Genomic DNA, 115605 nt, shown 5'->3' with positions numbered 1-115605 from the left:
GTGGACCTTGGTCTGACTCAACATTGCTTTTATTATGTTTAGCAAAACAAAAATCAAGAGGAAATGGAGAGCGATAAACAAAACAACAACTATATAATCTCCACTTTAAATGCTGGAAAAAAAAGGTCATTTCTGCTGTGACGTAATCGGTATCTCACTACGTTCTTTAAAAAAGACGCTGGATCGCCATTTTTTCACTCTGTAAGACCCTCAGCTTCAGCACACTGAAGGTAAAGTAAGCGTTTTGCACTGTCCAGTATGAATAAGGATTTGAAGATGTGTTTTATGTTTATTTTGATTTTCATATCATCATGATTTGATTTTTTTGTCCTTGTAGAGCCCTGATGAAATGATTGTAGGATCATGAAACGGCTTTCCTCGGCTATTTTTGTGAGGACAGATTTGAGTGCCTGCATCCTGCCAAGACGCTTTATGTACTGTCACAGATATTTAAGCTAAGTGATGCTTGCATTTTTTCTAATTAGATTTAGTCATATTAAGCTTTTTTCATTCTAACTGGGGTTTTTTTGCCGATGATTGGAAGGGAGCTAATGAGCTATTTAGGCTCCTCTTCATAGCCCTTGAGAACGCATTGCTCTATGGCTTGAGGCATTTCCCCAGTAAAGGTACATGCATTTTATGAAATTGAATGCTTCATATACCATGTTTAAATTTTCTTGTATCTGTTATAAATCAGTTTCTGGATTGTTACCAGGTTATCTTGCGCCTCATTTTTCCTTGAGACACGCTAACAAGATCACACGCAGAGTACACTTGTTTAGGTCTCCTTCCATAAAATCCTGTCGCTATAAGAAGTTCCTCGAGAGAACCCTCTCATTTCAAGCCGCTAAACTGAGGGCTCCTTTTACGAAGCCGCGGTAGCGGTTTAACACACGTAATAGCGCGTGCTAAACTGCCAGCCGCGCTAGCTGCTACTGCCTCCTCTTGAGCAGGCGGTAGTTTTCTGGCTAGCGCGGGGGTTAGCACGTGATTAAACGTCGCGCACACTGAAGCCGCTAATGCGGCTTCGTAAAAAAAGCCCTGAATTCATGGCTGGGAAAAATCATTCTAGAGGTCTCTTCCTATTTTGATTTTAGAAAATTGCTAAAGACACAACTTTTTGATAGGTTGGTATTTTAACACTGCTATTTTTTAACAAGTTTTTTTATTTCTATTTGATGTATTTTTATCTGTATTACATGCATCAACTTTGACGGTTAGGTTAGTTTAACTGTTAATTAGTTTAGATTCAGTTGATATTTTATTCGTATTATATGCATTTCTTTTGCCTGTTAGCTGGTATTTTATCAGCTTTCTCTTTATTTCTTAATGTATTTTATCCGCATTATATTGTTAACGCATTCCACTCATTATTGTTAAGTTTCTCTTATTCCAATCTGTTGTATTTTATCTGTATTTTATGTACTTGCCCAGTTTGTTGTGAACCGCCTAGAACTTTTTTTGGTATGGCGGTATATAAGAATAAATTATTATTATTATAAATAGAAGGGGTTCAGAAATGACCTTTTTTTCCAGCATTTAAAGTGGAGATTATATGTTTTTATTATGTTTATGCAATGAAACCTTGCCAAACGGTAGCATGGTTTCCACAGAAAGACTGCTAACCAGACTAGTGACAAGCCATCACATTTCTAACTTAACAATGAAAGCTGTTCTAGAGCTTAAAAACAGTGGCTTTGGTACTCTAAATGGGATGGCAAAAAGGTAATTCTGTAAATACTTTTAAGTGAATGCAAATTAACGCTTTTAGTATTTCTCTGAAGATACGTGATAGGCAGCATATGGCCCTGCACTCTGATTCCATATTTCCTCCAACTTCTATATGGACTTGGTTCTGAGAATGAGAAAAGATCGTGAACAGATGCACATTCCTGTTTACATCAACAGAAAATACCATACATACAGGCATTTTTGTTGTTGTTGCTTTCATTCCATTAAAGAATTTTTTTAAACGGGTAGAGGATCTTACTATTTCATGCACATTGCCAGTCAGAGCAGGCGGGCAGACAGGCAGGCGTAGTGGAGAGAGTCACAATGCCAAGTCAGAGACGCAAGGAAGACGTGGAAGAGAATGAGTCATTTACTTCTTAGGAAATCAAACCTGAAGCCTCTAGGCACTGACCCTTAGCAGCAAGGCTACAAACAACTCCGCTCTTTGAAATCCAGAGAACAAGGGCAACTCTAGATTTGTATTATCTTAAACAACAGCTCAAAAACAATTTTCTGTAGAAGAGGTAAAGAGAAACTTTACAAAATAAATTATTTACCTAACTATGTCCGAAGTAAACTGTCTACATGAAAACATTAAAATAAAGACACTTGTTAAAAAAAAAAAAAAATACTTTCTCTGCATTCAAATATATTAATTTTACACAAAAAAACACAAAGAGAACACACAGAAATGCTTCAATGACAATTGTATAAAGCCAGATTCTTCCGTCATGGTAACAGCATGCTTGGCACACTCCTTGCTTTCTCGTTCCCCTGAACGAGGAGCTGATGTGCATCTCTGCGCTCTAGCAAAAGAAAAGGAGCTAAGGTAGTGTTTTCCAATCCTGTCCCGAGGACCCACCAAGCTGCTTGGGTTTTCAAGCCACCCAGAATGAATATGCATGAGAAATTTAAAGCCATTGGAAGCACAGTATATGCTAATTCACCTCTTACAAGTGCACTATTGGGTCGCCAGGACAGGTTTGGGAAGCACTACGCTAAGATTTAGCACTTTGCCCCTGAGCAGTGGATCGAGCTTTGGCACAGAATTCAGAAAGGCCTTTATTCTGAGAAATGCAAAGAGAGGCAAAAATGTATATGAAAGAATCATTCTCTGCAGATCAGGCACGGACATTTCCCCAAATCAGCCTGAGTAACTTTTGGATCCTAAAATACGAGTAAATGTGTAGGTCTCGCTTAGCCATGTATAAGGTTCAGGAAATCTACTGAATTAAAAAGAGCACGCATCTCTAAGCTGCTTTCTGATTGCAACCTTGCAAACAAAACACCTCAGAGAGTTGCAACAGATGTAAAAAATAAAGACATTTCTGAGTTTTGTGCATTTCCAACTACGAGTGAAGTGCAGCCCGTTTGTTTGCATTCTCGCCCATCAGTGAACGAGTGAGGTCTGAGCTACCTCACTGCCAACTGCGCAGTAGTAGCAGCGGTCGATATTACAATGCCACCAAGTACAGAGCATTCTGGGACTGCTAAAGAAAAGCCAGAGCCGGCAATCAAACCAGAAGCCGTTTTGAGGAAGAAATCCCTTTTCAGCTGTCTCTCCTAAGGCTGTTCAAACCCAGGAAAAATACCATATCACCACCAGCTAGTCAACAAGAAATGACCGACGGCGCTAGACATTCCAGATCACAGTAATTCAGTGCAACCCCAAACGTGGCATTTCTACGTCCAGGAAAGCCTTCATTCAACAGCAGGTGGTCATGAGACTGCATTTGAGGATTTAAGGTGTGAATTCCCTGAAAATAAAACTCCTTAGCCCTGGGACTCTCCAGCCATTCCTTACTGACCTCAGCACCCAGATACGTTCTTTAAATCGTAACATGCTCAGTTCATCCACATCAGCAGGTAATCTAATATATACATTATACATATATATATATTTATATATTATTACATACTATGTATAAAATTATTTCAAAGTAATTTGTCTTGATTCGTATTCCTTGGAAAAGCAAAAAAATGTGACTTTAGAAAGGCCCGATTTTAAAGTTCATGCTTCTGTCTCCAGATTGCAAGCTGGGATTCTCCCCATGTTTGTTGAAACCATGATCCACTTTAGAGTATGGCTATTGGGTCTCCTCAGCTGTGCTCGTTATCCTTGCTGGCTTCTGCAAGTCTCTCAGGCCGTCCATGACTGCATGCTCTTTAGCATGTCATCAAAGGCCTCCCTTGAAGGGGCTTCAGCATTCTGGAAAGTGTCCCTGATCCTGCTGTACAGGCTGAAGGATTTCAGCTCCAGCCAGATGAATCCAAAACGATCCTCGTCAAACAGGATAAACACACCTGGTGTCCGCTCAGGACTGGTGAAGCCATGTCCTGCTATGAGCCCTGTTCCGTAAAAACTGGAGGAAGGGAAATACAGACGATTAGTAGTGAAATATAATTTATGATGCATCAATCAGCAAGGCTGCTTATCGTTTAACCTCATAAAAGTGAGGAAACTTATAAGAAAATAGCCTGAATCTTCTGCTAGGAAGATAAAATGATTTAAATGGAAAACCTGCAACACAGAGATGATGTGCAAATTTAAAATAATTTCCAGTGCAATAGACGAGAGACATTCTAGACAAGTGGGTTGTATTCCAATGGCCACATACCATATGCTGAAGCAATCCACTCCGGATTTTTTCTGTGACTCTCCTGTACTTCACTGGGAGCTATACTTATTGTAAAAAGTTTAGCTGTTTCATGATAAATAGTAAATCAAATATGAAATAAACTTGGTTATCTGGAGGTTACTAACTAGTTTTGTCTCTCTGACCATCTGTTTGTGCTGACTTTTTGTTGCTACATATCTGTGAACTGCTCCCTAGGATTTTGACCTAAATTTAACTGTAATGATAGTGAAGAATGATATTAAGGAGTCCTTAAGTTGTTTTGAATTACTGTACAATGTTATGTATGTGTTATTTTTATGTATGTAATCTTGGAAACCACAGGTGGTATATGAAATTTTTAAATAAATAAATAAATAAGCAGGACACTGCCGCTTCCAAAGCCACTATTTACATATGGATTCATAAGGCCATTTCATCAGCCTACATTCTTTCCGGGAAACAATCTCCTGTTTCTGTAAAGGTGCATTCGTGGGATAAAGCTAGAGTGATATCTCTGGAGGAGATTTGCAGGGCAGCAACATGGTCCACTTTGCACACATTCGCTAAATTTTTCTGAGTGGATGTGGCAGCGAGACAGGACTCTGCCTTCAGGTCCTCAGTCTTGAGGGCCGGCACAGTAAGCCCACCCAGGCTCTTTAGAACTGCTTTTATACGTCCCATTTGTCTAGAATGTCTCACCTATTGCACTGGAAAGAGAGATTACGTTCTTACCTTGTTCTTACTTTGTTAATATCTTTTCCAGTAGATGGGCGAGACATTCTAGACTCCCACCCTGTCCTTCCTGCACCTGCCTACTGTTTCATTCTGTTTTTGCTTCTCCAAGTTGCTCTTGGATGCCAGTTGGTCCTTCGAGATTTCAAAGAATTCTGTATATATGTTCATGTGTATGCAGGGGTCTTTCCTGAGCTCCTTTGATGCCTCTGTTGCCTGTTTCAATTTGAGATTACATGTTGAGCAGAACAGTAGTTTAGGGGAATTTTCCTTTTGCTGTTTCTACTTCATGTTGCCTGTGGGAGCTCTCAGTACTTGGATACTAACGGTAGGTGGTGCTATAGCTCCCAGTGAAGTACAGGAGAGTCACAGAAAAAAATCTGGAGTGGATCCCTTCTGCATATGGCACATGGCCCTTGGGATACAACCCACTTGTCTAGAATGTCTCAGCTATCTACTGGAAAAGATTATCAAGGTAAGAACACAATCTCTTTTTATGTGCTTCACTTTGGAGTTAGCCACTAATTTTTATTCCTTTTATTTTATTTTTTGATTTTCAAAAATGCATATCTTTTGGCCAGACAGCTTGTTATTCAAACCCATCCACTTATCTGCTTATGCTAGCTAATCGACTGAAGAAGGCTTTAAACTAGAAGTGATGAGGCAGGGTGATCAAAGCTCCCGGATGAGTATAAGCCCTCAGGTAAGTAAATCACTGAATACCTCTACAAGGATGGGGAAAGGGAGCAATGTCTGCTCGAAGTATGGGAAACAAGATTCTGGATCTAGAAGACGAGTTGGATATAGTGGCGATCATGAAGACATGGTTCACGGAGAACCATGACTGGAATGTAGTTATACCGGGCTATAATTTGTTCAGGAAAGACAGGGTAGGAAGAAAGGGAGGGGGAATAGCGTTATATGTTAAAGATCATATTAAAGCCACACAACTGCAGGATCTGCAGGGCAAGGAAGAGGCACTGTGGATCAATTTGGAAAAAGGGAATGGTGAATATGTTTACATTGGTGTGATACTTCTTCACAGACGGAAGAAGTAGATAGAGATTTAATATTAGACATTCAGAATATATCTATAAAAGGGAACGTCTTGCTAATAGGTGATTTTAACATGCTGGATGTTGATTGGAGTATCCCTATTGCAGGGTCTTCTAGAAGTAGGGAGATTCTGGATTCTCTACAAGGAGAACTGTTCACGCAACATGGGGTCATACTGGACTTAGTGCTTACAAACAGGGATAGTGTTTCTGATGTTACAGTGGGTGATCATCTGGCATCCAGTGATCACTGCATGGTACGGTTTAATATTAAGATGGGCATAGAGAGGGCTGATTCAAAAGCAAAGGTTCTAGACTTTAAAAAAAAATAACTTTGTTTGGAAGGGGGATTACGTAAAGGAATTGTTGTCTGGGTGGGAACGTCTGAAAGGAGTGAAAATGTGGTGGGCAAAACTGAAAGGACGACAAACCTTTTTGTTAGGCAAGTAAAAATAAGAGGAAAAGAAGGCCACTGATTCTCAAAAGTAGTAGCTGAGAAGGTAAGGAATAAGAGGTCAGCTTTCATAAACTACAAAAGATTGCAGAAAGAGGAAGACAGGCAAAAATATCTGTAAAAGTTGAGAGGCTGGTTGTGTAGTCAGGAAAGCAAAGATGCAAAGGGAAGAAAAAATAGCTGACACAGTAAAACAGGGAGACAAGACCTTTTTTTTAGATATATTAGTGACAGGAAGAAGTGCAAAAGTGGCATTGTTAGATTCAAAGGTGAAGGGGAGGAATATGTGGAAGCTGATAAAAGCCGAATTGCTGAACAAATATTTCTCTTCTGTGTTAACGGTTGAAGTGCCGGGAGCGGGACCGCAGAGGACAAATGTGAATAGGGATGGAGGAGTAAGGAGAAATTAGGTTCTTACCTGCTAATTTACTTTCTTTTAGCTTCTCCAGACCAGTAGAGGTTAACTTTACGAATGGGTATATATCTAATCATGACCAGCAGGTGGAGACTGAAAACAAAACTTTGGGACAGTATATCCTAGCCCCTCCTCTCTATTTCCCTCAGTCTGCCGAATAGCCAAGCAGAACCAAGAACTGGAAAACAACAGAGAGAAAAAACAATACTCCAAAAGGAGTAACAAATAACATACCCAAAATGCTGTTGGAAAATGCAGAGGAGAAATTCCCGAAGGAAGAATGTCCCCACAGCTCGCCAGCTAAGCCAGCCGAGCCACAGCCGCTGTTCTTCAATTCTCCCCGGCCCTAGAAAAATACTAGAACCCGCAGAAAAACCAAAAACTGCCCGCGCAACAGCCCCAACAACAACAACAACAGACAGGGTGGGGACCTCTACTGGTCTGGAGAAGCTAAAAGAAAGTAAATTAGCAGGTAAGAACCTAATTTCTCCTTCTTTAGCACTCTCCAGACCAGTAGAGGTTAACTTTACGAATGGGACGTACCAAAGCAGTCCCTCTCACGGGCGGGACCCCCGAAGGGCCGATACCAGTACACGCTCACCGAACACCGCGTCCCGACGCGCCTGCACATCAACCCGATAATGACGAACAAAGGAATGCAAGGAGGACCAAACCGCAGCCTTACAAATATCCACTGGAGGCACGAGCGACGACTCAGCCCAAGAAGCCGCCTGACCCCGAGTGGAATGAGCCTTGAGAAACTCCGGAACAGGCTGCTGTTTCAGAAGATAAGCGGAAGCAATCGTCTCCTTGATCCAGCGCGCAATAGTAGCCTTAGAAGCGCCCGCTCCCCGACGAGGACCCGCCAGGAGGACAAAGAGATGATCGGACTTCCGGAATTCCTGGGTTCGCTGCACATAAGAGCGAAGGACCCGACCGACATCCAACTTGCGCAGCTGCCGTTGCTCAGAAGAGCCCTCCCGACCACCCAAGACCGGGAGAACCACCGATTGATTGACATGAAAAGGAGAAACAACCTTCGGCAGAAAGGAAGGAACAGGCCGCAAGACGACCCGCTCCCTAGAAAACTCCAAGAAGGGCGCCCTACAAGAGAAAGCCTGCAGCTCAGAAACACGCCTAGCCGAAGTAATGGCCACCAAAAAGACCGCCTTCAAAGTAAGGTCCTTCAAAGAACAGTCGTCCAAGGGCTCGAAAGGCGGACGCACCAAAACAGAGAGAACCAGATTAAGATCCCAAGAGGGAACCGAGGGCCGTAGGGGAGGCCTAAGCAACTTGGCCGCCCGCAAAAACCGAATCACATCAGGAAGAGCCGATAAACGCTGACCTGACACCAACCCTCGAAAGGCCGACAGGGCCGCAATATGAACCCGGAGAGAAGACCAAGCCAGGCCTCTATCCAGGCCATCCTGCAAGAACTCCAGAATGTTAGGCAGAGAAGCGCGAAAAGAGGTCACTCCCCGCGCCCGACACCATTCCTCAAAGAGACGCCAAACCCGCACATAAGCCCGAGAGGTAGAAAGCCTCCGGGACCCCAACAGTGTAGAGATCACCTTGTCTGAATATCCCTTCTTGCTAAGGCGACCCCTTTCAAGAGCCACGCCGTAAGACAGAAGGGAGACGGGTCGAACATGGGAATGGGACCCTGCATCAGAAGGTCGTCCGAGAGAGGCAGAGGAAGAGGATCCGCTACCAGGTGCCTCACCAGATCCGCATACCACGGACGGCGAGGCCAATCCGGCGCCACCAGCACCACCAAACCCGGATGGTGAACAATGCGAAGAAGCACTCTGCCCACCAGCGGCCAAGGAGGGAACACATACAACAGCCCCTCCGTTGGCCACTGCTGGACCAGAGCATCCAGACCCTCGGCCAGACCGTCCCTGCGACGACTGAAGAAGCGGGGCACTTTGGCGTTGCCACCCGTGGCCATCAGGTCCATCAGGGGCTGCCCCCAAGCCTGCACTATCAACTGAAACGCCTCGGCGCCGAGACACCACTCTCCTGGATCTAGAAAGTGACGACTGAGGAAGTCTGCCTGAACATTTTCTACTCCGGCTATATGAGAGGCCGAGAGGTCCAGCAGATGGGATTCCGCCCAAACCATGAGCAGAGCCGCCTCCTGCGCCACCTGAGTGCTCTTGGTGCCCCCCTGACGATTGACCTAAGCCACCGCCGTGGCATTGTCCGACAGCACTCTGACCGACTTGCCCAGCAACAGGGAGTGGAAAACCAACAGCGCCAGACGGACCGCTCTGGTCTCCAACACGTTGATCAACCAGGCGGCCTCCTCCGCGGACCAGGTGCCCTGAGCTGAATGACCCAAACACTGAGCCCCCCAACCCAGGAGACTCGCATCCGTCAGGAGCACCGTCCACTGCGGGAGATCCAGACCCACCCCCTGAACTAGGTGAGGGGTCTGGAGCCACCAACGCAGACTGCAGCGCGCCAAGCCTCGCAGGGGGACCGGAACATCCATCCCGTGCCTCTGGGGAGACCACCTCCGGAGCAGAGCATACTGGAGAGGACGCATGTGGGCCCGCGCCCACCTCACCACGTCCAGGGACGCCGCCATCGACCCCAAGACCTGGAGGAAATCTCGCGCCCGAGGACACCGGGACGCCAAAAGCAGGCGAATCTGAGATTGCAATTTGCTCACCCGGCCCTCTGGGAGGAAGACCTTCCCCAAGGAGGTGTCGAACAGCACCCCTAGGTACTCCAGACGCTGAGCCGGGACCAACCGACTCTTGGAAAGGTTGACCACCCAGCCCAGCGACCGGAGAAACTCCACCACCCGAGCAGTAACCCGGGAGCTTTCCTGCAACGACTTTGCCCGAATTAACCAGTCGTCCAGGTAGGGGTGTACCAGGATGCCCTCCGACCGCAAGGCTGCCGCGACGACCACCATCACCTTGGTGAACGTCCGAGGAGCCGTGGCCAGCCCAAAGGGAAGCGCACAGAACTGAAAGTGCCGACCCAAGATCGCAAAGCGCAGGAAACGCTGATGAGAGGCCCGAATGGGAACATGCAAGTAGGCCTCCGTCAGATCGAGAGAAGTGAGAAACTCCCCCGGCTGAACCGCCAGAATGACCGACCGCAGAGTTTCCATACGGAAAGAGGGAATCTTGAGAGCCCTGTTGACCCCTTTCAAATCGAGGATGGGCCGAAAGGTCCCCTCCTTCTTGGGCACCACAAAGTAAATGGAGTACCTGCCCGTGCCCCACTCCGGAGGGGGCACCGGAACAACTGCCCTGAGATCTAGCAAGCGCTGAAGGGTCTGGCGAAAAGCCTGCGTCTTCCCCGGAGTCTGACATGGAGAAGCGAGGAAAAAATCCGGCAGAGAGCGGGCGAACTCCAGGGCATAACCGTCCCGCACCACCTCCAGGACCCACTGATCGGACGTGATCTCGGCCCATTTGGGGAAAAATTCGCGCAGCCGGGCCCCCACCGGAACCAAAGGGGGCGCCGGCAAGGCGTCATTGTGCAGGACGGGAAGCGGGGGAACCGGCGGAGGGATTCCCTGCCCCCCGACGGGCCCCCTGAAAGGGCTGCATGCGCTGGAAGAACCGACCCCGGGAAAATCCCGGAGACTGGAAAGAAGCAGCCCCACGCCCAGGGCGATACTTGCGAAAATCCCGCAAACGCCCCCGGGCCGCACCCCCCCGAGACGCCGGGCGGGCACGGTCCTCCGGCAGACGGGGAACTTTCGAGTCCGACAAAGTCTGAATCAACTTATCCAAGTCCTCTCCAAACAAAAACGACCCCCGAAAGGGAAATTTAGTAAGCTTAGCTTTGGACGCAGCATCCGCCGCCCAAGCGCGCAGCCACAACACACGCCTTGCGGCCACGCCAAAAGCCATAGACTTAGCCGAGATCCGCACCAAGTCATATAGAGCATCTGAGAGGAATGAGGCCGCCATCTCAATCTTCGCTACCTCCTGATCCACCAGAGACCAGTCGTCAGACTCTCGATCCAAGACCCGCTCCGCCCACCGAAACACGGCGCGAGCGACCAGTCCCCCACAAATAGCCGCCTGGACCCCAAAGGCAGAGACCTGAAAATTTTGCTTAAGGATGCTCTCCAATTTGCGCTCCTCAGAGTCCCGCAAGGCAGAACCGCCCTCAACAGGCACGGTATGCCGCTTGGAAATTGCCGAGACCACCGCATCCACGACTGGCGAAGCTAACATAGCCCGATCCCCTTCCGGAATGGGATACAGGCGAGCCATGCTGCGCGCCAGCCGAAACGGCGTCTCCGGCGTTTTCCACTGCTCCAGAATAATATCCCGAATATCCTGATGCATAGGAAAAGAGCGGGAAACGGAACGGATCCCCCGTAACAGGGGGTCCCCCACACGCGGAGTCTCCGGCGGCGCGTCCTCAAAACGCAAAACCGAAGAAACCTGCTGAATAAGGTCAGGCAGCTCATCTTTCTGAAAAAGGCGCACCACGGACGCCTCGTCACTGGAGAACGGGAAATCCGACAACCCGCCGCCAGCTTCCGTCCCCTCCAGAGAGTCCTGGAACTCCTCAGAAGGGTCCAGGTCCTCCTCCAGACCGACCCGTTCCTCCGACCACAAATTCTCGTCCCACGACACCCGCGGACGCTTGGACAAGGGAGGCGGCGGAGGGGACGTCACGCCAGACGAAAGAGGCAAAGCCGCAGGGAGCGCGGAGGAAAACCCACCCCCCGAAACCCCCTGGGCGCAACCGGGACCCCCAGCCGCCTGAAAATAGGCTCTGCATAAAGAAAAGAAAAATTCAGGAGAAAAACCCCCCGAGGGTCCCAAGGGACTCCCTGCCACAGCAGGGGACCCAGCAGAACCTTGCCCCTGCATAGTCAAAACAGGGGGAAGGTCACCTGAGGTGGAAGACAAAATGGAGGGGCCAGACAGAGAAGATGGCGGTTTTCCCGCCAAAAAAGCTCCCTCCATAGCCTGAAGCGGCTGAGAAACCTGAATAGTCTCAGCCGCTAAAGCAGGCAAGCCGGCATCAGCTGTCAAAAAATCAGCTGAGAGGGAATCCTTCGGGGAATCCCTCCGTGGGCGGTTGTGGAAGACCGGGCTTCCCCACTGCTCCAAGCCGACTCGCGAGGCACCATCGGCGGGGAGCTCTGGGCGCCTGCAGCCGCTGCCGACGGAGCTCCACCACCTCACCGACCCAAACCGCCGAGTTCAGGCCGGCCGCGAGTGCCTCGCGGCTGGACTAAATTGTGTCCTACTCCCCCGGAGAAGGGCACAATTGCTCCATACGTGACCTAGCTATAAAAAAGTGCTGGTTACATGAAAAAATACAGTAAAATACAGTTTTCTTAAAGGGAAACAACCCTTCAGACCAGCACTACCTCAGGATTTTTATTTTTATTTTTTTTTTTTACAGAACAGACTCCACAGGCTCTCGAAGCAATATGCCTTGCTTGACTTAGGGGGCAAGGCTTACTGCTGAGGCTCCTCTAAAAAAATGTGGGGAGGTGGAGGAAGTGGGGGGAGGGACCCCGCTCGTGACCCGCCGGGTTTGACACCCCCGAGGTCGGACGAACCCCCAAACAGAGTCCGCCCAAGCTCCGTCCGGCTAAAAACAGGGACAATAAACCCCCTAAACAAATTCCAACAGCCCTACCAAGGGAGATGGGTACAGATCACTCAACACCTGCTGGAGACTGAAAGAAGACTGAGGGAAATAGAGAGGAGGGGCTAGGATATACTGTCCCAAAGTTTTGTTTTCAGTCTCCACCTGCTGGTCATGATTAGATATATACCCATTCGTAAAGTTAACCTCTACTGGTCTGGAGAGTGCTAAAGAATAGACCCTGATCGATTTTCCGAGGGTTGTATTCGTGTGGAGCTAGCTAAAATAAATGTCGACAAAGCAATGGGGCCGGATGGTGCACATTCGAGGGTGCTGAAGTAACTTAGAGAAGTTCTGGTAGCTTCACTGACTGACCTTTTCAATGAATCTCTAGAGTCAGGAGTGGTACTGGAGGACTGGCGAAGGGTGGATGTGGTCCCTCTCCACAAAAGTGGAAGTAAGGAAGAAGTAGGGAATTACAGGCCGGTAAGTCTGACTTCTGTGGTAAGCAAATTAAAGGAAACGCTTTTAAAACAGGGAATGGTGAAATTTCTAGAATCCTGTAGACTACAGGACCGGAGGCAACATGGATTCACTAGAGGTAGGTCTTGTCAGACAAATCTGATCAATTTCTTTGACTGGGTGACCAGAGAATTGCATAGAGGATGTGCACTAGATGTGGTGTATTTAGATTTTAGCAAAGCCTTTGACAGTGTTTCACACTGACGTCTAATAAATAAACTGAGAGTCCATGGGATGGGTCACAAAGTGACGGGCTGGGTCAGGAACTGGTTGAGTGGAAGGCGACAGAGGGTAATGATCAATGGAGATCGCTCTGAGGAAATGGATGATACTGGTGGTGTACCTCAGGGTTCTGTTCTTGGGCCTGTTCTTTTTAGCATTTTTATAAATGATATTGCAGAAGGGTTGTCGGGTAAGATTTGCCTCTTTGCGAATGATACCAAAATCTGTAATAGAGTAATAATAATAATAATAGCAGCTTATATACCACAATACCATGAAGTTTTATGCGGTTTACAAAGATTAAGCAAAGGTACAAATTGATTGACTTTAAGAGGAGAGGAAGAAAGAGGGTTAATAGGACAGGACATGCCGGATGGTGTGAATAACATGAAGAAAGACCTGGCAAAGTTTGAAGAATGGTCTGAAATTTGGCAGCTAAAATTTAATGCTAAGAAATGCAAGGTCATGCATTTGGGCTGCAAAAACCCGAAGGAACGGTACAGTTTAGGGGGTGAAGAACTTATGTGCACAACAGAAGAGCAGGACTTGGGTGTGATTGTATGTGATGATCTTAAAGTGACCAAACAGGTTGAAAAGGTGACGGCGAAAGCTAGAAGGATGCTAGGTTGCGTAGGGAGAGGTATGGCCAGTAGGAAAAAGGAGGTATTGATGCCTCTGTATAAGACTCTGGCGAGACCTTATTTAGAATATTGTGTACAATTCTGGAGGCCGCACCTTCAAAAAGATATAAAAAGGTTGGAGTCGGTCCAGAGGAAGGCTACTAAAATGGTGCATAGTCTTCGTGATAAGTTGTAGAGGGACAGACTTAAAGATCTCAATCTGTATTCTTTGAAAGAAAGGCTTTGAAAGAAAGACACGTTTAAATAACTACATAATGTAAACGTGCATTAGTCGAGTCTCTTTCATTTGAAAGGAAACTCTGCAATGAGAGGGCATAGGATGAAGTTAAGAGGTGATAGGCTCCGGAGTAATCTAAGGAAATACTGTTTTACGGAAAGGGTGGTGGATGCGTGGAACGGTCTCCCGGAAACAGAGACTGTGTCTGAATTCAAGAGGGCCTGGAATAGGCATGTGGGATGTCTCAGAGAAAGAGATAATGGTTATTGTGGATGGGCCGACTAGATGGGCCATTTGGCCTTTATCTGCCATCATGTTTCTATTGATAAGATGCCTTTCACTAACTGTCCCTCCCTTTTAATACACTTCCCTTATCTGGTACCAGAGCGTTGCTGTGATGACATCCTGCAAAGATCCTTTGCACTTCTCTCTCTCTCTCTCATCCCTCATCCTATCATTTATTCTAGGTCACCTTTCCCCATTTCTCTGTCCAGTCTATTTGATTATATGGACACCGCCCAGATGTGTTGAGATAGGCATATACCAAGAATTAAATAAACTTGAAAGCTGACTACAGAAATAACTGTTCTATCTTAAATGGATAATTTATCCATTTAGGACAGTGGTCTCCAACTTTTTTGATATAAAGGGCTGCACTGTCAATATGGGAAAAGTATAAGGGCAACCAAGAGGTTTCAAGCTTACACACAATAATTTTGTTGACCACCCTGACCTATTTGTTCAGTCTGGGTATTAAAAAATGGGAGCCAAAAGCTTCATTGGCTGCCATTGGAATCCAGAGTCTTATTGAAGTTCTCATGTATCTGCTACCAGGCTATCTTACCCCTCATTTTACCCTGAGTTACATTAATAAGAGCTCTCGAAGAGTACACTTGATTGCATATTCCTCAATAAAATCCTGCGATTACAAAAGGTTCCTCGATAGAACCTTTTCTTTTCAGGCAGCCACGCTGAACACACGGCTTGCCAAAATTACGTTAGAAGCTTCCTCTTATCTTGATTTTAGAAAACAGATAAAAACTCAATTATTCAATAGACTAGCAACCTAAAGCACAGATACTTACCGTAACAGGGACCGTAACAGGTTATCCAGGGACAGCAGGCAGATATTCTTAACGCATGGGTGACGTCACCGACGGAGCTCCGGTACGGACACTTTTAACTAGAAAGTTCTAGATGGCCGCACCGCGCATGCGCGAGTGCCTTCCCGCCCAACGGAGGAGAGCGTGGTCCCCAGTTAAGATAAGCCAGCTAAGAAGCCAACCCGGGGAGGTGGGTGGGTCGTAAGAATATCTGCCTGCTGTCCCTGGATAACACCTGTTACGGTAAGTAACTGTGCTTTATCCCAGGACAAGCAGGCAGCATATTCTTAACGCATGGGTGACCTCCAAGCTAACAGAGAGGGAGGAGGGATGGTTGGCCATTAGGAAAATAAATTTTGTAACACAGATTGGCCGAAGTGTCCATCCCGTCTGGAGAAGGCATCCAGACAATAGTGAGTAGTGAACGTGTGAACCGAGGACCAAGTGGCAGCCTTGCAGATTTCCTCGATGGGCGTGGAACGGTGGAAAGCCACAGAAGCAGCCATAGCTCTGACCCTGTGGGCCGTGACAGCACCTTCCAGTGAGAGACCGGCCCGAGCATAACAGAACGCAATGCAGGCAGCAAGCCAGTTAGAAAGCGTCCGTTTAGAAACAGTGTGCCCCAGACGGTTGGGGTCAAAGGACAAAAAGAGTTGAGGTGAAGAGCGGTGAGCCCTGGTACGGTCCAGGTAGTATGCCAAGGCCCGCTTACAGTCTAGCGTGTGTAACGCCTGTTCCCCAGGATGAGCATGGGGTTTAGGGAAAAAGAGAGGCAATACAATGGACTGGTTGAGGTGGAAGTCCGAGACCACCTTGGGAAGGAATTTAGGGTGGGTACGCAGAACCACCTTGTCATGGTGAAAAATAGTAAAAGGTGTGTCGGCCACCAGTGCATGGAGCTCACTAACCCTCCTGGCAGAGGTGATGGCAATGAGGAAAAGCACCTTCCAACTCAGAAATTTGAGTGAAGTAGTGGCAAGAGGCTCAAATGGAGGTTTCATGAGGGCTGATAAAACCACATTCAGGTCCCAGACGACTGGAGGAGGCTTCAGAGGTGGTTTGACATTGAAGAGGCCTCTCATGAACCGGGAAACCTGGGGATGAGCCGTGAGAGGTTTTCCGAGGATAGGCTCATGAAACGCAGTGATGGCACTGAGGTGGACTCTGATTGAGGTAGACTTGAGGCCAGCGTCGGACAGAGAGAGCAAATAGTCCAGTACAGTTTCCACCACCAACGAGGTGGGGTCGTGGTGATGCAGGAGGCACCAAGAGGAGAACCTGGTCCACTTCTGATGGTAACATCGGAGGGTGGCCGGTTTCCTGGAGGCATCCAAAATGCGACTGACAGGCTGAGACAGATTCTCTGTAGAGGTCAACCCGAGAGGAACCAAGCTGTCAGGTGGAGCGATGACAGGTTGGGATGAAGTAGAGACTGATGCTGCTGCGTAAGTAGAGTAGGAAACACAGGAAGAGGAATGGGCTCCCTGGAGCTGAGCTGGAGCAGGAGGGAGAACCAGTGTTGGCGAGGCCACCGAGGAGCGATGAGAATCATGGTGGCTCTGTCCCTGCGGAGTTTGAATAGCGTCCGCAACATTAGAGGCAGTGGAGGAAAGGCATAGAGGAACTGATCCGTCCAGTCGAGCAGGAATGCATCCGGGGTCAGACGATGAGGAGAGTAGAGTCTGGAGCAGAACTGGGGCAGCTGATGATTGTGAGGAGCTGCAAAGAGGTCCACCTAAGGAGTGCCCCAGAGAGCAAAGATGGAGTGGAGTGTGGGAGGATCCAAGGTCCACTCATGAGGTTGAAGGATGCGGCTGAGGTTGTCGGCCAGGGAGTTCTGTTCGCCCTGGATATAGACGGCCTTGAGGAAGAGACTGCGGGCCGTGGCCCAGGTCCAGATGCGGATGGCCTCCTGACAGAGGAGGGGAGATCCGGTGCCACCTTGCTTGTTTATGTAGTACATGGCGATTTGGTTGTCTGTGCACAGGAGAAGAACCTGAGGATAGAGAAGGTGCTGGAAGGCCTTGAGAGCATAGAACATGGCCCTGAATTCCAGGAAGTTGATGTGATGTTGACGCTCCTGAGGGGTCCAGAGTCCCTGGGTGCGAAGATCTCCCATGTGAGCTCCCCATGCATAGGGGGAGGCATCTGTGGTTATGATCATGGAATGAGGGGGTAGATGAAAGAGTAGACCCCTGGAAAGATTTGAGGAGTTCAACCACCATTGAAGAGATTGCTGAAGAGACGATGTCACAGAGATGGGATGAGAAAGAGGATCCGTGGTCTGTGACCATTGGTTGGCTAGAGTCCATTGAGGTGTCCTGAGGTGGAGTCGTGCCAGAGGAAGCACATGGACTGTCGAGGCCATGTGGCCCAGGAGGACCATCATCTGTCGGGCAGGAATGGAGTGATGAAGGAGCACCTGACGACAGAGGTGAAGCAGGGTCCGTTGACGGTCGGAGGGGAAAAACGCCCTCATTAGTGTGGTGTCGAGAACTGCTCCAATGAACTGAAGTCGCTGTGTGGGAAGCAGATGTGACTTGGGGTAGTTGATCTCGAAGCCCAGGAGATGGAGGAAAGAGATGGTGTGTTGAGTGGCTTGTAGCACAAGCGGAGACGTAGGAGCTTTCACCAACCAATCGTCCAAGTATGGGAACACCTGGAGGTTGTGAGACCTGAGGAAGGCCGCCACCACAATAAGGCACTTGGTGAACACCCTGGGCGATGATGCGAGGCCAAAGGGTAGCACTTTGTACTGATAGTGGTGGTGCTGTACCTGAAATCGGAGGTAGCGACGTGAAGTCAGATGGATCGGAATGTGAGTGTAGGCCTCTTTGAGGTCTAGGGAACATAGCCAGTCGTGATGAGAGAGAAGAGGGTAAAGCGTGGCAAGGGAGAGCATCCTGAATTTTTCCTTGACCAGACACTTGTTGAGGTTCCGAAGATTGAGGATGGGACGGAGGTCTCCTGTCTTCTTGGGAACCAGGAAGTAGCGGGAGTAGAATCCCTGACCCCTTTGGTCTGGGGGTACCTCTTCAATGGCATTGAGAAGAAGAAGGGATTGGACCTCCCTCAGGAGGAGGGGGGGTTGAGAGGAGTGAGAAACAGACTCTATGGGAGGATTGTCTGGTGGAAGAGTCTGGAAGTTGAGAGAGTAGCCGTGGCGAATGATGTTGAGGACCCACAGGTCTGATGTAATGACCTCCCAACGGTTGAGGAAGAGTTGAAGGCGGCCTCCTATCGTCTGAGGAAGAGGCAATGATGGCGGGAGACTGGCTATGCCCTGGAGAAAAGAGTCAAAAGGGCTGAGATGGTTTTGACTGTGGGGGAGGCTTGGCAGGTTGGTGAGACTGTAAACGTGCCTGAGTTTGGTGCTGCTGACGAGGCCGGCGAGGCTGTTGCTGCTGAGGCGGGTTGAGAGGTCTGGCCGAGAACCTGCGTTGGTAGGAAGAATGCTGTTTGTAGGGGCGAGCAGGTGGAGTCTTCCTTTTAGGTTTGATTAGGGTATCCCACCTGGTCTCGTGTGCTGAAAGTTTCTGAAAGTAGTTGAGTCCAGGGACTCCCCGAATAGTTCATCACCAAGACAAGGTGCGTTAGCCAGGCGGTCTTGGTGATTAATGTCGAGGTCAGAAACTCTCAGCCAGGCCAAGCGCCTCATGGCAACAGCCATGGCAGATGCTCGAGAGGTCAGCTCAAAATAGTCATAAATGGATCGCACCATAAATTTCCGGAGTTGGAGCAAACTGGAGATTTGTTGTTGAAAAACCGGGATCTTACGCTCAGGGAGGTACTTTTGTAAGGAGGAGAGTTGTTGCACCAAATGCTTCATATAGAAGGAGAAGTGGAAGGTGTAATTATTAGCCCTGTTGGCAAGCATGGAATTCTGATAAAGGCGCTTGCCAAATTTATCCATTGTTCTGCCCTCTCTGCCAGGAGGGGTGGAGGCATAAACACTGGAGCCCTGGGTTTTCTTCAAGGTGGACTCCACTAGAAGGGATTCATGGGGTAGTTGAGGTTTGTCGAACCCCAGGATAGGAATGACCCTGTATAAACTATCCAGTTTTCGAGGGGCACCCGGTACCGTGAGAGGATTTTCCCAGTTTATGTAAAAAGTTTCCCTTAAGATGTCATGGACGGGTAACTTTAAAAATTCTTTGGAAGGTTGTTCGAAGTCCAGGGCGTCCAGGAAAGCCTGGGACTTCTTAGAGTCGGATTCCAAAGGGATCGACAGAGCCACCGACATTTCCCTGAGAAATTTTGTGAATGAGGACTGTTCAGGTTTGGAACTGGTATCGACCATCGATGGTTCCTCGTCCGTTGAGGAAGCCTCATCATCGGTACCGGGTGGGGATTCTTCCCATAAGTCCGGGTACCTGACATCGGTGTGCGCAGGACGGGACGGTGGTGCGGACGGCTCAGTGTGGCGAGTCTTAGAGAGAGATTTGCCAGAGCGCATCAAGACGGTACCGGGGAAGGAAGATTGATGCCAGTCCTGGTCTCGGGGGGACTGGTGTCGGTCTCGATGTCGGGGAGGGTCGGCATCAGAGCGTGTTTGTACTGGAGGATTAAGTGGTTCAGCCGCGAGTACCGGCATGGAGGTGTTCAACGGTGCCGATGGTGTTGACACCGGCGGTATGGTGCGATGCTCGGGCCGGTCTGGTACCGGAAGGAGTGGGGCCAAAATTGCAGGCAACAAGTGTTGGAGTTGTTGTTGCAGTTGCTCTTGCAATTGGCTGTGGAGTATGGCCGCAATGCGGTCGTCCAGAGGGGGCACCGGTACCTCTTTTTTCTTTGTCGGTACCATAGGTGCCGCTCCATGCCCCGGCGATGAGGATGCCGATGACGAGGCACTCACCGAAATCGGGGTGGAGCGTTTGCGGGGTCGGCGTGATGCCGGGAGGACCGGCGTCGCCAGTGTGGCAGGAGGGCACTCAAGGGAAGTGGAAGGCTTCTTACCCGGCTTACCTGGTGCCAGCGACCCCGAGGAAGGATCAGGCGTCGTCGAAGTAGTCGGTGCCGACTTTTGCGGCGCCGTTAACGGCGCGGCCGATTCCATGGCAGATCCGGTACCGAAAATGATATTCTGTTGGATCTGTCTATTTTTCAAAGTACGTTTTTTAAGAGTAGCACAGCAGGTGCAGGTGTCAGCCCGATGCTCTGGACCCAGGCACTGTAGGCACCAATTGTGCGTGTCAGTGAGAGATATCGGGCGTGCACACCGCTGGCACTTCTTAAAGCCCGGCTGAGGGGGCATGAAGGGGAACACGGCCTCCGCAAAATCAAAACCGGAGGCCTGTATGGTGGCAACAGGCCCCGCCGGGGCCGGCCCGAAAAATAAAGAAAAAACAAAGTTTTTTTTTTTTTTTGCAAGTTAGAATGAAAAACGAAATCCGAAGGAAAAGGAACAAAAAAAGGAATAAAATAGCGCGAGTGGGAAGGCAAAAACCGAGATTTCAACAGCCGTTGAAAGCACATGCGTCTTCTTCGCTCCGCGGAAACGAAGAAACTGGGGACCACGCTCTCCTCCGTCGGGCGGGAAGGCACTCGCGCATGCGCGGTGCGGCCATCTAGAACTTTCTAGTTAAAAGTGCCCGTACCGGGGCTCCGTCGGTGACGTCACCCATGCGTTAAGAATATGCTGCCTGCTTGTCCTGGGATAATGTATCTTATTACTTACTTATAATTTTTATCTCATTTTAAATTGTTTTTATCTTCCCACTGTAAGCTTTTAACTTTGCCGAAATTTTAGATGATTTCAATTTTAAATATCTATTTGTACTGTATATATAATGATTGATTGATGTGAACCGCTAGAACTCCCGGGTATGGCAGTATATAAAACTAAATTATTATTATTAAATATTAAAAATGATTACCAATATTGATTCTACTTCAAGAATATATTTTAAAAACACGCTTTATTTTGGAATTGTCAACAGTAGAAAATTCCATAAATGAAACACCCATGACTGAAATTAACAAGATTTGAAGATCATTTCAACTGTTTGAGGGCCTGCAATGGAGGACTTTGGGGGGCACATATTGGGGTCTATAGTTTAGGACCACATATCCAGCAATCCCAATTAAATGAATGTATGGCTGACAATCTACTTAAAGATATCAGGTTAGTCTGTTCAGATTAGAGAATGACACAGGACCAAATTTTTCTCAGAAGCTCATTTTTTCGTCCCATCCCAGCAAGTTCTTTTCCTGTCCCTGTCTCATTCCTGCAAGCTCTGGCCTCATCTGCACAAGCCTCAAACACTTTAAAAATCATAAGTGTTTGAGGCTTGTGTGGTTAAGACAGAGCTTACAGGAATGGGCAGGGGCAGGGACAAACTCACGGAGGACGGGATGGAGAAACTGAATTCCTGTGGGGACGGGGAGAAATTTGCCCCCGTGTCATTCTCTAGGTCAGATACCGAAACAACAGCTGCCTAAGGGTCCTTTTTACAAAGCAAATTTCTATGGGCTTCATCACATTTGCTGCACCAGGAATTGCTACTGCAGCTCTGTTAAAAGGGGTCCCAAATATGGCAATGAGGATTGTCTAAGGATGCAAAACTGGCCCATCTAGTCTGCCCATCCATAGTAACCATTATCTCTTCCTCTCTCCAAGAGATCCCACAGTCTCTGTCTCCACCACCTCTTCCGGGAGACTCTTTCACGCATCTACCACCCTTTCCGTACAAAAGTATTTCCTCAGATTACTCATGAGCCTATCACTTCTTAATTTCATCCTTTGCCTTCTCATTCCAGAGCTTCATTTCAAATGAAAGATGCGCCTTTACACCAAGTAGGTATTTAAACGTCTCTCAAGATTAAAAAGAGTAGTGACAGTAAAACCCAAACGATTCCAAAAAATGTTACTCACCAGCAGAAAAGAATGCCAGCTGTGAATCATCAATGATTGCTGAATAAACGTTTTTGGGGCTTTTTCTCCACCTGTTTTTGAATTTCAATGTTGGATCTTAGAGAGGTAGCCCACTGCTGGTGAATGACATTTTTTGGAATCGTTTGGATTTAAATGTCTCTATCATATCCCGCCTTTCCTCCAAAGTATACAGATGAAGACTGTTAAATCTGTCCCCATACGCCTTATCATGAAGACCACACACCATTTTAGTAGCCTTCCTCTGGACCGACTCCAAGGTCAGAAAATGTCACATGTGGGGATTCTCACCACATTTTGCAGGTTCGGGGATAATCTTCATTTCTTGCCATCACCCCCATGGGCAGCTCAAAAGGTTGTCCTGCTGCAGACCCTCCTGATTCACCCTCTGCCGATTCGCCCTCTTCTTCCTCACTCGCAGCTTCCAGTTTCTGAGGATTCCTCACACCCTGCTGCACTCCGTCCACCTCTCCTGGCTCATCCTGCTGCTGCTCCCGGTGCACCTGCTCCTGGATCTCTAGGATGATGCGGGACAGCTCCTCAAAATTACGCAGGTGTTCCAGATCTGGCAGCTGGACCCGGCGGGTGAGGTCCACATCCAGGGTCTGTTGCCCAGCTGGCACGTTGGGATCTCCCTTTCAAAAAAAAAAAAAAGATAATTCTGCAAAAATCAGTTCTCATCTCAAATTCCAGTTCAATTTATTCGGTATATTTAGCTCATGTATTTTAACACCTTTACTGAAGCTCATGCAAACCGCTCAGAATTGACTCCCCCAGTCTTAGCAGTAGAATAGAAGCTTCCAATGAACCATCTACTCTTTGCTGAATATAAAGGAGCCTTTGACATTGCAAATTGTTATAATGGGATATTATGGTTTGAAGCAATTTTTAAATAAAAGTTTTGCAAAATTACTTTGCATAATGCTAGCATTAGCAATTAAAACTATTTTTCAGCATTGGAAAGATAGTCATGCAGTGGAATATATTACATGGTGGAATATGTTGTGCATAACTGCTAAGTATGAAAGAGTTGCTGCTGAATATTAATATTAGACATTTAATTTCTTATATGTCCTATATGGTGTTTTTTTTTAATCTTTAGAGCACATCCATACTGCTTTTTCTCTTTAGATGCCATTTTTGTGGAATATTGTTCTTGATGTTGTTGTCATACATATGCATCTTTTTTTCTTTTAATCTTTATTAATTTTCAAACTTTAACAGTGCCAAACAATTAATATAAACACTACAAAAAATGCACTTTAAATACATAATTAATGCATAAAACAATCATTTCCCCCCTCTCCATAATTAATAGATGAAGACATACTATGGAATTACAATATTATAATTAAATAATTTTAGTAATCAAAATACATGTATCTTTTATTATAGTAATTGCTGAAAATTGCTTTGTGTATGATAATTATTGTAATAATGAATACAAATTTATTGAACATAAAAAGAACCCAATATACCATAAATGTAGCAAAAATCTAAGTAATGTCAAAGAAAGCTGTGTTAGAAGGGAGCATGAAATCTCATGGTATAACATTTAACAATAGATGACAAAAAACACACATAGAAAGGGAAAGGGGGAATGGAATGATACATGTTTAAAACATAGGAGAGATCGGGATGGCATACAAGAAGTGAAAAAATTCTTCTACTTGTTCGTCAGGTATCCCTACCTGAAGAACCACAGCTAAGAGGTGGGACGGACTTCACAGAGTCGGTCCTGGGTAGTAGTTGGGATGGCAAGGGAGGAGTACTATGCTTTTAGCCAAAATCTGCATTTTTCACAAGATGTTTCAAGCCTGAGATAGAAAGGGAGACTATTCCAAAGTATAGGGGTAACTACACTGAAGCATGAGGCTTTGATAGTGTCCAGGTATACCTGATAGAAGCTGTTGCTGTGATGACAGGACCACCCTGGCCAATGCCCATGCCAAGCCCTCAACAGCGGTCCTAGTTCAATTCTAAGCACTCCTGGTAACACTATAAATACATAAAAGGTGCTTACGGTTAGTTTTGTCCCTTTGGCACTAGATCCATGGAAGCTGAGCATGATGATCTCCAAGCCATGGCTTCCATACGTGCCTTTGAAAAGACCTGCCTGCAGCAGGTCCTCTGAGCAGCAGGGAGGGTGGTAAATGCGCCGATACGTCAGGCAGTTGCTGCAAAAACAGACATTTCTTTGGTAGAGAAGATTTGAGGCTAGGACGACAGAAGCTCCGTGTTATTACACCCATGTTCTTTGGTACAATTAGCATTTGAAATATGCACGTAAGAGCAATGTGTTACAAAAAGCTGATATTTGGAAGCAGGGAGTGTTATAAGGGACAAGAGGCAATGAATTTCTCACCTCAGCAATACACCTGACTAAAACACCTCCTCTCCTCTGACAGTGCTCCCGTTAGGCACATCTGAGTACTAATCTTCCCTTCATAAGATCCAACCAAGAGGGAAGGAAGAGATTTGGGATTTCAACAGTAGCTCAAAGGTACAGCAGATGGTCTCCTGTCCTCAACTGGTTCACAGTCTTAAGTTTGTACCTGAGGTTATGGAAGTTTAAGTGACTTTCCCAAGATCACAAGAAGGTGTGGTTGGATTTGAACCCTGGGATTCCCTAGTTCTCAGCCTGCCCCTCCACTTAAAATGCAGATGAATCAGGAGTTAAGAACATAAGAATAGCTTTCCTGGGTCAGACCAATGGTCCATTAAGCCCAGTAACCCATTTTCACGGTGGCCAATCCAGGCCACTAGTACCTGGCCAAAATCCAAGGAATAACAATACTCCATTCTACCGATCCAGGGCAAGCAGTAGCTTCCTCCATGTCTTAATAACAGTCTATGGACTTTTTCTCCAGGAATTTGTCCAAACCTCTCTTAAAACCAGCTACGCTATCCGCTTTTACCACAACCTCTGGCAACCTCTCCCTTAGTTCAGGTAGCGTCCCGTTGGACTGGAAGAAGGCTAACGTCATTCCACTCCACAAGAAAGGCTCCAAGACAAAAGCGGCAAACTACAGAGCAGTGAGTGTCACATCAATAGTGAGCAAACTAATGGAAACTCTTATCAAACACCAATTAGATACGATCCTGAATAAAGAGAACCTACGGGATCCCCGTCAACATGGATTTACTAAGGGGAGATCCTGCCAATCCAACCTGTTCAGCTTCTTTGACTGGGTGACGGGGAAGCTAGATGTTGGAGAGTCCCTGGACATCGTATACCTGGACTTTAGCAAAGCATTCGATAGCGTACCTCATCGCAGGTTGCTAAGCAAGATGAGTTCCATAGGATTGGGCGACACATTGACTAAGTGGGTTGGGAACTGGCTTAGAGGTAGGGTTCAAAGGGTAATGGTGAACGGCACCCCCTCTGAAATGACGGAGGTGATCAGCGGAGTGCCCCAGGGCTGTCTTGGGCCCGATACTATTCAATATCTAGACTCGGGAGAGTCTCTGGACATAGTGTACTTGGATTTCAGTAAAGCTTTTGACAGTGTCCCGCACCGTAGACTATTAAACAAGATGAAATCAATGGGGTTGGGTGAGAAACTAACTGCATGGGTCAATGATTGGCTGAGTGGAAGACTTCAGAGGGTGGTGGTCAACGGCACCCTCTCTGAGACATCGAAGGTGACTAGCGGAGTGCCGCAGGGATCAGTACTGGGACCGTCCCTTTTCAACATATTCATAAGGGACTTGACCCGGGGGCTTCAGGGAAAAGTAGCACTGTTCGCCGACGACACCAAACTGTGTAACATAGTAAGTGAAAGCAATCTCAAGGATAATATGACGCAGGATCTGATCACGCTGGAAAACTGGTCCTCGACATGGCAGCTGGGATTCAACGCTAAGAAGTGTAAGGTCATGCATCTCGGCAGCAGAAATCCATGCAGAACATACACCTTGAATGGAGAAGCACTAGCTAGGACTTCAGAGGAACGGGACTTGGGAGTAATCATCAGTGCAGACATGAAAGCTGCCAAACAAGTAGAGAAGGCCTCGTCCAAGGCAAAGCAAATGATGGGATGTATCAAGAGAAGCTTCGTCAGCCGCAAACCTGAAGTCATAATGCCACTGTATAGAGCCATGGTGAGACCTCATCTGGAATACTGTGTGCAATTCTGGAGGCCACATTACCGTAAAGATGTGCTTCGAGCCGAGTCGGTCCAGCGGATGGCCACTAGAATGGTCTCCGGACTCAAGGGTCTCTCATACGAAGAAAGACTGGGCAAATTACAGCTCTATACTCTAGAGGAACGCAGGGAAAGGGGTGACATGATTGAGACATTTAAATACGTCACAGGTCGTGTAGAGCTGGAAGAAGACATATTCGTTCCCAAGGGACCCTCGGTCACAAGGGGGCACCCGCTTAAACTTAGAGGAGGGAAATTTAGTAGTGACACCAGGAAGTACTTCTTCACAGAAAGGGTGGTGGATCAATGGAACAGACTTCCGGTGCAGGTGATCAAGGCCACCAGCGTGCTCGACTTTAAGAATAAATGGGACATCCACGTGGGATCCCTACGAAGGTCAAGCTAAGGAACTAAGTCATATGCACTCAGACTTAATGGGGTGGGTCAGTAGAGTGGGCAGACTTGATGGGCTGTAGCCCTTTTCTGCCGTCATCTTTCTATGTTTCTATCTTTATAAGGGACTTGGCAGAAGGGCTCCGAGGTAAGATAACATTATTTGCCGATGACGCCAAACTAAGCAATGTAGTGGGCAAAAGCACAATGGATAAAAATTCAATGCCCGACAATATGATGCATGATCTACTCTTACTAGAGAACTGGTCTAAGACATGGCAGCTCAGCTTCAATGCCAAAAAATGCAAAGTTATGCACCTGGGTACCCAAAATCCATGCAGGACTTATACCCTTAATGGCGAGATCCTAACAAGAACGGTAGCAGAACGAGACTTAGGGGTGATCGTCAGTGAGGACATGAAGGCTGCCAATCAAGTGGAGCAAGCTTCTTCCAAGGCAAGACAAGTCATAGGTTGCATACGCAGGGGTTTCGTCAGCCGTAAGCCTGAAGTCATTATGCCTTTGTATAGATCCATGGTGAGAACCCACCTGGAATACTGTGTGCAATTCCGGAGGCCGCATTACCGTAAGGATGTGCTGAGGTTGGAATCGGTCCAGAGAATGGCCACCCGGATGGTCTCGGGACTGAAGGATCTCCCGTACGAAGAACGGTTAGATAAATTACAGCTATACTCGCTCGAGGAGCGCAGGGAGAGGGGAGACATGATCGAGACGTTCAAGTATCTCACGAGCCGCATCGATGCAGAGGAGGATATCTTCTTTTTCAAGGGTCCCACGGCAACAAGAGGACATCCGTGGAAAATCAGAGGCGGGAAACTGCGCGGTGACACCAGGAAATTCTTTTTCACCGAAAGGGTGGTTGATCGCTGGAATGGTCTTCCACTTCAGGTGATTGAGGCCAGCAGCGTGCTTGATTTTAAAGCCAAATGGGATCGACACGTGGGATCTATTCGCAGGGTAAAGACAGGGGAGGGTCATTAGGGTGGGCAGACTGGATGGGCCGTGGCACTTATCTGCCGTCAATTTCTATGTTTCTATGTTAATGCATTCTAGAGCTTAACTATTCTCTGAGTGAAAAAATATTTCCTCCTATTGGTTTTAAAAGTATTTCCCTGTAACTTCATCGAGTCTTTCTAATTTTTGATGGAGTGAAAAATCGATCCACTTGTACCCGTTCTATTCCACTCAGGATTTTGTAGACTTCAATCATATCTCCCCTCAGCCATCTCTTTTCCAAGCTGAAGAGCCCTAACTGTTTTAGTCTTTCCTTATATGAGAGAAGTTCCATCCCCTTTATCATCTTGGTTGCTCTTCTTTGATCCTTTTCTAGGGCCGCTATATCTTTTTTAAGATAAGGAGACCAGAACTGAATGCAATAGTCCAGATAAGGTTGCACCATGGAGCAATACAGGGGCATTATAACATTCTTAGTCTTGTTAACCATCCCTTTTTTAAATAATTCTTAGCATCCTGTTTGCTTTATTGGCCACCACTGCACAATGGGCAGAAGGTTTCATTGTATTGTCTACGATGACACCCAGGACCCTTTTCTTGGGCGCTAACCACCAAAATGGATCCTAGCTTCCGGTAACTGTGATTCAGGTTATTCTTCCCAATGTGCTTCACTTTGAATTTGTCCACATTAAATTTCATCTGCCACTTGGACGCCCAGTCTTCCAATTTCCTAAGTTCTGCCTGCAATGTTTCACAATCCACATGCATTTTAACAATTTTGAACAGTTTTGTGTCACCTGCAAATTTAATCACCTCACTCGTTGTTCCAATTTCCAGATCATTTATAAATAAGTTAAATAGTACTGGTCCTAGTACAGATCCCTGCAACACTCCACTGTTTACTCTCCTCTATTGAGAAAAACGACCATTTAATCTTACCCTCTGTTTTCTATTCGATAACCAATTCCTAATCCACAATTGAACTTTGCCACCTATCCCATGACTCTTTAATTTTCTCAGGAACCTTTCGTGAAGAACTTTATCAAAAGCTTTCTGAAAATCTAGATACACTACATCAACTGGCTCACCTTTATCCATATGTTTATTCACACCTTCAAAGAAGTCAAGCAAATGTTAAATCATGTTTGTCTACGTGTTCCACAATTTTATTTTTTATAACCGTTTCTACTATTTTGCCGGGCACCGAAGTGAGGCTTACTGGTATGTAATTTCCCAGATCTCCCCTGGAGCCCTTTTTAAAAATCGGCGTAACATTGGCCACCCTCCAATCTTCAATTAATACAGACGATTTTAGCGACACCGTTTCCATTTTCTAGTGTTTACTTTTTGCTTTCTTGAATTTGATTGGGGTTTTTTTTTGTTTGTTTGTTTCTAAGCTATTTGTCTAGTTTTATACATTTCTTGAGAAGAAACACAATTAGAAGTAGGACCACTGTCCGACTGAAGTCAGGGTTCAAACCTGCTTCTCCCACTCGTGATCCTGGGCAAATCACTTCACCCTCCTTTGCCTGACATTTTAAGCTTACAGCAGACTAATCTCTCTGGGGCAGAGAAAGAACTACAGAACCTAAGCTTGGATTTGACAAGGCAAGTAAGTGTAAATCTAAAATCCAACCTGATATAGGACATGTTTCTTTCAAATGTGCCATTTATAACTGCTGCCAAGGCAGGAAACTGTGGTGCTCCCTCCAAATGTTGTTACAGTACATAATGGGGGGGGGGGGTTGGTGGGAGGGGGGTTTGAACATTCAATTTCAAAGTCTTGCTTGTTTTTCTTTAGACTTGGAAGTACATAAAATCTGAACATTTCACAGCTGGGCACAGAACGAGTAGGAGAGGACGATCACTTACTCATACTGGCTGGTGTATATGAACTTCATTAAGATGAGCTCCTGCATGTGTTCATGGAAAATATCCTCCAAGGTCCGGCCCCACTCCTCTCTCAGCCACGTCCGAAATTCCTACAAAGAGACAGACAAAACAGAGGTGAAGGAAGTGCTTTTATTACAAGGGCCCAGAAGGAAAAGTTTGCTTTTTTGCGGATGATACCAAGATTTGTAATAGAGTTAGCACCGAGGAGGGAGTGGAAAACATGAAAAAGGATCTGCAAAAATCAGAGGAATGGTCTAATATCTGGCAACTAAAATTCAATGCAAAAAAGTGCAGAGTAATGCATTTGGAGATTAATAATTGGAAGGAGCCATATGTGCTGGGAGGTGAGAGGCTGATATGAACGGATGGGGAGAAAGACCTTGGAGTTATAGTGTCTGAGGCGAAGAAACAGTGTGACAAGGTGATGGTTGTTGCCAGAAGGATGCTAGGTTGTATAGAGAGAGGCGTGACCAGTAGAAGAAAGAAGGTATTGATGCCCCTGTACAGGTCGATGGTGAGGCCCCACTTGGAGGATTGTGTTCAATTTTGGAGACTGTATCTGGCGAAGGACATAAAAAGACTTGAAGCGGTCCAGAGGAAGGCGACGAAAATGGTAGGAGGTTTGCGCCAGAAGACGTTTGAGGAGACACTGGAAGCCCTGAATATGTATACCGAGAGACAGGGGAGATATCGTGGGATGAACACAGAGGATCTCTAATCAAAAAATAATGGGTATACATTGAAGGAACTAAGGCCATTACTGGGCAGGCTTGCACGGCCTGTGTCCCGTATATGGACATTCAGTTGATGACGGGCTGAGGAGGGCTTCAATGGTTGGGATGGTTAAGATGGACTAGAGTGAACTCTGATGGAGACTCCAGTAGATGGAACCTAAGCACACTACTGGGCAGGGCCCAGAAATATCTAAGAAAAATGACCATTTAAACTAAATAATTAATTTATGGAGCATGTATGGTTGGGCAGACTGGATGAACCACTCAGGTCTTTACCGGCGATCATTTACTATGTTACTATTTTCCCAGTGGCAGAGAAGACTGGATGACATTTACGTTTGCATCCTAATTTGCATATGGTTGAACTACAGAGAAGAGTTTACTTGAAAGGAGAAAAGATTTTAAAAGATTTGAACTGGACTCCTGTCGGGAAGTGGAGGTTCATCATCGACCTTTTTGGCCATTAGAAGACAGCTTGAGGGGTCAAGTGGGACCTCACCCGAGCTAAAAGGGGGGGAGCACTTGTTAATGGACTTCCAGAGGAGAGGCCCTGCCAGGGCTGGCCGCGAGCAGCCTGGTATGAGCACTGCCTCCTGCTGACCAGATGCCACTTTGGGGAAGGGAGGTTTACAGCTCAGGATCACCGCCTGCTTCTGGGTTGGAGTGAGGGGAGGTTTGAGGATCAGAACCACTGCTGTTGGTGCTTCAGGGGATTTTTTTTTTTTGCCGGTTGGGTGAGAGTGCCAGTTGATTGAATACTGGTTAACTGAGATTCTACTGCATCAAGTTCTTTTAAAAAAAGTTTTGAGCGAGCTTTCTCACCTATTCAGCATGGCAGAAAAATAAAAAAGTGAGGAGATTGAGAAGATCATACATGTAGGAAAGATCATACATGCTCATCAACGCTGTCAGGTGTGTTTGTATCTTTGTTTTCCTAAAGGAAAAACAAATAATTTACATGCTTTGTTCTCAATAGTTTGTCAAAATAGGGGTCACTGTTGGTGAAGAGATTTTGCTTTGGGGTGTAGCCAAAACTGAAGGACTAACAACTTTATTGAGAAACTAATATACTTAACATTTCTTCCGTATTGTAATGGAGCTGGCTACAGATGTTTTAAAAGATTTTGATGTAGTTTTGTATGGCGCAATCGGTTGCGTTTCCCTCAGTACTTTGAATATGAAGAGATGAGGACCGGTCCTCCACACAACATGGCACCAAGTGCCAGCCTCCCTCGAGATACAACTTTCATTTAAACTAATCAAGAACATTACTGCTATAGTCATTGATCTGATGGCCTCACAGATATCGCTGTGGATAGCCAGCAGAAGAGCGAGTGGCACAGCGATAATATATGATTCAATATTTTCAGTTTGGAGGATATTGGTTTATTTCTTTAGTTAAAAGGAGGTTAGCTGCTCTGTAAGCCTTTTACATTCAGTCCCAAAACCAGATAGCACAGTTACTTACCGTAACAGGTGTTATCCAGGGACAGCAGGCAGATATTCTTAACGTATGGGTGACATCACCGACGGAGCCCCGGTACGGACATTTTTCACTAGAAAGTTCTAGTTGGCCGCACCGCGCATGCGCGAGTGCCTTCCCGCCCGACGGAGGAGTGCGTGGTCCCCAGTTAAGATAAGCCAGCTAAGAAGCCAACCCGGGGAGGAGGGTGGGTCGTAAGAATATCTGCCTGCTGTCCCTGGATAACACCCGTTACGGTAAATAACTGTGCTTTATCCCAGGACAAGCAGGCAACATATTCTTAACGCATGGGTGACCTCCAAGCTAACAGAGAGGGAGGAGGGATGGTTGGCCATTAGGAAAATAAATTGTGTAACACAGATTGGCCGAAGTGCCCATCCCGTCTGGAGAAGGTATCCAGACAGTAGTGAGTAGTGAATGTGTCAACTGAGGACCAAGTGGCCGCCTTGCAGATTTCCTCGATGGGCGTGGAATAGAGGAAAGCCACAGAAGCAGCCATAGCTCTGACCCTGTGGGCCGTGACAGCACCTTCCAGTGAGAGACCGGCCCGAGCATAACAGAACGCAATGCAGGCAGCAAGCCAGTTGGAAAGCGTCCGTTTGGAGACAGGACGACCTAGACGGTTAGGGTCGAAGGACAAAAGGAGCTGAGGAGATGAGCGGTGAGCCCTGGTACGGTCAAGGTAGTAAGCAAGGGCACGCTTACAGTCCAGCATGTGCAATGCCTGTTCCCCAGGATGAGAATGGGGCTTAGGGAAAAAGACAGACAACACAATGGACTGGTTGAGATGAAAATCCGAGACCACCTTGGGAAGGAATTTAGGATGGGTACGCAGAACCACCTTGTCATGGTGAAAAACAGTGAAAGGTGGGTCGGCAACCAGTGCATGCAGCTCACTAACCCTCCTGGCAGAGGTGATGGCAATGAGGAAAAGCACCTTCCATGTAAGAAATTTGAGTGAAGTTGTGGCAAGAGGCTCAAACGGAGGTTTAATGAGTGCTGATAAAACCACATTCAGGTCCCAGACGACTGGAGGAGGCTTCAGAGGTGGTTTGACATTGAAGAGGCCTCTCATGAACCGGGAAACCAGGGGATGAGCCGTAAGAGGTTTTCCGAGGATAGGCTCATGGAACGCAGTGATGGCACTGAGGTGGACTCTGATTGAGGTCGACTTGAGGCCAGCGTCGGAGAGAGAGAGCAAATAGTCCAGTACGGTTTCCACCGCCAATGAGGTGGGATCGTGATGATGAAGCAGACACCAAGAGGAGAACCGGGTCCACTTCTGATGGTAACATTGGAGGGTGGCCGGTTTCCTGGAGGCATCCAGAATACGACGGACAGACTGAGATAGATTTTCTGGAGAGGTCAGCCCGAGAGAAACCAAGCTGTCAGGTGGAGCGAGGACAGATTGGGATGCAGTAGAGACTGATGCTGCTGTGTAAGTAGAGTAGGAAACACAGGAAGAGGAATGGGCTCCCTGGAGCTGAGCTGGAGTAGGAGGGAGAACCAGTGTTGGCGAGGCCACCGAGGGGCGATGAGAATCATGGTGGCTTTGTCCCTGCGGAGTTTGAATAACGTCCGCAACATCAGAGGCAGTGGAGGAAAGGCATAGAGGAACCGATCCGTCCAGTCGAGTAGGAATGCATCCGGGGCCAGACGATGAGGAGAGAAGAGTCTGGAACAGAACTGGGGCAGCTGATGGTTGTGAGGAGCTGCAAAGAGGTCCACCTGAGGGGTGCCCCACCGGGCAAAGATGGAGCGGAGTGTGGGGGGATCCAGAGTCCACTCGTGAGGTTGAAGGATGCGGCTGAGATTGTCGGCCAGGGAGTTCTGTTCGCCCTGGATATAGACAGCCTTGAGGAAGAGACTGCGGGCCGTGGCCCATGTCCAGATGCGGATGGCCTCCTGACAGAGGAGGGGAGATCCGGTGCCGCCTTGCTTGTTTATGTAGTACATGGCGACTTGGTTGTCTGTGCACAGGAGAAGAACCTGAGGGTAGAGAAGGTGCTGGAAGGCCTTGAGGGCATAGAACATGGCCCTGAGTTCCAGGAAATTGATGTGATGTTGATGCTCCTGAGGGGTCCAGAGTCCCTGAGTGCGAAGTTCTCCCAGGTGAGCTCCCCATGCATAGGGGGAGGCATCTGTGGTTATGATCATGGATTGAGGGGGTAGATGAAAGAGTAGACCCCTGGAAAGATTGGCTGAGTTCAACCACCATTGAAGAGATTGCTGAAGAGACGATGTCACAGAGATGGGATGAGAAAGAGGATCGGTGGTCAGTGACCATTGGTTGGCTAGAGTCCACTGAGGTGTCCTGAGGTGGAGTCGCGCCAGAGGAAGCACATGGACCGTTGAGGCCATGTGGCCCAGGAGGACCATCATCTGCCGAGCTGGAATGGAGTGATGAAGGAGCACCTGGCAGCAGAGGTGGAGCAGGGTCCGTTGGCGGTCGGAGGGGAGAAACGCCCTCATGAGAGTGGTGTCGAGAACGGCTCCAATGAACTGAAGTCGCTGTGTGGGAAGCAGATGCGACTTGGGGTAGTTGATCTCGAACCCAAGGAGATGGTGTACTGAGTGGCTTGTAGCACAAGTGGAGACGTAGGAGCTTTTACCAACCAATCGTCCAAGTAGGGGAACACCTGGAGGTTGTGAGACCTGAGAAAGGCCGCCACCACAATAAGGCACTTGGTGAACACCCTGGGCGATGATGCGAGGCCAAAGGGTAGCACCTTGTACTGATAGTGGCGGTGCTGTATCTGAAATCGGAGGTAGCGACGTGAATTCAGATGGATTGGAATGCGAGTGTAGGCCTCTTTGAGGTCCAGGGAACATAGCTAGTCGTGTTGAGAGAGAAGAGGATAAAGTGTGGCCAGGGAGAGCATTCTGAACTTTTCCTTGACCAGACACTTGTTGAGCTCCCGGAGATTGAGGATGGGACGGAGGTCTCCTGTCTTCTTGGGAACCAGGAAGTAGCGGGAGTAGAATCCCTGACCCCTTTGGTCTGTGGGAACCTCTTCGATGGCATTGAGGAGAAGAAGGGATTGGACCTCCCTTAGGAGGAGAAGGGACTGGGAGGAGTGGGACGCAGATTCTATAGGAGGGTTGTCTGGTGGAAGAGTCTGGAAGTTGAGAGAGTAGCCGTGGCGGATGATGTTGAGGACCCACAGGTCTGATGTGATGACCTCCCAACGGTTGAGGAAGAGTTGGAAACGTCCTCCGATTGGCTGAGGAAGAGGTAATGATGGTGGAAGACTGGCTATGCCCTGGAGAAAGGAGTCAAAAGGGCTGAGATGGTTTTGACGGAGGAAGAGGCTTGGCAGGTTGGTGAGATTGAGAGCGAGCCTGAGTGTGTTGTTGTTGACGAGGTCTGCGAGGCTGCTGTTGGGGCGGGTTGAGAGGCCTGGCCGAGAACCTGCGTTGGTAAGAGGACTGTGGTCTATAAGGACGAGCAGGTGGAGCCTTCTTTTTAGGTTTTACCAGAGTGTCCCATCTGGTCTCATGTGCCGAGAGCTTCTGGGTGGTTGAATCCAGGGACTCTCCAAAAAGTTCGTCCCCAAGACAGGGTGCGTTAGCTATGCGGTCTTGGTGGTTGATGTCAAGATCAGATACCCTCAACCAGGCCAGACGTTGCATGGCAACAGCTATGGCAGACACTCGGGAGGTCAGCTCAAATGAATCATAAATAGAGCGCACCATGAATTTCCGCAGTTGAAGGAGGCTGGAAATTTGTTGTTGAAAGAGTGGAACTTTGCGTTCAGGGATGTATTTTTGTAGGGCGGATAGTTGTTGTACGAGATACTTCATATAAAATGAGAAGTGAAATGTGTAATTATTCGCCCTGTTGGCTAGCATGGCATTTTGATAAAGGCGTTTGCCAAACTTATCCATAGAAACATAGAAAGATGACGGCAGAAAAGGGCTATAGCCCATCAAGTCTGCCCACTCCACTGACCCACCCCAATAGTCTAGATGCTAGTGACTCTACTTACGTAGGGATCCCACGTAAGTGTCCCATTTTCTCTTAAAGTCGAGCACGCCGGTGGCCTCGACCACCTGCACCAGAAGCTCATTCCAGTGGTCCACCACCCTTTCCGTGAAAAAATACTTCCTGGTGTCGCTACTAAATTTCCCTCCTCTAAGTTTAAGCGGATGCCCTCTTGTGGTCGAGGGTCCCTTGGGGAAGAGAATGTCATCTTCCACCTCGATACGTCCCGTGATGAACTTAAATGTCTCAATCATGTCCCCCCTCTCCCTGCGCTCCTCTAGAGTGTAGAGCTGCAGTCTGCTCAGTCTCTCTTCGTACGAGAGACCCTTGAACCCCAAGAGCATCCTAGTGGCCATCTGCTGAACCGATTCGACTCTAAGCATGTCTTTACGGTAATGTGGCCTCCAGAATTGCACACAGTATTCCAGATGAGGTCTCACCATGGTTCTGTACAGCGGCATTATGACTTCTGGTTTCCGACTGACAAAACTTCTTTTGATACATCCCATCATTTGCCTTGCCTTGGATGTGGCCTTCTCCACCTGATTGGCAGCCTTCATGTCTGCACTGATGATTACTCCCAAATCTCGTTCTACTGAGGTCCTAGCTAATGTTACTCCGTTTAAGGTGTAAGTTCTGCACGGATTTCTGCTACCGAGGTGCATGACCTTACATTTCATAGCATTGAAGCCTAGCTGCCATGTCGAGGACCAGTTTTCCAACATACGAAGGTCCTTTGTCATACTATTCTGTAAAAAGCTTCCACTTACTATGTTGCACAGTTTTGCGTCATCGGCGAATAATGTTGCTTTACCCTGTAGTCCTCGTGTCAAGTCCCTTATAAATATGTTAAAAAGGAGAGGACCAAGGACCGAGCCCTGCGGCACTCCGCTGGTCACCTCCGATGCTTCAGATAGGGTACCGTTAACCACCACCCTCTGAAGTCTACCACTCAGCCAATCATTGACCCATGCAGTTATCGTCTCACCCAACCCCATTGATTTCATCTTGTTTAGTAGCCTGCGGTGCGGGACGCTGTCAAAAGCCTTGCTGAAATCCAAATATACTATGTTCAGAGACTCTCCTGAGTCCAACTTTCCTGTCACCCAATCAAAGAAGCTGATGAGGTTGGATTGACACGACCTACCCTTAGTGAATCCATCCATCGTTTTGCCTTCTCTGCCAGGAGGGGTGGAGGCATAAACACTGGAGCCCTGAGTTTTCTTTAATGTAGACTCAACTAGGAGAGACTCATGGGCCAATTGAGGTTTGTCAAAACCCGGAATTGGGATGACCCTGTATAGGCTTGTCAAGCTTACGAGGAGCTCCGGGGACAGTGAGTGGATTTTCCCAATTTTTATAAAAAGTTTCCCGCAGTATGTCATGGACGGGTAACTTGAGGAACTCTTTGGGAGGTTGTTCAAAGTCTAAGGCATCCAGAAAGGCCTGGGACTTTTTGGAGTCGGACTCTAAAGGAATAGAAAGAGCCGCCGACATCTCCCTGAGGAATTTGGTGAAAGAGGATTGCTCAGGCTTGGAAGTGGTATCGGGCGCTGAGGGTTCCTCGTCTGTGGATGATGCGTCCTCCTCGGTACCGGGTGGGGATTCTTCCCATAAGTCCGGGTCCCTGATATCAGTGTGCGCACGCCGAGATATCGGGGTGGAAGGCTCGGTGTGGCGGGTCTTAGAAAGAGACTTGCCAGAGCGCATGGAGACGGTACCGGGAGAGGAAGACCGGTGCTGACCCCGGTCCTGGGAAGAGCGGTGCCATTCTGGGTCCCGGGGAGACCGGTGCCCTTCCTGGTCCCGAGGAGGATCGACCTCAGAGCGGGTCTGTACCACAGGATGAGAACGGGGTGGTTCAGCCGAGAGGACTGGCATGGAAGTGTTGAGTGGCACCGAAGGGGTGGATACCGGTGGGATGGTGCGAGGCTCGGGCCGGTCTGGTACCGAAAGAAGTGGTGCCAAGAAGGTCGGTAACAGTTGCTGGAGTTGTTGCTGCAGCTGTTCCTGCAATTTGTCATGGAGTATGGCCGCGATGCGGTCATCCAGGGGTGGCACCGGGACCGCTTTTTTCTTTTTCGGTTCCATAGGTGCTGCTCCAAGCCCCGGCAATGAGGAGGCCGATGACAAGGCACTCACCGAGATCGGGGCGGAGCGTTTGCGGGGTCGACATGAGGCCGGGAGGACCGGCGTCGCCACTGTGGCAGGCGGGCGCTCAAGGGAGGTGGAAGGCTTCTTAGCCGGCTTACCTGGTGCCAGCAACCCCGAGGAAGAATCGGGCGTCGTCGAAGTGGTCAGTGCCGTCTTTTGCGGTACCGTCGACGTCGCTGCAGGTTCCATAGCAGATCCGGTACCGAAAAGGATGTTCTGCTGGATCTGCCGATTTTTTAAGGTGCGTTTCTTAAGAGTAGCACAGCGGGTGCAGGTGTCAGCCCGATGCTCTGGACCCAAACACTGTAGGCACCAATTGTGTGGGTCAGTGAGGGAGATCGGGCGTGCACACCGCTGGCACTTCTTAAAGCTCGGTTGAGGGGGCATGAAGGGAAACACGGCCTCCGCAAAATCAAAACCAGAGGCCTGTATGGTGACAACAGGCCCCGCTGGGGCCGGTTTAAAAAAATAGAGAAAATCGAGAGATTTTTTTTTTTTTTTGAATCGAATAAAAAAGAGAACCCGAAGAGGGGAAAAGAGAAAAAACGAGAAAAAAGCGCGAGCGGGAAGGCAAAAAGGATGTTTTCAACGGCCGTTGAAACCACATGCGTCTTCTTCGCTCCGCGGAAACGAAAAAAACTGGGGACCACGCACTCCTCCGTCGGGCGGGAAGGCACTCGCGCATGCGCGGTGCGGCCAACTAGAACTTTCTAGTGAAAAATGTCCGTACCGGGGCTCCGTCGGTGACGTCACCCATGCGTTAAGAATATGCTGCCTGCTTGTCCTGGGATAATCCTGCTTACCTCTTGCCTTCCGCCTGACATCCGATGATAGTCTGTCTGGTTGCACTTGGTAGAAAACTCATCTTTCTTCACAATCTACAGGTATTAGAGAAAGCACAGAAGGAATTTTATTGTGTCAAGCCAGAAAAATGAAAGAGAAAACTTTGCGTTTTTTTAAATCTATCTACCTGTAACAATTGTTCTCTGAAGATAACAGTTCATCAGTTACACACATGGTCATGTGCTGGACAGACTGTTACAGAGCTTTCTCTGTTCAAACAAGCTATGCACTGTAGTAACCCCACAGTTTCCCTTTACCTAATATGCTGTTTGAGATGGTGGGTGGAGGGGGAGAGGCGACAACTCCAAAAGGGGAAGAAAGGAGGGACAACTGGTAAAAAGCTGTTTCTTCCAAATTGGTTTCAGTCAGTGTGCATAGAGTCAAGAAAGAGTCAAGGCTCAAGACCTGTGAGAGCACCAACAAGCTTTACGTCAACTGGGAGAGTCTAAGAGGAAGGTTAATTGAGCCAAAAAGGAGTGAAAAGTACTTAGCACCAGTACACTGATATGCCCGGCATATTGAAAGAATGCTTTGGTAAGTCTCCTATCCATCACCTCCTCGAATGTTCTAATGACAATTTCAGGGTTGGCCTTGAAGGAGAATAAATGATCTTTATGGCCTTTGGGCTTTTACTGGCCTGACAGGACTCCTTATAGCATGTGGTGTGAGAAAGTTTGACCAGATCACACCATGGTTAAAAAAACTTCATTGGCTGACTGTAAGGTTTCGAATTATTTTTAAAACAATAGTGCTGGCATTTAGGGTTATTCATCAGGGCATTCCTTGGTACTTGACACATGTGATGACACTCTACTGACCGTTTGAGGATTGACTGACTGTCATTGATGGATTTTTCGAAAGCATAAGAGCATCTGCTTTCTCTCTAGCCGGAGTGAACCTATGGAACAATTTAACTGGACCATTAAGAGTCCTCTTGGATTTTCAAAAATTTAAGGTGGTATTAAAAACCACCTTATTCATGGAAGCTTTTAAATGATTGCTTATTTTTGGTCTATGCAGAATATTTCTGCTGATATGTGGGTGGCAATGTCAAATAATTGTTTCTAGTGTCTCTAGTGTGTGTTTGTACAAAATTATTGTATGTGACTGCATTTTATGACTGTATTTTGTAAACCGCCTAGGAATAGGCAGGGAAGAAATTTTTTAAATACGGTAAAATAAATAAATAAATGTCGTTGCCGCAGCTTTGTGTCTGCAATGCAGGCTTGTTAAGGGATTGGGACTTGTATACCAGAGGCGCCATCTGTGTGCTGATCCAGAGATGAACATTAACTGCCTTCCCCAAGTTTTTAACAAGCTCAAGGTACCAGCAACGATAGTAGCAGTGGCAGGTCAGGAGAGCAGGCATACAGACGTTTTTATTTTGTATTCTAGCAAATGTCAGTGAGAAGATCAGCACCTTGGGATTGAATAGGTTGAGCGGTTAGTGGAGCACTGAGACTCGGGGTTGTGGGGTGGAAGAGGCAGATGTTGCACAGAGGGGATGGTATGAAGCAGGGGAGAGGAAGCAGGTTGGGGGAAGGAGTCAGAAGAGCCAAATTTTAAGAGCCTAAGTCATAACAAATGTTTCATGTACATAAGAGGCTCTTATAAAATCCCGGAAGATTGGAAGATAGCCAACGTTACGCCCATCTTTAAAAAGGGATCAAGAGGTGACCCGGGAAACTACAGGCCGGTGAGCCTGACTTCGGTTCCGGGGAAAATGGCAGAAGCACTGATAAAAGAAAACATCGATCAACATTTTGAAAAAAATGAACTTCTGATAACCAGCCAGCATGGTTTCTGCAAGGGAAGATCGTGCCTAACGAACTTATTGCACTTCTTCGAAGGGATCAACAAACGGATGGACAAAGGAGACCCCATAGACATCATATATCTAGATTTCCAAAAAGCCTTTGACAAAGTGCCCCATGAACGTCTACTCCGGAAACTGAAGAACCATGGGGTGGAAGGAGACGTACATAGATGGATCAGAAACTGGTTGGAGGGTAGAAAACAAAGGGTAGGAGTGAAGGGTCACTACTCCGACTGGAGGAGGGTCACGAGTGGTGTCCCGCAGGGCTCGGTGCTCGGGCCGCTGCTATTTAATATCTTCATAAATGATCTAGAAACAGGAACGAAGTGCGAGATAATAAAATTTGCAGACGACACCAAACTATTTAATGGAGCTCGGACTACAGAGGACTGCGAAAAGTTGCAAAGGGACTTGAACAAATTAGAAGAATGGGCGGCGAAATGGCAGATGAAGTTCAACATTGAAAAATGTAAAGTATTACATGTGGGGAACAGAAACTCAAGGTACAACTATACAATGGGAGGGATGTTATTGAATAAGAGTACCCAGGAAAGGGACTTGGGGGTAATGGTGGACATGACAATGAAGCCGTCGGCACAGTGTGCAGCGGCCGCTAAGAGAGCGAATAGAATGCTTGGTATAATCAAAAAGGGTATTACAGCCAGAACGAAAGAAGTTATCCTGCCGTTGTATCGGGCGTTGGTGCGCCCGCATTTGGAGTACTGCGTCCAATATTGGTCGCCGTATCTTAAGAAGGATATGGCATTAGTCGAGAGGGTTCAAAGGAGAGCAACACGTCTGATAATAGGTATGGAAAACCTGTCATATTCTGAGAGATTGGAGAGGCTGGGTCTCTTTTCCCTGGAGAAGAGGAGACTTAGAGGGGATATGATAGAGACTTACAAGATCATGAAGGGCATAGAGAGAGTAGAGAGGGACAGATTCTTTGAACTTTCGAAAAATAAGAGAACAAGAGGGCATTCAGAAAAGTTGAAAGGGGACAGATTCAAAACAAATGCTAGGAAGTTCTTCTTTACCCAACGTGTGGTGGACACCTGGAATGCGCTTCCAGAGGACGTTATAAGGCAGAGTACGGTACTGGGGTTCAAGAAAGGATTGGACAAATTCCTACTGGAAATGGGGATAGAGGGGTATAGATAGAAGATTACTGCACAGGTCCTGGACCTGTTGGGCCGCCGCATGAGCGGACTGCTGGGCACGATGGACCTCGGGTCTGACCCAGCAGAGGCATTTCTTATGTTCTTATAAAATGATCCTAGAGGATTGCAAGTGTTAAAAAAATGTACAGTGCTAAGATGGTATGTATTTTATGTAACCCAGGGGAATGTGTGTTCAGAGACAGGATTGAGCAAATCTCAAAATTGCAATTAATGTATTTTATAAAATAAACAAATGAGGGTACACTTTTTGTGCAAACACTTAGGCCTGCTTTTGAGTAACTTAAATGTCTGCAGTTACAACCTAGGAGCAATTTCTGCTGCTTTGACCCTAGTACTGCATTTTATAAACACATATAAGCACCTATGTTTCTTTACAAAATATGCATCTAATGGGCAACCTTCCACCCACCCAGATAAACAAGCAGTACCAGCTAAAGGCAATGTTAATGTCAAGAAACGTCTGAAAACACATCTATTCCTGAAATACTTAGGAGTCCAACCCATTCAATCTTAGTCCTTAACAACCGAGCGCAAGAATCACCTGTCGCTAAATCTGTACTTTGTTCATTCAATCTGTAACTCTGTTTATTCACTCAATCTGTAACATTTCTAAGCATTGTAAACCGCATAGAACTTCACGGTCCTACGGTATATAAACTGTTATTATTATTATTAATGTTACAGCCACAGGCATCATGACTGTTTCTCAATATCTGTGGCAAGCAAATGTAGTCTCAGACATACTGCAGCCACTCCTGCTTACAGACCCCTCCCTTTTCCTCTCATCTAAGCTTTGGTTTTTTGTCTCACTGCTGTACTTCCTGGTCACCTGTACAATCTTTGCTCTAATGGGTCTGAAAAGGTATGACCTCTCTTTGCGACCTGTTGCCAAGCTCTGTCCCTATTGGGCTTTTATCTTCCTTCCTCTGCCTTCTGGGTACTCTCTAAGAATCCTTTGTCTCAGAATCTGTAACATTTCTGCTTCCATCTCATCCACATGTCGCTGATCAAACACCAGCCTTTTTTTTAACCTGATCACACGCATGAACAATTCAGCATTTCATCTCTGGAACTTGGAATACTTTACTATCTATTTTCTCACCTCTGCCACAAAGCTCCTGTTCTTCAAATCTTCTCCTCCAGCTGCAACATTCAAAAATCTACCAACTGTGAGTACATCTACTACATTAATTTATTCAATAAAGTATATTTCAGAAAATTATAAGGACTGCCTGTGTGTGAGTTGGTGTGCTAAAGTTTAGCTTTCTGTCTGCTGAGAGAGTTTCCAACTGAAGCAGCACGTATGTGGTTACAGAATAAAACACACCAGACCTATAGAAACCAATGGAATAGAGTTGCAAAGGGACAGAAATTTTAGTTATCCCTGATCATTCCCAATGATATCTAACTCATACTCACTAAGATCCATTTCATCCTCACAATTAATCTCCTCCAACCCCATCATACTCGCAGGAGTCAATGTTATTTACTTGTCCAGAATCCTCTTTTTCCTCCCAACATCAACAGCCTCTCGTGGTTTTTGGATGGTGTTCATTATTCAACCAACAAATGTTTCAAGCCTGTCTGGTGTTCCAGCAGCATCTTTCCATACGTTTCAATTGCCTGTTTCAATGCATTGCAAGCCTCACTCATTCTGGAGTCACCAGATATTTAGACTACACACTTGCAAGAACCCCACAGGTTATGCAGAATTCCTGCAATCTCCATTTCCGTGCAGCTCTCTAAAACAGAAACAGACTCAAAACTAAAGACAGTCTGCGGCTTATTTAAATTCATGTTCTTGCTGGCTGTTTTAATGATAAGGACTGAGCAATGCACTTCTACCCCATAACGTGAGAGGACAATGTAATTGTCCGGGAAGTGGGTCATCTCTATGAATTTTCTTTCAGGCTCTACACCTGCCTCTGCTTCTAGACTGACAAGCCTTTTTTATAAAAAAAGAAATCAATGAAAATAAAATACCCCAAAACACTATTATATGTGCTGAACAGTTTCCGGTATCTGCGGTAATGTTCATTTGTTCAGTTACAAACACTTTAAAAACAGGGAGACCAATTTTTACAGTCCTCCACTGTGCTCAAATGGCACTTCGTACCTGTGGAGCTCCCCTTTAAAACTTCCTGTTCATTTTACAGATATAAAAGGTACCCATGGTAGAACAGGTGTGGAAATTTCAAAATGAAACTCCCAAACATGCTTAACTGACAAAGCTAGCTGTGAGAAACTATTAGAGTTCTATTACTATATTAAAATATTATACTCAATACTATCGGTTGGAATATAATTTTAAATTAAGGGCTCCTTTTACGAAGGTACGCTAGCGTTTTTAGCATGCGCTAGCCGAAAAGCTACCGCCTGCTCAAGAGGAGGCGGTAATGGCTAGCGCGTGCAAGGCATTTTAGCGCGCACTATTCTGCACGTTAAGGCCCTAACACACCTTCGTAAAAGGAGCCCTAAATTAAGATACAAAAGAGATATTTGCTACTGGTGACCAAATTTTGGGGGATTTAAAGCTTTCATTAGTAAGGGAATTGGCTTTAAATTCATATTTGTGAATCAACACTACCGTTGCCCACCAGAATGAGGTGTTTAATAACTGAGCTGATTTCCAGTGCGAGAGAATCATTTGTAAAGTGATAGCAATTAATGTGTCAAATAACTTGGAATGCCATTTATTCAAGTCATTAGACAGAGCAAGAGATCTAAAGAGAACAATATTAAAAGATAGTTGAGAGGAAATAAGTAATATAGTACATATAATCTTCCAGACAGAACACCAAAACGGTTGAATAATTGGAGAATCATAAATCATAGTCACCTAAGTTAACCCTACAATGCCAACATAAAGCACAGTTACTTACCGTAACAGGTGTTATCCAGGGACAGCAGGCAGATATTCTTTACGCATGGGTGACGTCACCAACGGAGCCCACGGTACGGACCTTTTTACTAGAAAGTTCTAGTTGGCCGCACCGCGCGTGCGCGAGTGCCTTCCCGCCCGACGGAGGAGTGCGTGGTCCCCAGTTAGTATAAGCCAGCTAAGAAGCCAACCCGGGGAGGAGGGTGGGACGTAAGAATATCTGCCTGCTGTCCCTGGATAACACCTGTTACGGTAAGTAACTGTGCTTTATCCCAGGACAAGCAGGCAGCATATTCTTTACGCATGGGTGACCTCCAAGCTAACAAGGAGGGAGGAGGGATGGTTGGCCATTAGGAAAATAAATTCTGAAGTACAGATTGGCTGAAGTGCCCATCCCGTCTGGAGAAAGCGTCCAGACAGTAGTGAATGTGTGAACTGAGGACCAGGTGGCCGCCTTGCAGATTTCCTCAATGGGTGTGGAACGGAGGAAAGCAACAGAAGCGGCCATAGCTCTTACCCTGTGGGCCGTGACAGCACCGTCTAGTGACAGACCGGCCCGAGCGTAACAGAACGCGATGCAAGCTGCAAGCCAGTTGGATAGCGTCCGTTTAGAGACCGGTCGACCCAAACGATTCGGGTCGAAGGTCAGGAAGAGCTGAGGGGACAAGCGGTGAGCCCTTGTACGATCGAGATAGTAAGCCAGGGCACGCTTGCAGTCAAGACTGTGCAATGCCTGTTCTCCGGGATGTGAATGAGGCTTCGGGAAGAACACAGGCAAAACAATGGACTGGTTGAGGTGAAAGGCTGAGACCACCTTTGGAAGGAACTTTGGATGGGTGCGCAGAACCACCTTGTCATGGTGAAAAATAGTGAACGGTGGATCGGCAACCAGTGCATGAAGCTCACTAACCCTCCTGGCAGAGGTGATGGCAATGAGGAAAAGAACCTTCCATGTCAGAAATTTGAGCGAAGTTGTGGCAAGTGGCTCAAAGGGAGGTTTCATGAGGGCAGACAAAACCACATTTAGGTCCCAGACGACCGGAGGAGGCTTCAGAGGTGGTTTGATGTTGAAGAGGCCCCTCATGAATCGGGAAACCAGAGGGTGAGCCGTGAGAGGTTTTCCTAGGACAGGCTCATGAAATGCCGTGATGGCACTGAGATGGACTCTGATTGAGGTAGACTTGAGGCCTGCGTTGGACAGGGAGAGTAAGTAGTCCAGAACAGTTTCCACCGCTAAAGAGGTGGGATTGTGATGATGACGGAGGCACCAAGAGGAGAACCTGGTCCACTTCTGATGGTAACATTGGAGGGTGGCCGGTTTCCTGGAGGCGTCCAAAATGAGACGGACAGGCTGAGACAGATTTCCTGAAGAGGTCAGCCCGAGAGAAACCAAGCTGTCAGGTGGAGGGAAGACAGATTGGGATGTAGTAGAGACTGATGTTGCTGTGTAAGTAGAGTAGGAAACACAGGTAGAGGAATGGGCTCCCTGGAGCTGAGTTGAAGTAGAAGGGAGAACCAGTGTTGACGAGGCCACCGGGGAGCTATGAGGATCATGGTGGCTCCGTCCCTGCGGAGTTTGGATAAAGTCCGCAACATCAGAGGTAGAGGAGGAAAGGCATAGAGGAACCGATCCGTCCAGTCGAGAAGGAATGCATCCGGGGCCAGACGATGAGGAGAGAAGAGTCTGGAGCAGAACTGGGGCAGCTGATGGTTGTGAGGAGCTGCGAATAGGTCCATCTGCGGAGTGCCCCAGCGAGCAAAGATGGAGTGGAGCGTGGGAGGATCCAAAGTCCACTCGTGAGGTTGAAGGATGCGGCTGAGATTGTCGGCCAGGGAGTTCTGTTCGCCCTGGATGTAGACAGCCTTGAGGAAGAGACTGCGGGCCGTGGCCCAGGTCCAAATGCGAAGAGCCTCCTGACAAAGGAGGCGAGATCCGGTGCCGCCCTGTTTGTTGATGTAGTACATGGCAACTTGGTTGTCCGTGCACAGAAGCAGAACCTGAGGGCAAAGAAGGTGCTGGAAGGCCTTGAGAGCATAGAACATGGCTCGTAGTTCCAGGAAATTGATGTGATGGAGACGCTCCTGCGGGGTCCAAAGACCTTGGGTGCGTAGGTCTCCCAGGTGAGCTCCCCATGCATAAGGGGAGGCATCCGTGGTGATGATCATGGAATGCGGGGGCAGATGAAAAAGAAGGCCCCTGGAAAGATTTGAGGAGTCCAACCACCATTGTAGAGATCGCTGAAGAGACGATGTCACAGAGATGGGATGAGAAAGAAGATTCGAGGTCTGTGACCACTGGTTGGCCAGAGTCCATTGAGGTGTTCTGAGGTGGAGTCGTGCCAGGGGAAGCACATGTACCGTCGAGGCCATGTGGCCCAGGAGGACCATCATTTGTCTGGCAGAAATGGAGTGATGAAGGAGCACCTGACGACACAGGCGTAGCAGAGTTCGCTGACGATCGGAGGGGAGAAACGCCCTCATTAGTGTGGTGTCGAGAACCGCTCCGATGAACTGAAGTCGCTGTGTGGGAAGCAGATGCGACTTGGGGTAGTTGATCTCGAACCCCAGAAGATGGAGGAGAGAGACGGTATGATGAGTGGCTTGTAGCACAAGTGGAGACGTAGGTGCTTTCACTAACCAATCGTCCAAGTAGGGAAACACCTGGAGGTTGTGAGACCTGAGGAAGGCCGCCGCCACAATGAGGCATTTGGTGAACACTCTGGGAGATGATGCCAGGCCAAAAGGTAGCACCTTGTACTGATAATGGCGATGGTGCACCTGGAATCGTAGGTAGCGACGTGAGGATGGATTGATTGGGATGTGAGTGTAGGCCTCCTTGAGGTCCAGGGAACATAGCCAGTCGTTCCGAGAGAGATGAGGGTACAGCGTGGCAAGGGAGAGCATTCTGAACTTCTCCTTGACGAGACACTTGTTGAGGTCCCGGAGGTCGAGAATGGGACGTAGGTCTCCTGTCTTTTTTGGAACTAGAAAGTAACGGGAGTAGAATCCCCGGCCCCTTTGTTCCAGAGGTACTTCTTCGATGGCATTGAGTAGAAGGAGGGATTGGACCTCCCTCAGGAGGAGGGGGGTTTGAGTTGAAAGAGAAGCAGACTCTACGGGAGGATTGTCTGGTGGAAGAGTCTGGAAGTTGAGAGAGTAGCCGTGGCGGATGATGTTTAGGACCCACTGGTCCGATGTGATGACCTCCCAACGGCTGATGAAGATGTGAAGCCTGCCTCCGATCGGCTGAGGAAGAGGCAATGAGGGTGGAAGACTGGCTAAGCCCTGGAGAGAGGAGTCAAAAGGGCTGAGATGGTTTGGCAGGAGGAAGAGCCTTGGCCGGTTGATTAGACTGGGCACGAGCCTGGGTGTGCTGGTGTTGGCGGGCCCGCCTAGGTTGCTGTGGAGGTGGATTGAGCGGCCTAGCGGAGAACCTGCGTTGATAGGAGGTTTGTGGCCTGTAAGGACGAGCAGGTGGAGCCTTTTTCTTAGGTTTTATGAGAGTGTCCCATCTGGTCTCATGGGCAGAGAGTTTTTGCGTGGTAGTATCCAGGGACTCTCCGAATAATTCATCACCAAGACATGGGGCGTTGGCTAATCGGTCTTGATGGTTGACGTCCAGATCAGAGACCCTGAGCCAGGCCAGGCGGCGCATGGCCACGGCGATGGCAGATGCACGGGAGGTGAGCTCAAAAGAGTCATAGATAGAGCGCACCATAAATTTTCTTAGTTGAAGCAGGCTAGAGACGTGCTGTTGGAAAAGTGGAACCTTATGCTCTGGCATGTACTTTTGCATGGCGGAGAGTTGCATTACCAGATGTTTGAGGTAGAATGAAAAATGGAACGAGTAGTTGTTTGCCCTGTTGGCAAGCATGGCATTCTGATAGAGCCGCTTGCCAAACTTGTCCATAGTTTTGCCCTCTCTGCCAGGAGGGGTGGAGGCATAGACACTGGAGCCCTGAGTCTTTTTTAAAGTGGACTCCACCAGGAGAGACTCATGAGGGAGTTGGGGTTTATCAAATCCTGGGATTGGTATAACCCTATAGAGGCTGTCCAATTTACGGGGGGCCCCAGGAACAGTCAGCGGGTTCTCCCAATTTTTATAAAAAGTTTCCCGTAAGATATCATGCACGGGCAACTTTAGGAACTCTTTGGGAGGTTGATCGAAATCTAATGCCTCCAGGAAAGCTTGTGACTTCTTAGAGTCAGATTCCAGAGGCAAAGACAAAGCACCCGACAACTCCCTGAGGAATTTAGAGAAGGAAGATTGTTCAGGTTTAGATGCGGTATCGGGTGCCGAAGGCTCTTCATCCGACGACGATGCATCCTCCTCGGTACCGGTAGGGGATTGTTCCCATAAGTCCGGGTCTCTGACATCGGTATGTGCGTGTCGAGAGACTGGAGTGGAAGGCTCGGCATGGTGAGTTTTAGACAAAGACTTGCCTGAGCGTACCGAGACGTTACCGGGTGATGTAGACCTGTGTCTGTCTCGGTCCCGAGAAGTACGGTGCCGGTCAGAGTCGTGGGGAGACCGGTGCCCTGCCCGGTCCCGAGGAGGATCGGTCGTCGTCAAGGCCATAGCCTCGGCATGGGAATGGAGATGCGGTGCCGAGAGAATGGGCATGGAGGAGTCCATAGGTACCGAGGGAGTGGATACCGGTTGGACGGTATGGGGCTCGGGCCGGTCTGGTACCGAGAGCAGCGGTGCCAAGATAGAGGGTAAGAGCTGCTTAAGTTGCTTGTGGAGTTGTTCCTGCAACTTGTCCTGGAGGATGGCCGCAATGCGGTCATCCAGGGGAGGCACCGGAACCACTTTTTTCTTCTTTGGTTCCATGGGTGCCGCTCTACACTCCGACGATGAGGGGGCCGATGACGAGGCACTCACCGAAATCAGAGTGGAGCGTTTTTTGGCTCGGCGTGGAGCCGAAAGGACTGGTGTCGTCCCCGAAGTGGGAGGGCGCTCAAGGGTGGAAGGCTTCTTAGCCGGCTTACCTGGCGCCGGGGGCGCCGATGTCGACTCAGGCGGTGTCGAAGTGGTCGGTGTCGATTTCGACGGTGCCGCAGATGAAGAGGTCGAATCCATAGTCGGGCCGGTGCCGAAAAGTAGATTTTGTTGGATTTGACGATTCTTCAAAGTGCGTTTTTTAAGAGTGGCACAGCGGGTGCAGGAATCCGCCCGATGATCCGGTCCCAAGCACTGTAAGCACCAATTGTGTGGGTCAGTGAGGGAGATCGGGCGTGCACACCGCTGGCACTTCTTAAAACCGGGCTGCGGGGGCATGAATGGGAACACGGCCTCCGCAAAATCAAACCCCGAGGCCTGGATCGTGCTAACAGGCCCCGCCGGGGCAGGAACGAAAAATAAAGCAAAAAGAAAGGAATTTTTTTTTTTTTTTGGTAATAGAAAGAAAAAAGCACCCGAAGGTGAAAAAATCGAAAAAAGAACGCGAGCGGGAAGGCAAAAGGAGTATTTCAACAACGTTGAAAAACACACGTCTTCTTCGCTCCGCGGAAACGAAGAAACTGGGGACCACGCACTCCTCCGTCGGGCGGGAAGGCACTCGCGCACGCACGGTGCGGCCAACTAAAACTTTCTAGTAAAAAGGTCCGTACCGTGGGCTCCGTCGGTGACGTCACCCATGCGTAAAGAATATGCTGCCTGCTTGTCCTGGGATAACATATGTATTGTAAAATTTTCTTGGTTTTTTCCTGTTTATGCTAAAATTTCAATAAAATATTTAAAACCATAAACAAACATGCTTTGCTGTCCCTCCCCCACAGAAAGTAAGTGCACTGCAAACAATGTGCATTCTTTTCACCAAGGGGAAAGCAAATTATCATAGTAAATGTTCCATTACCCGGATAGATCCCCACGTCAGATACTTTCTTCATTTACACAAGCGGCCCAAACTCGACAGCATAAGCTTAGTGCTTCATGAATAATGCAAAGCCCTTGACTCACCTGGATGTGACCGTTGTGAGGGCCCTTGTGCCCATACATACACTCCACTGTTGCCGACTTCCTTTCCATTAAGTGAATCCTGAAAAGGGGTTTAAGCCTCATTGGGTCGTCCACATGGGGGTCATGAGGGGGCAGGTACATCCAGCCAATGATAAACAAGCCATCCACCTGCAGAATATAAGGTAGAGTCATTCCATTCACATGCGCAGCCGAGAGTCTCAGCAGTTAAGCATTAAGAGGTATTGACACTAGAAAGTAGGCTCTCTTCGGCAGCTCAACATAAGAGTTACCATACTGGGACAGACCAAAGGCCCATCAAGCCCAGTATCCTGTTTCCAACAGGTCACCAGTATCTGGCAAGATCCCAAGGAGTAAAACTGAATTTATGTTGCTTAGCCTAGGAATAAGCACTAGATTTCCCCAAGCCATCTCCTTAATGGCTCATAAATTATCCATATCTTTTTAAATCCCTGCTAAGCTAGCTGCTTTACCTTGTAGAACTTTGCTGAAAATCTTCTAGAAGGTTGGCTAGAAGTCAAACATGTTAATGGTGGAAACACAAAAAACTAGGCCAAATATGCTGACAGTTTGAGAAGCATATCTTAACTTACCACAACATTCAGAAGGCCTCCATATGGTCCAATATCCGGCTGCCATAACCCCAAAATGTGTCTGTAGCGATGCAACACTGAAAAATACCACAAGACCAAAAATTTCCATTTAACTCAGCAGCCACGTGTGGGAAGAGAAGAGGAAGTTTGTGTGGAATTGGAGAAAAAAAATATTTCCATTGATTCAAAAGCCAACACTACAGAAAAAGAAAAGGCATAAAGATTTCAGAATCTAGTTCTTACTTCTGCCCACCATGAATGACCTTCATCTGTGCCATACAGTACTGGCAGAATATTTTTTTGTGAAAACAAAACAAAGCACATGGTTAATCCATGTAACTTGAGCCATGCACACACATACCTCACCACCCAAAAAAAAAAATATTACCTGTAAAGATGGCAGTGCAGACACAAAGAGGTTATTTACCTTGGCCAAATACAACACTGCAAAATAACATTTTGCAAGCTTCCTCTGTGTGCTAATGGTAGACATAATTCTGCCCACTTTGCTGGATTAAATCCAATTATCTATGACAAAATGGGAATATGAAGGAGTCGTCTGATATGAAGTGGAGACCCCGGATTTCTCTTGGCTACAAGCTCAGACTCGAGACAGGGAAAAGGGGGTGTAAAATCACTTTATCTTTATGTACCAACTCTGTCTTATCCATCATCAAGCTACAACAGGCAGAGGTGACTACTAAACGATAAAGAATGCTAATGTTCCCTCCTTATAATATGAACAGATAAAACACTCATATGAAATTTCTGTTATAAAGCAATTTGGTAAGAATTCTGTCTTGTGTACTACACTAACACTTGATATTTTTTGCAAGAAGCAAATAAACTGGCAAAAATGAAATTATATTTAAAATAGAAGAATTATTTTAATTTTTTTTTTCCATTTTGCCTGCACACTACAGGCTGCTCTCATATCCCCTTACCTTCCCCCTCATACAGCTCACTGTCATAGAAGCATAGAAACACGATGGCAAATAAAGGTTAAATGGCCCATCCAGAGCATCCACTATCTCCTCCTCTCCCTATTGGCTAAGGCTCTTAACATTTGCATCTCCTCTTCCTATTGGCTAAGGCTCTTTACACCTGCATTGTGAGGTCATAGAGTTTTATGATTATAGAAACATTGTAACATGAAAGCAGATAAAGGCCAAATGGCTCATCCAGAGGATCCACTATCTCCTCCTCTCCCTATTGGATAAGGCTCTTAACATTTGGATTTCCTCTCCCTATAGGCTAAGGCTCTTTACACTGCATTGTGAGGTCATAGAGTTTTATGATTATAGAAACATAGAAGCATGACGGCAAATAAAGGTCAAATGGCCAATCCAGAGCATCCACTATCTCCTCCTCTCCCTATTGGCTAAGGCTCTTAACATTTGCATCTCCTCTTCCTATTGGCTAAGGCTCTTTACACCTGCATTGTGAGGTCATAGAGCTTTATGATTATAGAAACATTGTAACATGATAGCAGATAAAGGCCAAATGGCTCATCCAGAGCATCCACTATCTCCTCTTCTCCTAAGAGATCCCACGTGCCTATCCCAGGCTTTCTTGAATTCAGACACAGTCTCTGTCTCCACCACCTAAACCTATCACCTTTTAACTTCATCCTATGTCCTCACTGCAGAGCTTTCTTTCAAATGAAAAAGACAACTCGCGCGCATTTACATCACGTAGGTATTTAGATGTCTCTATCATTTTCCCGCCCCCACTGTCAAGCCTAGACTTCATACAACGGGAGCATCCCCAACTCTCCAACACTTAGTTGAACTGCAGAGCTGGCAGAAAGGAAACAAGAAGCCATCCAAATTCAAAATCCTCAGCAAGACTTACAAAGAGAGCCAGTGAATATCAAATTGCTTTCTTCAGTTAAATATACTAACTTTCCAAGTAATTAAATTGTGATAAACTAATATTTCCTTGAATAAATTTGAAGAACTGCAGTAAAAAAAACAAAAAACCAACAACAGAAGAATACATATCAAAAAGCAATAGTTGCACTCCCAACTGGTCTAAACTCTTCCTTCTACCCAGTGCACTAGTCCTGTGATCACCTGTCAGTGCTGCAACGAACACTTCTTTGGCTCCATTGTTGTTGTTAGGTGCCATCAACTCGTGTTCGAATCCTAGCGGCTTGATGAATTGCAGATCTAAAAAGAAATCGGTTTTGTGCTAGTCTGGAAAGGTCCTCCAGCGTCATCCCTATGGTTGTTTTCAACGTGTCCAGCCATCTGATTTCAGGTCACCCTCTTCGCCTAATTCCTTCGATCTTCCCATATATGATGTCCTTCTCCAGTGATCTCTCTCTTCTGATGGTGTGAGTAAAATAAGACAGTCGTAACTTTATCATTTGGGCTTAGAGTGACAGAGCGGGGTTTGATCTCTTCCAGAATTGATTTATTAGTTCTTCTAGCGGTCCACGGCACGCCGAAAATCCTTCTCCAGAACTAAAGCAACATTAGGATGGCAAATCAGATTTTTCCCAGTGTGAAAAAGTGGTTGAACATTCTGCAGAGGCCCAAACAGTATCACTTCACTGAAATGCAGCTCAAAACATTGTAGCCTTAGATGGGAACAGAGCTAAGGAGGAGCTGTCACACCTAGCAGTCTCAAAATTCTTGCTATCAGAGAGCTACCTAGGAGGACTGGACTAGACCTCCATGACCGAGCTGAAGCACTCTTGGGGAGGGAGCTAACAACTCTCTGGCATACTCCCAGTCCAAATCTCTATTATAAACTATCTGAAGACTACTATATTTTCACCCATTTAACGCAAGCTCCCAGGGAACAGACCCCGAATTCCCGATGGACCACAAAGTAGGCTGGCTCCACAGGTACTCCAAGAGATTGATTGGTCTGTGAGCAGCAGCCCACCCTCATGGGTCTGCATCCTTTTCCCAGTGGAGTAAGCCCAAGAAGGAGACCTCCTTGCACCAATGCCACACAGGGACAAATAACCAATGGCCCAAAATACCCAAAAATAATAAGAAAGTAGAACAGATCAGACCCCAATTTCTCAGTTCACTTGAAGAAAAACTGAAGAGGAAGCTATTCTCCACTGCTGAAGGGAAGGAGTTGAAAGATCTGAGCGATATCCTTCTGCAAAGTTTGCGACTAAAGGAGGCCAACAGCTTCAATACAGAATCCTATGTCTTTGCAACAGAAGTGTTTTTATAAACCATGCACACCCTCTGCACACTATATCAAGGGTGCAAAATACTTGTACTGGTTACTCACAAGTGCTAATTACAAAATCAGCACATTTGTTTAAGGCTTTTGCTTTTTAGGTTTTTGCAATAGTAGTGCCTGAAAGAAGCTGAAAAGAAAAGCCCTTAAAAATAAAGTGTGTTAGTTTGGCAATTACTATGTCTTAGAAAAATAATCTAGTATAGTGCATGCTATATGCATAAAAATATAGTACTTGTTCTGCATCCATTCTAGAAACATGTGCATGTCCTCTCCGTCACTAGAAGGCAGCCAAGAAAGCACAGTTACTTACCGTAACAGGTGTTATCCAGGGACAGCAGGCATATATTCTCACATGTGGGTGACGTCATCTACGGAGCCCCGATGCGGAAGCATTTTCAAGCAAACTTGATTGAAGATTTAAGTTTGCTCTGCTGCTCCACGCATGCGTGCCTTCCTGCTCCACTAGGGGGTGCATCCCCTCGTGGTCTCCAGTTCACTTAACTAGCCAAGAAGCCAACCTCGGGGAGGTGGGTGGGTTGTGAGAATATATGCCTGCTGTCCCTGGATAACACCTGTTACGGTAAGTAACTGTGCTTTATCCCAGGACAAGCAGGCATGATATTCTCACATGTGGGTGACCTCCAAGCTTACTGAAGAGGGATGGAGGGAAGTTGGCAATTTAAGCAAATAGATTTCGCAACACCGATTGGCCGAACCGGCCATCGCTTCTGGACAGGGAGTCCAGACAGTAGTGGGAGGTGAAGGTATGAACCGAAGACCACGTGGCAGCCTTGCAGATTTCCTCAATAGGTGTGGACCTGAGGAAGGCTACGGAGGCTGCCATCGCTCGGACTTTGTGTCCCGTTACTCGACCATGCAGCGCGAGACCAGCCTGAGCGTAGCAAAAGGAGATGCAATCGGCCAACCAGTTGGACAAGGTGCGTTTGGAAACTGGGTGACCTAACCGGTTTGGGTCGAAGGACAAAAACAGTTGTGGGACCTTCCGGTGTGGCTGAGTGCGTTGGAGGTAAAAGGCTAACGCTCTTTTGCAGTCAAGAGTGTGGAGCGCCACTTCTCCGGGGTGAAAGTGGGGCTTGGGAAAAAACACAGGTAAGACAATGGACTGATTGAGATGGAAATCAGACACTACTTTAGGTAGGAACTTTGGATGGGTGCGGAGTACCACCTTGTCGTGATGGAATACCGTGAAGGGTGGGTCCGCTACCAGAGCTTGTAGCTCACTAACCCGCCGTGCGGACGTGAGCGCGAGTAGGAAAATTACCTTCCAAGTGAGGAATTTTGGATGGCATTTGTCTAGGGGCTCAAATGGAGGTTTCATTAGTTGAGCCAGAACCACGTTAAGGTCCCAAACCACCGGGGGAGGTTTGAGAGGGGGGTGGACGTTCAGCAGGCCCTTCATGAAGCGAGTGACTAAGGGATGGAGCGAGAGGGCTTTCCCTTCCAGGGGCTGATGAAAGGCCGCAATCGCACTGAGGTGTACTCGAATGGAGTTGGTCTTTAGGCCGGAATGAGATAGTTGAAATAGATAGTCAAGGACCAGGGGGACGGGGACCGACACCGGGTCCTGGCTGTGGGAGGAGCACCAGGTTGAGAATCTGGTCCACTTTTGGGAGTAGCAGGTTCTCGTCGAGGTTTTTCTAGAGGCCTCCAATATCTCCTTGACTGATTGAGACACGGGGAGAGCAGTCAGGGGGAGAGAAACCAAGCATTCAGATGAAGAGATTGAAGATTGGGATGTAACAGTGAACCCTGACCCTGTGACAGTAGAGAGGGAAACAGAGGCAGAGGCAGTGGATCTCTGACACTGAGTTGAAGTAGAAGGGAAAACCACGGCTGGCGTGGCCAGCGAGGGGCAATCAGGATCAGGGTGGCTTGTACTGTTTTCAGGTGGACAAGCGTCCGCAGTATCAGAGGAAACGGCGGGAACGCGTACAGGAACCTTCTCTCCCAATCGAGGAGGAAGGCGTCGGCCTCGAGCCGGTCCGGGGAGTATATCCGGGAGCAGAAGAGAGGCAGCTTGTGATTGTGAGGGGACGCGAACAGGTCTATTTGAGGCGTCCCCCACCGTTCGAACACTCCTCGTAGGGCCTGAGAGTGTAGTGACCACTCGTGTGGCAGGAGGAGGCGGCTGAGTCTGTCCGCCAGGCAGTTTTGTTCTCCTTGTATGTACACCGCCCGAAGGGAGGTGTTGTTGGAGATTGCCCATTTCCAGAGGCGCAGGGCTTCCCGACAAAGGGGCCAAGACCCTGTGCCCCCTTGTTTGTTTACGTAGTACATCGCTACTTGATTGTCGGTTCGGATAAGAACCACTCGGTCGCGGAGCAGATGTTGGAAGGCTACAGCTGCGAGGTAGATGGCCCGAAGTTCTAGCACGTTGATGTGGCAGCGGCGGTCTTGTGCTGACCACATTCCTTGGGTGCGTAGGCCGTCCAGATGGGCTCCCCAAGCGTACTCCGACGAGTCCGTGGTGAGTACCTTGCTGTGGGGTGGGGTGAGGAAGAGCAAACCTTTGGAAAGATTTGAAGAGTCGGCCCACCAGCGGAGCGATCGTTGCAATGAAGGAGTCACTGTCACGGAGTGGTCGATCGGGTCCCGGTCTTGACGCCATTGAGACGCCAGGGTCCATTGAGGGATTCTCAGATGGAGGCGGGCGAAGGGTGTGACATGGACGGTGGAGGCCATGTGGCCCAGGAGGGTCATCATCTGTCGGGCTGATACTGAGGTCAGCCGAGAGATCCTTCGGCTCAGACTTACTAACGCCTCCAGGCGCGGAGGGGGGAGGAAGGAACGGAGGCGAACCGTGTCCAGCGTGGCCCCGATGAACTGTAGGGACTGCGAGGGGCGTAGTTGAGATTTTGGGAAGTTTATTTCGAACCCCAGACTTTGTAGGTAGGTAATAGTCTGTTGGGTCGCTGAGATAACCCCTTCTTTGGACGGGGCTTTGATTAGCCAGTCGTCCAGGTAGGGGAATACCTGGAGGCCCTGGGAGCGTAAGGTTGCTGCTACCACCACGAGGCACTTGGTGAAGACCCGAGGTGATGATGCTAGTCCGAAGGGGAGGACTCGGTATTGTAGGTGCCAGTCCCCTACTTGGAAACGCAAAAACTTGTGGTGAGCGGGGTGCACTGGGACATGTGTGTACGCCTCCTTGAGATCGAGGGAGCAGAGCCAGTCGCCCTCGTCGATCAGGGGGTAGAGTGTTGGTAGTGAGAGCATCCGAAACTTTTCCCGTACCAGGAATTTGTTGAGGCGTCTCAAGTCTAGTATTGGGCGTAGGTCTCCCGTTTTTTTCGGTACCAGGAAGTAACGGGAGTAGAAGCCCTTCCCCCGTTGGTCGGGGGGGACCTTCTCCACTGCTCTCAGGCGAAGCAGGTCTCGAGCTTCGGAGAGGAGTAGAGGTAGCTGAGTCCGGTTGGGAGGGCAATTCCTTGGGGGATTGTCCGGGGGAATGGCCCGAAAGTTGAGAGAGTACCCTGATGAGATCACGCCAAGGACCCATGCGTCCGACGTGAGTTGTTCCCAGCGAGGGTAAAAGGCTTTGAGTCGACCTCCGATGGGAAGGCGGCCTGGGACTATGGCGGAGGGGGCCCGCCCCCTTCCGCGTGTCCCGTCAAAAGGACGGGGATGGTTTGGTGGTCGCGGGCGGTTGAGACTTGGGCATTGCCCTGTGATGGGCTTGCGGACGTCTGGGTGGGGGCCGCGAGAAAGCAGGGGTGGACTTTTGTGGGTAGCGGCGCGGAGGGGCCCTGTATGGCCTGGGCGCTGGCGGTTTGGGCTTTTGCCGGACAAGGGAGGCAAACGAGCGTTCATGTTCGGAGAGGCGTTTTGTCGCCGCCTCGATAGTGTCATCGAACAATTCCTTTCCCACGCAGGGGAGGTTAGCCAACCGGTCCTGTAAGTTGGGGTCCATGTCGACCAGGCGCAGCCAAGCTAGTCGGCGCATGGCGATAGCGAAGGCTTCTTCTCTGGAGGAGAGTTCGAAGCCATCGTAGGCCGCGTGGAATAGATGAAGGCGCAGGTTGGAGAGGGACTCTAAAAGCAGGCCGAACGTTCCCTGCCGGGAGGCCGGTAGGTCAGTCTCAAAGGCTCTCAATAGTCCAATGAGGTGTTTGAGGTATGATGTGAAGGTGAAAGTGTAGCTTTGCACCCTAGAGGCCATCATTGCGTTTTGGTATAGTCTCCTGCCGAACTTGTCCAGGGTTCGGCCTTCTCGGCCTGGGGGGACCGCTGCTGAGACCCGGGACGGGTGGGCCTTTTTCAAGGAGGATTCCACTAGCAGCGATTGGTGGGAGAGCTGTGGTTGCTCGAATCCCGGGTAAGGTACTGTGCGGTACTTGGCCTCCATTTTGGAGGATACGGCCGTGACCATGTAGGGGGTCTCCAGGTTCCTGAAGAAGGCCTGTTGGAGTACCGGGTTAGGTGGTAAGCGAAGGGACTCTCTGGGCAGTGATGGCATATCCAGCTCCGCCAGGTACTCCTTAGAGTATCTGGAGTCGGACTGGAGGTCTAAGTCCAATGCGTGGCCCATGTCTTGGACAAAGCGAGTGAAGGATGGGCGAGATGTCCCCGGGGCCCCGTGCGGGGTCGGGGAACGAGACCTTCGTCGGGTGGAGAAGGATAAGGAGGCTTCCCTCGAGTATCGAGGTTCATGCTCTGATCCATGCTCCGAGGCTGGGGAAGCACTGTGAGAGTGTTCCGGGGTTGTCGATCTTCGGCGTCTCGAGGAGCCCCTCGGAGACGATGCCGGGGTTAGGGGTACCGATCGATGTCGGATTGGTGACCTCGATCCGGACTCCCTCGGAGAATGCGTCCGAGGGGGAGTTCGGAGGATGCGCGGGTTGGAGAGTGATAACTCAGCCACCCTTAGTGGTCCTGTACGAGGTGTGGGAGAACGGCCTCGTAGGGTTGGTGAACCTCGGGCCTTCTTGGAGGTACGGCGGTTCGAGGTTTCTGTCGTTCTAGCCCGACGTTTTGCCCCTCGGCGGTCCGCAGAGGGGGAACGTCTCGGGCGCCTCGGCGAGGAGTCCGAGGAGGATGGGATGCGGCGAGGATTGCGCACCTTTCCTCGAGGTTGTTCGGTGTGAGGCTCAGGCTGGTCTGGCACATTCGAGGTCGAGGCCGATTGAAACTGGGCCATTGCAGCGGACAGCTCCGACGTGATCATCGCTCGGAGTAGGTCCTGGAAGACGGGCACGGACAGCATCGAAGGCATGTCCACTGCCTCGGTGCGCTCCACCGGGGGTGACCTCGTATCAGAGTATTCCCGTGTGGTGGAGGCATGGCCCGAAGGCTTGGAGGGCTTAGACGGGGCTGTAAGCATGGGGCTTCCGCCATGCGTCGCCGTTGTCCCCGAGGCTGGCTTCTTCGCTGTTACAGAACCTGAAGAGGGGACTTACCCGGAGCCGAGGCTTTCTGTTGTCCCGAGGACTTCGGGGTCGAATCTCGAGGTGATGCCGAGGTTTCCGGGGCCGAGGTCAAGGCCGGGGCCGAGGCCAGGGCCGACCTCGAGGCCGAGGTGGAGGGTTGGTCCGGGGTGAAGAGATCCGCCATGCGGGCTTTTCTTCGGCGGAGGGCCCGGTTTTGGAAAATAGCGCACTGGGGGCAGGAGTCGGTTGGATGAGTCGCCCCCAGACAAAGGATGCACCGGCGATGCGGATCTGTGAGAGAAAGAAGCCGCTCGCACCGGGTGCACTTTTTAAAGCCGGTCAAAGGCCGGGACATTAAATCGAAAGTAGCCGCGGCTCGATTAGCCACGCGGCCACGGGGACCCGGAAGCCTCCGGGTCGTCGAAAACGAAGCAGGAATCAAGTAAAAAGGTAAAGAATTCGCGCACAGCGACTTAATCGTGAAAAAACAAGAAAAAATCGCGGTGCTAGAAGGCAGTTGGGGCAGAGCCTGAAAAACACGTCTTCTAGGCTCGCGGAAAATTTTGAACTGGAGACCACGAGGGGATGCACCCCCTAGTGGAGCAGGAAGGCACGCATGCGTGGAGCAGCAGAGCAAACTTAAATCTTCAATCAAGTTTGCTTGAAAATGCTTCCGCATCGGGGCTCCGTAGATGACGTCACCCACATGTGAGAATATCATGCCTGCTTGTCCTGGGATAAACCTAGTTATGCTAAGAGATTTTTCACCTCATCCCAAAGATTACTACTTGGCACTAATCTATCCAAACCAAAACAAATCAAATGTGGAGTACCACAGGGGGCCCAATTCTTTTCAATCTCTAAATCAAACCAGTACTTGACATAGCCCAAAAATACCAAATCAAAATCTACTCCTTCACCGACATTCAACTACACCTACCACTAGGAGCAAATCGTGACACCCAGACCACAACCTTCACAACTCCTTATCCAAAATTAAACACTGGAGGACCTCGAACAAACTTCAACTGAACGCTTTCAAGACTGAACTACTATGGATTAGAAAAGAAAAATGCTCCTACACCCGCCCTTCCCTAACCTGGGAATCAACTACCTTGATGGCAATAGACGAAATACTGAGCTTGGAATTATTCTCGACTCAAACCTATCACTCTCCAAACACATACTACCTCCGCCGGTTCCAAAAGATAAGAAACTACTTCACGGAACAAGACTTCACCCAACTACTCTATGCCTTTGTCCTTACATGCCTGGATTACTGCAATGCTTTATTCAACGGTCTTACAGCAAAAAACACCAAATGACCACAGCGAGTTCAAAATGCAGCAATAAGACTACTGAAAACCCTACAAGCCTATGACCCAATCTCTCCAGCAATGGTGTCGCCCCACTGGCTGCCCATAACCAAATACTGCATTTTCAAAGGCCTAATGTTAGCATATAAATCCCTCTACATGATGACACCTAAATACTTCTCAGACAAACTTCCTCTCTACACCCCAAAGAGAACGATACACTTCCAAGATGAAATACACCATCAGGACATTCCCTCCAACTCCAGGCAGCCCAGAAACGATCCTATTCCCATTTCTTACAGCCTACCTCCTCACATCAGAGCCCTTAAAGGACTTCTTAATCTTAGAAAAGCTGTAAAAACCTACCTTTTTGCCTAGTCACTCCCTCAACCCTTCACCAGCATCAGTAAGTAATCCTATATGAAGATATATTGCCACACTGTATGTAAACCCTATTTTGTAACACTGAATGTAAACTGAAACCCAGTCTAAGCTCTTTAGGGAGGACGGGATATAAATCTAAATAAATAAAAAAGTGAACAGCAGCTGAGAAGAGTCAAGTATCTTTGCCTCTGCTACAGGGGTATTCTGTGTGTGTGTCTGCTTATGAAATGTGCACAGACCTCAACACCAGAAGAGAAGAGTTAGGCCTTCCGCTGCCATGTTCTTGCTCACATTGGACTGTAACAACGCCTCTCCTCAACTGGCTAGATGGTGGTGGTGCCTTTGATTTTTTTTCAAGAAAGCTGTCCGTGTCTTAGTAGTGTCTTAGTAGAGTCAGGTCTTCAATACAATACTGCACGAATCAAAGTGGCTTTCAGGGAGACAGAGGTAGGGTAGTCTTTGCATGCTGATATGGCTCTGATATTAAGGCTAGTCACCTGGAACAGCAGGAGCAACCAACATAGAAGATCCCTGAGAGAGAGGAATAGGATAATCCTTACGGTCTTGATGGACCATTGGACTGACCCAGTAAGGCTCTTCTTATGTTCTTATTTTATCCAAAACAAAAGTACGAAAGATCAATCAGGCAATACAAGAGTAATATGCCAGAAATCCAAGAAAACAGTAAATCTCCCAAGAACCCCAAACACAATCCAAGAAAACATTTTGGGCACTCCCTTAAGACTGCATGTATAGGCAGAAGGAAAGCAAAAGTACATAATGCCCAAAAACAATCTAAAAGGAAAAATGTCCAAATCTGGCATCAAGTTGACAGTGATGGCGAGGCCTCTCTCCACGGCAAATAAATGTCCCAGACATCCATGTTTTAAAACTGTAAGTTTCAACATCAAACAAATAAAGTCAAGTTTCCTCAACAACTGAAGAAAAGTGGGTACATAATGTTTCTTCCAATGAGCTGAGATTAACATCCTACGAGCAGTAAATAAATGGCATGCCAATATATGTCTATCTTTGGTAATATGTGGAGATTTCACATTTTATTTAGGTTCTTGAGAATACATTTCTCTAGTTATTAAAGTAAAGTTGAGAAGTAGAGGAATCCAGAAGCATTGTATCACTGGACATATCTACCAAACATGGTAGAAATCGCCCACTTCATTACATTCCCTCCAACATAATGAGCTTGTCATTCTTTAAATCCTATTCAAATGCTGGGGCGTATAATACCATCTATATAATAATTTTTGACCATTTTCATTCATACTACTAGCTATAGAAGTTTTCAACAGGTCTTTAAAACTACGTTTCCAGAATTCAGGAGACAAGGTCTCACCCATATCCTGGTCCCCTTTGAGTTATGTAGTATGTTAAAGGATTAGCCCGCACTAGAAGCGCTCGATAGAATAAAGATATTGATTCTCATTGCAGAGGTTTTTGTAGAGCTTGCTCTAAATAAGTATCTCTGGCCTTTTTATAGAGCAAATCTCTAAGTTAGGTGTAATAAAAGGATTCAGAATTAAGCAGTCCATATTCCTCCTGCAAAATATCCCACAATATTTCTCCTTGATCATTCCAATATCGGCCTAATGTACATAACGAGGCTTTCACCCAGCACAGAAATACAGGCCAGGAGCTGTCAGTTTGCAATCCCGGAGTATATAGGATAGCTGTGAAGCCATTCCCTTTCCTTTACCTTACACACCCCTGTTATACGAGGGTCATTTCATAAATAATGCACAGGTTAGCAACATTGGGGAGTGGATGATGCAATTGCAGTAAACCTTTTTTCACTTTCACTTCAGAGCTTGAAGCAGCAGGACGTGTGCTTAGGAGCTCTGTAGTGTATATAGTGTGGCTGTGACAAGTGTGGGAAATGGAGGCTGCAGGTGTTTCGGGTGCTGTGTCTCTTGACAATCAGAGATATCTGGACAATGCAACCGTGCTGAAACAAAGATTTGATGTTGAAGGCCAGGTATTCTTGAATCGCACTGTTGCTATTGATGAAACGTGGGTCAGAGACTTTGAGCTGGAACTGAAATCACAGTCTAACGAGTGGAGAGCTCCATCTTCCCCATGACCAAAAAAATTTCGACAAGCTCAATCAAAAGTCAAACAAATGATGATTTTTGCTTATGATCATGAAGGCATCATCATCACAGACAAAGTTCCATGTGAAAGAAGTGTCACAGCAGTATATTATCATGATTTTTTGCAAAAAATGCGCAGAAAAATGCACATAACTCGACCTCAGTTGCTCTTGGCTGGTGTTACCTTATGCTCCCTACATTCCAGACATGATTCCACCAGACTTTGACCTTTTTCCAAAGCTGAAACAACCTATGCGTGGACATCGTTTTGCATCTCTGGAAGAGCTTTCTTCCGCCAGTACTCGAGCCTAACACGGTTCGTGTTTTGAAAAACACTTCTTCCTCAGGGGTCCAAGATGCTCAGTACGTAGAATGTTAAGAAACCAAATAGATGAAATTGTACAAAATATCACGTAAAACAGTGTCCCTTAGTGCAGCATTTTAGACAGGAGAGTTTTTCGCCTGTTTTACGTGAGATTTTGTACAATTTCATCTATTCTACATACTGAACATCTTGGACCCCTGAGGAAGAAGTGTTTTTCAAAACACGAACCGTGTTGGGTCTGTTATGCCTGATAACAAGAACCAGTCTTTAGATACAATTATTTTATTCATGTTGTTACACATGTTTTTATGACTTTTATTGAATAAATTCCTGCACCTTGTACATTTTCTGCAGTTTTGTTTTATTATTTTGCTCCGCATCTTTTTCTGCAGTTCCTGTTGGTTTCTTTTTGCTTTACCAGTGAATGTTAAAACACATTGGACCCCCACAGCCTATTTCTGCAAACTCACAAAATGCTTTACAGCATTACCAGTAGCAGTTAGAAACTGAGCCAGCAAAGAAGCCGTCACCTCTTAGGCAGGATCCTATGTAGCTGTGAGAAAGCTTATTATACAAGAAAACTCGTGTTAGTACAACAGATATCAAACGCAGTAAGAGCGGATAGCGTAGCTGGTTTTAAGAAGGAGTTGGATGGGTTCCTGGAGGAAAAGACCATAGTCTGTTATTGAGAAAGACATGGGGGAAGCCACTGCTTGCCCTGGATCGATAGCATGGAATGTTGCTACTCTTTGGGATTCCACAATCTTGTTGTTTTCTGGGATTCCGGAATCTTGCTATTCTTTGAGATTCTATATAGAATGCTGCTACTCTTTGGGATTCTAGAATCTTGTTGCTCTCTGGGATTCCGGAATCTTGCTATTCTTTGAGATTCTATATGGAATGCTGCTACTCTTTGGGATTCTAGAATCTTGTTGCTCTCTGGGATTCCGGAATCTTGCTATTCTTTGAGATTCTGTATGGAATGTTGCTACTCTTTGGGTTTTGGCCAGGTACTGGTGACCTGGATTGGCCACCGTGAGAATGGACTACTGGGCTTGATGGACCATTGGTCTGACCCACTAAGGCTATTCTTATGTTCTTATTTTAAAGAATGATTAAGGGCCCCTTTTACAAAGCCACGGTAGCGATTCCCAACATGGCAATTCCTGCGAAGCCCATAGAAACTGAATGGTACCGCACAGGAATCACTACTAAAGCTTTGTAAAAGAAGCCCTAAGGTAAGTAATATAATCTTAGAGTAAAGAGAACACACAGCGTACCACTCCTGATTGTGAGGCCCTAGTCAATATGCATTGGCTAATGTCTTATTAATAAGATGCAAAACTATTCAGACAAAGCCCGTTCCCAAGACTGGAGAAGAATCCAAAGACACTGCACAACCAGGAAAAAGCAGGCTGTGTCCAAATCTCTCCCCAGGCTCAGACATTAAGGTACAACTCTGCGGTGGCAGCCACTCAGCCACACTCTGCATGCTCAGCACAGAAAGGGTTAAATCATAACAAGTACATACGGCAGGTGTACACATCTCTGTACTCCATGTGTTCATAATCGGGAAGGATTTTCATAAAGCGGCCTGACTTCACACGTGGGTTTATACCTGCACAGACACAGCAGGGTAAGTGCCAGAAAAGTCAGAATGGATCACTGTTCATGGGAATGATTACCCACTTATAGAACTGAACATCCTACAGGTCCTGCCTATCTTAAATGATGATGTCAGAAGTTTAAAGAGGTGGGTTTCTGTGATAACCATATTATACCAGGAGAAACAAACCCCACCTGAAAAGTCATTTAGCCAGGTGACTTCCCTCTAGGTGTATCCTTTTACTATGTCCACCTGCAAGAACATGACTGAATGTTTTCACAATGGGGGTGGGCAATTACGAACACGCTGGACCTGGAGTGTCCCACATTTGTCTTTTGCTCTTTGTAATATGTAGCCTGGGCTTGGAAGGGGAGGGTTATGGATGTAGGAGCAATGGCGTAGAAGGGGAGGTGGCCATCCACCCCAGGTGCCATCTTGCTGGGGGCACCGCTCCCCCCCCTTTCCCTTGTCTCTCTTTAATTTTCCCAGTGCAAGCAATATCACAAACTTGCTGCCTGTGCCAATATCGGCTCTCTGATGTCACTTCCGGGTCCCACACCTAGGAAGTGACATCAAGAGGGAGAGCCGACATGACGCAGGCAACAAGTTCGTGATACTGCTTACGCTGGAAAAACTGAGGAGGTATGGAGGAAGAGGGGAGGGTTTATCTGTGTTACAGCCCTCCACTGTGTAGGAGGGATATAATAAGGGAGTTTTTCATATGGTTAGATTGTTAATCTTTGCAAAGATGCTTAATATACTAATTGTCAGAACAGGAAATGTTTATATGTGTTTTGTTCACAAGCAATGCAAAGACAATAAAGGTATTTAAACATAATGGGAGTTATATGGGACTAATTAATTTAGAGGTGGAAAACACATCCCCAGTCAATGAGACTGGCACTATTAACCAATAGGCAGCTTTCATCCATATACATATAATGAAGGGGGGCAGTGCACCGAAATTCAACAGCGGCAGCCTTTTTGCTGTCCTAAGTTAACCGGAGAGTTTCTATACCGCAGGACTGTGAAGTTCTATGTGGTTTACAATGATTAAAAGATGTTACAGACTGAACAGAACTAACAAAGTTAAGAGCTAGTGATAAACAGCTCTAGAGATCAGATATTGTGGACTAAGATTGTACAGGTCAGTTACTTAAATACTTCAGGAACAAATATGTTTAGGTTTTTCCTAAATTCCCCATAAGTAGAAGGCATAAGCAGTTGTTCCAGGTCTTTACCCCATAATGCTGCCTGATGTGCGAGAAATCGAAGCTCAGTTTTTTTAGTGCCGGCCTCAGCAGTAAGAGCTCCAACGCGAATAGGAATTCTATGAGTGTCGGAGCTGCTACCACCATGGCCACTGCTAAAAACCGTGCTACGGGTTTTTTTAAGGAGGGGGGTTAATTTACTCTCTTTTCCAAGTGGTGTTCACCAGAATCAGAGAAAGTTTTCTCCAGGGCTATTACAGCCCCTCGAATTTTGTGTCACACCTTTACTAAGTTTGGGACTATCTGAACAGTTTTTAAGCAATAGATATATTAGTTAATATAACTGCCTTTTCAAAAGAGATTCACCCAAAGCAGTTTACAATTCATTGTAATAGTAATCAGGTACTCTTTAAGTATTTTCCCTATCTGTCTCAGGCTAAGTTTGTGGGACTTGGGGACAATGGAGGGTTAAGTGACTTGCCCAGAATCACAAGGCGAAGGCTGGGATCAAACTCACAACCTCAGGGTGCTGAGGCAACAGCTCTAACCACTAGATCACCTCCTCCACTCCATATATATTCGCCTGAGGAGCTGGTAGCACCAAAACAGGACATATACTCTAGTCATCTCAGTTCAGGGCAGAACCCTCCTAAACTTTCTAATCCATAGCCACTCTGCAGTACTCGAACGCATAAAAATGAATTTGACCCGTGAAATGGGCAAATATGATTCAGAATTTACACAGTCATATTCAGGTAACACATACATCTAACTCCTTTAGTAATTTTTGGTAAAATTACAATTTATTGTGAAATATTGTCAATGATTCTCAATTCTGCAAAAGGAAAAAAGAAATTGTGAGAAACACATGTTCTATGATGCTCATTATTTAAAAAAAGCAAAAAAATAAAATACATATAAGCTCAGGCTCTGAGAAAACAGTGTCTGTATTAAGGTGCTCAAATACGCACCCACATAACTTCACAGAGCACCCAGGCTCAACAAAGGCCTCATACAATAGAAGAAACAACAGGAGCAAAGCTGGAAGTCACTGGATGACAGCTAATAAACTAAACTGGCTAAGAAGTGGCTTCCTGGGGATTACATCACCATCAGTCGGGTGCTTGTGAACACCATGAGAAGAAAGTCTAGTCAGGCCCTCCGTGAATTGTACTCCTTCATAAGATACAGGCACTTGTGATCTGCTCGTCCCGATGCTCTCTCCAGGCTCCAATATACCTTTACTGATTTTGTGTGGGTTTTTTTCTTTAACAAGAACGTTAGTCCTCCAGACAAACTGAAAGAATAGAGTTGTACCAAGCCTATGTCCTTTTTTATTAATATTTTTGTCTCCACCTAATGGAGAGAGTGGCAGCTCTGGACCGAGTGTCTCTTTCTTACTGGTAGGAATCCCACTGTGACTTGTGCCTAGAAGCACCATGAACTGCAGCTTGGGACAAGAGACTGCAAACATTCCCTGCTCAACTGGGATAAAGACCTTGGCCCAAACTAGAGAATGACATGGAGACAAATTTTTCCCCATGAGTTATTTTCCTGTCCCCTGCCCCATTCCTGCAAACTCTGTCCTCAACTGCACAAGCCTCAAAAACTTTAAAATCATAAGTATTCGAGGCTTGTGTGGTTAAGGCAGAGTTTACAGGAATGGGACAGAGACAGCGACAAAACTTGGACAAGCCCTAGGGTCCTAACCTTACTGAACACCAGCCCAACTTCACTGTCTGTTCAAGTTAATGAAATACTGAAGGATTCCAGCATGCAACAGCCTTTATATTGGTGATGTTACTGGAACAGTTCAGAATCTCTACCACCATCTGCTGGCCGAGAAGAGACACAATTCACTGGTACAGACAGGTCTAGCTGGATGAGAAGGAAAGGTGCATTTTTGCCATGAGTAAGCCGCACTGCAGCTTTAGGGCTGTACTCGTTTATCGGAGATATCACTGCCAACCTAGAGGGTTAACCCTGAAGGTCATGTTTCATAAGTTTGTTCATTTTGGACTCAGTAAATGTTACTTTTAAGATTAGATTCAAGCAGGAAAGGCTTGAAATGACAGATCATAAACCCCCATCAATAAGAACAGGTCTGAGTTCATTTTAAAGTACATGATTTACAGCTAAAATGGAATTACAACATCCTCTCCAAACCTTTCATTAGGTATAAGCATGCCAAAAGAGACCCAGGAGAGCTGGAAGAGACACTGCACTCAGCTAAAATTGCAAATCTCTGCTCAGGACAGACAATTATCAATTGGTAAATATCCCAGAAGTAAACCCATTCCCCTTAATGACCAAATCCTGCACCACCGAGAGGATGCCTTGTTCTCAGTAACAGGCATCACTGCCTTACTGATGGACAAAGCTACAATCCTCTCAAGCTCATTATACATCTCTCCCAGGAGACAGAACACAAGGATATACACTGTAATGCACAAATAGTTTCCATTCGACAAACTCCAGAACTGCCTGCAGCTTTTTTTAATGTTAAATCAGATTCACCCCAGTAACTCACGTTTCACATAGACGTCACGACAGGACACTCCAGTGATTTCCAGTTTCCGTAAGTTCTCACTGACGCCGTATTCTGTAATGACAGCCATGCAAATTCAAATTAAAGAAAGAACTGAAGTCTGGCATGCAGGAGCTGTTTTCAGGCATCTAACGCTTCTCAACCCCCTTCCAGGAAGCACACCCAGGCCATTCGGATTTTCAGGTTTACCACATATGAGATGGACTTGCCTATATATTGGAGAACCACTCTCTCTCATGCACATTTACTGTGATAACCCTTATAATATAACCTGATTTGTATTAGTTTATAGTATTTAGCGTATTTTGTATGTTATCCTGTTCCCTGCCTAGATTTGTGGTTAGGCAGGTTATAAAAATTTTTTAAATAAATAAATCTAAAACTTAGGCCTCCTTTTACTAAACTGCGATAGCGGTTTTTAGCGCAGGGAGCCGCATTGAATGACCAGCACTGCTCCCGACGCTCGTAGAGTTCCTATGAGCGTTGGGAGCAGCACGGGTCATTCAGCGCGGCTCCCTGACTTAAAAAATGCTATCGCGGTTTAGTAAAAGGAGGCCTTAGGTTTATATACTGCATCAACCCCAAATTGGAGCTCGATTCGGTTAACAAAGATGAAAACAAATTCATAGTTTTTTGATAGAACTAGATAGAACAGTGGTAGACAATTCCGGTCTTCGAGAGCCGGAGCCAGGTCAGGTTTTCAGGATATCCACAATAAATATGCATGAGATAGATTTGCATCTCAAGGAGGCAGTGCATGCAAATCCATCTCATACATATTCATTGCAGATATCCTGAAAACCTGACCTGGCTCCAACTCTCAAAGACCGGAATTGCCTACCCCTGAGATAGAACATAAGCTTAAGCCAAAGTTTAATACTACCTAAACTGGCAAGGATCACTATCGGAGATATACAAAGGTTATTTTCCTATCATACAGCAATTGTCTAGATCAGTGTTTTTCAACCTTTTTTGGGCAAAGGCACACTTGTTTCATGAAAAAAATCACGAGGCACACCACCATTAGAAAATGTTAAAAAATTTAACTCTGTGCCTATATTGACTATATATAAAGTAATTCTCTTGAATAGGAATCAAATAAACACAAAGAAAGTATTTTATAATTACTTTATTATGAAATATTAAGTAAACAGAATAGTGAAAAATTATAAAATACTTTATTCAGTGCGAAACCTGGGCCTGTTTGGCTGAACACAAAGCTGATATTCTGGCTGGAATCGAAGAAAGACACACACGTAGCTCTTCGTCAACAGCTCTCAGTCTCTCTCTGTATTTGGTTTTTATAGCATACAAAAATAGACAAATATACCCTCCATCCTTTTTATTAAACCACAATAGCAGTTTTTAGCGCAGGGAGCTGCGCTGAATGCCCAGCGCTGCTCTTGACGCTCATAGGCTCCCTGCGCTAAAAACCACTATTGCGGTTTAGTAAAAGGTGACCATATTGTAAAATATAGACAGCAGATATAAATTCAGAACTGTGCATAGTAAGTGAAGGGAAGTTTTCATCTCTGGGAATTTACCCAGTTAACTATTAAGTTATTTGGGCAAATTCTTTTGAAAACTGTGGTAATACTGCCTCCACTTTGCTAAATTTAAAATAAAATCATTTTTCCTACCTTGTCTGGTGATTTCTGGTTGCACTTTCTTCTTCTGACTGTGCATCCAATCTTTCTTCCCTTCTATCAACCTGTATGCTTTCTCTCCTCCACACCTCATTCCCTCCCCCAACTTTTTCTTCCTCTCTCCCTGACCTTTCTTTCTTTTTTTCTGTTTCTCTTCTTTCCTTCTGTTTCCCTGCCTGCCCCCTTTCTTTCTTTCTCCCTGCCGTTCCCCAAGCCACTGCCACTGCCGCTGCCATCGGGGAACAGGACCCACCAATGGATAACAGGCCCCAAAGCCGACGCCGACGCATGCTCTCCCTGACGTCAATTCTGCAATCGGAGAGGAAGTTCCGCCCAGCCAGGCAGCGATTGGCTGGCCCGAACTTCCTCTCCGACTGCAGAATTGACGTCGGGGAGAAGAAGACTTATCGGCTCGATAGATTAGATCGCCAAGACAAAGTGAGTCCTGGGTGATCGACTCACTTTGCCTTGGCGAGCTACTGGCGCCCCTGCCTCGGGCCCCCTGTCAGCTCCGGGCCCGGCGGCCCTGCGGCACACCAGGCAACATCTCGCGGCACACTAGTGTGCCGCGGAACAGCGGTTGAAAAACACTGAGTTAGACAAGCGGAGACAAGCTGGAGGAAATCTAGAGACACAGATGATTACGAGAGTTATGAGATACAGTGGAAAGAGTATTTGCAATTACAGTATGTGAAAATGAAAAGCGCATATATATTCAGGAGAGGATTAGATCGGCTACAGATCGTCCTAAAATGAATACATGACTCGGAAAACTGGTTTACATCTTTATTTTGATCAATTTTATTGAAATGTTTGTACCTTTTATTCTGATCAATTTTATGCACTGCCTTTTATTGTATTTTATAGAAAATGTATGTATATATGCCGCTTAGAACCTCCCCGGTATGGCGGCATATAAATAAATAATAATATTGTTAGAGGATTAACTGAGAAGATTTGGAGAGCAGGAGGTGGTATTGATCCTCCAGTGAAGAATTTTGCAGATTACTTGGAAGAAAAAATTAAATGGGGTATGGGGGAAAGAATGTAGATAGTAGAAAGATTAAGACTCCGGTATCAGAGTGCAGCGATATGGGATAAATTTCAAGATATTTCTACCTCAGCGATTGCAAGAGTAATCCATGCCCTTACTGTAACTAGGGCTTGTAATGAGCCATGTTCCTCAAGCATCTTGAGTCAAATCTCTGATGAAATTGCTCCTTTCTTGACTCTACTGGTAAATAAATCCTTTACTGCTGGAATCTTTCCTGAGGGCTGTAAAGTCGGTACTGTTAAACCAGTGCTTAAGAAAGAGAGGTTAGACAAAGACCAAACGTGTAATTTTAGATCCATATCAGTTTTACCATTTCTGGCCTGGGTTTTAGACAAGGCAGTTTTTTACCACAATGAGAGGAGTTTATAGATCAAAATGTTTGTGTGAATAAAAAACAATTTGGCTTTAGGAAATTGCACAGTGTGGAGACCTTACTATTAGACACAACTGATGAGCTACGCTTAGGCATGGATCAAGGGATGTGATTTTGTATTGTCTCATGTGACATTTCTGCTGCATTTGACCCTGAAATTTTATTACCCAGACTTAGACATCTTGGGATTACTGGAACAGTGTGGAAAAGGCTTAGATCATTCTTAGTAATAATAATAACTTTATTTTTCTATACCACCATAGTCAAATGACTTCTAGGCGGTTCACATTGAAAGAAGGCTGGACAATCAGCGAATTACAGAATGCAAGAAGAGAAATGTTACATAAGAAATAGGGGTTACATGAGAAATTACATAAGGTTTGCAAAGGGGAAATATCATAGTGAGTGAAGGTCATCTGTTTAGACAGAAAAAATGTGTTTGCAGCAATGGAGAGATTTCACATGGATTTTTAGTTAAGAGGTGTTCTGCAAGGATCTGCACTATCTGTGACTTTTTTAACATCTTTTTGTCCCCTTTAAGACATCTGTTGGATGAGTTGGGGGTATCATATAGAATATATGCTGATGATGTTCAATTCTTTTTCAAGATTAACGAGTGGGGCAAGAAATTATCTATGAAATTAAATGATTATGGGATGCAGCTAAATGTTGAAAAAACTGAAATAACGATTATAGGTGAGCAGCAGGAACATCTTTGGCCTAGTCACATTATCATAAATGATTATCTGATTATCGTTAGTGAAGAGATCAAAATGCTGGGGGTAATCCTCAATGCAAAATTATCTTTTAAGTCTCAAATAATTAAAGGAGTGCAGGTTGCATACTTCGCAATCAGAAAGTTGCTCCAGCTGAAAAAGATCTTATCAGGTTAGGATTTCAGACAGGTCTTACAAACACTAGTGCTCTCAAAGCTTGATTACTGTAATGGTATTTACCAGGGTCTTCCATCCACCACCTTAAAAGCATTACCGATCATACAAAATTCCACAGCACGAGTCTTAACAGGAGCAGCACAGTATGAATATATTACATCAATTTTAAAGAAATTACACTGGTTGCCTATCATCGGGTACAGTTTAAGATTTTGAAAATAATCCATCTAAGGATATACGACACCCTTCCAGACTATCTGACCAAATGCTTGAAAATATATAAACCTAATAGTTTTGAGATCAGAAAATAGGATGCTATCACGAATAAGAGACAAAATTAAGCATGCTTCCACTAGTCTTGGTTTTCAATTGTGGGTCCGGTGCTTTAGAATGGACTGTCCGGAGAAACAAGTGGTAGAAAGCTGCTGTTATAGGGGGAAACACCCTCCAAGGATTCAAGACAAAGTTAGACAAGTTTCTGCTGAACAAGAACGTGCGCTGGTAGGGCTAGTCTCAGTTAGGGTGCTGGTCTTAGACCAGAGGGCCGCCGCGTGAGCGGACTGCTGGGCATGATGGACCAGTGGTCTGACTCAGCAGTGGCAATTCTTATGTTCTTAACTTTTTTGTAACAAAGAACTGCTAATTTGAAAATTACTTAAGGCTCATTTTTTTCGTCTTAGCTTTAACTCCCAGAGACCCAAATATAGAAAAAAACGTAAAAAAATGTTTTCGAACGTTCACATGTTGTTATAGGAGGCTTGTGATCCCTAAATCAGTGTTTTTTTTTTTATTTTGACATTTTAGTAACTTTTGGGGAGGATGTTGTAAAATTGCAACGCTGGGCCTGTAAGGTAGCAGAATTTCAATAGTGTCACTCTCTCTCTGAACACATGTAAGGAATAATTAAAAGTTTATTTGTACTTTACAGCTTATAAAGACCCACCTAAGTTTATGTATATACACAACAACAATAGTATAATAAAGAAAAAAGTAATTTTTATTATCAATTTAATACAAAAAATGAGTATCATATAAAAACGCAAATTTTTCCCTGTGAAGCGCCCATTGACTTCTATCAGCGGTAATCAAGAAATTTCGTATTTTTGCACAAAAAATTTCATGTTAGCGCAAATACGGGTAAAAACGGCCAGGCTATGAAATAGCACTTGTGCTATCTTCATAGCACGGTTTTGTGAATCGAGCCCTATATGTGCATGTTTTATTTGTTCATTTATTCAGTTATGGTAGTTCCAAAAACAGTTATTTTGCTCTGAAAAGCACAGGCGAACATTGCACTTCCTGCAAAGTGTGTTGGTATAGCCTTTTGCACAGTGTCGGCACCGTCCTCTATCGGCTTTGATGGGAAAATGTCCAATCATGTCCTTGCAAACTTCCTTTGGAGGGTGTGCATTTGACTTTTTGGCTGTCATGGCAGCTGAAGAACCTCCATCATCTGTAAACTGCCTCTTTTGGGAAGTCAAGGTGCCCCCTCTTGATGAAACTGGGCTTGCAGATGGTCGCCCTCGCTTTGACACTGACCCAGCCGTTCCGATCAGGATAAGAGAAGATGCCAACTGGGCCTGAAACATTCTCCTGTTTAGCATCTGTTTCTTTGGGATATCCAAAGCTTTGCAGTCCCTTTTGTACAGGAGCCAAGCATTGATCACAGCTAGGTTAATGGTGTGCCAGAAGATGTAAAGGTACCAGCGGTAGGACTTCAGTGGAAACTTGTATTTTGCTGCAAATGAGTCTAACAAATCCACTCCGCCCATGAATTTGTTATAGGCAGCCACGATATAAGGCCTCTCAACTTCAACAAATCTTTTGGCAGTTTTGTCCCAGCGTTGAATCTTCTCCACTGGTTGTGGACCAGCAAAGGAAGACACAAGTGTAACCTGTCTGTTGTCAAACCATTTCACAGCACAAATGTTGTGATTTGACTCCACTCTGACATCAAAGCTTCCTCTTCCCTTTTTCTTCAAGCTTTTCTCATCCTCAAGATTACAGTTTGGAAGGCGCACTTGTCTGGCTGTTCCTGTGTAATGAATTCCACAATCCAGCAGCCTAACTATCAATGGGATGCTGGTGAAAAAGTTGTCTGCATAGATCTTGTAGTTGTGACTATGTGGAAGTGTGGAAGCAAGTTTCATCACAACATCCCCTGATAGTCCAAGTTCAGATCTTGCCCGTATTCCATTCACACTGCCTTGGTACACATCAAAATCACAAAGTATACCAGAGATTCCAGTCCTTGCCCACAGCTTGAACCCCCATGGGTTTGGCTTGCCACGCATGTACTGTTTGATGCTGCTGAATTTCCCCCTGAAAGGGATCATCATTTCATCAACAGAGTTATGTTCTTCAGGGACCACTTTTAGGCATTTCTCTCTGAAAGCATCAAGCCATGGTCTGAGTTTCCAGAGTTTGTCACTTTTTTGTTCCATCTCAGACACGGTTAGATTGTTCACAAAATGTAATGATGTCAACAGAGACTGGAATCTGTTTCGTGACATTACATCAGCGACAGGACTGTATCTTGTGTCTGCTTCCCAGTACATACGGACTCCAGGCATTTGGACAAGACCCATCTTCAGATACATGCCAATCATCTGCTCTATTTCCTTTGTGTTTGTGTTTATAGATGATCCTTTCTTCTGAAAACTGTACTGATTTGTGTTATCTGCCAGAGCGTTGATCATATCTTCTGTCACAAACTTCTGAAAGTACTCCAGTGGTGTGCAGAGGGAATGGACATCATTACTCCAAAGCAGGCAACAGGGTTGTATGACTTCATGGCCAGATAAACAGACCTATTTACACATTCAACCATCCAATGGTGTTGCAGAACTGAACAATAGGTTCTATTAGTAATGTACATGAAGTTTTAAAAAGAAAAAAAAATGGGGGAGGGTTTATTTTGTAGCCTTAAATGTGATGTTGTAATATTACAACACTGGGTCTCAGGGGAGTGCAGACAAAACCTTGCTATCACTTTGACCCACTGTTGTAAAATTACAACATAGAAATAACCAGCTCTAAATCTCTTAAAATCAGTATATTCAATGATGTCATAAAATCTGCATGATCTACACATATTAATGATCACATAAAAAAATATTTCAAGCTTTTTACTTACTTTAGTCCTGATGTATCCCGTCCAAAACAACAAGATGATATACTCCAAAGCAGGCAACAGGGTTGTATGACTTCATGGCCAGATAAACAGACCTATTTACACATTCAACCATCCAATGGTGTTGCAGAACTGAACAATAGGTTCTATTAGTAATGTACATGAAGTTTTAAAAAGAAAAAAAATGGGGGAGGGTTTATTTTGTAGCCTTAAATGTGATGTTGTAATATTACAACACTGGGTCTCTGGGTGTTAAGCTGTCTCTCTGACATCCAATAAAATGTTTGAGAAGGACTTCAATTTTTTGTTGAACAATGTAAACAAAGCTGATCAATGTTTGTAATGTATTGGAAAATGTATGGTAAAATTTGACCTCTACTGTGTATGTTTACTTGTAAGCCACTTAGGAGATAAGTGGATAATAAGTTATTTAAATAAATAAAAGGATGAATCCAGAACTATGCATGCAACAGTGAAAGCAGAAGTTACTGATACAGTTGATTCGATGTGCACCATAAACATCAGACCTTTCTCTATGGTCAGAGTTGCAGAGAAGTTGGTTTCCATTGGCACAAAATATGGCCAGCTTTCTGCAGATCAGACACTTTCTTCTGCCAGAAGCATCTCGACATATTTCTGCTATTGCTGGGGAAAAAAAAAAAGCAGTACTGTCTGATGTGTTGCATCAACAAATTAAATTTAGTTTTACAACTGATCTGTGTACTGAAGATGGAACTGAAATGCCATTCATAACAGTAACTGAACACTACGTAGATGACAATTTTCATCTTCACTCAAGAATCCTTGCCATCAGAACCGCTTCCTAAGCACATTGCAGCTAACGTTAAGATCTACTGTGAAGGCAATCTTGGAAGAGTTTGGGGCTTACCGTTAGGACAATATCTACATTACTTGACAATGAAGTTAACATAAAGGCTGCATTCAAGGATCAACAGTGGAAATCATGCGCAAGTCACAACTTGAATCTGGTGTTGGTTCATTGACTGAAGCACAATGATGGCTCTGATGATTCTCTAGCTGCTGATGTAAGTGGGCTGATAAAGATCGCAAGAGACACAGTTACACTTGTCAAGCATTCAAGAATGCATCACAAGCTTGAGACTAACCTTAAGCAGTCTGTTCAGAGATGGAGCAGCATCTATACAATGCTGGAATCATATCAAAACATAACATATTAAACAACTGGCTACTGAGTAAGGTGATAAAAAACTTCAGAGGCTGCTTTTGGATTTGAATGACCTAATTTGTGTCTCATCCACCTTTGATGCGGCAAGAGTTTGATAAGACACCTACTCTCTGCAATGTACTCCCAAAGTGTGCTCAGTTGTTCAAACATCTGCTTCTGCAACAGATTCTGTACTTATTGCCGGCGTAAAGGAGCATTTGAACAGGTTCATCCATTACATAGCCTTGCTTCCCTTTTGCACCCATGTCTGAAAGGTCATTCAGGTGTCTTCCCGGAAGACATAAAAACACAGGCAACCGACTCTTTCAGGAGGTTGTACCAATAGCTCAAAATAGAAGGCTCAAGTTCAACATATCAGGATCCTCCAAAAGAATGAAAATGGATGCAACCGTTAGTTTTCTTTTTTTTTTTTTTTTTTTTTAAGTTCAATAATTTTTATTAAGTATTTTAAAGGATACAAGAATCATTTAAAGTACATAGAAACAAAATAAAGCTTTCTGTATATAAAATATATAAATCTATGTTTAACTGTATAGGAGCAAAGGCTCCAATTATTAAAAATGTATGTAAGGGATATATAAGATAAAGATGAGAGAGAGCAGTAAAGAAAAAGGAAAGAAAAATGAAAGAGAGAAGAGAGGAGAAGAAAAGGATAACAGGAGTGTCTAAGAAGATGAGCGTACATAGGAATCTAAGAATGACCATGGAGATTTGTTGTATTTCAAGTTCATGCAGGTTCGGAATGTAACTCTCTTCTCATATGCGTAGGATTCAAATCTATGATACATACTCAGAGAGTTCCACCAAAAGGTATAATCTAATAGCGAGGGTGATTTCCAATTTTTTAGAATGTGCATGAGGGCAGTCACCAACATGGTATCAATGAGTTTAGGTGGACAATTTGATTGTGTGAAACATGGGTGTTGAGAGCGAAGGATTACAATGTCTATAGAGATTTCTTCTGAGCAGTTAGTAATAGATTGTATGGTGTTCCAGACGTAGGTCCAAAAAGCACAGTTACTTACCGTAACAGGTGTTATCCAGGGACAGCAGGCAGATATTCTTAACGCATGGGTGACGTCACCGACGGAGCCCTCGGTACGGACCTTTTTAACTAGAAAGTTCTAGTTGGCCGCACCGCGCGTGCGCGAGTGCCTTCCCGCCCGACGGAGGAGTGCGTGGTCCCCAGTTAGGATAAGCCAGCTAAGAAGCCAACCCAGGGAGGAGGGTGGGACGTAAGAATATCTGCCTGCTGTCCCTGGATAACACCTGTTACGGTAAGTAACTGTGCTTTATCCCAGGACAAGCAGGCAGCATATTCTTAACGCATGGGTGACCTCCAAGCTAACAAAGAGGGAGGAGGGATGGTTGGCCATTAGGAAAATAAATTTTGTAACACAGATTGGCCGAAGTGTCCATCCCGTCTGGAGAAGGCATCCAGACAGTAGTGAGTAGTGAACGTGTGAACTGAGGACCAAGTGGCCGCCTTGCAGATTTCCTCGATGGGCGTGGAGCGGAGGAAAGCCACAGAAGCAGCCATAGCTCGGACTCTGTGTGCCGTGACAGCACCTTCCAGTGACAGACCGGCCCGAGCATAGCAGAACGCAATACAGGCAGCAAGCCAATTGGAAAGGGTTCGTTTGGAGACAGGATGACCCATACGGTTAGGGTCGAATGACAAAAAAAGCTGAGGAGAGGAGCGGTGAGCCCTGGTACGGTCAAGATAGTAGGCTAGGGCACGCTTACAATCCAGCGTGTGCAGCGCCTGTTCCCCAGGATGGGAATGGGGCTTAGGGAAAAAGACAGGCAACACAATGGACTGGTTGAGGTGAAAAGCTGAGACCACCTTAGGAAGAAATTTAGGATGGGTGCGCAGGACCACCTTGTCATGGTGAAAAACAGTGAAAGGTGGATCAGCGACCAGTGCATGCAGCTCACTAACCCTCCTGGCAGAGGTGATGGCAATCAGGAAAAGCACCTTCCAGGTAAGGAATTTGAGCGAAGTTGAGGCAAGAGGCTCAAAAGGAGGTTTCATGAGAGCTGATAAAACTACATTCAGGTCCCAGACGACAGGAGGAGGCTTCAGAGGTGGTTTGACATTGAAGAGACCTCTCATGAACCGGGAAACCAGAGGATGAGCCGTGAGAGGTTTTCCGAGGATAGGCTCGTGAAATGCAGTGATGGCACTGAGGTGGACTCTGATGGAGGTAGATTTGAGACCAGCATTGGACAGGGAGAGCAAATAGTCCAGTACAGATTCCACCGCCAAAGAGGTGGGATCCTGACGATGCCGTAGACACCAGGAGGAGAACCTGGTCCACTTCTGATGGTAACATTGGAGGGTGGCCGGTTTCCTGGAGGCGTCCAAAATGAGACGGACAGGCTGAGATAGATTCTCTGGAGAGGTCAGCCCGAGAGAAACCAAGCTGTCAGGTGGAGCGAAGACAGATTGGGATGCAGTAGAGATTGATGCTGCTGTGTAAGTAGAGTAGGAAACACAGGAAGAGGAATGGGCTCCCTGGAGCTGAGTTGGAGCAGGAGGGAGAACCAGTGTTGTCGTGGCCACCGAGGGGCGATGAGAATCATGGTGGCCCTGTCCCTGCGGAGCTTGAACAAGGTCCGCAACATCAGAGGAAGTGGAGGGAAGGCATACAGGAACCGATCCTTCCAATCGAGCAGGAATGCATCTGGTGCCAGACGATGAGGAGAGAAGAGTCTTGAACAGAATTGGGGCAGCTGATGATTGTGAGGTGCTGCAAAGAGGTCCACCTGCGGAGTGCCCCATCGAGCAAAGATGGAGTGGAGTGTTGGAGGATCCAGTGTCCACTCGTGAGGTTGAAGTATGCGGCTGAGATTGTCGGCCAGGGAGTTCTGTTCGCCCTGGATATAGACCGCCTTGAGGAAAAGATTGCGGGCCGTGGCCCAGGTCCAGATGCGTAGGGCCTCGAGGCAAAGGAGGCGAGATCCGGTGCCGCCTTGTTTGTTTATGTAGTACATGGCGACTTGATTGTCTGTGCACAGGAGAAGAACCTGAGGGCAGAGAAGATGCTGGAACGCTTTGAGAGCGTAGAACATGGCTCTGAGTTCCAGGAAATTGATGTGATGCTGACGCTCTTGTGGGGTCCAAAGACCCTGGGTGCGTAGATCCCCTAGATGGGCTCCCCACGCATAGGGGGAGGCATCTGTGGTGATGGTCATGGAGTGAGGGGGCAGATGAAAGAGTAGACCCCTGGAAAGATTTGAGGAGTTCAACCACCATTGGAGAGATTGCTGAAGAGATGATGTCACAGAGATGGGATGAGAAAGAAGATCCGTCGTTTGTGACCATTGGTTGGCGAGAGTCCATTGAGGTGTCCGGAGATGGAGACGTGCCAGAGGAAGGACATGAACTGTCGATGCCATGTGGCCCAGGAGGACCATCATTTGTCGGGCAGGAATGGTGGGATGCATGAGGACCTGACGACAGAGATGGAGCAGGGTCCACTGACGATCGGAGGGAAGAAAAGCCCTCATTAGAGTGGTGTCCAGAACAGCTCCGATGAATTGAAGTCGCTGGGTGGGAAGCAGATGCGACTTGGGGTAGTTGATCTCGAACCCCAAGAGATGGAGGAGAGAGATGGTGTGATGAGTAGCCTGTAGCACAAGTTGAGGCGAAGGTGCTTTCACCAACCAATCGTCCAAGTAGGGGAACACTTGGAGGTTGTGAGACCTGAGGAAGGCCGCTACCACTATCAGGTACTTGGTGAATACCCTGGGAGATGAGGCGAGGCCAAAGGGAAGCACCTTGTACTGATAGTGATGGTGGTGTACCTGGAAACGCAGGTAGCGGCGAGAAGTCTGATTGATGGAGATGTGAGTGTAGGCCTCCTTGAGGTCCAGGGAACATAGCCAGTCGTGTTGAGAGAGAAGAGGGTAGAGCGTGGCAAGGGAAAGCATTCTGAACTTCTCCTTGACGAGGTGTTTGTTGAGGTCCCTGAGATCGAGAATGGGACGGAGGTCCCCCGTCTTTTTGGGTACCAGGAAGTAGCGGGAGTAGAATCCCTGACCCCTTTGTTCTGGAGGTACCTCTTCGATGGCATTGAGAAGAAGGAGGGATTGAACCTCCCTCAGGAGGAGGGGGATTTGAGATGAATGAGAAGCAGACTCTACGGGAGGGTTGTCCGGTGGAAGAGTCTGGAAGTTGAGAGAGTAGCCGTGGTGGATGATGTTGAGGACCCACTGGTCCGATGTGATGACCTCCCAACGGCTGGAGAAAATGGTGAGACGACCTCCGATTGGTTGTGGAAGAGGTAGCGAAGGTGGAAGACTGGCTATGCCCTGGAGAGAAGAGTCAAAAGGGCTGAGACGGCTTAGCAGAAGGCAGAGGCTTGTTAGGTTGAGTGGATTGAGAACGTGCCTGCGCCTGGTGATGTTGCTGCCGTGGCCGCCGAGACTGTTGGGAAGGTGGATTGAGTGGTCTGGCTGAGAATCTGCGCTGGTATGAGGTTTGAGGCCTGTAAGGACGTGTAGGCGGAGCCTTCTTTTTTGGTTTAATCAGGGTGTCCCACCTAGTTTCATGCGCAGAGAGTTTCTGGGTGGTGGAATCCAGGGACTCTCCAAACAGTTCATCCCCAAGACAAGGGGCGTTGGCTAGACGATCTTGGTGATTAATGTCCAAGTCTGAGACTCTCAGCCAGGCCAGGCGGCGCATGGCTACAGCCATGGCAGAGGCACGGGAGGTAAGCTCGAAGGAATCATATATCGAGCGGACCAGAAACTTTCTCAATTGGAGGAGACCAGAGATTTGTTGCTGAAAGAGTGGGATCTTCCTCTCTGGGAGATACTTCTGGAGGGCTGACAACTGCTGGACCAAGTGTTTCATGTAGAATGAAAAATGGAAGGAATAGTTGTTCGCCCTGTTGGCCAACATGGCATTCTGATAGAGCCTCTTGCCAAACTTGTCCATGGTTTTACCCTCTCTGCCAGGAGGGGTGGAGGCATAGACACTGGAGCCCTGAGTCTTCTTTAAGGTGGATTCAACCAGGAGGGACTCATGGGGAAGTTGTGACTTATCGAATCCTGGAATAGGGATAACCCTATAAAGGTTATCTAACTTGCGTGGGGCCCCAGGTACTGTAAGGGGGTTTTCCCAATTTTTATAGAAAGTCTCCCGTAGGATGTCATGTACGGGTAGTTTAAGAAACTCCTTGGGAGGTTGCTCAAAATCCAGAGCCTCTAGAAAGGCTTGGGATTTCTTGGAGTCTGATTCCAGAGGGAGAGATAGGGCGGCAGACATCTCCCTGAGAAACTTTGAGAAGGAGGATTGCTCAGGCCTGGAGGTGGCATCAGGAGCTGAGGGATCCTCATCAGAGGAGGAGAGATCTTCCTCGGTACCGGGGGGAGACTCTTCCCACAAGTCTGGGTCCCGGACCTCTGGGTGTGCATGACGCGACACCGGGGTGGAAGGGTCGGTATGGTGAGTCTTGGACAAAGATTTCCCAGAACGTACCGAAACGGTACCGGGGGAAGAGGACCGGCGTCGGTCCCGGTCCCGGGAAGAATGGTGCTCCGCTCGGTCCCGAGGAGGATCCGCAGTGGCATGTTGGGCCGAGAGAATCGGCATGGAGGTATTAATAGGTACCGATGGGGTGGACACCGGTGGCTCGGTACGGGGCTCGGGCCGGTCTGGTACCGGAAGGAGCGGTGCCAGGATAGTAGGCAACAGTTGCTCGAGCTGACGTTTCAGCTGGTCTTGCAGTTGACCCTGGAGGATGGCCGCAATTCGGTCATCCAGGGGAGGCACCGGAACCGCTTTCTTTTTCTTCGGTTCCTTAGGTGCCGCTCTACGTCCCGGCGATGAGGAGGCCGATGATGAGGCACTCACCGAAATCGGGACGGAGCGCTTTCGGGCTCGGCTCGAGGCCGGCAGGGTCGGTGTCGCCACTGTGGCTGGTGGGCGCTCGAGGGAAGGGGTAGGCTTCTTAGCCGGCTTACCTTGCGCCAGCGGCGCCGATGTGGGGGTCGGGCGTCGTCGAAGCAGACGGTGCCGATTCTGTGGTACCGCTGTCGAAGTCGAGGATTCCATGGTCGACCCGGTGCCGAACAACAGATCTTGTTGGATTTTTCGGTTTTTAAGCGTCCGCTTTTTAAGAGTGGCACAGCGGGTGCAGGAGTCCGCCCGATGCTCTGGCCCCAAGCACTGTAAACACCAATTGTGTGGGTCAGTGAGGGAGATCGGGCGTGCACACCGCTGGCACTTCTTGAAACCGACCTGCGGGGGCATGAAGGGGAAAACAGCCTCCGCAAAATCGAATCCCGGGGCCTGGATAATGGCAACAGGCCCCGCCGGGGCAAAACGAAAAAAGATAGAAAAAATCAAAGGTTTTTTTTTTTTTTTTTGCAAACTAAAAGAAAAGAAACCCGAAGGTGAATACAAAGAAAATAAGAAAAAATTCGCGAGCGGGAAGGCAAAAAAGTGAGTTCAACGGCCGTTGAAAAAACACACGCGTCTTCTTCGCTCCGCGGAAACGAAGAAACTGGGGACCACGCACTCCTCCGTCGGGCGGGAAGGCACTCGCGCACGCGCGGTGCGGCCAACTAGAACTTTCTAGTTAAAAAGGTCCGTACCGAGGGCTCCGTCGGTGACGTCACCCATGCGTTAAGAATATGCTGCCTGCTTGTCCTGGGATAAAGAGCGGACTAGAGTACAATGAAATAACATATGATCAAGAGTTCCTTCCTCTTTCAAACAGTTCCAGCAAACAGAGTCTTGCTTTAAGTTAGCTTTCCACATGCGAAGTGGGGTCCATATTGCCTGCCACATAAGGAAGTACATTGATTGTGATACTCTAGAAGATAAAAGCGGGCGATTTGTTGATGACCAGAAAAGCTCCCAATCAATGTCAGAAAGCGGAGTGGTAAGTATAGCGTCCCAGTGCTTCTTGTATATGGTTTGTCCATCAATTGTCTACCCTCAACTCGTTAATTCCATTCGATATACTGTGCTCTACATACCCGCTGCCTCTTGTACGTTGGCCCAAACGGTGTGCCCGTTCGCATAAAAAACCAGTCGGCTCAAACCGTTAGTTTTCTAAGTGACTTTTATGGAACAGAAGGCTGTTGGTTAATGAGGTGGCTAGTTATTTATGTTCAATTGATGCCGATGATGATGTTTTGATATTTTGAAAAAATAAGCAACAGAGCTAGCCAAAACTAGAAAAAGTTGTATGGGGGATCCTGTGCATTCCAGCTACCAGCACATCTTCAGAGTGGGCATTCTCCATTGCAGGAAGGGTTGTAGAAGAAAGCAGAGCTAGGCTGAATCCAGAGATTGTGGATGCTTTATTGCTCACCCATGGATTAAGAGTGACTAAGATGGTTAAGGGGCTGGAGGAGTTGCCGTACAGTGAAAGATTAGAGAAACTGGGCCTCTTCTCTCTCGAACAGAGGAGATTGAGAGGGGGCATGATCAAAACATTCACGGTACTGAAGGGAATAGATAAGGACAGGTTGTTCACCCTCTCCAAGGTAGAGAGAACGAAAGGGCACTCACTAAAATTGAAAGGGGATAGATTCCGTATGAACATAAGGAAGTTCTTCTTCACCCAGAGAGTGGTAGAAAACTGTAATGCTCTTCCGGAGTTTGTCATAGGGGAAAATACCCTCCAGGGATTCAAGACAAAGTTAGACAAATTCCTGCTGAACCAGAACGTATGCAGGTAGGGCTAGTCTCAGTTAGGGTGCTGGTCTTTGACCAGAGGGCTGCCACATGAGCGGACTGCTGGGTCCGATGGACCACTGGTCTGACCCAGCAGCGGCAGTTCTTATGTTCTAACAGTTAAAGAACAGGTTGTACCTCATAGTTGTAAAAAAAATGTTGCTCCTTTTTACACGTTGGGGATGGGGCAGGGACCATTCTCTATGCCATAGTTCACAGGGGACCAATGCCGATGCTTCTTGGCCTTTGCCTATCATCAGGATCTCTTGGCATTCGTGAGAAAGCAGATGAATCCTTCATCAACCTTGGGGTGGGATCTGAGGATGCTTGATCCCAGTGGGCACTACTGATGCTCGATACTGAAGCAGGCAGAGACCTCAATGCTGATGCACTGACCCCTCCCCCCAAAAGTCCGATGCAGTTCTTGGGGCAACCGAGACCAATATCTCTGATGCTGAAGACAATGGACCAGAGTTGTTGGCATAAAAAATTATTCTTGCTGCTTCTAATGCCTTTTAATTCCTCCTTTTTGACATCTGTGAATAGAATTTGCAAAAAGAGGTATTATGATCAGGTCCCAAGCATCAATTATGAATGTTCATGATGGATACAGGCCTGTTTTACCTGTTGTATTTGTTAATACCATAGAGTTTAAGGGAGAGTAAACAGTTTTGAAAAATAATAGGTTTCACAGCCAGAAATTCAAGGCCTTTAGGGGGCCTAGGGAGAAGCAGAAAATAAAGAAAACTCCAAAGTGCTGAAAACCTGACAAAAACCAAACACAAGGGAGGGGAAGGAATCTGGCCCTGAGCAACACTTACACAAAGGAACAAAATAATTAAAGAAAAGCCACAAAACAAGAGAAGAGAAGCAAGCTGAGAGAGAGCTGAAGAAAAGCATCCTCACTGCTCTGTGGAAAGAAATCTGGCCTGGTCCCATGTGTCGACAGCAGACAAGAAGATGTTTGCATGTCAGGTGCCTCTCAAAATGTGCTGGCCAGTGGTTACCATGCCAGGATCCATCGGATGACATCGATTGTCAGTCAGAATAATGACATCCTGCTTGTCCTTGGAGGCTTCCAGCAGACGGGCAGGCATCCTGGCCGCTCTTGCAAGTTCTCTGAAAGGGTTTAAATGTGCAGTATACCCTAACATGGGACATCATGTACCTCTTCAAAAATTATCTGGTTTAAGCCAAATGGTGGCCAAGCACATTACTTTGTAGCTTCTTGGTTACAGCCCTTGTGCAGCTGGGAGAAGCTATTATTGATCTCTTATCAAGGATAATTATGCCTTAACAGTGAAATCTGACATCCCTATTGTTTTCCCCTGACACTTCCCACATGCAAAGCTCTAGTGCTCTGTAATTATCCTTAGAGAATTGGATGCACCCCAAATACAAGCATATTCTGTACCGACATCATTACAAGTCTTATATTTTCAAACACAATTATTTTTCTAAAAGAAAAAAAAAGGGATGCAGTTATGAAAGTCAGACCTAAATGGTACTGCTTAATTACAATTCTTACAAGTGCACAATATAGAATATGAAATACCAGCTGTAACATTTCCATTATACTGTAATTGCTCATTTGTGTACATGCTAAATGTTTCTCAGAGTTAATCCTGAATTCTATCAACCAGTTATCCAAATTTTGGTATGCTGTAGCATTAATGCACATTATTGTAAACTTAAGAACCACATAATCGCTCTGCCAGTCCCAGCAGTTAAGCTCTAAAATCACCCCAGGAAAAAAAGCAAACATGCCACACCCCAAAACATCTATTTGAAAACAAAGGGGGGAAATATTTTATAACCACTGCTCATTCAAGACAGGTTGAATCAGGTTTCAGAAATTCAGCGTTTGAAGGATTCATCAGTTTGGCTAGGGAAAACACGCACTACTACCATTAATCATTTCTATAGCGCCGCTATTAGACATATGCAACTCTGTACATCAAAACATAGAAGAGACAAGTCCCTGCTCAAAAGAGCTTACATCTAATCCATATACAGCTGCATTATGATATCATCAAGAATTTTGGGTATGACTCAGATGCATTGTGATGTCACTCAGATGCATTGTGATGAGCGTCCAGACAGCTTCTACTACTAATTATTTTTTAGCGCTACTACACATATGCAGTGCTGTACATCAAAACACAGAAGAGACAAGTCTCTGGTCAAAAGAACTTACAATCTAGTCAAGACCACTCTGGTTTACCACTAGGCCACCGGGGATTTTAAAGGTACATGGGAGAGGCGGGAGGAAGGTAAAAGTTGTAACAGTCAGCCGGGACAGAAAGTGGGAGGGATCCCTCCTGTCCCGGTGCTCTGCTGGACCACCAGGGAATTGAAAGGTACATGGGAGAGAAGTGAAAGCTTTAAGAGTTAGCCAGGACAGTAGACGAGAGGAATCCCTCCTGTTCCGGCTCACTGCTGAACCACCTGCAACAGGTATGGGGGGGCACCGACCCGAATATAAGCCAAGATGTCCAATTTTTGGCCCCAAAATTTTGGCTTATATTCGAGTATATACGGTAACCAAAGAGGACAGGCTGCAGAGAGAAGAAAGCAGATGAAGTGAGGCTTTTACATTCTTGAGTCTAGCAATTGGATGGGTATAGTCTCCTTTTTTTTAGGGGGGGGAGGAAGAGGGCAGAGGAGCACAGGGGCTATCTGCCGTCAGGGGAGGGAGAGGAGTTTGACTAGCTGACTTTTTAAATGAAGGCAAATTGAACTGTTACATGGAGAGAGCAGGAAGACAATTTGATTGAGGAAGGGAAGGCAGGGCTGGCTGTCTGATTGGTTTGAAGACTGCAGACTAGTTGGGAGCCGACTGCATGACTGGTGAAGATTGTGAAGAAAAGGTTGCCTTGTGTCTTTACCAGTTTATTCTCAGTCACTTCTTATAAGTGACGTATGAAGAGGAAACGAGCGTGTTGACGGGGAGGGTGATGGGAGAGCATAGGGCGAAAAACTGAGTGGTATACCGTAATTTAATGAAAGTACTGGATTGTACTGAAATTCTGGATAATTAGCAAAAAATATGTTGAAATTTTGAAAAATAAACGTGCAGAATTTGTTAGTTTTATGTGCGGATTTTTTTTTTTTTTTTGTGTAGAATTTTGAATTTATTTGCGCAGAATTCCACCAGGAGTAAGAACTACAGCTAAACCATGCTCACCAGACAAGGCTCCTTGAATGCCCCTAATTTGAAAACTGCTGTTGGGTAGAAGCTATCAGAGAGCTCTGTAGCGTGTTGTGCCTTTGTAAACCTAATTCCAGAAGGTGATATTTTTCTAGGCAGTAACTGAGGTTTGATGAACTGGGAACACAAGATCAGATCTAATTACTGCAGCTGCTTTCGTTTCCCAAGTAGCACAACGTGATCCTAAAAGTCCCCAGCAACATTAAACACGCACCGACTCGACTCCAGTCACATGCAAAAGTGAGAAACTGTTTACAGAGGTGTCCAGACCCAAAAATAAAACTAAAATGACTCAACAGAAAAGCAGTTCACACAGAGAGCACATCTAAGCCGCAAACCTTAGCTACGGAGAATGAACTGACAGTATCTAACAAAACCTCATATGGTCATTGCTGCTCAGTGGAAACAAAGAGCCGGACCAGACTCGAGAAATGTGGCATCGAAACCGGTGGTACTTGATGTTCAGGAAAGATACCAGCAGTGACTAAACAAAGACTATGATCACGGGTGGACCAACTTCTTGCACCGGTGCAACACTTCGCCTGCCTAAGGACTTTCTTTAGGACATGATCATTTGGTCCACATAGAGGGATGGGGGTGGGGTTTCGGGAGTTGGGGGATGTGTTTTGTTTATTTGGGGGGGGGAGGAGTTCAGTATGATCGAGTGGACGCATAGAAAAGATAATGTTTATCTACTGTGACTACTGTTGAGTTTTGCTAATAATAATAATAATTTATTTTTTTGTATACCGCCCAACCAGTAGTTCTAGGCAGTTAACATCAAGAGGACTGTAACAATTCAGTGATAAAAATACAAAATTAGTAAAATATAATAATAAAATCAGCATACAAATCTTTCAAACAAATCGGTTTTCATCAACTTTCTAAATAGATAATAAGACTGTTGAATAATCAAAGGATATTTATATACCACTTATAGCCTAAGTTTTTTACATTCAGGTACTCAAGCATTTTGTCCCTATCTGTTCTGGTGGGCTCACGCTCTGCCTAATGTCCTGTTTATGTGATATCAATCTTAATTAACTTAAAACAAACAGACTGTCCAGGCACAGAGAAATATGACCCTTCAGAAGAATTACTTTTCTACATGTGCTTTTGTGGAACTATTTGACAGATAAAACTGATGACCACACACATGCCACCATCCAACATTTCTGAATTAAAAGGAATATTGCAGTCAGGTGACATTCACAGATGATCTATTATAAACATTTAAATATAAAAAGCACTGTGAGGGGCTTCCATCAGGTTTGACCAAGACTGAACTCCTTATCTTTCCTCCTAAACCTGCCTCTCCTCCCCCTATGTTTTTTGTTTTGGTGGATAGCGCTCTCATTTTCCCTGTCTCGTTGGCTCGCAACCTCGGGGTCATCTTTGTCCTTCTCTTTGCCAAAACTTGCCGCTTTTTTCTATACAACATTGCTAAAATGCAGTTTCCTTTCTGAGCATGCTGCCAAGAACATTATCTACGCCCTCGCCATTTCTCGCCTGGATTACTGCAACGTGCTTCTCGTGGGTCTCCCACTAACCCATCTCCTCCCCCCTCTCCTTCAATATGATCAGAATTCTGCTATGTGCCTCATATTCCACCAATGTTGTTATACTCATGTTACCCCCTCCTTATGTCACTTCATTGGCTCCCTGTCCACTTCCACATACAGTTCAAACTCCTCTTCCAGACCTACAAGTGTACTCGCTCTGCGGCTCCTCAATATCTCTCCGGGACTCAGTTCTTCAGGTCTCTCTTGTCTGTACCCATTTCCTCTACTGCCAACCAGGGCTGTGGAGTCGGTAGATAAATGTTCCGACTCCTCAGTTTTTTGTACTTCTGACTCCGACTCCCCGACTCCGGTAAACAAACGACTCCGCGCGTGAAACAAGATCTTCATCCGCGTAAAAAGATGTTGTGCTTATGGTGGGAGAGCTTAGTTGGATGAATTTTTCGAGTCTACATCAGGTGATTTCTACTAACGAGGTATTGAAAACCTTGTTGAACATTGGAAATAAGTTGTAAACAGCAACAAGGGAGAATACATTTATAAGTATTGGTGCTCCGAATTGTGCGTTGCGTGCCATATAGTGAAGCACGTGTTCGTTTTGCAGTTACGTGAGGCACTGCATGCATTGGTCTTTATTCTTACAGTAGAGAAGTCATTAATTATAACTTTTTGTGAATTGGGACGTTTAAACTTGCTTTTTTTTAATTCCAATCTAAATTTAGTCGGAGTCGGTGCATTGTTTGGCAACTCCGACTCCAGGTACCCGAAATTTCCTCCGACTCCTCGACTCTGATTCCGACTCCATAGCACTGCTGCCAACTCCCGACTCCGTCCCTTCTGCCTTGCTGCACTGCATGCCTGGAACAACCTGCCTGAATCAGTACGCCAGGCTCCATCTCTAGTGCTATTCAAATTCAGGCTCAAAGCCCACTTTTTCAAAGCCTTCCCAACTTGTTAATACACTCATATATCTGTTTCTCATTCCCTCTGTAGCCCCTACTCTCGCTACCTCTTCTTCCCTTCATGAGCAGCACACGAGTTGATTCACCCTATGTCCTGCTCCTTAGTGCGCTCCTTCGTGCATATCCTGAGGGCCACCTCTTTTTCCCTAAATCTAACTCTTCTTTTTCTACTAAATCAGATTCTATAATCATTAAATCTTGGATAATAATATTAACATTATTCTGTTTAAATCTTTCTGCATTCAATTTTTTAAATTTAAACTTAAACTTTCCACCACAAAATAATATGATAACTAATTCAAATTTTCCTCTTCAAAACAATATGACAACTGACTTTCCTACTAATACAATACCAACCTTCTGGGGCCATCGCCCTTTAAAAAATAAAAAAACAATCCCTGACTATAGCTCTCTATTAGAAATTCCACTTTCTCTATCTTCAAACATATCCAATAATGCCCCAAATGAATTAAGATGTGGACTCATCAATGCGCGATCTATTAAAACTAAATATCATCTTGTAAAGGATAAAATTCTCCAACATAAATTGCACATCCTCTTTATAACTGAAACATGGCTCACTGAAGGTGAGGAAGCATACTTGTCCTACTGTTGTCCCACAAATTATGATTATCTTTTCAACCACCGCCTTAACCGTAAAGGTGGCGGGTTAGCAGTTATCTTTCAAAATAACCTGCTAAATCTTTATGACCATTCCACGAAGGACGCCTCTATTGAATACTTACACCTCAAATGTAACTCCAACAATAAACTTGACTTTTTATTACTTTACGTCCCCCCTCCCTTAGGTCAAAATAAATTTGCTCTTCTACAGGACATTTTGATCGACTTCTGTTCATCAACTACTATTCCTATTATATTAGGTGATTTCAATATTCACTTTGATAACATTTCGGATTCATACACTAAAGACTTACTTAACACTTTAATTCCTCTCAACATACACCCAAAAATAGAAGAACCAACCCACAACGCAAATCATACAATAGACATGATCTTTACCCCTCAGTCTCAATTTCTCATTTTCTCTGATCTAACTATTTCTCCTGTCCCTTGGTCAGACCATTATTTCATTTCTTTCTCAATTAAACTGAATAATTTAAAATTATCACAATTACCACCCAAATCAAAAATTATTTCCAGTCGGGATTACTCAAAACTAGATACCATTGACATTACTTCTTCTCTTGACTCATCTACTCTTAATGCCTCTTCAATCTCCATAGAAAACCTTCTAAATACTTGGAATCATTCTTTATTATCTCTTTTAGATAACATTGCCCCTTTAACTACAAAGACCATTTCAATCCGTAAACTTTCAAATCCTTGGTTTACAAACGAACTTCGCATGATAAAGCGTCAACTTCGCTCATTAGAACGTAAATGGAGACAAAACAAAACTTTTTCTAATCTCAAAAATTATAAGGATAACATTATATTTTATAAGGATAAAATTAATCATGCAAAAAAGATATATTATTCCAACAAAATTGATAAAATTAAAAATTCTTCTTCACTATTCAATATTCTAAAAACAATAGATTCCAAAAATAAAATAAAAAATACTGTTCAAAACTCTACATTAACAGCACAAGATCTTTCTAACGCTTTTAGTCAAAAAATCAACAATATCCGAAACTCCTTCACAACTATCATAACTAGTAATACGAGTAATATAGATCAAATCAAAACCGTCCCCACAGCAAAATGTTCAAAAATCAAACTTCCATCCATTAAAGACATAGAATCTTTGTTTCAACAAATTAATCTAAAAAATTCGGGTTCCGAGATTATCCCTCCGTACTATTTAAAAAAACATATTTCTCATTTTGGACCATTCATTCATCAACTAATACTGAAGAGTTTAATATCTGCAACTGTTCCTCCACTGTGGAAAACCGCCACCATCATTCCTATCATCAAAGATCATAATATCAGCATAAATGATCCCTCTAATTATCGGCCAATAGCTAATCTACCATTTTTGGGAAAACTTACGGAGAAACTAGTATTCAATCAACTCTCTGATTTCATAGAGAGTACCAATGCATTGCACCCAAACCAAACAGGGTTCAGAAAATTTCATAACACTGAATATTCGTTAATAGGTCTAACTACCAATATTCAATACCATTTAGATCACCACACATCTGTCATTTTGTTCTCTTTAGATATTTCAGCAGCGTTTGACACCATAGATCATGAGTTACTGTTACAAAGACTAGAATCAATAGGCATAACAGATAATGTCCTTACTTGGTTAACCTCATATCTTGCAGATCGCACCTCCTCAGTTAAATTCAAAAATGAAACATCAAAAGCTTATACTTCTACATTTGGTATCCCTCAAGGTTCTATCTTATCCCCCCTTTTGTTTAACATTTTTCTTTCTCCTTTGTTAAGCATTTGTCAATCCATAGGCTTTACCCCGTTTGCATACGCAGACGATGTTCAACTCATACACCCGTTAGATCCCAAATGCGACAACGAAATCAAATCCATCAATCAAAAATTAGAAATAATTCATTCTTGGTTAAATAAAAACAAATTATCCCTTAAAATAAAGAAAACTAAAGCTGTATTATTTACTTGGAAAAATGACATAACATTGTCAAATCAATTTATTCTTAATAATTCCACACTCAATCTAGTTCCCTCAGTTAAAATTCTTGGCGTTCTAATTGACGATAAATTCACTTATCATGAACATATTTCTCTAACAGTTAGAAACTGCTTTTTTAAATTACGTCGTATTAGATCAATATCCAAATTTCTGACTCCAAAATCTGTTACAATACTGATCCATTCTTTAGTAATATCTAAACTTGATTATTGCAACGCTCTATTCCTTAATATTTCATCAAAAGAAAAAAGAAGATTACAACTGATTCAAAACACCGCAATAAAGTTAATATATAATGCAAAAAAGTACGATCATGTTTCTCCATTGTTGATAGATTCTCACTGGCTACCTATTAGCCATAGAATCACATTTAAAATAATGTTACTCATCTTCAAAACTTTAGCTTGTGAAGAACCCCAATTTATATCCAGGCTCTTGATACCCTATAATACTCAACGTTCACTTCGTTCCTCTAACCAAAACCTTCTCTCAGTTCCTTCCTTGAAGATTATTGGTACTAGAAGGGCAGATATTTTTTCAGTGACAGGTCCCCTATGGTGGAATGCCCTTCCCCAATATATTCGTGATGAAAAAGATATCTTAATATTTAAAAAATCTTTAAAATCTTATCTATTTAGAGATGCCTTCAATGTTTAAAGCAGATTATGTTTTTAATATTTTAATAGCTGAGATTTTTATGTACCCTTACCTATCGTTTTTCCCCAATTTTCTATTTTTAACGAAATATGTAACTTTTAATCTTTCCATCCCAATTACCTGTTTGTTTTAGTCAAATGTTTATTGTTAATTTGTGAAACTCTTTTACCTTGCTATATATTGTAATGTACATCGCTTAGTGATTTCAATAAGCGATAAATCAAATTCTGTTAATAAACTTGATAAACTTGATGTCAGAGTTTATTGTAGTACTGTACTTCATAAAAATTCCAAATGGTTAAGGTAGTAATAATGAAGAACTGGGGATGGAACTGTACACATCATTCAGGGATACACAAGTAGACAAATATTTGTTACAAGGTAAGTTATTTATTTAAAGTCAATATATAACAGTATTGGACTCAAATATTGATTGCAGATCCGACACGGTCCATGTTTTGGCTTTTGGAAGCCTGCCTCAGGGGTACAGAAACATCTGCTCAGTAGATGGCAGATGTGTAATGTTTATGGTTAAATATACAGTACTCCTCCGAAATTCACAGGAATTCCATTCCAGAAACACCCGCAAATTTCAAAAAACCGCAAATGCGGTTTTGAGTCTGTAAAAAGGCAGGAGAGGGCAGCTGGGGTGCAGTAAATTATACCCGATATGCTCCCAGGGGGGAGAGGAGGAGGAATCGGCTGTGCAGAAGGCTGATTGGCTGATGGGGAGGGGAGAGGAATCGGCTGTCCAGAAGGCTGATTGGCTGACCAGGGGGAGGGAGAGGAGGAATCGGCTGTGCAGAAGGCTGATTTGCGGACTCATTCCCTGTATTTTCAGACCAGAAGAGGCAGTCAGAAAATACCACAAATAACTGAGTCCAAACATTGGATCAGTTCTGTTTATATTTAACCATAAACAGTACACATCTGCCATCTACAAGGCAGATGTTTCTGTACCCCTGAGGCAGGCTTCCAAAAGCCAAAACATGGACCGTGTCGGATCTGTAATCAATATTTGAGTCAAATACTGTTATATATTGACTTTAAATAAATACTTACCTTGTAACAAATGTTTGTCTACTTGTGTATCCCTGGATGATGTGTACAGTTATCTGCAATTTCTTCGTGGGGCATCTCTCCTTTTTGCTGTGCCTTCTGAAGGTAGTAATAACACACAACAATTAATAATGGTAATATGTTCTACTCTGGCACTTTATCTGGAATGATGAATGGATGTGTAGCCTGCTTTTAATGACCACAAACAAACACTGTCATTCACTCTTCCTACCAGCAACTCAGCATGTGAGTTATGTGGAGAAACGGTATATAAAGAGAGGTTAAAGCCATTCATAATATATTTGATAGAAACAGAGGAAAAATAAAGGCAGATAAAGACCATGGCCACTTCTAGTCTGCCTAACCATACCATCTCCTATCCCCTCCTCTCTCTTAGAGATCCAATGTACTTGGTTCCAAGCTTTTTTTAATTCAGATAAATAAGTGCAGTGAACACCTCACCTGTGAGGGCAGGCGCATTCAAAACTGTGACAGAGCGCAAGAATGCTTGGAAAAGATAAGAGACTGCACTATTGCAAACAACTCAACCTTTACATCCTCAAGAACTGAAGTGATAAAGTTAAGACAAGACCTGGATTAAAAAACAAACAAACACACAATACTGCAGTTCACCAAATGGGTGAGTAATCAGTTGGCTAGAAATTCAGACACACCTGATGCTGGCAAGGTACTATCCAGAAGGGCCAAGGTGACCTAGGTAATTAAATGTTAGAATAGCTGCCTTGCTAGTTATCTGCCTAACTACAAGTCTTGGTGGCATGATACGGGGGAAGGAGGATGATCCAACTTGAGTGCTGTTTTAACCTTGAAAACTCACAATTGTCTTCCCTTTTGATTCTCTGAAATCTTGGGTAGACAACAAAAATGTGCCTTGAATAGGAAATGACAACCCACAACAAGCCGCATTTCTACACCTAGCAGCTGGGTTATATCCTTAGCAGCACAGACACGGCTGAATGGGCCAACTGGTCTCTTTACTATGTTCCTATTATAAACTTTCGACAGAGGACAATTCCTCCGACATTCCTAAAATGTCCACTGTAATATTTCACATTAGTTGCAAGGAACTGCAATCTTATCGTAATTTACAGCTATTTCAAATTATATCAAGAGCACAGTATTATGGCTGCCATCTTAGTCCACTTGAATATTAAGAAACAGAGATTAAAGCAAAATTGTAAGCGAAACTGTATATTTTTTTTTTTTTACTGGATTAACTTTCAAGAGCTCACTCCGTCAGATCAATGGAAAATGCAGTCACGCCAAGTTAAAATGGTAGCAAGGCAAGAGATTGTCTGGATATGCCAGTACAGCTCAGAGAAAAAACAGGGAACAGGCAAAGGTGGACACAGGTGACTTTATAGTTTAAAGAACTGTTATCTGACAATGGGCTACAAAGCCAATGTCCTTATTAAGCCAATTTCTCTTTGTCTCAGTATTGGATTATCTTAATTTCAGACTTTTTTGTATTTTGTGTGCTCCTAAAGTTTCTTTTAAGTACCGTACTCTGATTGAGGGGGGCATTAATGGAGGAACATTCCTTTGAGAAAATTAGGTGTAAACCAGTGGTTCCCAACCCTGTCCTGGAGGACCACCAGCCAGTCAGGCTTTCAGAATAGCCCTAATGAATAAGCATGAAAGAGATTTGCATGTAATGAAGACGATCGGAGTGCAGAACTGCCCTATGCATATTCATTAGGGCTATCCTGAAAACCTGACTGGCTAGTGGTCCTCCAGGACAGGGTTAGGGACCACTGGTGTAAACTGCATAATTTTGTATTTAGGAAGATTCATGTTTTACCTTAACTTTTGGTTTATCTTACTGATATAGCATCGATCGTCACAACTTTTGCACTGGATCATATATTCAGAGAAAAGCATAAATGTGATTCTTTAGGACAGGGGTGTCCAACCTTTTGGCTTCCCTGGGCCGCATTGGCTGAAAAAAAATGTTTCTGGGGTCGCGCAAACACTGCAGCAAGACAGAGGAGGGAGCCAGTAAGACGGTAAACACCCAGGGGCAGCAGAGGAAAACATTGCATTGCCCTCAACCGGGGCCGCACAAAATACTTCAAGGGGGCCGCATAGGACTTTCCCCTATGGATAGTTGAAGGCTCCCAAGATGTGTGCTGGTACAATTTGAACTATTTTATGCTCCAGGGTTTTCTTCTATTCAAGTTTCTCTATGAAGTCTATCTGATAATAAGTTTAGAGCATCAGTGCAGTGCATCTGATACACAGGTAGGTACTGTATGCTTAAGGCTCCCAGTGGCATCTCTTTTCACAGAGCAATCACCCTACTACTATTTATTATTTCTATAGCGCTGAAAGGCATACGCAGCGCTGTACATTGTAGCATACAATAGACAATCCCTTCTCAAAAGAGCTTACAATCTAACTTAGACAGTACATTTCAGTGGGTATAGGTATCTGACAGCAGTGAGGAAGAGTTAAGAGTTGAAAGCAGTTTCAAAAAAGTGGGCCTTTAGCTTGGATTTGAACACTGCCAGGGACGGAGCATGACGTATTGATTCAGGCATATGGCGCCGCAAGAAAGAAGGGATGGAGTCTGGAGTTGGCAGTGGAAGAGAAGGATACAGATAAGAGGGGCTTGCCTGATGAGCAGAGATCACTGAGGGGGGGGGGGGAGGACAGCATAGGGGGAGATGAGCGAGGAGAGATATCAGGGGCTTCAGAGCGAATGCACTTGTAGGTCAGCAGGAGGAGTTTAAACTGTATTTGGAAATGGACGGGGAGCCAATGAAGTGACTTGAGGAGAGGGGTAATTTGAGAATAGCGGCTCTCACGGATTATGAGTTGCACAGCAGCATTTTGAACGGATTGCAGAGGTGAGAGACAGGTGCATGGGAGACCCGAGAGAAGTACGTTGCAGTAATCTAAGGGCGAAATGATGAGAGCGTGGACAAGGGTTTTGGTAGTGTGTTCACAGAGAAGAGGACAGATTTTGGTATTGCTATAGAGGAAGCGACACGATTTGGCAGTCTGTTGGATCTGAGCAGAGAAGGAGCGAGAGAAGTGAAAGATCACCCCAAGGTTGCAAGCATATGAGACAGGGAGGAGGATGGTGTTATCTGCACGTTCACCTTCCCTTAAAGTCAGCCCTTGCTATTTCTTTCAACGATTCACCCTTCTGTAATAATAGTTACTGTTATGAATCTTTTTAGGTTTTCCGACGCCAGATTTTCTGTTACCATAAGAGGACCGCACAAGGGGTGCTGAAATGTTCTCAGCACAACCAACTGCTATTTTGCTGCTGTAGCTGAAAAGACTATTTTGCTATTTTGTTAAGTGCCAATTTGTAGAAATTAAATTCTCTGTTTTGACACCTGGAATGTGCTGTCAGAGGGTGTGATAGGACAGAGTATAGTATTGGGGTTTAAGAAGGGACTAGATAATTTTCTGAAGGAAAAGGGGATAGAAGGGTATAGATAGAGGATTACTATATAGGTCCTGGACCTGATGGGCTGCCACGTGAGCGGACTGCTGGGCATGATTGACCTCTGGTCTGACCCAGCAGAGGCACTGCTTATGTTCTTATTTTCAAGAAAGGATTGGACAAATTCCTACTGGATAGATCCAAGATGGCCGCACGAGGAGTTGTTTGAGCTTCACTCTCCCTGAAGCTCCTTAAAATATCTTTGTCTACTGCAACTATTTACCTGTTATAATGCCGAAGAGGAGGGGACGCAGCGCTGCTGGAGCCTCGCAGCGCTCCAGAACGGCCGTCTTCGGAAACATCGAGGAACTGATGAGGAGAATGCAGGGCACGCCGACAACTTCGGGGAGTTCCCCGCGGGAGACGCATGGTGGAGGCGCATCTGTGTCGCTCTCCATGGGGCCGGAGACATCGTTGAGCCCCGAAGTAAGGGCACCTCCCCCACGCCCTCAGTCAACCAGTTCCCCGCGAGAGGAGGTACTTCCTGAGGTCGGAGTTCACCTCCTCCCGGAGGCTAAGGAGAACAAGGGGGGAACTGTGTGGCAGGACTCCCTGCCGGTGCAGAGGAGTCTGAGCGAGGAGACTGAGGAGGAAGCAGTGGGGGATGAGAGAATTCGACAGACTGCCGTAGGAGACACGCTGCCAGAGGGTGAGCTAACCAAATTAAAATTACAACCTTTACAACCTTTTCAAATTGAGAAGCCCCGAGAGGTTACATTAGATTCTCTGTGGGATCTTGTGGCCAATTTGGCAAGATCTATAAATCCACAACTACAACAATTAGAAAAGAAACTTAATAACCATGAAATTGAGATAAAAAATTTAAAGACTGGACTTGAGGACTCAAAAACTTCAGTACAGAATGTCTGTCAAGAATTAAAAGTCTCCCAACAAATTACTGAGACATTAATTAAAGACAATACTAACCTAAGAAGGAAGATGGAGGCAATGGAAAATTTCTCTCGTAATAATAATCTCAGACTGATAAATTTCCCTAGGGCTTCTATGATAGCCCCAAGGGAAATGTTGAAACGTTATATGACGGAAGTATTGGAACTTTCTGAAGAGTCGTTACCACCATTTACGCAGGTCTATTACCTTCCAAATAAAACTCAAGACCAACAACAACAGAAAATGGGACTTGACTTAATGAACATATCTAATATTTTGGAAATGTCTGATAGAGAATTGGTGACCCCTGCCACTTTACTTTTGACAGTAGCTCTCGCACCAGATAAAAACTGGTTGCTGAGACTCTTCTTTAAAAATAAACACAAAGAATTTTTAGGTTGTAAAATTCAGATGTTCCCAGATTTGGCTAGGGATACACAGAGAAGGAGACGAGAATTTTTGTTAAGGAAACCTGGTGTTATATCTCTGGGGGCGACCTTTTACTTGCGACATCCATGTAAATGTGTTATTAATTATCATTCTCATAAATATGTTTTCTTTGAGCCATCTCAACTGACAACCTTTCTCTCAACTGCATCTCTGGAGAAAGAAAGTGCTTAGTTTAAGAAAGGGTGCTTTAATCTCATTCAACTAGTTATTGCTTGGTTTAAATATAATTACTTTGATTCGCCTATTACCCCTCTTGGATCTGATTGAGGACTTGAGTAGAAATTTATGCTTATATTTGATATTCTTTTATATATCTTTTCAATTGTATTAATTTCATGCTGAATTTCCTTTCTGTACAAGTTTTATGCTTGATTATATTGAAAAATTCAATAAATATTAAATAATAAAAAAAATTCCTACTGGATAAGGGGATAGAGGGGTATAGATAGAAGATTACTGCACAGGTCCTGGATCTGTTGGGCCACCGCGTGAGCGGACTGCTGGGCACGATGGACCTCGGGTCTGACCCAGCAGAGGCATTTCTTATGTTCATTGATGGAACCATATCCACTTTATTCTCTTCAGCACCCCCTCAGTTTTCCCTGGGTGTTTTGAGTTTGGATTATATTTTCTTGGAAGATGCTTTGGGGGAGGAGGAGGGGGGTCAATGTCTTCTTTTCACCTAAACGATTTGGTGAGAATTATGCCCCGAACTGCATTACACTTTCCAATTGAAATCATTACCTCTCTGCTATTGAGACAGACAGAGAGGGCTGGGGGGGAGCCACTGCATGCCCTGGGTCAGTAGCATGGCATGTTGCTACTATGTGATTTTGACCAGGTACTTAGAACATAAGAATTGCTGCTGCTGGGTCAGACCAGTGATGCATCGTGCCCAGCAGTCCGCTCACGCGGCGGCCCTTAGGTCAAAGACCAGCGCCCTGAGACTAGCCCTACCTGTGTACGTTCTGGTTCAGCAGGAACTTGTTTAACTTTGTCTTGAATCCCTGAAGGGTGTTTTCCCCTATAACAGACTCCGGAAGAGCGTTCCAGTTTTCTACCACTCTCTGGGTGAAGAAGAACTTCTTTACGTTTGTACGGAATCGATCCCCTTTCAACTTTAGAGAGTGCCCTCTCGTTCTCCCTACCTTGGAGAAGGTGAACAATCTGTCTTTATCTACTTTGTCTTGAATCCCTGGAGGGTGTTTTCCCCTATAACAGCCTCCGGAAGAGCATTCCAGCTTTCTACCACTCTCTGGGTGAAGAAGAACTTCTTTACGTTCGTACGGAATCGATCCCCTTTCAACTTTAGAGAGTGCCCTCTCGTTCTCCCTACCTTGGAGAAGGTGAACAACTTGTCTTTATCTACTTTGTCTTGAATTCCTGGAGGGTGTTTTCCCCTAATTGAATCCCTGGAGGGTGTTTTCCCCTATAACAGACTCCGGAAGAGTGTTCCAGTTTTCCACCACTCTCTGGGTGAAGAAAAACTTCCTTACGTTCGTACGGAATCTATCCCCTTTTAACTTTAGAGAGTGCCCTCTCGTTCTCCCTACCTTGGAGAGGGTGAACAACCTGTCCTTATCTACTAAGTCTATCCCCTTCACTATCTTGAATGTTTCGATCATGTCCTCTGTTCGAGGGCGAAGAGGCTCAGTGAGTGACCTGGACTGGCTAGATCAGCGTTTCTCACTGCCAACGGCTTTCCTGCATATCTTGCAAAATCTGACAGGCCCGAGCTGAGCAACGGCGATTCTTCCCGCTTCTTTTGCTCCCCCACAAAGAGCGCCGAGGCCTGTCAGCACCACGACAGACGCTCGAGCCTGACTAGAGAAGCCCCGCCCCCACCACCCACCTTCCTGGCAGCGCCTCCTCCAGATGGTGTCGGTGCCGAGGATCTGCCGGAACTTCTTGCACACCTGGGCCAGGTTGGGCAGCTCGGACCCGGGCAGGGAGGCGAAGATCTCCACCAGCAGCTCGGGAGGCAGCAGCAGCAGGGAGCGGCGGGGCGCGGGGGGGGCCTCGATGCGCTCCGCCTCCTCCTCCTCCTCGTCGGGCTCGGCCTCCGGCTGCCCCGGCTGCGGCGGCTCGCGCCTCCGCCGGCAGCCCCGCGCCGAGCCCACTCCGCACAGCCTCGCGCACACCGCCATCCCCGCGCGCGCAGGCCGGCCGCACGGACCGTGGCGCGTCATCGCGCAGGCACGCGGCCGGCCGGGGCTCGAGGGAGGCGGGGCCTTCGCGGCGGCCATGTTGGATTGGGGCACCTGCGAACAGGCGGCCTCTCGGAGACTGTGACCCGGGAGCCACACTTTCCGTTCCAGATTAGTACAATACACACTTAATAAAAAATGAAAAAAAGAAAACATCACTTTCAGCCTGTGGGAAGCACGTACCAATCCCCGAGCGCAGGCCGGCCGGAGCGTGGCGTGTCATCGCGCAGGCACGCTGCGACTCTTGCGTCGTCGTCACGTAGGGAAATGCTAGGCGGCCATGTTGGATTGGGGCACCGGCAGGGACGAGCAAACAGATCGGTGCTCGGAGACTGTACCTTGCAAAGTTTACAACTTGTTATTAAAATTGGATATAGTCGCTTATTTTGTTTTGCTAAGCGAAATACAATAATAAAAGTCACTAAAACGTACACATATACTATTACAATTTATGGACTAAGTATAAAATGGGATAAACAACTCGGCATACAGACCAACTGAAAGAAGAGTGGGGGGCGCAGTGGTTAAAGCTACAGCCTCAGCACTCTGAGGTTGTGGGTTCAAACCCCCGCTGCTCCTTGTGACTCTGGGCAAGTCACTTAATCCCCCATTGCCCCAGGTATATTAGATAGATTGTGAGCCCGTGGGGACAGACAGGGAAAAATGCTTCAGTACCTGAATAAACTCATGTAAACCGTTCTGAGCTGTCATGGGAAAACAGTACAGAAAATGGAATAAACAAACTACAATTTGGTACAAGGGAGAAACATGATAGGGTAGGGATTCAAAAAGAATGAAAGGACCAGGAAAAGATTTTAAAAATGTACAGGAGATTAATTGATCACGTGAGGGTAAAAGCATATTATGGGGTCCTTTTGCTAAGGCACGCTAGCGTGTCTTAGTGCGTGTAAATGCTAACGCGTGCTAACATATCCATTATATCCTATGGACACTGCGTTAGCATTTAGCGCACGCTAAGACACACTAGCGCTCCTTAGCAAAAGGACCCCATAATATGTTTTTACCCTCACGTGATCAATTAATCTCCTGTAATCCGCCTTGAACTTCAAGGTATAGGCGGAATAGAAGTCCCTAATGTAATGTAATTTAGTACACGCTAAGACACACTAGCGCGCTTTAACAAAAGGACCCCTATCTGTACGGACAGAAAAGAGGTTAAAGGTTGAAAGCATCTTTGAATAAAAAGCTTTTCAGATTACTTTTCAAGCGGGTCAGATTAACTTCCTGTCTTAGATGTTGTGGCATAGCATTCCAGAGCTGTGGTGCCATCACTTTCAATTCAGATTGGTGCATTACACCCTATTCTCTGCCCTCTGCACAAAAAAAACATCATTTTTAGCATTTGAGAAGCATGTGCCAAATAATCCCCAAACTACTGTGGGACACCGAGCACATACTGCAGCTTAGTTAAAGGACCCCTTAGATTAGAAGCAAGAATTTCTAGTAAAGAACTAAAGCTGCTGAGTTATTCGGTTTTAGGAGATTCAGTTCTGTTTGCATCCCGAAGCAGCAATCCTTACTGCTTCTATGATGCATCAGATCACAAAAAAAGGTGTAATGTAAGAGGGACCCATCTCCCAAGAGCTGACCTCACCCAATTTACCACCAGTCCTAAACAATGGCTGTCATAGGGGCAAAGTATTTTGATGGAGATGGTCCTTTACATATAAAAAGTTTAATTTTGACTAGTGTGTGATGATGCTAGTAATGGAAAGATGTTACACTGTTAACATTAATATTCTGTATTAAAAATAACAAGCATGGGCAATGTAATTTGATATTTTATTATGTTTAAATTAGAAAATATTATGGAAATTTTTATCACTTTTAATGTTATTTACCCTCAATACAGTGTCTCACAAACTTTATGAGCCGTGGCACACTAAATTGGCAGTCACGGCTCAAGGGCACCCAGAAGTGCACAGACGTTAACGTGATTACCTCCAGATGGGGCCCAGAGCCACCGGTGGGAGTTGCTGAAAAAGAAGAGAGGAGGAGAGGCGCTGTCAGCGGCGGCTGACTGCCTAAAGGATGGCTGCAGAATATAGAAGAAGATTGCCAGGCCTTTCTTCTGCACAATATAAATGCAATCAAATCAGACTTGTCCACACACTAATTTTCTCAGTGGTCAATTACGGGTGTGAAAGCTGGACATTACAGAAACAAGACGGAAATTAGATTGACTCATTTGAGCTTTGGTTCTGGAGAAGGATTTTATGCGTGCTATGGACCGCCAGAAGAACCAACAAATCGATTCTGGAAGAGATCAAACCAGCTGTCACTCGAAACCCAAATGATGATGTTACGACTGTCTTATTTTGGTCACACCGTCAGAAGAGAAAGATCATTGGAGAGGGACTTTATGTTTGAGAAGATCGAAGGAACCAGGCGAAAAGGGCGATCTGCAACCAGATGGCTGGACATGTTGAAAACAACCATGGGGATGACACTGGAGGACCATACCGGACTCACACAAATCACCGATTTCTTTTTAGATCTGTAATTCATCAATTCAGTAGGACTCGAACACAAGTCGATGGCACCTAACTCAACTCATATACACCCCTCAACCCCCATGATTTAACTCCTCCTTCTTACATCCACTCCTCAATCTCCCTCTTTTTACTACATATATCTATACCTTTTAATCTCTTTCCCTCATCCTAGCCACCATTCTCCATCTTACTACTACTACTGTTATTTCTATAGCGCTACCAGACGCACGCAGCGCTGCACAGAGTCACAGAGAATAAGAAAACAGACAAACCAAATGTTATGGATACAGTTAAGGGGAAGGGAAACTTGAACAATCTGCGGGCTGAGTTGGAGGGCAGAGGAATAGGGTTAAGGATTGAAAGCTATATCAAAAAGGTGGGTTTTCAGTCTGCTTTTAAACAAGGGAAGAGAAGGGGCTTGATGAACAAACTCAGGTAATTTATTCCAGGCATAGGGGGCAGCTAGATGAAAGGAGCGAAGTCTGGATTGACAGTGGAAAAGAAGGGTAATGCAGACTGGAGTTCTCTGGGAGGTGTATAAGGAGAGAGAAGCAAGGAGAGATATTGAGGGGCAGCAGAATGAACCCACTTGGAGGTCAACAATAAGATCTTGAACTGTATGCGATGTCAGATAAGGAGCCAGTGAAGTGACTTAAGGATAGGGGTGACATGAGCATAGCGAGGTAGGTAGATGAGTCGTGCAGCAGAGTTTTGCACAGATTGCAAGGGGGAGAGGTGACGCTGCGGGATACCAGTTAGGAGTAGATTGCAGTAATCTAAGTGTGAGGTTATGAGAGCTTGGACAAGGTTCCGAGTAATGTGCTCAGATAGGAAGGGGTGAATTTTGGTGATATTGAAGAGATAGAAGCAATAGGTCTTAGCAGCATGTTGGATATGCGTAGAAAATGAGAAGTCTGTGTTTTGTCCTAGATTAATTAGGCCTGGGTACCTGTGTTTGTTTGCTGCTTATTGCTAGGGGGGTGGGAATTGGGAGGGGTGGGTTGGGGTGGGATCTGCTAGGTTGGGGAGGTTGGGTGAGGGAGATTCACAATGCATATTTATGTGAAGTTCTATGGTAATTAGCTGTATTGTTTGCTGTTTTGTGAATCTGTTGTATTTTCTTTTTGGGATGCTTTCTGTACACAACAAAAATTTAATAAAAAGAAAATGATAAGTCAGAATCGAAGATGACTCCAAGGTTGCAAGCACAGGAGACTGGGACAATGACAGTATTATTTACCTACATGGAGAAAGGAGGAGGAGGAGCAGCTCAGTATTGGACATATATAGTTTCAGATGACAGCAGGACATCCAGGCAGCAATGTCAGACAAACATGCAGAGACTTTTTCCAGGAGTTTAGGTGAAATTTCAAGGAGGCAGTGCATGCACATCCATCTCATACATATTCATTGTGAATATCCTGAAAACCTGACCTGGCTCCTGCTCTCGAGGACCGGAATTGCCTACCCCTGGTATAGGGGAGTTTCGATAGGACTATGACTGTTCTATTGGTAGAATTGCAATTTGAATTATTGTAATAATGTTTAATTTATTTATTTAGTCTTAAGCAGGGGTCTCAAAGTCCCTCTTCAAGGGCTGCAATCCAGTTGGGTTTTCAGGATTTCCCCAAATAATATGCATTGAAAGCAGTGCATGCACATAGATCTCATGCATGTTCATTGGGGAAATCCTGAAAACCCAACTGGATTGCGGCCCTCGAGGAGGGACTTTGAGACCCCTGGTATTAAGTATTTATATACCACCTATCAAAATTATCTAAGCCAGTGGTTCCCAACCCTGTCCTGGAGGACCACTAGGTCAGTCGGGTTTTCAGGATAGCCCTAATGAATATGCATGAAGCAGATTTGCATTCCAGGCACCTCCATTATATGCAGATCTCTCTCATGCATATTGAATTTTGTTTTTCCGCCTGTTAGGGGCTGCAAATTTTAAAAATATCATGAATGTCTTCTGTCATATCAAGCAGCATTATGGGGTAAGGACCTGGAACGTCTGATTATGCTTTCTGATTCCTAGGTGGAAGTTAGGAGACATTTAAAGATATATTTGTTTCTGAAATATCTAGGCAACTAGTTGGTATGGATATTGTAAGGAATTACCTAGATCATCATAGTCATCGCCCAAATTAATCCTTTTGACTGACACTTTTGGGAAATAGCTTAAGACCTAAACAACAGTCCTATATTGCCCCAAATAAACATATCGTTAGTGACCTTCAAAGTAAGCCTTTGGCTACCAGCGATGCCATCCCTCAATGTTTGTTCCCCGATTCGTTCTTTTTCTTCCAAGAAATTGTAGTTCTACCCTTCTTGCACTAATCTATAGTTAGTGATGTCCATCGTCCGTCTATCATATGTTCCTATCTACCCCTTTTATAAATGTACATCGCTTTGAAATTTTTATTTAAGCGTTTTATCAAATTTTAAATAAATTTGGATTATGTATGTTCTCTTGTGAACTGCCAAGAACTTTAAATTGTGTGGCATAGAAATATACAAATAAATAAAGTGCTTTGATTTGAGCGTTATTCACTTTGTCAAATGTGATTCAGACAAGAGGTCATGGACTGAAGCTGAGAGGGGTCACGGACATGACAAATGTCAGAAAGTTCTGCTTCGCACAGCGGGTGGTGAATGCCTGGAACTCTCTCCCAGAAGATGTGGAGGAGGAAACCACCATTTTAGGATTTAAGGTAAAATTGGACGCACATCTTCTTGCGGGACACATTGAGGGATACAAATGATTAAGGTATTTGCCCAGGTACGCCTGGCTGAGCCTCCGCGTGAGCGGACCACCGGATTGGATGGACCCCAGGTCTGATCCGGTGCAGGCATTTATGTTCTTAAACAACTTGTATCTCTTGTGTGTTTATGACAATGGCTGTATATCAAATAAGTTAATTAAACGTAATCAGAACATTGCAAGCACAACAGCATATGAGATTGTGTGCGTGCATAATTACAGCGTTTTTATTAATGATGATTGAAAGCATACAAAACAGAAATCGGTCAATTGAAACACTAACAAATCGAACAAGAAACAGGATGTACAGACCAAGGAAGAGACAATCATCATCAGAATTTAAAAAAAAATTATATATTAAATGCTATTGGTTAGCAGCCAACCACATTAACACTGCGATCACAGCTGTACCAGGACCCTGGACTCTTATGAGCTCTGGAGATCAATAACCCATGAACCTCCCTCCCCCCACCCCTTCCCACTGAACACCCCATGACAGAAACAAACCAAACAAGAAAGAAAAAAAAAAGGGGGGGGTGTTGAAGGACCAGATGACCAGCAAGTCCCAGGGTCCCCACAACCAACATGACTCTTTAGATCTCAGAGTTTCAAAGTCAAAGTAGTTCGAGGCGGTTTACAATAAGAAGAGCTGGACAGTCAGCAAAGATATAACAATGAAGTCCTTGGATACAATGAATTCTTAGAATAACCATGATGTCTTTGAATACATGCATATTTGTGGGGAGGAAGAGAAACAGAGTGAAAGTCACATTGTAGGGACGTCAAGTAAGTAGAATACAGGGGAAAGGCTTTAAGAGTTCTTGGTTACAAATCGGTTAAACAAGTTGGTTTTAAGAACCAGCTACGAGCTCTAAGAGGCAAAGAGTACACATAAGGGCCCTAGACTCGGACTGGTGAAGTTTTTAATAAAGCACAGCGACACCCAAGGGTCCATGCACTCGCTGATGTGGCATGAGATGATCAGAAGGGGGTTAAATCACAGGGTTACCTGTTGTGATGTGGTTCTCAGGATGTTGCAGAGCTGGATTATACCACACAAAAAAAACAACACAAAAGTCCCACGGAAGCAGAAAGCACAAAGTTTCAAGTTTAAGTTTAATAACAATTTTGATCAAATTGCAATTTCAAAAATTCAAAGCGATGTACAGTTAACTCAGGATTTTGGAAGATATTTTGCCTGCTCCCACCTTTTGGTGTTTGTGCAGGACTGAATTATCCCATGGGTATAATGAGAAGAATGCTCAGAGCTTACAAAGCTCCCAAGTATTTATAACATTTTAGACCTCATAAAAATTGCAGATGATTCAAACAGAAGAAAACTGCTAAATCAAATGTTAAAATTACTTTTAATTTAATTACTTTACAAATCTGTTTATAATATATCCACAAATAGTAAAGTAAATTGAATATTTAATTTTTAAATTTTCTATTTTTAATTTGACACTTTCATTAGAAATATCCACATATTGCAACATCTATGAAAAATACCATATAATCAAAACACCTCCCGCAACCCAAATTTTGCCATCCCCCTTCCCTTCACAAGCTTAAGTCCATTTGGCAAGGTCAGTCAGGCAGTATTATACACTTCTCCCTCCGAATCCGCGGTTTCAGTATCTAGGGATTTGGTTATTCACGATTTATTTTTTTTTTAATAAAGCTGCATTCCGGACCATCCCTGCCTTACCTGGCATCCCAGACCTTACCTGGTGGTCTATCAGGCTTTTGGGGCAGGATTGATCTTCCTACACTCCTGCCCTGTGCAGATCACTCATAGGAAATGGCTGCCGTGATCTCCCGTCGTAGTCTTGAGAGACTATGGGAACTCACGGCAGCCATTTTCTATGAGTGACCTGCACAGGGCAGGAGCGTAGGAAGATCGCTCCTGCCCCGAAAGCCTGCTAGACCACCAGGTAAGGTCTGGGATGCCAGAGGGAAGGCGGGAGGGAGGTGGGGGTGGGTCAGAGCCTTCCAAAAAGTTATTTGTGAATTTTCAACATTCGCGGGCTGGCTCTGCCCCTAACCCCCGCGAATACTAAGGGAGAAGTGTACAGTCATGTGAAAAAAATTAGGACATCCCATGAAATATTCAGTTCTTTCTTAAGAAATGTTCACATATCAATGTCAAATCTTTTTTTTTATTTATCTCTGGAAAAGAAAGTGATGTAATTGCAGGTAAACAACAAAATTTTTCCTTGATTTACTCATGAAACAAATTATATCCACAAAAATGTGTATTCTGAGAAATAAAGCAGCTCCTGATTGGTGAGGCCCGACTTTAGTACAGGAAGAGGCAGTCGGAGCCTACTGCGAGTGATTTCCTTCACTCGCTAGTGCTCCAGCCGCCCTCTCCTGCCTCTCTGGCTGCCCTCTCCTGCCCGGTCATTCGCGGACCGCGAATTTGCGGAGGAGCGCTGTGCTATGAATAGTAATCAGGTTTAAGTATTTTCCCTATCTGTCCCAGCAGGATTGCAATCTAACTGTGGTACCTGGGGCAATGTGGGGGGGGGAGGTTAAATTTCTTACCCAGAGTCACAGGGAGCAGGCTGGGATTGAACCCACAACCTCAGGGTGCTGAGGTGGGATTTGGCCCACTTAACCTTATGAGTTACCACACACACACTGCTCTGTCCCTAAAGCTAAGCCAGGGATTTTTGACCTGGTCTGCGGAACACATCTAGTCAGTCAGGTTTTCAGGATACCCACAATAAAATATGCATGAGATGAATTTGCATGTGCTGCCTCCATTCTATGCAAATCTATCCATGAATATTCATTGTGGGTATCCTGAAAACCTGACTGGCTAGGACTGGATTCAGAATCCCTGCTCTAAGCTATACAAGCTCACGTGTCTCATTATCAAGGCCAATTTTCCCATTAGGGACAGAAGGCGCCTGCCTAGGGCTGCTTTGTGCCCCAAGGATCCCATGCACCCTTAGAGGAGGGGGGTAGGACAGTGGTTCCCAAACTTGTCCTGGTAGAACCACTAGCCAGTTGCATTTTAAGGATATCCCTAAGGAATGTACATTAAACAGATTTGGATGCCTGTCACCTCCATCATATGCAAATCTCCCTCAGGCATATCCTGAAAGCACAACTGATTGGTGATCCCACAGGACAGGTTTGAGACTCACTGAGCTATGGCATGAGCAGGCTGTCAGAAGGGATGGACAAGCCGAGTGGCCATCTGGAATGCCAGACTAGGGAAGGAGTGATACCATGCTGCCAGCCTTCTCACTGCTGTACAGCCATGTCTCTAGAACACTTGTCTCCAAGAGCTGACCTTCTATCTACCAGTGTCAGCCATGACATCTGCTTCTGACCATTTATTTATTTTAGTCTTTATATACCACTTTACATTACATTAGAGACTTCTATTCCGCCTGTACCTTGCAGTTCTAAGCGGATTACAATTGAAGATGGCTGGACATTTCCAGGAAGTTACAAATTTTAAGGAAAGATACATAGAGATGCTAGAATAAGAGATAGGGTTGGATACACAGTGGAGGCTAAGAGGGTGAATTTAAGGAAGTGGAGGCTAAGAGGGTAAATTTAAGGAAGGGGGGACATTTGAGGAAACTTGTAGGGAGGGAAGAGATTAGGGTTGGTTATATGGTGGGGTATGCAGGGAGGGGGATGTTATGGAGGAGGGGGATAAGCGGACAAGTGGTTTTACATTCAGGTACTCAAGCATTTTTCCGTCCATGGGCTCACAATCTATCTAATGTACCTGGGGCAATGTGACTTGCCCAGAGACACAAGAAACAGCGAGGGATTTGAACCCACGTCAGAGTGCTGAGGCTGTAGGTCTAACCATTGCGCCACACACTATGCAGGATTCACTTCAAAACAGAGCTCAGGTGGGCGTGGAGAGGCCAAGATGGCGTCGGAGGAAGATGTGTAGGAGGAAGCTCTCAGAATGCTAGCAAGGAATTACGTTTTCCTGTTAGGTTCAAACAATTTTTATTGATGCAAATAACAAGAACACAATAGCAAGGCACCCCGAAGGTGCACAATACAAAACAAATATGCATCAAATAAATAGTATAACATATAAGGACAAAACAAGAGGAATATCAACCAAACTCCCCCCCCCCCCACGCACACCACTGAGAGCGTGCATGGGAAGGAGAGCGGAAAGGCACTCCGAGGCCCTGGACTCTGATGAGTCCCGAAGATACCATTCCACGCCCCCCCCCCCCCACACACACACACACTGAATCCCCTGTACCCTATCCATAGCAAAATCCCAGAACCTACCCATACCCCTCAATCCCATCCCCAAACTCCCCACCCTCCCAAAGGTATTCCCCACCAATACTCTCCCATCCCAACTATCCAGGCACCCACATTAGGACACCCATCTCAACACCGCACTACGGCCCTTTGGATGCAAATCTTGTACGTTTTCCTGTTAAATATTTTCCTTTTCATAATGCCTAAACGTAGAGTGAATTCTATGAGCGTTGGAGCTTTTTTCGCCATAGCTGGTGATAAGAACCCCTAATGCTGCTTCATAAAATGATGTGGGTGTAGATTTATGACCCATTCGGTCACTAAAAGATATCCTTGGCAAGCAGCAATATGAAAGTTACCGTTAAGCAGTCCTGACTGTGGCTTATCTTTGAAAGGGACCTAGCTTCAAGGAAGATCCTCCACCACCCCATTACTGCAACCGTAGCAAAGCTTGAGATGCAACAGAATTTCACCAGATTGTACTGAAGGCTCTAATTTGTGCAAGATGGGGGGGGGAGGGTCTGATTTTGTGTCCCAGAGCCTAGAGAAAGGCAGTATTCACTAAGGGCTGTTTTTAGAAATTTGCAAAGGAAGCCGTTTGAGGGTCTCCCTCCTTTTTTCTGCTCCTTCAGAGGAAATCTTCCTGCACTGGAGCTCGAATGCCAGGAGGACGCAGACAGGAGAGCAGGGCCGCCTAGGTAGTTCTATTAACTTTGTTGAATGTCATTAAATCTACATTTTTGTGTTCATTTTGTTTGAGGGCTTGGGTTGGCACGTGAATGTTATTATTCAGTTTGAAATACAGAATAAACAGAAGTCGAAAACAGGGCTGGGGGTTAATCATTGGCTTACAGATAAGCGTACGCTAAAAACCTGCGGTAACTGTTTGGTGAACTCTGGCAAACATGCCCCAAAGAGAATTCAAAACAGAAAGCAGTTCCACAGGGTTGATAAATAATCTTTTTTTAAGCCCCTCTTAAAAACATCATAATAAATGTTGTTCCCTGATTCTAAAAGTCCACTTCCTCCACTTCATGCGCAAATTTTCCTTAAGTTAATCCCCTAATTATGTATCTGCTCCACCTCCACTTGTACACCCTATACTGTGTATTTAAATGTAGTAGATATTTATTTAATTTTCTTTACTAATCTCCCAGGGGAGCTCAGACTACCGTAGTTTACATTAATTTATTCAGATACTCAGGCATTTTCCCTCTCTGTCTTGGTGACCTCACATCTATCTAATATACCTGGGGCAATGGGGAGGGATTAAGTGACTTGCCCAGGGTCACAGGGAGCCGTGGGGGTTTCAACCCACAATCTCAGAGTGCTGCGGCTCTAGCTTTAACCTCGGCACCACATTCTCCCCCATGAGTATGATGTTGACATTATCAGACTCTCAGACCTTTCACTTGGGGTTTCTTTTTACCTGGATATTCATATCCAGACATTGGCATTGAATATCGAGGGATATGTGGGTGGCTAACTCTTATTCAATTAGGGCAATATTCAGCACTTAATCTCATAAGGTGAACCGCATACAGACAGGACAGCTTTTTATGCAACCCAAGTAATGCACTTATCTTATGTGATTAAGTGAATAAGAACATAAGAGCTGCCATACTGGGACAGGCCAAAGGTCCATCAAGCCCAGGATCCTGTTTCCAACAGTGGCCAACCCAGGTCCCAAGTACCTGGCAGAAACCCAACGAGTAGCAACATTCTAGAGTTGATATTGTGATGTCATAATGCCTCATTCCACCAATGCCTAAGAGCCAACCTCAGCAGTGATGTCACTATGGCAAGATTATCCTATACTTGGCTCACATAAGAACATAAGCGCTGCCATACTGGGACAGACCAAAGGTCCATCAAGCCCAGTATCCTGTTTCTAAGAGTGGCCAACTCAGGTCCTAAGTATCTAGCACGATCCCAAGTAGTAAAACAGATTTTATGCTGCTTATCCTAGGAATAAGCAGTGGATTTCCCCAAACCATCTCCATAATGGCATAGGGACTTCTCTTTTAGGAAAGTATCCAAGCCTTTTTTAAACCCCGTTAAGAGCTAACTGGTTTCACCACATTCTCCAGCAACAAATTCCAGTGGTTAATTCCACATTGTGTGAAGAACTATTTTCTCCAGTTTGTTTTACATCTACTACTCAGTAGCTTCATCGCATGTCCCCCTAGTCCTAGTATTTTGGGAAAGAGTAAACAAGCAATTCACATCTACCCTTTCCACTCCACTCATTATTTTATAGATCTCTTATCATATCCCCCCTGAGCCGTCTCTTCTCCAAGCTGAAGAGCCCCAGCTGCTTCAGTCTTTCCTCCTGGGGAAGTCGTCCCAAACCTTTTATGGTTTTCGTTACCCTTCTCTGTACATTTAACTGCATAAGTGCCTACTTTGCCACAAAATAGCCAGTTTTAGCTTAGGCACCAACCTGCGGAATATTTTTGGTTAGCCTAGAGAAGTGACCAGGCGCCTCAGGGGTAAACCAGCCCTGTATGTTCCATTCTAACTCCAATGAGCACACTTCCTGCCATTACTATCTTGCCTGCCTATCCTTCTAATGGAGGGGTTTTTTTTGCCCTAAACTCACTGATGCAAATCTTTAAGCATTCTTTTTTGTTTGTTTTTGGTGGGGTTCAATGCTGCTTTTTTTTTTTTTTTTTAATATCCAAGCTGCTGCGAGATTTGTATTCTAACTATAGACAAGCATACTGTATATTTTCCTTAAGTTCTTCTGTAGTGAACCACCAATTGCTCACATGAAAGGGAAGGCACATAAACGTGTTACGTTGTGCCTGGTTTAAAAATAATTAAAATATAAAGCACTACCCATTCACTCTTATAATGCACCTATATTTGGGGGGCCTGCGATTCCCGTAGTGGAGCTCAGCAGATTGGGTTTAAATAACATTTATTTGCCAATGACATTCAATTAATTTTCCTGGAAACAGACCCTTTAGATTTGGCAAACTGGTTTACCCAGCACAAATTTAAGTTGAATTTGGATAAACTGGATTGTACTTAGGCATTAGAAGTAGTGAGTTTACCTCTAAAAATGTATACAAATTGTAAGGCTGCCAGTTGGATCCAGATCTGCAGGACGGTTGATCCAGTCCTGGGGCAGTTCCGATTCCCCCTCCCCCCCCCCCTATTGCAGACACTAAGCAAAGCAGGACTACTAGTCCCAGCATGCACTAGATCAACCCTGTCCTGTGAATCTGGATCCACCTTCTTAAATTGGGAGTTATATGAAAAACCAATACAATTTAGTCTAAAACCCCAGACTACTGATCTATTATCTAACAAACATCTCATCCTGATGTCATAGTACCAATATCAAATACTATAGAAACACTTTCATTATATTGTAATTTTAAAAAAATTAATAACACGTGTGCTCAGAAAAGCGATTTGTGCCTTTAGAATCGCACGGAAAAGCATCGCACGCTAACGATCCAGTCCATACAGAGGATTTACTGCTGCGTTGTTCACATTGTTTGGTCAGAGGTAGACAATGAGGTCCTGCGTTCTAGAACGCCTGATAAGACGAGACAATGGCGGCACGTGCAGCACCTTCTCCATAGAGCGGCCGCTGCCGATGCGGCTCTTACTGGCTGCAGATTTCCGGGGAGC

At 45.7% G+C, this 115605-nt stretch overlaps 1 protein-coding gene across 3 annotated transcripts; it reads right to left on the bottom strand.

The window, feature by feature from the left end:
- Window positions 1-571: 571 nt before the first annotated feature.
- FBXO31 (F-box protein 31) lies at window positions 572-102624 on the bottom strand. 3 transcript variants are annotated; one of them, XM_033942220.1, is made up of 10 exons: window positions 102069-102550; window positions 69325-69396; window positions 65509-65595; window positions 51248-51324; window positions 50637-50804; window positions 38757-38831; window positions 29577-29686; window positions 24212-24365; window positions 22480-22823; window positions 572-4094 (listed from the first exon to the last, which is right to left on the bottom strand). In XM_033942220.1, the coding sequence occupies exons 1-10, from the start codon at window positions 102460-102462 to the stop codon at window positions 3872-3874; spliced, it is 1704 nt and encodes a 567-aa protein (XP_033798111.1). In that variant the 5' UTR covers window positions 102463-102550; the 3' UTR covers window positions 572-3871. The 3 variants fall into 3 exon arrangements, with proteins under 3 accessions (XP_033798111.1, XP_033798113.1, XP_033798112.1); XM_033942222.1 differs by lacking the exons at window positions 65509-65595; window positions 102069-102550 and adding an exon at window positions 102607-102624; XM_033942221.1 differs by lacking the exon at window positions 65509-65595 and having other exon boundaries at window positions 102069-102549.
- Window positions 102625-115605: the final 12981 nt, after the last annotated feature.

The sequence above is a fragment of the Geotrypetes seraphini genome, chromosome 4 (genome assembly GCF_902459505.1).
Source record: "Geotrypetes seraphini chromosome 4, aGeoSer1.1, whole genome shotgun sequence".
NCBI lineage: Eukaryota > Metazoa > Chordata > Amphibia > Gymnophiona > Dermophiidae > Geotrypetes > Geotrypetes seraphini.
This window is presented reverse-complemented; position numbering and strand designations above follow the sequence as displayed.

Excerpts from the sequence above, each read along its gene's own strand:
- FBXO31 (XM_033942220.1), bottom strand. The coding sequence starts at position 102,462 with ATGGCCGCCGCGAAGGCCCCGCCTCCCTCGAGCCCCGGCCGGCCGCGT. Across the intron at positions 50,805-51,247 it reads GAGGCCTTCTGAATGTTGTG|GTGGATGGCTTGTTTATCAT; the intron begins GTAAGTTAAGAT and ends TATATTCTGCAG. Across the intron at positions 38,832-50,636 it reads CTCACAACGGTCACATCCAG|ATTGTGAAGAAAGATGAGTT; the intron begins GTGAGTCAAGGG and ends TAATACCTGTAG.